Raw genomic sequence first — 144,179 nt, 5'->3', positions numbered from 1 at the left:
GGCTAGAAAATTGGATTTAATACCCACTAAGATTCCTTCTCTCTGAGACCGATAATCCTTATGGCATGAAAACCTCATTAAGTTGAAACCTGGTAATTTGTAATAATCATACTGGGCTCAAGTTGTAGTGTAGTTTTGAGCTAATAAAAAGTCTTTCTAAGCAAGAAATGCTGCTGAAGAGTAAATTGAGGTCAACTATTATAGGTGTGCCATACAAACAATTTTTATGATGATTAAAATAGTTCTTGGAGATAGTTTCCAAGGAATGTTTTCCTACTTGGAAACCCTGTATTCACATATTTCTGGTACTAAATGTGCTTGACTTTTCACTAATTCCATTGGGCTTTCCTCTAATTAGCCTAAATTGATAGGGGTTTACCCTTTGTAGGCATCTTAAGTATAGATGTAGAAAGATGATTTTAATGAGGCTACTTCTAATCAAATGAACACAAAGACAAGTTACTGAGGATGGAGACTGTGACTTCATAGTCAGCTTCTTTAAAACTGATTGTCCCAAAAGTTTGGCCTCTGAAAATTTCACTTGCCTTGTTGATCATTTCAAAGCTGAAACCCTCTGGAGCCACAAGAAAGAACTTGGCTTATGGAATGAAGTGATGGAAACATTGGGTAAAAATTGCATCTTGGAATTTGTGGTAGTAGCAGAAGTGAGTTCCTTTTTGTGTTACCAGGGAACATGCATACCAAAGAAAGTTCTAGAGAGATGATGTAGTTCCATTTTAATTGCAAGTTCAGTGTGTGTCAACACTATAGGATGTGTCTGGGGAGAAAACTGATATTATCTTCAACTTTATTGTATATGTCCCAGAAAAATGACTATCCCAGGACCCATAAGACCTTTTGCCCAGGTCAGACCAAATCGCGGGCACTGTGTTTTTAGGTCTTGGTACCATATTTTAAGAGAGACTTGGATAAACAGTAGGTTTAAATAAGAATAAACAACAATAACAAAACTCAGTAAACTATGTTTTATGAGCAATAATTGAAAGAAATAGAAATAATTCCTGGATTGGAGAGGACTTCAGGAAAACATTTTCAAATATTTAGAAGGAGATTAAGAAAATGATTCCACTTTTACTAGGTAGGGCAGTTGCAAGTTGTAGTTGGTCTTCCTACATCCACCTTTGTTGTTTGTCTTCTATTATGGTTTAGATATGAGGTGTCTCCAAAAGCTCCTGGGTTAATAATGTCAGAATGTGAGAAGTGAAATGATTTGATTATTGGGGCTCTAACCTAATCAGTCCATCCTCGTTTGAAAGGACCAACTGGGCAGTAATTGCAGCAGGTGGAGCATGGCTGGAGAAGGCAGGTTATGGGAGTGTGACCTGGAAGGGTGCATCTTACCTATAGCCCTTTTCAACTTCCTGCCCTCTGTGAGCGGAGCAGTTCTCCTCCACCATGTCTTTCTATCAGATGTTCTGCCTCACTTTGGGCCCAGAACAATGGATTCAGCCCCTCATGAACTGAATCTCTGAAACTGTGAGCCAAAATAAACTTTTCCTTCTCTAAGTCATTCTTGTCAGGTATTGTATTCGTAGCAATAAAGAGCTAACCCATTTTCCCTTCCACTCAAGCCCATTTCAGATGAGGGTCAGAAATGAATTCTATTGTTGGGAAGTGTTGTGGGGGGGGGGAGAATTCTTGATGAAAAGGGTTTTTCCTAACTTTTAGAAAAGCCTGGAAGAAATTGAACAAATGGGGGGCTGGGGTAGTGGTTCAGCAGTAGAGCGCTCGCCTACCACATGCAGGGTGCTGGGTTCGATCCTCAGCACCACATAAAAATAAAATAAATGTATTGTGTCCAACTACAACTAAAAAATGATTTAAAGAAAAAAGAAATTGAACAAATGATCAAGAGAGGAGTGACATTTTTAAGAATAGGGAGAAAAAAAAGTTATCCTGGGGGAAGGGAATGGATGTATGGTGGCCTGCCCCAAAGTCACAAACAATCTATTTCTTGTTCTATGGAGTGTCCCGAGGAGATAGTGGGAACTCAGGGTTGTCTGTAGCCTCCACACCATAAGAGCCTCAAGTGGGACATGAAGTTCAAGGAGCTGTGAGCACTCCAGGATCAAGACCATGGACTGACTGGTATAGGATTAAAGAACATTCCCTGAATATTTGGCTCTGCATTAAGCTGCTGGGACCCTTCCATTGCCCTGGGGTTGTGGGCAAGTGGCTGGGAATCTGATTCTGACTGAGAGGATTACCATTAATAGTTGAGGAAGCTCAGATATGAACACAAACTGATTCAAAGAAATGACAATTTTTCGCAGAAAACATTTAAATAGCAAGAACACAGAAAGGATCAATAAGACGAAGGTTCTAGATGGAGGATTTCAGTTAATGAAATTTCTAACCATTGACCCTGTCCCGCAAGGATGGACCTGCTTTGAGAAACCATAGCTCCCGTCACATGGCGGAAAATTGATGCCCGCATTTCAGGGGGTATGGCAGAAAAAATCCTACCATAGGTGGTACAAACCGGATTTAGTGATGTTTCCATCCTTTCCAATGCTGGGTTCTGTGATTGTATGGATCAACAGAATCCCTGGCTCCCAAGAGGGTGAGGGATTCCAAATCTAAGCAGCTGGTACATATTTGCCCAGGAGCCCTCTGAAAGCAGTCATGAAGAATTCTGTATCATAACACTTTGCACTGAATAACAACTCAAGTGTTTATTTTACTCCGGTTCCTAGAATGGGTGACTAAACTCATTTTCAAAGAGGGAAACGACAGCTGCGTCAGCTTTGATTGTTCTCAAAGTTGGGGTGTTCCTTTCTTCTTTCTTGATGTTTAAGGAATGTGTTTTCTTTCATTTTTTTTAATGGTAATTGTGAGAGTCGACTGAGCATCAACAAAGAAGAAATTTGGAGTATGTACTGGAAGTTCAACTGGAAGGATTAGGGACAGAGGAAAGAGAAGATGGGGACTGAAAAGAAAGAGTGGAAATGTAACCAGTGGCACTCCCAAGCCAAGCCCAAGTTTTATGACGGGAAACGTTGGGGCTCCAAGTGTTGCACTTGGCTCCATTGTCCTGTGACCATTCTGCTGTGTGTCAGATGGATTGTCAGCTTGGCACAAACCAATTAAAGCAGCATTAGCACACACATACACACACGCCCTCACCAAGCTGCCGGAGCAAGGTCTTCCACCCAGTTCCTTTGGCAGGTATTCAAACCCAGACACAGCTTTCGATGAGTATTACTTGTGCAGAAATGTCAGAGCAGAATTTTGTTCTTTAATTTTAATTGTTTTTCATTTTAGTGAAAGCTACAAGAAGTCCATTTAGTTCAAATGTGAAAAAACAACTTTTCTTTCCTATTTCTGAATCCACATAAAAGTGATTTTTTGTCACTCATGTGATTTATTATAAAGAACTATAGAATGCCACAGATATTAAATGCATAGAAGAGGAAGATGTAAAGGAGAAAGAAATTATTCTGATATGATGCTTTTTAGGTGTAGAGTATGTCAAATGTTTATGTTCTATGATTTGTAGAATTTGGAGAATTAGGAAGTAGATTTTTCTCAGTCAGTAAGAATTTCTGATTTTGACTGCATGTCATTCCATCTTCTGACTGTACTTTCACATGGAGAATACAGGTGGGCCAATCTGTCTTGGGCATGGGAGAGTTGCTTCTGCAGGACTAACTCTCCTGCTAATAACAATGGTAAACTCTGTATGAAATATTAACAACTGCAGTTTGAAGCCATCAGATATCACATAAAATCAGACAGAAATTGGAAGGACATGTATCATTAAAATAAGGGAAGTAAATCAAGTGATACGGTTTGGATAAGTTTCCCCCAGAAGTCCTCTGTGTTGAAGATTTGGTCCCCAGCCTGGGACACTCTTGAAAGGTGGAAACGTTAAAAGGAGGGAGCTTGTGGGAGGAAGTCTGGTCACTGAAGGCATGTCCATGAAGGGGATATTGGGCCCTCGGGCCCTTCCTGTCTGTCTTGATTTTCAGGCCATCATGCAGTAAGCAGCTTCCTCTGCCTCACGCTCCTGCTATTATGTACTGATGGCTTTGCCACAGGCCCAAAGCAATGGAGCCAAGCAACTATACACTGAAACTTCTGAAATCATGAGCCAAAACAAACCTTTCTTCCTTATAAGTTGATGATCTCAGGTATTTTGTCACAGTGACAGACAGCTGACTAACACCCTGAGTAAACTTGGTTTAGCCACATTCATCTGACTGTTCCTCCAGGGCACGTGAGGACAGAGTTTAAACTCAAAGTGGCAATTTTACTGAGATGAAAAGAAAGATTTAAAGTTTGAAGCTGCCAGAAGGGCTAGAAATTGAAGAGAAAAATAAGGAAGGGACCCACAAAATAGGATCTCCTAAAATCGTGCAAAGACACATCTTGCATTCCTGGCTGGCTCCTGAACTATGAGTAACTACTGTTCAGCTTTGTGACCACAGAGAAATAGTTTGGAGTTCAAAGTCCATCGATTTAGAAGGGCTTCGTCAAGCACTGTTGTGATCCCAGAAGGGACACTGTTTAGGGTACTAATCATACGTCAAAAATAAAGGGTGTTCTGTCTTATGTGAAAGCCAGTCAGCTGCAGTTGCAAGAGAAAACACAGGACAGGCCCAGGAAAAGAAATTTATTATACTTACAGGTTCTGGAGACAGAAGGCCCACTATGCCACGTAGGGCCAAAATTATGTATGCATAGCTATGTCCTTTTTTTAGATATTATTTTATTTTTGGTGCTGGGAATTTAACCTAGGGCTTTGCATATGCTAAGCATGTGCTCTACCACTGAGATATACCCCCAGCCCCAGTTGTATCTCCTGTGATGCTTGGGCAAATCTCCTTCGATGACTGGGCAGAGGGAGGGCAGAGTCTGACTCCATTAGAACTCAAAGTCCAGGTACTTTCTTTCATGGCCCCTTGCACTGCAGGAACACAGACCCATGCCCTGGACTTGGCCAGACACTTTGGACTCAGAATTTGAGACAAGAGTTGGCAATTTAAAACACTGGACCAGGGTCATCCTACAGCATAGGTCTGTAGCAGAGGCCTGGCACATGGACTGAGGGTTGGGTGGTGTGCTGTGTTCAGTGTGTTCAAGCGTTGCTGGCCTTCTGGTTCATTCAGGGTTAGATATCCAGCCTCTCGACCCACAGCCCACTTCTGTGATCACCAACTCTCTTGTGTGCTTTTCTCAGCTACAGTTGTTTTCATTGTCTGCCACTGAGAACTGACCTCCACACGTTTGAACATTGCAAATTTGGACAAATTCAGGACAGCAGCAGGAGAAGCTATTCTATCTCTTACCTCCTGTGGAGTAAGGATGGCTAATGTAATGAGTCCTTTCAAGTCCTTCATTTATTTCCTGGACTTGAGGCTGTGGTTTGATCCCAGGTGAGAGGCTTCAGATCCCCTTGGCTTTATCTTAGATTCTGAAGGTTTGTTGATATCTTGAAAAGCAGATTTATCAAACTTCCAAAGACTTTGACCTAGAGGCTTGGTAGGACAAAAGAAGGGTTTGTGGGTTCTTCTATTTGAATCTTTAAACTGGATACTGCAAGATAGGTCAGAAATTGTTACAATGTGTTTGAGTTGCCTAAACTCATTTGACTTGTTTTTCATTCTCTTTTTGCAAATCCTAATACATTCCCCAGCATGCTTTTCTTGTATTCCGTTTTTTTCTGGCCTGACAAAGATCCTTTACTTGGTCAAACTTTAGTCAAGCTTCCGAATCTTCTGCTAGACCCATCTGTGCACTTCCTTATAATGTCCACTGTCTTGGCAAAGAGCCCTGCTAGGTCACTTTAGGGAGAACACCCCCATCCTTGGTATCTGATCACACCCAATATCTGATCAGGATCCTCCTCCACCATTCCCTGGGAGATGTCTGGTCACCCTGGCCTGTCTTCTGCAAGAATGAATCCTATCAGGTCAGTTTAGCTAAATGCCCTTCACTCCCAGTCTTTGTAACTTTCCATCCATTGACCCCCCCCGCCCCCAGTCCTCTTCTTGACTGTAAATCCTACCATGCCCATACTATATTCAAAGCCATGCTCAATCTCTCTTCTCCACCATAGGACCCCATTGTAGTGTGAAAAACCAGCCTCTATCTCAGAGCAAAGCCTGTCCAAGGAAGGGACATGCCTTTGTCCTTGGAAAAACCCACAGAGCACTCCTAGGCACATTCCCACTCTGCTAAGTTGTTTATCTACAAATAACAGGAGAGATCTGCTGCACCAGGTGTCCCTGACTCAGTCAGGCTAGGTGGGGATCCATAGCAGTCCCCTAGCAGCCACCAATCAGCATGAGACAGGGAAATACCTGGGATGCCAGATGACCCTCCCAGTATTTTATGGTGGTTGATAACAAGTTGGGAAACCATGTAGTTTAGCACGTACATCCCTCTTGGCTTAAACCAATCAGTTCAAATGAATACCCCTTTTGTACTGACCAATCACCCCTACCTAACTTGTTCCCGCCAGTGAATGTGCTAATCATGTTTTAGAGTTGTTATTTGATTTTCCCGCGGTGTGTGATGATTTGCTAAGGGATGCTATAATGTATGTGAAGTCCCTGCCCTCTCCAAAAAATGTATAAAAATGCTGCAAACCCTGGGCTCGGGGCCTCTCAGCGTCACCAGTTGCTGTGTGTGCGTGCGGAGGACCGAGCTAGCTCGCAATAAACACCTCTTTGCTGCTTGCATCGATCTTGGGTCTCTGGTGGTCTTTGGGGGTCCCGAATTCGAGCATAACAAGTGGTCCCTAACCCAATTACGAGGGTCCTGAATGGCCTGCCTCTCTGTGCACAAAAGTCATTGTGTAGCTTCTTTAACAGGCCTCAGATTCTTATTTTACCTTTGTGTTTTAAAAAAAATATTTCATATATTTTTCATTTTATTATAAAGCATATTTTCTGTAAGTTGCTTAATACTCCTTTGGAATGGGATAGGAGAGAAAGGAAGGAAGGAAGAAAGGAAGGAAGGAACATTATATCATGCTGATTGCATTTAATGGGTGTTATTTGAGTCAGACCTTCTAGGTTCAATCTCTTGAAAGCTACTCTTTCTGTGTGTCAATTTGTTTGTAAAATGAGAGCAATAGTAGGATTGATATGAAGATTAAATGAGATAAACGTTGTTGATATTAATCAAAGGATTGATTTGAAGATTAAATGAGAGAATAGAGGTAAAGTCTGTATAGCTCTGGGTGGGACAGAGTTTCGTAGATGGTAGATGGCTGTATCTGTGTACCTCAGAAAATATAAATAAAGGTTAGTGAGCCAGTTGGGCCTGGATTTACCTCTGAGTTCAGTCACTTACTAGCTGGTAACTAGTAAAATTGTTCAGTCTTGGTAAATCCCAGTTCCTCATCTGATAAGCAGGAATAAAACTTATTGCATGGGATTTTGTGTAAATTCAATTATATAAGATCAGAAAAATGTTTAGTGAGGTGTTTGGTGTTCAGTCATATTTCCTTTCTCTTCCCTCCTACCACTACAAATAATATTTGTGTTCATTCTGAGACCTAAGTCCTAAAAAAATATACACTATAAAGTAACAGATGACCAGGAAAAGTGCAAAGTTCATGTCACAGGGGAACTAACAAACCGTGGGACATCTTTGGACACAAATGTGAGACAAGAGAGAACCATAGAGCAGTATTGATGTCGTCTGGACTGACAGGACCCGGGCAGCCCAGAGTTACAATGGGTCATTCCACGTGGTGCAGGATACACTCAGGAGTGAGATGGGGAAGGGGTTTCTGGGGTTGTGAGCCACCCAGCATCCACCAGCAGCAGTCTAGTTCTAGAGAACCAGTTTCCTCACAGGGGAGGCAGTCAGAGGCCAGACCCCTGGGGGCAAGGCTGGACCAAGGCGGTTGGTCACAGGATTCCAGCCAAGCAGGCTAGAGGTCAGGCTAGACGCCAACCCTGGCTGGAGCCAGAGCATTGGGTAAGAAAAAACAGCAGAGGCCTGGCCCCAAGAGCAGAGGCCAGCGGAGCAGGAGAGGGGTCTTGGCACTGAGCCCGTGATTCAGGGTGCACCTCCGTTCTCCAGGTGGCTCCTGCGTCCCCTCCTCCCCCTCACTCTCCTCTGTATAGTCACCCCTGTGGTTATCTTTTCTGGTCTCAGCTCTAAGTGTCATCAGTGTATGGTTGACCCCCACATTTTTATCTTCCTCCCAGACCTTCATTCACTGAATCTGACTTTTATGTTAACTTGAGGTTTCCACCTGGATGTTGAACTTGCTACTCATGCTTCCTTATCGTGTCCAAAAGTGAGCTCCAGATGCTTTTCTTCAAGCCAGCTCCCACCCTTCATCTCAGTTAATTGCACAACTTTCTTCCAGGTGTTTGGGCTAAAATCACAGGGCAGCCTTGACTCCTCTTTTTCTCCAACACACCCTCCTGTCCTCAGCCAGACTTCTAACTGCACCCTGGCTTCCAGCGTCTCTCCCACACTTGCTGCCTGCCTCCTGCTCTGAGCCACCCAAAGGAAGACCGCAGTACCCGCATACCCGCTGCAGGCTCATTGGTTGGCTGGTTGAGATTAGGCCCCAAGTGTGCCCCTGGCTCTGCTCGTCCAGAAGTCCTCTCCTGTTCCACTCCTCCCTTAACTGCCTAATTCCTCATTTGAGGTGATAAATGGCTTGGTCATATTTTCTGGGTTAAATCCTTCTCAATTTCCTGTGTGATGATTCTGGAAGGATGGGTAGCTAACAGCTTGTTAAACTCTAAGAATAAAGTGAAGGTCTTTTCCATAAAGCCATCTAGCATAATCACTTACTGTCAAATAAAATACAAATTTATACAGACTTCCAGAAGAAAGTCACAATTAACATGACACTAGGATTTGGAGATAATTACTAAAGATTCTTATATTTTTAAAGTATTTATCAAAAATATTGACAGGTTTTTCTTTAAAAGCTTCCATTAAATGTGCTCATTTTCAATTATTGCATTATAATTCTCATTCTATTTTTACTTTTCTCTACTTTTAAAATTTTTCAGGAGACAGGATCTCACTGTATAGCCCAGGTTGGCCTGAAACTCTTGGATTCAGGGGATCCTCTTGCTTCAGCCTCCTGAGGAGCTGGGACTATATCCCAGTTCTTATTCTGTTTTTTAAAATGTGAATTTTAGAGAGCTGCAGTAAATGCGGGAGACATTTCACTGAGAGAGGCCATTCCACAATCCCATGGGAGTTTAATTCCCCCCCCCCATTTTTTTTTTTCCGTTAGCTCATGTTGAAGCCCCTGGCTGTCTTCCTCAGCTGTCTCTGAGCCTCCACGTGGAGCAGGTCTGACTGTAATGACTGACCTGAGACAGATCTTTCCTTACCCTGCTGCCATTTTCTTAGGAATCTTCACTTGAGGAGTGAGAGTCTGAGCAGGGCATTGTCCGTGTGGGGGACATTATTTAATCAGGAATCATTTCTGAGCAGTGGACACCTGACCTGTGGGACCCATTGTCATTAATGGGCCAGATTGTGATCGCTGGTTAGCTGAAACGCTGCACACCAACCACAGCCACATCTGCCAAGTGGCTCCTCAAGTTCTCTGCAGGGCATCCCTTTTGAAGGTGAGCATGGCTGCACTTGATGCTCTGGGTTTATTCTACCCCTCTGTTCCTTGCATCAAAACAGCAAATTGCTGATGTACAATGCCTGGTCCTGGCGAGACTGGTAATCTGGTGGCTGCTCACCCAAGACCACAATCCTATCAAGACAAAACTATTTTCTATGTAGGGAAGCTTCCGTCAGAGACTTCTAGACAGCTACCAGGGTGATAGACAAATACCTAAAAACTTCCAGCTCACTTGGTAGACACAACCTGCATCCAAGGTTATTCGTTCATTCATCCATTCATTTGCAATTCTTAAGGGAACAAATGGTGGAGTTAGATTGATTTGGTCTAAATTCAGCCTCTGCTTCTGATGAGCTATATGATATTATGCAGGTAATAGAAATGCTTTGTGCCTCAATTTTCTCATTTATAAAATGAGGTTAATAGTGTCAGTTATATTTCTGTTACTGTGACAAAATACCTGAGAGAAATCAACTTAAATGAGAAAAGGTTTATTTTAGCTCATACCTTCAGAGGTTTGAGTCCATAGTCACCTGACTCAATTGCTCTTAGGCTTGTAATGAGGCAGAATATCATGGTGGGGAGCACATGGTAGGGCAAAGCTGCTCACCTCAGGGCAGCCAGGAAGCAGAGAGAGAAGAAGGGCCCGAAGACAACTAGGCCCTTCAAAGGCACCCACCAATGACCTACTTCCCCCAACATATCTTCACCTCCTGAAGTTTCTGTCGCCTCTGAATAGGGCATTAAACTATGAATCCATCAAAGAATTAACCCACTTTTGTGGGCAGAGCCCTCATGACCCAATCACCTCCCAGGGCCCCACCTCTAAACATGACTGCACTGGGGAACAAGCCTTCAACCCACGAGCTTTTGAGGAACACTTCAGATTCAAGCCATAACCTAATAGTACCTGACATAAGGTCTTTATGAGGATTAAATTTTAAATCACTTGTAAAGTAATTAAAATAGTGCATATACACAGTAATCATTGCTGAATAAATATAGTTATATACATTCACTCATTCCCCTGGTCCTACTGATTAGTCTTGGATTCTGGGCCAGGAAATGCACTCTATGTTGATGATACAAATTGGGTGGGCAGCCAAGCCAACAGCCACTCTGGCTGTCCAATGCAGCATGACTCCTGGATGCCCCTCTTAGGATGAACATCTTCAAGGTGGTAAACCCTTCTCCCCAAGAGTACGGGTGATAAGGTGCCTATTGTTAGCAGACTTTAGTCCCGAATTCTCCTCTCAACATATATCTCCTGACATGTGTTCAAAACTGGTGTAAGCCAAGAGAGTGGGGGATAGGACTGAAGCAAACCGTTATTTTTCTGCAACATAAATTATTAATGCTGTTATATTCTTAAGGTTTTATTTAAATACTAAACCATATTAGACACACACATACAAATTGTCTCTTGCCACAAGAGGCCCTGCACCACCTCTGCCAGCATGAAGGCCATTGCAGATGTAGACCCTTGACCTTGGGCCAGCACTGCAAACCCAAATAAACCTGTTTATAGCTTTAAAAAATATATTAGGGGCTGGGGATGTGGCTCAAGCGGTAGCGTGCTCGCCTGGCGTGCGTGCGGCCCGGGTTCGATTCTCAGCACCACATACAAACAAAGATGTTGTGTCCGCCAAAAACTAAAAAAATAAATATTAAAATTCTCTCACTCACTCTCTCTCTCTCTATCTTAAAAAATGTATTAGTATTATTTTAAGAGAGAGAGAGAGAATTTTTATTTATTTATTTATTTTTTAGTTTTTCAGCGGACACAACATCTTTGTTTGTATGTGGTGCTGAGAATCGAACCCGGGCCGCACGCATGCCAGGCGAGCACGCTACCGCTTGAGCCACATCCCCAGCCCCTATATTAGTATTTATACTAATCTCTCTTTTTTTTTTTCTTTTTGGTGGTGGTGCTGGGGATTGAACACAGGGCCTTCTACATGCAAGGCAAACACTCTACCAACTGAGTTATATCCCCAGCCCTATATTAATATTAAATATGCAAAGCCATATAAATGTCATAGGGTTTGCTCTATATTTGTCTTTGCTAGAATAAACCAATAGACTAATTAGCTTACTTAGATAGACTCTATTCATGTACAATGACAGTAAAAGTAACTTGCTAATAAAGCCAACATCACAGCCTGTTTGTTGTCTCTGGAATATTGATAGACACATCACACTAGTTCCGTAAGTATAGATGACTGATGGATGAGGAATAATCTAGATCTGTGGAGCTACCATCCAAATACCCCCAAACCATGCCTTTGTAGTTTATAGAGTACCCCAAACTTTGCAGGATGCAAAGAAGAACATTGAGCAATGAATGTTTGCCTAGAGGTTTAGCACCAGGGGTGTTTGGTTGGTTTGCCTAACAACAGTGCTTTGAGTGGTAAAGCACTTGCTGAGCATGTGCAAGGCCCTGGGGTGGGCACCCAGCACCACACACACACAAAAAAATAGATAAAAAAGATGAAAAATAGATAAGATAAAATAAGATAAAAATAGATGAAAAGTACTTTGATTCTCTATTGGCCTCACCAACATCAATTTGACCTAGAGGCTAAATGAATGCCAGCAGTCTCAGGCTACTGTTTATTACTGTGCCACAAACTGGCCTCTGACAATTGTCTTGACCTGCACTTCAACTCTGGGAAAAGATGCATGCAACCAGAGGGAAGAGTGCTGCCTCTTGGCTTGGTCGCTGTCCTGCTGTCTTTGAAGTCGTGCTTCTTTATTTGGGCAGGGTGCTGCCAGTCCCCCTGGCTGGCCTCAGACTTCCTTTCTGGGTTAATGAGAAAACAGTTGCTGAGATGATGATACAAGGAAAGTGAAGACCAGAGGCATGGCGGACATCAGCATTAGTTCTATTTGCCCTTCAGTCTGGCCAGATACGTGGTCAGATGTTATCTGCATGTCTCTGTGAGGGTGTTTTGGATGAGATTAACATCTAAATTGGAAGGCTGAGTAAATCAGACTGCCCTCCATAATGTGGGTTGGTCTTCTTCAATCAGTTGAAGGCCTGAAGTAGAGCAAAAGTCTAGATTTCCGTTAGCAAAAGCGAATTCAGCCTGTAGAAGGCCTTCAAATTTGAACTGCAAATTTTGGACTTGCAGGCCCCCATAAACCCACGAGCTGATTCCCTAAAATTGATCTCTCTCTCTCTCTCTCTCTCACACACACACACACACACACACACAGAGACACACCCTATCAGGTCTGTTTCTCTAAAAGAGAACATAGACCAATATAGATTTTGGTACCAAGAAGTGGGTGTTTCTGTAACAAATACTTTAAAATGAGGAAGTGACTTGGGAAAGGAAAAATGGTGAGAGTGTGGAAAAGTTTTGAGCTGCATGATAATAGAATCCCTGATTACCTTGAAAATACTACTAGTAGGAATATGTGTGTCACAGGTGATTCTGGTCAGGTCTTGGACAGAAATAAGGAGCATGCTACTGGAATGTGGAGGTAACAAAATCCTTGTTCTAAAGTGGAAAAAGTTTGAACCAATTGTGTCCTAGAGTTGGGTGGAAAGTAAGACTTGTGGGTCATGAACTTGGATGTTTAGCAGGGATTTCCAAGCAAAGTGTTAAAGGTGTGAACTTGTTTCTCCTTGCTGATCATCATAAAATGCGAGAGAGGAGAGACGTGTTAGATTGAATCGTTAAAGCATCAGAATTTGAAGATTGAGATAATTTTTCACCTATCTGTGTTCCAAAAAAATAAGAAAGCTTTTTCTGAATAGAACACTAAGGGGGCGACTCAACAGCCACTTGATTAAAGTTCAGTATGAGCAAGAGCCACAAATAAGGAGGCTTGGCCCACTGGGATTAAAGAAAAGAGAGAAAGCAAAACAGAAAGAAGGACTGTCAGCCTCCTAGGTTCTAGAAGATGGGACAAGGACATGATCTGACAGCTGACGTGCCTTATCCTGTAAGAAAAGATTCCCTGAAGGGGGTCCAGTGGCGAGCACATGCACAGAGGGACAGTGGAGAGAGGGCTATGAGCCAGGAGAAGAGGCCTCAGAAGAAACCACACCCACCCAAACCTGGATCTTCACTTCCATCCTCCAGAACTATGAGAGAATAATTTTTTAAAATTTATTTTTAAATTTTAATTTGTTATAAATGAGAAAATAGATTTTTGTTGTTTAAGCTGCCAGTCTATGGTACTTTGTTGTTTTGGTCAGCTTTTTGTCACTGTGATCAAAAGACCTGACAAGAACAACATAGAGGAGGAAATTTTTATTTTTGTTTGTGGTTTTACAAGTTTAGTTCATGCTTGGCCGAGTCCGCAGCTCTGTGCTCAGGTAAGGCCCAATGGAGGAAAGTTGTTCCCCTCATGCCAGGGTCAGGAAGCAAAGAGAAAGCTCTGCTCATCCCAAAGGCATACCTTCAGAGACCTATCTCCTCCAGCTACACCCTATCTGCCTACAGTTTCTACCCACTTAATCCATATCAGTGGATTAATCCACTAATTAGGTTACATCTCTTGTGATCTAATCACTTCACCTCACATTGTCTCATAGGAGCTTTGGGAGGACCCCCCATATCCAAACCATAACATTTAACCTGAGTAGACTAATACAGTGCGTTATACTCGATGGGGAAAAAATCTTCAGTGTTGTGAAGAGCAGGACAGATGTTTAACAAAGGTACTAGAGGTCAGCATGTGCTCAGAAGGACAGGGCCAGTGAACAACCATAGGCCAGGGAGGATTGGGGGTAGTTCATTCAGAGTTAGGAGCCCTAATCCACCAAGCAAGGATTTATTCTTTGAGCTCGATGTTCAAGCAAAGCAGTAGGTCTGGGGTCAGGTCTGAAATCTTTATTTACTACAAGTTCATCAGGTCACACTGGTGCTCCTGGGAAGGAAACTGTGTACTGCATCCAAGAACCGCTGGTCCCATCCAACCTCACTCCGGACTTTCAGTACCTTGGAAAGGCTGAGAACTGGAGACTTCCAGGGAAGGTATGTTAGTTTCCTGCTTCAGGAGGGAAGCAAAATAAAAATAAAAATGCTCTTGCTTCCCAGTAGGGGTGATGTTAGCCATAATGACAATGATGTCCCTGCTATCCCACCCTCCCACCTGCTGCGCGGACGTCACTATGAAGCCCAAGTGAAGTCATCCATACAAAATTCATTGCTTAAAGTTCTAAAGCAGTGAAGACATGTTAGTTAGAGTGTTTCTATAAAATGATGTATAGTGGATCGGGAGTTGATGCTATCAGGTGTTTAAAAGTTAAAGATTGTTAACTGTTTTGTATCATATTTACCCTTGAAACAGGAGTCTCTGCCTAAATGACACTGGAGAGCCACTTGGCTAATGGTTAGATGCAAGCCAAAATTTAAAGAGGAATTTAATCCCTATCCTGGGATTGAGTCTGTCAGTGTTGCTAGCACTCTGATTTCTCAGTGCTGACTGAATGAAGGCAACGAGGAACTGAAGTCACCAGGACTCTTGGTAAGGTTCTGAAATTCCTGCCATCTTTAGGTTAGGCTGAGCAAAGACCTGAGGCACCAAAGAGGCAAGAGCCAGGCCTAGGTGTTTGCAAGAGGCAGGAGATACCCACTTATGGACTCTGTTCTTTGGGATACAAGGATTCGAAACCACTAGTGGGGAAGAGAGCCCTACAAGGAACCCTGTTCCCCAGCTAGTGGATGATCCCACACACTAGACTTAGTCTGACATCACCAGAAGTAACGTCAGTGCCTGAGCAGTTACCACAAACATCCAGGCACATGGACAAAAGAGCCAGAGTGAGACGGACACGTGGTGCATGCTGTAATCCCAGTTAGTCCAGAGGCTGAGGCAGGAGGACTGCAAAGACCAAGGCTAGCCTTGGCAATTTAAGGAGACCCTATCTCAGAATAGAAAATTAAAAAGGCAGCTGTGGAAGAGGAGTGGAAAGACAGGAAGTTCTGGTGATTGGAATGAAGAAAACTGCATTTATGAATGTTAAAATGAACCCCACTATTATGTATAACTACAATGCACTAAAAAAAATTTTTTTTCATTAGAATAAAAAAATAAGAAAGGGCTGGGGATATGGTTCAGTAATAGAGTGCCCCTGAGTTCATTCTCCAACATCACAAAAAGAGAAGAGAGAGAAAAGGGAGAAAGAGATAGGCTTTATTTGGGGATGATTTTTGTGTTGCTAGTTTTACTGTGATTTCACAAAAAAAGTGTGAAAATTCCATCAGTATGTTTTCTGTTCCATAACAGCCTTTTCTTGCAACTCTCTGGGTAGTTGCTGCTTGCCCTGGGCGTGAGGGTGACACTTCCCATGGCTGGTGATTAGCATGTTGACTTTGGACTTGAGATCTGACACCAGTGTACTAAGTAAGGAAGAAGGAGCTTAGACAGAAGGGCTAGAGGGGATGCTGGTGTCCTCTTATGAGACCTGTTTGCTCATCATTGCCAAAGAGGTGCTCACTAGTTCCTGCTGTTTTCTTGATAACTACTGACTGGTTAGATAGAAGGGAGAAGCAAAATTTGAGAGTGGTTCATTTAAAAGTAGCTTATTTTTATAGTTCCTAGGCAAGGACATACGGAAATGAGTTTGACAAGTTAAATGTTAAGATTCTAATACTATATACAACACTTTATACGTTACATTGAATTTCTCACAAAGTAAGGAGCATTTGACCTTGCAAAGGACAGGTCTAATATTTTTAAGAGAGGCACTTTTCCTGCATTGACCTTTCTCCTGCCCTGCTATCTTCCAGGGAAAGAAATGCTGTCTGTCCCTCCCACCCAGCATCTGAAGTCACAGAACATCTGGTAGTGTTTGATTTATTTTGTGGTTGAAGATAGATTTTTTTAAAGTCTCTAGTTGTGCTGGGTAGATTCTAATGAATGTGCCAGAATATATCATCTCTGGGTTGTTAACTCTGATAGAGGGAACAGGTGTAACATTTAATGTACATTAAGATAGTGTGATCATTTCATAGTGGGGAAATTGATAAATCGAGACACTCTCATTCACATTCTTTATACAGTTAAAAACAAACCACCACCAACAGGCTGGAGAGTAAAACCCCTGTCTAAGGGAAGGACCACTAATACATTTCACATATTTGATTCCTGTACAGGAAACCACAGGAAGCTCTGCTTACCAGATGGAAACTGGACAAGAAAGAGAAATGACCAGAATTGTCAAGGAGATGGCGAGTAAGATATTTAAAAAAAAAAAAAATTCTAACAGTAATTGGTTTTAGGTGTTGACATATTTGAGTGATTTTTGTTTTTTTTCTCAATTCTTTTCTCTATTTCTACAATAAACACGTGTGTTTCATATTCAGAAAAATGTTATTATAAAATTATCTATTAGATCCTTCAAGCACACAGTTCCTCAATGCCTAATTGTATCCCTGGTGCCCCACAGAGGTCCTGGAATACAGTTGGTGCAACATAAGAATTTGCTACATGAATGAAGCATGGTTAATTTCTAGGAGGACTCACTCGTTTTCACATCCCAGCCAACGCACAGGCAGGAAGGGGATCTTCGCAGACAGCAGGAGCGGCTGGCTGGCTGGCGTTTGGCAGGCTGGTACACAGCTCCCGATGACATGGGGTTCCCAGCTTTGTTCAGGCTCTTGGAGTCCACGCCCGTGTGTAAGGTTGGCCCCATGAGTCAGAGCTCCAGCTTCAGTTACACTCAAGGCCAATTAGCTAATGAGCTAAGAGAGGGATAAGAGAGGACACGAGGAGAGAAATTCAGCCTGGGTTTTGAAAAGATGCCAACAGCAGGCAGCATTTTTCAGTGATTCCTTCTTGTACATTGTGTCACTGACAGTGGAGTGGTTTCTGGTTGGGACCTGCAGGAGGAAACCTTCTGGAGGACTGTTCCTCTGCTTGAATCTAGGGAAAGAGGCACCTGGCACCTGTCCCTCCGCACTCCTCAGTTGTCATTACCCAGATTTCTCCCTGAGCAGGTACATGCCTCCATGAGCATTCTGTGTCTCTGAGATGGTCGATCATGATGCTGTGAATCAAAACATATAGAGAAACAGGAGGGCCACAGGTCCTCTCACTGACCTCGACATGAGTAGTTAATGTGGGACCAGCCCCCAGGGGTGCATCCAGGGCAGTCTCTTGGACTGCTTCCTGGTCTGTGCTCCTTTGTAAACACAAGCACAATACCTCCTTGCAATGCTGCACACAGTGACTGCAGCCAGGACCCAGGTAACACAGCCCCTGGGAGCCTGTTAGTGCAAACCCCTGCCTCTGCTCATCCCTCTCAAGTGACACCAGGTGTTAGGCTGTGTCCCACAGACTCTGAAGATAAACAAAGCAGGAAGGGGACTGGGCTCTGCCTCCCACTGCTTCCCAGGAGTTCACACACACACTCACATGAAGTGCAAACAATATTGCCTTCAAGTAGGAATTCTGGAAGAATGTACAAAACAAAAATAAATGCACACACAGTAAGTTTGCAGCCGTCTGCAGAGCTCCTAATCTGGAATTCAAGGGCATCTGTGAAGTCCCTTTTCCCACGGATGATGACTCATTCACAGGCTCCGAGGATTAGGATGTGGACATCTTGAGGGTTGCGGGTACTTATTCTTACGACCATGGTATGAATAATTATTAAATCCAATTTTGTTAAAAGAAATTTGGGGTACACAGAAGCAAACCACTCATCCAAGGCTCTAGAACTAATTAAGTCAGGGGAGTGAAACCCAAATTCAATCCTTTGGCTCCAGAAGAGCTCTGGTCAGGAAGTTAGACCAGTTAAGTGAATGACAGGCATAACAAAGAGCAGACCCCAGGAGTTTCATTTGCTTTCAATCTGTTGAGTAATTCCTGGACACAAATACTGTAAGAAGTTAAATGGCCCCAGGAGGCAGAAGACAGGAGAAGAGTAACTCACAAATTTTCAAGCTTGTCCTTAATGTCTCAGTCCCCCTTTCTGCCTCTTTTTCTTCTCTTTCATCCTTAAGTTTCCAGTGTCCTATGATACCAATGCTAATCCTTTGTTAAAACGTATTCATAGCAGGCATATTGGTTGTACAATGAGAAACACTGTCTCCTGAGTGCACGGGTGGTGGGAGGTGATGGCCTAGGGTTGTATCTAAAGGTGAACTTCCTTCAGCAGGTTTGGGTATGATTTCTGGGAGTGGTTGCAGGATTTGTGACTGACATATTGGGATCCCCAGCTCTCCCCCACACCCTGTACATAATTCTTTCCTCTGAACATACTGGCCCACTCCAGCAAGGGTGTGGCCTGCAGGGTCATTTCTTCTCCCAAATCTTGTCAAGGCCCTAGGCGTAAGGTGGGGAGACCCCGGTAGGGAGACCCTCGTGGGGAGGAACTGCATTTGTAACTTTACCTCTTAGAGGCAGATGACTGAGCAATATGGGTGGAGGCCATTGGAAAAGAGAGCTATGTAGGAGTTATCTAATGAGAATGCTTACCATTTATACCTGATACCTGGCACAGTAACCGCTGAGTACTGTTGGTGTAAATATGGGAGTTTTTACCATGTTTTGTTTTCATGGTTGCATTATTCATTCATTTACTTTCTTCTGAAGATCAACATTTTTAATTGTTACAAAGCATAAAGCATGCTGCTATGAATGCTATGATGCTACTTCTTTGTCTTCAAGAAGCCAAAACATATAGCAGGGAAGAGGCTGCACACCAATTACGATAGTGTGTAATCAATGCTAGGAGAGCTCATCTGAGGTCCCTAGCTCCTGAAGGATAGGGTAAAGAGATAGCACACCTGTCTACCTTGGCTGGAGAGGGGGAAGTGTGAATAGATGAGTCAGAATTCCCACTGAAAGACAGGGGACTTCCCCCATAGATTCTGAGCAGAGGAAACAGGGTGTGGGAAGTGCAGGTAACAAACTGCACCAGGACAGGTGGCCCATATAGAGTGACAGAGGCAAACAGGAGCAGGTGCCTTGTCACATCTGAGTTATGTGCCAAGACTAACTTTTTTTTTTTTTTTAAAAGACTAAAGAGCCCATGGGTGTTATAGAAGAGGAAGCATGCCCTTGCTCAGAGCATGCACTTGCTCATTACTTCTTTTTTTTTTTAAAGAGAGAGTGAGAGAGATAGAGGTAGAGAGAGAGAGAATTTTTTAATATTTATTTTTTAGTATTTGGCGGACACAACATCTTTGTTTGTATGTGGTGCTGAGGATCGAACCCGGGCCGCACGCATGCCAGGCGAGCGCGCTACCGCTTGAGCCACATCCCCAGCCCCTGTGCCAAGACTAACTTGCTGGGGGTGGAAGTGACGTGAGGCGGGGAGGCAAGGAATGAGGCACCCAGATTTGTCCTGAGAGAGAAAGAAGCCAGGCAGAAACCCAATTAGAAGGTTATATTAGCCCTGGTCAGCAATAATGGGTATGTTGGAATATCATTGTCCATAGAAATGTAACTCGAGCATTGTAATTTTGTGATCTGTTAAGCACTTAAATAAAAAGGCACAAGCATACATTAATTTTAATAATGTATTTTATTAATCAGATATAACCAAAATATTATCTTTTCAACATGCAACCAATATTAAAATGATGAATGGGACATTTTGCACTAACGTTTCAATATGAGTATGTTTCTGCGCTCCCTGCTCACCAATTGCACCATACAAATGCCAAGTGCTCAGCAGCCACCACCACCACCACCACCACCCCGCCCCCTGTGGCCAGCTCTCCAGTCCAACGTGAGATGGAGGCAATGGGTCTGCAGAGTGGACAGGGACACGGAACACGGGACACATTTTGTACCTGTGAAAGACCTTTGTGATTGGTATAGCCATGTATAGGATGATGGACCTAAAGAGTTAGGAGGAATGTTGACTGTATTCTTGTGCAGCCAGTGGTGAGCTAAGCCCCCTTTACAGGGGTAACATCCCAGCCTGGGCTGCACATTGGACTCCTCTAAGGAGTTTAAAAAAAATAAAATAAACAAAAACAAAAACGTGCCTTGATCCCATCCCAGAAATCTAACCCAGTTGTGCTGGGGTGCAGCCTGGGCTTGGGGATCTGAAATGCAGGCTATCCTGAGGTGTGTCATGGCCCCCACCCTGGGGGCAGTCTTGGAGATGGTCCTAATCTTCCCAACCAGAACCTCCTTTGGTGAGCCCCCTCCATCCTTCACCCATGACTTTTCTACTCAATTCATGGAGTTTTCTCTTGTATTCTTATGTTTAGGTTTATAATTCACCCCCTTGACACATTTTCATTTTCTGTTAAAAATCTACAGTACAATTATTTTTACTATACAGTTTTAAATGGGCATCAATTAGGTGAGTATTAACAGTCATGCTCTATATTATTTTTAATATTTGGGCACTAACAAGTATCATATGATCAGACATGAGGAATGCAGAGTTCCATGGCTAAGGGTCTTCACTCTGTGGCCCAAATACGATCTTATGATCTTGCTGGGGGAATTTTAAATAGTGCAGAAAAATCTTAGTAATGAGCACATGTTAGGAAGTTAATGAGCACTGAGTTGATTCAGTTGGGCTAAGAGCCCTGTGGTTTCCCAGGGACTGTTTACTGACTGGCTTTGCTACTAAGTCAACAGGCAGGAAAGGTCAGGGACACTCTGGCTGAGGTAGGAATTTCTGTTCTGCCCTCACTGGCTTCCCTGTGGTGAAAAGCCATTTGCGCTGTTGGGCATGGTTTCCTTTGACTTCCTGAGAGTAGCTCTGCCTGGCACTGCCTTCCCTCTTTCCAGTCACCAGGTCTTCCGCCACCATGAGAGGTGTGTCCTGCAGCTGTGCTTCTGCTAATAAGCACCTCTCAGCACGAGGGGAGGGAGCAGAGCAACATTCCAGGAACCTGTGAGCAGCTGGGCAGCCCTGCAGTGTTCTGGGGTGCTGTTCAGGGCCAAGCAGCCGCCAGGCAGTTTCCTCCTTCTGACCACAGGGCACGTGCTAGCCTCGAGCAGTTCACTGGGGTTAAGGGACAGCCTGGGAAGAGTGACCTTGCGAATCCTAAACCAGTCCAGTTGCTTGGGACTGCTCAGAACCCCCGAATTCAGTGCCTCTTAGGAAGTTGTTGGTTCTACAGTCTGATTTTCTCAGTAGTGAGTGCAGAATGAAACCGCAAAAATATGTAGTAAATGCAAGACGGGATATTTGAAAGGTTTCTTAGGTGGTAGAACTTTTAATAACTGGGTTATCAGATGCAGATTAAAGGCTGCTGTGATGACGAGTAGCCTGTTTTTCTTGGGTCCAAGGGGCATGCAGCATTTATCAGACAGTATGTTCTAGAACAGCCCAATGAAGTCCTAAATACTGTTGGCTTGTTTTAGGTGGCTGGTAGAGGTCATCACAATTGTGGGGGAAAAAGAAAGCACCCCAGTAGAATCTGGCACTGTAGGTAACCAGCTTGGCAACCAGTTAGGTCCAAACAGATCTTTCCATTCTTTCTGGGTCCCGAAGATAGGTCCCTTCTTCATTTGTTTACACTTTCTCAATTAGATTTGAAAACAGTTTTTTCTTTTTAATTGAAGATGTATGGGACACATTCCCTTGGTGACACTTCTAGTGGTTCCGGAAGACCCTGGCCTGACATTGCCCTAACCTAGTAGAGTCCAAAGCATCGGAAAATGTCAGGAAGTGGTAAGAGATCCACAGCCACAACAGCCACAACCAAACCTGGGAGGAATTTCCTCTTCCCGTCACTTTCAGCAGGTGACAGGGGTGTCTCAGGAAGCACCCATCGGTGCTCTACTGTTACCTCCCTCAGCAGATGAGCTGCCTTTGTCACTTGGGGCGCACGTGGCTGTGCAACCAGAACTCTGTCCTCTCAATGGTTGGTGAGAATGTAAATGCTGTTTTTCTAGGAAGAATACATTGCACTCTGTCCTACCACAGGGCAGGTCAAGGAGAGATGGGCTGGCAGCCAACCTGGTATTGGTTGAGAAGAATTCATAATTACTCAATTACTAAGAACTCCATAAAAACCATTCTGGGCTCCAAAGGGATTCACAGTGAGGAAAATCCAAAAAATCCACCTCAGACAATGCCTTCTATTCATTTCCCTTTTGTGTTTAACCCTTCCATTTTGCTCAGTCAACAAATAGAAACAACAAATATAAAAATAGAGTAGTTTTTATGTATGTATGTATGTATATGTATATATATATATATATATATATATATATATATATATATATAAACTACTCATATAATTGGTTGTTAATATGTTTGTTTCTCCAGACCATGAGTCATGTCTTCCCTGTTTTTTCTTTATAGAGATAATTATTGACTGACAATCTGACTAAATTAGCAAATCCATTGGTTAAGTATTAGCTTTCTGTTGCTGCTCTAATGAATTATTACAAACTTGGTTTAAAATAAAATGTATTTATGGGGGACATGGGAAGAATGGAGGAACTTTGGATTTGGAAGGGTCATGGGGATAGGAAAGATGGTGGAATGAAATGGACATCATTACCTTAGGTACATGTATGATTGCACGAATGGTGCATCTTTGTATCGCATACAAATAGAGAATTGAAATGTTGTGCTCCATTTGTGTATAATGAGTTGAAATGCTTTTTGCTGTCATGTAAAACTAAGTAGAACAAGTAAAAATGAAATAAAATGTATTTATTATCTTATGGTTATTTATACTGGAACTCTGAACTAGGTCTTTCCCAGGAGCTAAAGTCAAGATGTTAGCAGGCTGCATTTCTTCTGGAGGGTGAAGAAAGAGTCTGTTTCCTTGCCTTTCCCCACCTCTGGAGAGGTGGAGGATAACTTTGGCTTGCAGCACCCATCTTCAAAGCCAGCATGGCAGGCTTGTTGGGAAAAGTATAAACGGCAGCCATACCCCAGAGAAAAAACCCCAACATGGCGCCTAAGCACCTCTTCTTCCTACCTTCTTCTTTTCTGCAGGGGCGCCAAAAGTTCCCGCCCATGTGAACTCTCCCGCCGGCGCCAATTTCAAACCTCGCTGGCGGGGAACCTTAGCCCCAATGAGAACTAATTCCTGGGCTCCGGAGCTGATATCTGAAAGAACTTGCCAATAAACGGGTTGCCTGCCATTTATCTAAACCCTACCATCTCCCCCTTAGTTCTATATAAGCACACTGCTTTTTGCAATAAAATTGGAATTCTCCCGGCGAAGTGTCTTTGCGTGGGGAATTCTTTCAAGGCTGGTCCTTCTCACTCTGTGTTGCTATGATACTGAATCTTCTGCCTCCCTCTCCCTGAGTACAAGGATTACATTGGCCCACTTGGAGAGTGCAAGATGGTCTCCCTACCTTAAGTGCAACTGGGTAGGGACTTTTATTTTATCTGCAGCCTTAATCCCCCTTGCCATAATAAGGTAACAAATTCACAGGTTCTGGGGATTCATACTGAATGAACATCTTGGGAGGGCATTATTCTGGTTACCACTCTGACCAACAATGCTGGCACATTGTAGCCATGCAATGCATTTCTTAAATGATATGAGTAAATAAATAAAACTTTATTTCTAAGGCCCTCAGTTGCTTGGCCCTTTTTATGCTCAAACTTTATTGAATCTGTCTATATTGTCTTGTTAAGAGTTGTGTCACCCCATAATCCCAGTGGCTCAGGAGGCTGAGGCAGGAGGATCACAGGTTCAAAGTCAGCCTCAGCAATTTAGCAAGGCCCTAAGCAACTCAGTGAGACCCTGTCTCTCAATAAAATACAAAAAAGGGCTAGGAATGAGGCTCAGTGTTTAGGCGCCCCTGGTTCAATCCCCAGTACCAAAAAAGAAAAAAAAAGTTGTGTCACTGTCTGTCTGCATTTAAAGCATCATTTTCCGCACCCTCTAAATTAAAGCAATGTAACAGTTACTGGCATTTCCAGATATATGGCTTCCTGTGTAGTAGAGATTTCAGTTTACTGGCATTCTTTGCGGCAGCCTGGCAGCATGACAAAACATTTAGTAATTTGTCTTAGCCTAAATGGCAGCAGGCAGAAGGAAGACCGTGCCTGCGGGGCCAGAAGGGAGAGATGGTCCTCCAGGGCCAGAGGGCTCCTGTCTACTTCCATCTGCATCTGAAGGCGTTCCCAGCTTGGGAGCTGAGGCTGAGCCTGGTCATTTAATGACTTTCATAGGTGGGACAGCCAGCATGGTGGCAACTGTCAGGTGCAGTGGCCAGGGAGTGCTGTTTCTGATTTAGATCCAATCTAGAAGGTTCTCTGGCTGCTGGACTGAGCAGACTATGACATGGGTTGCCGCAGCATGAGCAGAAGGCAGGTCATGGACTTCAAGTGCCTGAGGTAGGAAAAAATACCTGGAAGCTGCGCAAGTGGAAGAAGGTGGTTTTGTTTTTGTTTTCTTTTCTGAAATGATGAATTAAAGGCAGGTATTCTGCAGAGCCTATTGGAGGGAAGAAAAGCTGCTTTAGGATTTCCAGTTCAGAAGGCTGCAGTTAATGTGCACTAGCAGAGTTTCTTTTCCATGTCACAGGAAGAGCCCAGGTAAAAGCTTCTGGTTTTGGAAAAGAACAACAAATGATACTTGGAGTAGGGCTAGAAAATGGGGATAATGCAAGGGAAAAAGCAAAGAGAAATTAAAATTGAGCAGTGTGTGAGTTCTATGAGTTGATGCTGATGGAGCATTTTTTATGCACTAGGAACCATGCAGGTACTTTATTTAATTATAGTTGATTTAATTATTGTAATCCTAACAGCAACACAATGATTAAATGAGAAATACAATATAAACATGAGGAAAGTGATGCTCAGAGAGGTTAGATCACTTACCACAAGCCACACAGCCACGTTGCCACAAAATAATGTGAAATGACCAAGTACATCGTCATTGTTCTAGATGGCCATGGAAGGCTTGGGGGTTTACACAAAGATAAGGTGGCTTTGTTTATTTGTTTTGGGGAGGTGTCAAATCAGAAGGGTAGTGTCTACGAACCTCTTGAGATTATTTGCAAAAATGTATGGAAAGAGGGTTGTGGCTCAGTGGCAGAGTGCTTGCCTTACACATGTGAGGCACTGGGTTCAATCCTTAGCACCACATAAAAATAAATAAACAAAATAAATATATTGTGTCCAATTACAACTAAAAAAATGTTTCAAAAATGTATGGAAATAAGCCAGTATTCATTATTGTGGATAGTGTCTAGCTTTAATGAGATTCTCAAAAGAGAAAGAAAGAGTTGGGTGCAGTGCCATGTGCCTATTGTCCCAGCTATTTGGGAGACTGAGGCAGGAGTTTAAAGCCAGCCTGAGCAACATAGAGAGACCCTGGCTCAGAAAAGGTGAGGAGGGGTATTAAAAGCTAAAGAAAGACAAAGAGATCAAGTAGCCACAGCATCAGTTTGTGTACTGGGAAAGGAGGAGAGACTGTCAAGAGATCATGACACACCATTTCTAGCTCTTAGCTCGTCTGAAGAGCACACCTGCTAACAACCAGTTATTGAGAGTATCCGATATTCTGTATCTAGAGCTCATCTCCACCAAGAGGCAAAGAAAAGCAGCTGGGAACAGAGATGCAGTCGCTGGTTGCTGCCATCTCTCTCCAAGGCCATCGGTGCTGCCTGGTAAGTCTTGGTGTTAAGGACACTTGACCACTCTTGCTGAGGCTTTGTTTTGAGGACTCTTTACTGTGGCCATGGTGACAAGTCAAATGCAAATATTGAGAGCTGCTCTGTTATGCTGACATCATAAGCACTGAATTTCCTCATTGAGCTGGCAGTTGTCACCAACAGTGACGCTATTGTCAGGTCCAGGAGGATGCATAGGGCTGACAGTCACAGAGGAGCCCCGAGAGAGAGAGACCCCCAAGTGCAAACGTACCTGGTTGTCAGTGTTCTCACCATGGGCCCAGAGCTCTTTCTCCCGGATGGCACAAGAGGGGTCCTTGCTTCAAGAACTTCATGGTACAGTGACAGGGTTAAGCAAAGCTTATCACAGTCTAGCCCTGGAGGGCTTTCACAGAAACAGGTCCAGAGGCTCAAGAGTGCAGGGCCATGACCACCTATTCTCACTGGAGACCTTAGCTGACTTCCTGGGCCCAGGGCAGGGGTGGAGATTAATTGGACAGTCAGGGAAGTACTTATGCCTTTCTTGCTCCAGGCAAGCTGGGTCATATTACCACAGCTAAGAACCTGCCTCACTAAGGCCTCATGCAGACAGCACTTAAAAATCTGAGCATAGTCTGCTTTTAGTTGACTTCTAATATTAATCATCTCCCCATGTTCTGCCAGGTACACATTGGCTTTCATTAGCTAAAGTTTAAATCAAATGGTATTGTTCATGGTATACCATAGTTAAGAGCTTCCAGAAGTTATACGGACCAGGTTTTAACAGCTTCATACTCACAAATCCACACTATCTTCCACTATCTCAAGGAAGGAACCATATTGTGGAATTTAAAAAATACAACCTTCTAGGATTTGTATCTTTTTATTCATGTTTAAATGTGACAAAATATTTCCAATCCCCTTAAATCTGATCTACTACTGGGAGTTAGATGAAGTTCAAATTCAAGAAAAAAATACTCCTTTTGTTGTTGGGACAAACCCAGGCATCTGGTAGCCATTGGGGCTATAAAGGCCCTCAAAACACCAAAGGATGAACCTACCATCCAACAAACATCCAATAAACTCTCAATGTTTTCAAGATCGGACACTGGGGATAAAGGAAAAAAGATAGTTAAAAAGTGAGACTATGGGCAAGGAGTCTGATTCCACATGGCCAATCGGAGGTAGCACCCTTGCGAGAAGGGTCTGGGAGAGCTGGTTTGGCAGTGTTTGGCAAACACCCCACTCATTCACCAAACAAAGCTTCAGAGGCAAACAAGAGGGGGCAACCTGGTCAAGGTCCCTGAGGGCTGGGTGACTCAGCGCTCTGCTTTGTAACAACCAGCACTGTTCCCACCCAAAGCACAGCCCTTCCAAGGACTTCAGTGTGTCTGGAAGTGGTTTTGCTCTGCATTGATTTCTGCAGTTTCCCTCTTTCCCTTCCTAAAATGGCACCTGCCCTCATAGAGGCTAGGGGTTCTGTTACCTCAGCCTCCCACTGCCCATGAGACCTCAAGTAGTTCACATTTTTCTTATCTATAAATTGACAATAATAAAATCTCTCTTGAAATAGTCTGTGAATAATTTATGTGAATCAAAGTGCCCAGCACATATGCTACTATCTATAAATAATCGCTATTATCCGTATGTTTCTTGTCTCAGAACATTGGAATGATGCTAGGTCACCAGTTAGACTTCCCATAGCCATTAAGTTACAACTGTAACCTGTTCTGTGTTTACAAAAGTACAAAAAGATATAATTTACCACAGCTGTAAAATACCATATTAATATGTACCTCGGGGTTGTTGTGAAGATTGAGTTAATGCACACACAATGCTTGGAACACAACTTGGCATGTAGTCAACAAATGCTTGCTAGTATTGTTGCTGCTGTCATGTAAATACTTGACTCTCTTACCCTGTCATTAAAGGGTTTGGGAACAGGTATGATATGTCACAATAAATGAGAAAATAGCAATGAGAGGTGGGGCAAGGCCAGGAGTCTGGAGACACAGGATTCAGCATTTTTCTTTGACTAGGAATGTGAGCTTGACCCTCTTGGTTCTCTGGGCCAGTTTCCCTTCTCATCCAGTAAATGGCCTTGGCCACATCTGGTCTATACAGTACATAGAAATATCTGCATTAGATGAAACCATCGCATGGACTCTTTGACATTTAAACTAAAAGTACATACAAATTATTTTCATGATTTTATAGGTTCCCAGCAATCAGAAAGAATAGTAAATTTATTACTTAGGAATGGTTTACAAAACAGCTGCCAGTTTATGTGCTTGTTTAATATAATCTTCCCAGCTTAATTGAGTTATTAGCATGCACCTGTGGTGTCCCACCAGCATGTATACTCTGAGGGCAGGAATAATGGCCTGTTTTACTTATTGATGTCTTCAAATTGCTCAGAACAGTGCCTATCACATAGCTGGAATTTAATAAATATATATTGAATTCAAATTATAATGTACTAAATACACAAAGGATGTTCTAGAATTTCACATCCTTTTTTTCTCCCAGCCACTGAAGCACAGGCCCTGTGTAGATTTTCACATGCAAAGCTTTAGGTTTGAGGAAATGAGAGAAATGCTGTTTTCTTATCTTTAAAGGGACAATTTTGAGGGACATCCACTGGGTGGCAAATAGTCTGGATGCAGATAGACACAGCTGTTGGGGTGGTGGAAGTACCAGAATCAGAGCAGTGTGATCACACACAAGTCAGATAATGGACAGAAACCCAGGAGAGGTGGCCTGTGGTCAGGAGAATTTAGGCTCACCATTTAATTTGCAGAACTCACTTTCAAATCTGCAGAATGAGATTCTCAAAGGTTAGGTCTCTCATGCATGAGAGTGGCCTGCTGCTGCCATCTGCTTAATAGCGAGGAACCAATCTTATGAACTTAGGTCTATGGGAAAATGTAGGGCATGTGAATAGTGTTGAATTTATTTTTTGATTAAAGTCCTGTATGACTGGAAAATACCAATTACTCAAGAGATACTGTTAAATTGAAATATGGACTCCATGTAAAGAATTTCTGCCTGAGACTTTGAAATAACAAGTGCTTCCACTCTTAGAACCCCTAAGCTGACCAGGAAACTAGTTTTGAACTTGTTTTCTGGCCCAGCCAAGGGTGAACCACCTGCCTCAAGGCACCACCTGCTGCCTCTTCCTATAATGACAGGCAGGACCTTGGTTCTGCCTGTTCAAGTTTCATGTCTTCTCGCCATGTCTATTGGCACTGTATGTGTCTTCAGCACTTTTAATTCCTTAAAATAATTATCATTATTCTTAAGCTGACATTTTATAGGATGAGATGTTAACTATTGATATAATAAAAAATAATAACTTTAATTGAAACCCATTTTTAAAAATTCCTAGGTTCTTTTGGGACCCTAAGCTCCATTCCATGTTGTCAAATGTCAGCATTTAGGCAATAAAGATCAGATAGGACCCCACTTTAAAGGAAAAAATCCATTTACTTTCTATTTTATTTTTGTACTGGGGATTGAACCCAGGGGCACTTTACCACTAAACTGCATCCCCAATCCATTTATTTATTTATTTACTTACTTACTTTGAGATAGAGTCTTACTAAGTTGCTGAGGTTCTCACTAAAAGCTGGTCTTGAACTTGTGATCCTCCTGCCTCAGCCTCCCTAGATGCTGGAATCACAGGTGTGTACCACTTCACCAGACTATTTTCCATTATTTTTGTAAGCAATAAAGAGTATGTGCACAAATAATAGCGTATAAAAGAGAATGTTTAATAGTTTTCTATTAAGACATTTTATTTGGTCCAATGGAATAAGAGAAAATGTTTAGTCTTTACATAAACATAAATAATTCCTTGGAAAATTGGAACAAAGGGGAAAAATCCGTTTCAACTCTATCTTCTGTATAGGTAAGAGATGGGTGGATGGATAGATAGATTTATATATAGACATAATGGATTTTTCATGCCTACAGATTTCAGCAACCATCTATACATTTAGCAATCTGGAATAAACGAGTATAAATGCTGGACTATACTCAGAGATACAGTGCTTACCAGATGGTGAAGCTCTAAGGGAAATCACGCTTTATAACTGGGTACTGGGCTCCACTCTCACTTTACCCTGCAAGGACTACCTATCATCCTTGTTCTGGCTTCTATGACCTATTGTAATAGGACCAATAACAACATGATTTTAACTTACTACATTTTGTCAAAACTAGCATTATACAAGTATCATGTCAGAGTACATTATCTGATTCATAATGTGCTATTCTAATTATTTCACATTAATTTCAGAGTTCATAGTTGTTTTGATTTAAAGTGATACAGGAGACAAGCACAAAGTCCAGCTCTTTCATTTGGAGCATATCATTTACAGCATTAAGTCTTATAAGGAAATCCTGGACAGACACCATGACCTAGCACAGCTGACTTAGAGAAAGCAAAACATCAGTGGTTGAAGACGGAGCTGTGTTAGAGCACTTGCCTAGCACACACAAGGCCCTGGATTCATTCCCTAACACCATGAAAAAGAAAAAAGAGAAAAGTGAAGCAGCAGCCAAATATCTTTGTTCAAAACAGAATAATTTCTGACTGACCACCAAATCATTTTTCATTTAAGAGTAATGCTTTCAAAAAATTTGAGGATCAATCCCAGCAGGCAGCCTGAGAAACTTAGCAAAGCCCTAAGCAACTTAGCGAGATCCTGTCTCTAAATAAAATATTAAAAGAGCTGGACATGTGGCTGAATGATTAAGCACCCCTGGGTTCAATCCCTGGTACAAAAAAAAAAAAAATTGAGGATCAGAAAAAAATGAGCTGGGCGAATCCCAAGAAACCTCCTCCGAACTATGTTGTGCTCAAGTTGTGTCTTCACCAGCAGTGGGTAGGGTTCTCCTTTGGGGAGATGTCCACTCAAATAGACAGTATTGATGAAGGCTGTATGGCTTCATTCTTCCAAAGAATTGCCCAACTGACTGTCATGGATTCTCAGCCCCCAGTTGGCAGAAGCTGCAGGAACCAAAACATTGCCATTGATTGAAGAATAAAATAAAAATGGTTTGTGCCATGTGTTCTCACGCCCACTTTGTTAAGTACACATCTCACTTTTCCCCATGCCTTTCATGAGTAAGTGGACATTCATCGCTCAGGCTGGTCTTTGCTCATTAACTGGTGGTTCAAGGGGTCCCAGCCTGCATCAGAACCTGGTCTCAGGAGGTCTTCAGTCTAGTGTAGTGGTAGAAGTGAAGCTCAGGAGTCCATCCTGAGCTTGGCTCTGTCTGGCTTGGAAACTAGGAAGTTTCTGGGCATAACATTCTTATCTGCAAGCCAGAGATAAGAACAGTGCCCACTTGGGGGTTATTGACCCTCCTCCCACAGCTACTGTGAGGATGAAATGGACAACACAGGAACCGTCCTGCTGGTCAGGGCTCAGTACATGTGGACTGTTGTTTTTCTGATATGTTTTGTATGCAGTGTCAAAAAACAACCAAGACATCGAAGGGATCATCTTATCTGCTTCATGGGCATCAAAATGCTTTACCCATTGACAAAGTGAAAACAAAACAAAACAAAAACAAACAAACCTTAAAGGAACACAACCATCCATTGGCTCCAATCAGTTTCCCTAACACTCCTCATCCTATGACTTGTCATTCTTATTGAACAAATAATTCCCCTTATTCGGTATGCCCCCTTTCTGCCTATTGGAATTGCAACCATATTGCAAGATGCCCATGTAATCCTGCCTTCTCTATGAAGCCTTCTTTTTTTTTTAATTTTTTATTGTTGGTTGTTCAAAACATTACATAGTTCTTGATATATCATATTTCACACTTTGATTCAAGTGGGTTATGAACTCCCATTTTTACCCCATATACAGAGTGCAGAATCACATCAGTTACACATCCATTGATTTACATATTGCCAAACTAGTGTCTGTTGTGTTCTGCTGTCTATGAAGCCTTCTTGATTCCAACAGCCCCTGCCAGTCTCCCTTACCTGTCAGCTGGACAGATTGCCTATATCAGCCTTTCTCAACATTCTCTTGCTGCTGTGCATGAGATGATTATATTCATAAGTGCTGTATATTTACATACTTCTGGGGGTGTACAGAAATGCTGTTTTGTAGACAGGTGTGGCAGTCCATGCCCATAATCCCAGCTACTCAGGAGGTTGAGGCAGAAAGATTACAAGTTTGATGCCAGCCTGGATAATTTAGTGAGATACTGTCTTAAAATAATTTTTTTTAAAGGCCAGGGGTGTAGTGTAGTTGTAGAGTGTTGCCCAGCAAGCACAAGACCCTGGGTTCAATCCCTGGCACTGGAGAAAAAAAATATTTTTCAGCCCAAATTAACTAGGTATGGGGTATAGTATTTCTTGGAGCACTGCCTTTTTTTCTTCTAGTCAAGAGAGATCTCCTTGAATGGCATTATAGGGAGTCTTCAATCTGTGCTACTTCATTAAAAAAAGAAAAATGAATTTGTTGACAAACTTGGTAACTTTGTAATTTGTAACAAATGGCTTATAACAAGTCTCACAATGACAATTATATGCCCATAACATGGAGCTTGAAAACCACTGATCTATGTTTCTAATCTGAGCAGTTCTCATGGGCTTGTGTTATAACAGCTTTAAAAGTTAATTTTCAGTTGATTTTTGGGGACTTAAAAATGTGCTTTCCCATAAGCAATTAAATCAAAATTGGCAAAGTTCTCAGGACACCACACATGAATATTCTGCTGGACTAGGGTGCGAAATGCACCTCTAATATCAAAGAAAATATTAGTCATTTGCTTATTTGGGATTGGCTAACTTCACTTAGCATTATCTTCTCTAACTCTATCCATTTACCTGCAAATGCCATGATTTTATTCTCTTTTATTGCTGAGTAATATTCCATCGTGTATAGGAATAGATGAACTCTAGATAGGGCAGAGGGGTTGGAGGGGAAGGGAGGGGGCATGGGGTTAGAAATGATGGTGGAACATGATGATCATTATTATCCGAAGTACATGTATGAACACACGAATTGGTGTGAATACACTTTGTATACAACCAGAGATATGAAAAAATGTGCTTTATATGTGTAATAAGAATTGTAATTCATTCCACTGTCAAATATAAGTAAAAAAAATAAATAAAATAAACTTAAGTCTTCGGGAAAAAAAGAAAGAAAGAAAGAAATGCACCTCTGAGCAGTGGAACGTGGGCACAGCTCCAGGGAACTATCGCGGAGCTGTGTTGTCTGATTGACTAGGCAGCAAGAAGAGAAAAGTGTGTGCACATCGTGCTAGAGGGAGGGGATGGATTCAGGAGGGTACAGTAGATCAAGGCAACAAGGAGGTTCAGAAGGGAGAAAAGCAGAGTAAGGAGAGGAGGGCATACTTGAGCTTTGGTTATTTATAAATATATATGGTACTGGTTAAATTGTTACCTGTTCCATTCCTGTCTCCCTGGTTAAGAGGAAGACTTCATGAGCACAGATAGGGTGTGAAGTACTGTTATATTCCACTAAGGTATTTCATACAATACAGCTTTGTACACAACAGCTGCCAGTGGGTGTCAAATGATCAATGATAATGAGTGGCATCTCATTATGTTCCTTTTAATCCTGGGAAATTACCCTAATGCCTTTCAGCATATTTAAAGAAGACTTAATGTCATCCTGTGTGTAGGCCATGTTTTTGTTTGTGTTATTACTGTTTGAGTAACTATTTTTTAAGTATGATAGTTACTCTTAAAGCATGGCTTATCTTACTTGGACTTCCTATTTGATTTGTTCATTAACTGATGACAGATGGTATTTGTGTACTGCCGTGATAAACAGTACCCACTTGCTGGGAGCCATTATCCAAGTAGGTATGACAATTTCCTTGCCAGCGTACCCCATGTTGCTGACATGTTGCAGTGACATTGAATGTAGGTGACCTTGCTCAAGGACCAAGGCAGATTAGGGTGTTCCCGGTTTTAAGATAATCGTGTTTAGGGCGTTCCCAGTTTAGGTTCCAGGTTTAAGGTTTAAGATTATTCCTGCTGGGAATAGGGCGTATCCTGCTGCCTGAGTTCCCCTTGAGTTCTCACGGGATTTAGACAGTATATTTTGGAGATAGAAGCCCAGTGGAGGTGGATTTGGGCAGAGAACATGGATTTGGGCAGAGAACGTGGATTTCCCCAGAACGTGATTGTAGACGGCTGGTGTGAGTTCGGGAATAAAGAGTTGCTGTTTGAATCTACAAGCTGTGTGGTGGCTCGTGATTGTGTGCCCAGCCAGACTGCGGCATTTGTGCCCAGCCAGACTGCGGCATTTGGTGGCCCGTACGGGGAACTTCTGAAGCTTGGAGGTAAGTGAAATTGCTTGCCCCTGAGGAAGAGCGAAAGAATGGGTGACCAATTCAAAAAACAATGTGTTATTGTTTTGATTTATCTTGTTTTTGTTTCAAGCTGCCTATCCCTAGAAATTTCTCAGGCAAACTGGAAAAAATGGTTGACTAAAGGTTTGAAGTTTGTCGGCCCTGAGGAAGAGAAAAGTGATACAACGATTTTTTATTCCGTTTTTGTTTCATTCAGTTTCGGCTTTGTTTTGTGCTATCTTATTGGGTTGCGTTATCTTTATAGTAGATTAGAAATTAGTAAAAAACAAACCGAAAAGATGTTAAGTAAATTGTTAGAGGTTCAGACCATGGAGAAAGACATTTTAGATCAAACAAAAGAGAAGGTCTCTCGAGCTAGTCAGACAGAGGAAGAAAATTTAAAGGAAAAGGGGTTGTTAGGAAAAAGACCACAACAGGAGGCTGTTACTAACTCTGTTTTATCACAAGAGGGCGTAATTCAACCAACAGCCCCACCGATGGAGACAGCTGAGTGGCCCTCAAACCCCGTAGTTGATAAATGGGATCCTGAGACAGGACCTCAAAGATTAGCATGCCCTGTACTTGAACAGGCAGAAGGGCAGCGAATTCACCGTGCTTTAGATTTTAAAACAGTGAAGCAGTTAAAGGAGGCTGTAACAACCTATGGCCCCCAAGCTCCCTTCACGGTAAGCATGGTCGAGTCCATTACTAACTTGGACATGACGCCAGCAGATTGGGCTAGCATGTGTAAATCTGTACTAAATGGAGGACAATATTTGTTATGGAAGGTTGCCAATGAGGAATTTTGCGCGGAGACAGCTAGGCGAAATGCAGCAGCCGGTTACCCTCAAAGAAATCTAGATATGTTGTTAGGAAAAGGACCTTATGAGGGTCAACGGCAACAAATTGAATATGATCCTGCTATATATGCACAAATTGCTGCAGACGCAGTTAGGGCATGGAAGACTTTACAAGGACATGGAGATTTACAAGGTCAGCTATCTAAGGTAATACAGAGAGCTAATGAACCTTACGCTGACTTTGTAGATAGGCTAATTCAAACGGCTGCCAAAATTTTTGGGGATACAGAACAAGCAATGCCATTAATAAAACAACTGGCTTATGACCAAGCAAATCGTTGCTGCAGAGAGGTTATTAGACCATGGAGACATGAAGATTTAAACACATATATTAAATTATGTAGAGATATTAATGAACAAGGGCAAGTCTTGGCAGCTGCAGTACAACAGGCTTTAGATGCCAGGCCAAAAACATGCTATGATTGTGAACAAACAGGACATTTTAAAAGGAATTGCCCCATAGGAGGAGGGTTTAACAAAAGTAGGTATCAAAGGAATAGAATACCGGGTATTTGCCCACGATGCCGTAGAGGGAGACATTGGGCTAATGAATGCCGTTCTCAAACCACCATAGAAGGCACTCCCTTATCAAAAAACGGACAAAGACCAGGTATTTATCCACGATATCGTGGAGAAAGGCATCAGGCTCCATTGCCAAAAAACAGACAGGGGGGCCCAATGCTCCGGGGCCCACAACCACAAATATACGGGGCAGTGGAGGATCCCAGCAACACCATCAGGGTAGTGCCCAGGACACATTGTCCATTAAATCCCTCATCAGACAAACCTGAGGGAGCGCAGGGTTGGACATCTGTGCCTCTGCCAGAGCAGTATTAACTCCAGAGATGGGAGTTCAAATCATTCCCACAGGAGTAAAAGGACCTCTTCCCCAAGGAACAGTAGGCTTATTATTGGGACGTAGTTCATCTACATTAAAAGGACTTATGATAAGTCCTGGGGTAATTGATCCCGATTATGTAGGTGAAATAAAAATTATAGCTAGTTCTCCAAGAGGTATATCAGTAATTTCACCTGGAGATAGAATAGCACAGTTGTTAATAATACCCAGCCTACATAATAAATTTCCTAGTCATAGTGTAGAAAGAGGTTCCAGGGGATTAGGCTCCACAGGTGTAGATTGGGCTATGTTGTCTTTAAATTTAGATTCTCGCCCAATGCTAAAACTAAATATTCAAGGTCATGAGTTTAATGGGCTACTGGACACAGGAGCTGACCTTAGCATCATATCTCGTCAAGAATGGCCAAAACATTGGCCATTACAACAAGCCACTCAAACGCTTCGAGGCCTAGGAGTGGCGACTAATCCCCATAGAAGTGCAAAGGTATTAGATTGGAAGGATCCTGAAGGATGTGAAGGAACTATACAGCCATATGTATTGGATCATCTTCCTATAAATTTATGGGGACGAGATGTCCTAGATCAATTAGGTTTGACGTTAACAAATAACATCAATCCTAATGCGCCCACTACTAGGGCTAGACAAGGCTTTAGGAAAGAAAAAAGATTAGGAAAACAAGGGCAAGGTATAGCAGCACCAGTACAAATAGATCAAGGAACAGACAGACATGGGTTGGATTTTCAGAAAGGGCCACTGAGACAATCAAAATTACTTGGAAATCAGAAAGACCAGTGTGGGTTCCTCAGTGGCCCCTGACTAAAGAAAAGATACAAGTAGCCCATGATCTGGTCAAACAACAATTAGTGGAAGGACATATACAACCTTCCATATCTCCCCATAATACTCCCATTTTTGTCATCAAAAAGAAATCTGGTAAATGGAGATTATTGCAAGATTTAAGAGCCATTAATAATGAGATGGTTGTTATGGGACCTGCTCAATCAGGGATTCCTCAATTGTCTGCTTTGCCAAAAACTTGGCATGTTTTAGCTATAGATATTAAAGATTGTTTTTTTTCAATTCCAATTCATCCCGAGGATAGTCCACGTTTTGCATTTACTATCCCTGCATTAAATCATGAAGGTCCTGATCAGAGATATGAATGGAAAGTACTCCCTCAAGGGATGGCTAACAGTCCAACTATGTGTCAAATATATGTTAACAAAGCAATCCAGCCACTTAGAAATCAAAATCCTGAACTACAAATATTTCACTATATGGATGATGTATTATTGGCACATAAAGATAAAAACATATTGCTGGAATGTTATGCCACACTTACAAACTTATTAAAAAATTATAATCTAGAGATAGCAATAGATAAAGTACAATTAAATTTTCCAATTAATTATTTAGGAGTTCTATTATCCTCAACCATGGTCCGTCCACCAAAAATTCAAATACGAGTAGATCAACTCAAATCACTTAACAACTTTCAAAAGTTATTGGGAGACATAAATTGGATAAGGCCTTATTTAGGTATACCAACAGGAGAATTGGGACCTTTATTTGATATTCTAAAAGGTCCATCAGATCCAAATTCACCCCGCATGTTAACTCCTAAAGCAAGAAAGGCATTAAAAATTATTGAAACATATATGGAAAACATACATTTGGATAGAATTGATATAAGTTTGCCTTTATTATTTATTGTACTACCAACAAAAAATATTCCTACAGGAGTATTTTGGCAAGAAGGTCCATTATTGTGGATACATTTATCTTATTCTCCTAACACTATTCTTACGAGGTATCCTGAGGCTGTAGGACAATTAATACTCAAAGGAATAAAAGCAGCGAAGGGAGTGTTTGGAATTTCTCCCAATAAAATTATTACTCCATATACTATGGATCAAATTGATGAGTTAGCTAATGAGTTAAATACTTGGGCAATAATCATGTGTAAATCTAATGTTTCACTTGATAATCATTTACCATCTAATCCTTTGTTGTCTTTTTGGTTTAAGCATCCTGTAGTTTTTCCTAAAATGACAAGAAAAACACCTATCATGAATGCTCCAAATATATTCACTGATGGGTCAAATAATGGTACAGCAGCAGTAGTTACCCCTGATCAAACTTTTACATTTTTAGTACCCAAACAATCAGCTCAAAAGGTAGAGCTTAATGCAGTTTTACAAGCTTTTTTGATGTTTAAAGATTCTGTATTTAATTTATTTTCTGATAGTCAGTATGTAGTTAATGCTATAGTATCTCTTGAAGATGCTGGTAGGATTTCCCCTTCTTCTACTGTTTTCTCTTTGTTTTCCACTATACAAAGTCTAATCTGGGACAGAAAAGATCCATTCTTTATAGGACATATTAGGGCACATACAGGATTGCCTGGAGCCCTTAGTTTAGGCAATGATTTAGCAGATAAAACTACACATGACATACATATTTTCTCTACATTTGAAGAAGCTACAAATTTTCATAAAAGGTTTCATGTTAATGCTAATACTTTACAAAAGCATTTTAAAATAACCAAGGAACAAGCCAGACATATAATAAAACAATGTCAAAATTGTGTGACATTTTTACCACAAGTTAATCTTGGAGTCAATCCTAGAGGACTGATACCTAACCATATTTGGCAGATGGACGTCACACACTTGCCAGAATTTGGAAAATTAAAATATTTACACGTTACAGTTGATACTTCTTCTGGATTTTTGATGGGCTCCCTTCATGCCGGAGAAAAAACTAAAGATGTTATAGCTCATTGCTTACAAAATTTTGCCACTATGGGCGTTCCTAAACAGTTAAAAACTGATAATGGTCCTGGCTATACCTCTACCTCTTTTAAACAATTTTGCTCATCATTTGGTATTACTCATATAACAGGAATCCCATACAATCCACAGGGACAAGGCATAGTTGAAAGAGCTCATCAAACTATTAAAACATACTTATTAAAGCAAAAAGAGGGAATTGGAAGGGGGTATATATCCCCCAAAGATAAACTTAAAATAACGCTTTTTACTCTAAACTTTTTAAATTTGGATTCATCAGGACTTAGTGCTGCGGAAAGGCATATGTATCCAAAAAATGTACATAAGCCTAAAGTACTTTGGAAAGATATTCTAACAGGACAATGGAAAGGTCCTGACCCAGTGATTGTCTGGAGTTGGGGGTCTGTTTGTGTTTTTCCACAGGGAGAACAGCAGCCCATTTGGATTCCAGAGAGATTAACTAAAACAGTTTCTACAGATCGAAAAGAAGATGATTTGACTCAAATCCATAACAGCTGATATCCAGAACTCCAGCTTGGCCATTCTTACATCTGCGACAGTGATTAACCAGGATGCTTTTTTCAATAGCTATTTTATTATTGCATTTTTCCACATCATAAGGTTCTATTTTTATTTTTTGAGCTCATACAAACCTAGGTTAATGTTTTTCTGATCAGTTTTATTTTTTGACTGTGGAGTTTTTAAACATTGCAATGGAGATTTCACCTAGGTAAAGCTACAAGGCCTTTACTATTTTCTTATGTGTTGTACATTTGTGTACACTCTTGTGTTTTGTGTTGTATGTCTGTATGTGCGTATGTCCATATTTCTTATATGAGGAGCGCTCATGAAAAAATGGATCCGAATTATTATTATTTTTTTTATTCACGTGATTTAAATGGTTTAATTTAAATTATGTAAACAGCTGTTAAGGATTGTTTTTAAAGGTGGTTAACAGATCTGTTTGTTTACTAATTTAAATTAGGTAAAAAGCTGTTAAGGATTGTTTTTAAAGTAGGTTAACAGATCTGTTTGTTTACTTTCACCTTTCCTTTTCATTATATTTAATAATTCTTTTCAGGATAATGTCTCTTTAGCATCATTGCCAGAATTCCTATCTCCATCCCAGTGCCGGTGAAGAACTCAATAAGTAATGCTCAAAGAGTCAACTTACTTTGGGAGGAAACGGATTTTGGGAGGAAATGGACATATTGATAGATTCCTCTGCTTTGAACTGCTTGCAGAACTTGCCTGGACTATGTAACTATCGTTTGGTGCAGCGAATTGTGGTAATGCTGGCATATCTTTGCTGATGGTGTCACCAGTGATGCAATTTTTCCCAAGGAGCCGTCAATTGGCTTGGTGTCGTGGCATTTCTGTATCCTCCTCCCTTCTGCTAGTGATGGTCTAAAATTTGGGGGCAAATGGCTTATGCTGGACCGGTAGTCAGTGACGGGTATGATCCAATTGCAGTGGTATCAACCTAAGACAGGAGGCTGACGCCTAAAGGTCAGTTTTCCGATGACGGGTAAGAACCATATGTTGAATTGGACAACCTACCAGGCACGGTCCATAAGCCACATTAACCTCACTCCCCCACTGGCACCAAGGCCAAATTTGGGGGCCAACAGAGGTGAGGCAAAGAACCTCACCCCCCCACTGGTGCATAGACCTATCCACAAGTATGGCTGTATGCTGGACCGGTAGTCAGTGACGGGTATGATTCAATTGCAGTGGTATCAACCTAAGACAGGAGGCTGACGCCTAAAGGTCAGTTTTTCCCATGACGGGTAAGAACCATATGTTGAATTGGACAATCTACCAGGCACGGTCCTTAAGCCACATTGCTTGTTGTTTAATTAATCAGAAGGGGGGAGATGCTGGGAGCCATTATCCAAGTAGGTATGACAATTTCCTTGCCAGCGTACCCCATGTTGCTGACATGTTGCAGTGACATTGAATGTAGGTGACCTTGCTCAAGGACCAAGGCAGATTAGGGTGTTCCCGGTTTTAAGATAATCGTGTTTAGGGCGTTCCCAGTTTAGGTTCCAGGTTTAAGGTTTAAGATTATTCCTGCTGGGAATAGGGCGTATCCTGCTGCCTGAGTTCCCCTTGAGTTCTCACGGGATTTAGACAGTATATTTTGGAGATAGAAGCCCAGTGGAGGTGGATTTGGGCAGAGAACATGGATTTGGGCAGAGAACGTGGATTTCCCCAGAACGTGATTGTAGACGGCTGGTGTGAGTTCGGGAATAAAGAGTTGCTGTTTGAATCTACAAGCTGTGTGGTGGCTCGTGATTGTGTGCCCAGCCAGACTGCGGCGCCCACTATTTGAGAACAAAGCTAAAATGATTCCTGAGACTTCTATGTGTTTGTACATCAGGTTCCTGCGGCTTCCCTAACAAAGTACCAAATGCCTGATGGCATGAGTAGCAGATTTGCACTGTCCACACCTGAAGAGGCTAGGCATCTAAAATCAAGGGCCAGCTCTCCAAGGGCTCCAGAGGACAGTCCCTTCTGCCTCTTTCAGTTTCTCATGTCCACCTGTAATCCCTCACATTACTTAGGTTTTGTTCCTGTCACTCGAGCCACAGGGCTGTTTCTGTCTCTGCCTGTGTTCTTCATATGGTTTTCCCTCTGTGTGTCCACCAAAAATTCCTTCCTAAATAATCTTTGGATAGTTTAGGAGAGTGTTTAAAAATATTTTTGGCACCTTCCATTGTATTCAGCATGAGACTGATCTGGGTTTCTAGCTGGCCCTGTGAAAGCAATGGAACTTCTTCATTTTAAAATTTGCTATTGTGTGGCACAGGAAAGAGGTGAAATTGCCTACATCTCTTAACCAAATGGTAAACCTGCACCTAGCATGTGTGCTAGTCAAAAGTACTCTAAGTCTTCTAATTTTTCAACCTCTTTTTATATTTTATTTTAAAAAATAATTTAGACTCCATTATATTTGCTCATGGAAATTTGGGTCAAAAGGGAGAAAAAGAACAAGTTGTGGGGGCTGAAATACTGGAAGCACCATCTGAGGGAGCCAGGGATAGGAGGTAGCAATTTATCTTTGCCTAAATATATCAAATCATCAAGTGTTATATGTCAGTTTTCTAGATTTACTGTTTAAAATTATTAAAATTTTGTACAATTCCACTTTTTCCACCTATCACTCATTCCAGTTCTTTTCCATTTTGAATATGTTTCAACTATTTTTACTGATATTGGCATGGGACTCTGCCATCAAAATTTTGAATATGAGAAAAACTTATTAAAATAAATCAAATCTGATTTGAATGAGTCCCAATGGAAAGTGAGCATTGAAGACTTACATCAACAGAGACAGACATAAGAAAAAAGGAAATAGGATATTCTAAAACACCATATAGGAATTATTCACTAGTGTTCCCTCATTGTGTTTGCTTAAGAGTTTGGAAATTTTACTTTGTCAGTTTTCAGAGATACTGATGTGTTTCTGAAGTTTTTCAATGAGTGAATATTTGTACAGAAGATTTGTATCTTTATTAGTCAGTATGGTTGGGAACCTGGAATGAATGAATAATAAGAGGGTTTGTTGCCTATCCCTTAATATAAAAGTTATATGTTCTAATTTTATAGTTGAAAAAAAAGTATTTTGATATTATTTTTTAAAATTTATTTATTCTAATTTGTTATACAGGATAGCAGAATGCATTTCAATTCATAGTACACATATTGAGCATAATTTTTCATTTCTCTGGTTGTACACAAAGTAGAGTCACACCATTTGTGGATATTATTTTTTATCTTACACAATTTTTGAATTATCCATTTGACACAAATTTACGTAGTATCTGTTTTAGATGCCAATGTGGTAGATAGTTTGAAAATAACTATTACTTCCCCCTTCATTGTATATCCTGTGACTAAATTTGGACAATGAATTGAAGCTGACCCATTTCATTATCAAACTCTTTCACTTTTCTTTAGCATGGCAAATGTCAACATTTGTTCGCTGGTTTCCTCAATGACCATCCTGAACAGAGCCCCTGCATACCTAAGATGGGTATCTCAGTCAACCTGGGCTTCTATAACAAAATACCATAGGCTGGATGCTTAAACATAGATTTGTTTTTCTAACAATTTTGAGATGGTAGTTTAAGGTCAGGGTACTAGCATAGTTGAGTTCTGGTGAGGGATCTCTTCCTGGCTTGCAGATGGCTGCCTTCTCTGCATCCACACATGACCTGCCCTTGGTTCATGTCCGAGGAGGAGTGAGGAGAGCAAGTTCTCTGGTTCTCTTCTTATAAAAGTACTAATCTCATCATGAGGGCCTCACCCTTATGACCTCTTCCAAACCTAATCACCTTCCAAAGATTCCCCCATCCCCAAATGTCATCACGTTGGGTGACAGGGCTTCAATGTGTATTTAAGGAGGACACAATTTACTCCATAGCAGTGGGCAAGAACCTTTAGAAAGAAATAACATGATGCTTATATTAGGATTTTTTTGTATCACAGCATAACTTAAACCATGCAGACTGATACATCCTGAATATTGATATTCTTTTAATATTAATAAATATTCTTTTAATAAATATTTTTTTAAATTCAAAAGCAATTGAAGTGAAGGCCCTTAGCTTACTAGTAATCTAAAAGTTGGTGGCAGGTTGGGATTAGAACTTTAAACCTTCTATACCTGGGAAACTGAAATTTCTGTAACATCATGCTTTCCTCAGACAGATCTTCATAATCAATTTTTAAACTTGTGACAATATTATCACATCACCAAATAATTTGTTCCAGGCTTTACCCTGAGGGTTAGACAGCACAATTAGCTACTTACCCAACTTCCATAAATACCAACAATTCCGATGTCTGTTGCAACATGAAAACTGTCTTTTCTTTTCTTGAATTTCTTTTGGGGATGGTGGGGATGCTAATCTAAAGAAACTCTGCCTATAGAAGTTAGGAATCATTTAGAAATCAATCAATCAAACATGAAGACACAGATTCCAATTATCACAAATCTTCTCTAAGAAAGAGGCTGCAAGATATTTAGTAAACTTAAAGGTCCTTTAGGATATTGCAAAATGGAAAGAATGGCATCAATGTGTTAGTATAATAGAGCGATTCATATGTTGGTGTTATAATTAACATATAGAAACACCCCCTATCAACAACTGCTGGCATGAGCAAGGGCAGAAGTTCATCAGCCCAGGAAGCAATGGTCCCACCTGAGTGTAAGAATGAAAACAGAGCATTCGCACAAAAGAAACCCTGCCTATGTATACATATGGTGCTTTAGCCAAACACCTATTTACAAATTATTTCCAAATATGACTCCACATGTAATCCACCGTGCACTGCCATTTGAATACCAAAAATTAATAACATCAAAGGTCAGGAACAAAGTGACTCCTTGAAAACAGCAAAACAGAAAGAGCAGCTTTGGAGTTCAGTGGCCTAGCATCAGTTAGTCCCCAGTGTGGTCTCAGCACACGGCTTAGCCTCTCCAAAGTCGTCGTTCTGACCTGCAGAACAGAGAGGACCATTCCTTTCTCGCTGAGCTATTGTGAGTAGTACCTGGCATGTAGAAAGATTTCCCTGTGTTGCAATTAAAAAGGTTCAATGAGAATTCAAGAGCAAATGGAAATTTAGGAGATATTATTGAAACTAAGCACTTAATAGGAAAATAGATAATACATGACAATATATAAATAAAAGTAATCTTTTGTACATTTACCAGGCATGTGACAAACACTTTACCTTTATTAGTTTCACTCCACACCAGCCTTATTCTGTAGGCATTATGGGTGAAGAAATAGAGGTTTAGTGGGATGAAAAATTTGTCCAGGATCACATGGGATCCAAACATGAAGCCCACACTATTAAATTATAAATCTGAAAAGAATGTTTGGTTGCTCCTTTTGAGGGTGGCTCTAATGTCATTCTAATGTGGAACTGCCTTCTACAAATGAGGGTACTTCCTGTGACTTTTGAATTCAAACCTGATCTGTTGCTACACTTAAGATTCTACAAGACTCTCAGAACTGGGCTGACAGACACTATAAATCTAGTGTTGTTATGAACAAAATCCACTTGCTAAGTAATGTCACTCTGATGAAATTTCCTTGCCTTGAGTTTTCAGTATCAAAGGAGATTGAAGATGAGGAAACCCTTGACGTCTTCATACTTCAGTGAGTTCTCTTGGCACCAATCACTTTGACACAGATAGACATTTGCACATGCAGATCTACATTGTGTGGGCTCCCCTGACCCTGCATCCAGGACTTGAGGCATCATCAATTTATGCCAGGAGGCCACAGGTCAAGAGTCAGAAGCAACACTGATGGGTGTTAGTGAGATGTTATCCTGCCTGCCTCCAGGGCCACTCAGCTGCAGTGTGTCTTCAGTATGTAACATGCAGGACTGGCAGTTGGCTTGCTGAGTGAAGACTCATCCGAGTAGACACTGTCTCACAGATCTCAAGTGTGCAGCCTCCAAACCCCAGGCCCTCAGCCTCTCTCAACACTTTTGGGGACCAAAGTCCAAGGAGCCCCAGGCCTGAGGCACCTTCCTGGGAGTGGTTCCAGGCTGTCCTTAGGTTGGAGGGCCAGTGTGTGTTTTTCTCCCTGTGGTCTGTTTTTTCTGACCTAATTTAGGGCTTTGCACGGCTGGTGTGACAGCACTGTGAGTTCTGTAAGAGGACTGAGGAGCACACAGATTCCGAGTGTTCCAGACCTGGCTGCACTGGGAATTCATTCAATCTAGCTGTCAATCAGTGGAGTCCCACAGTCACCAGGAGTGCTCAGGGCAATGCTGCTTGCTGTGAGGTACAGCAGAAAACACACAGTCCTTGCCCTTGAAGAGTCGGCTCCCTCTTTTGGAAATCAGATGTACCTGGGGGAACATCTAGATATTTCAGAGAAGCATGTGCTTTGTGCTGAACAAGCTGGCCAGAACACAGTTTCTAAGATCAGGGAAATGGCCTACAGACTCCCTGGAGCACTCCTAACACCTTCCACGACAGCACAGCTACCTATGGCTAATCCTTCTACAAAGGTTCCTTTTAGGCAAGAAGTTTAGTCCCATTTCCCTGGCACAGAGTCTACTGCAAGATGTACTTTTCATCAATCAGAATTACAGCAACAAGAAAGTAAAACAGAGGAGACCAATCCCACAAAATAAGGTCTGAAAAATAAAATAAGACTTTTTACCAGGGAGTGCTTGGGTAGGCAGATGCTTGGCAGGTCCCCTTGAGGGTGTCCTTCAGTATAGCTGAGCCTTCCCCCATCACAAGGCACCTCTCTGAGTTCTGCTACCTCCACATCTCCACGGTGTGGCACAGCTGTGGCAATTGGACTTCTGCTGAAGGTGGCTTTCAACACTTCTCAAACGAAGGACCTTGATAGCTTAGTTCTCTAGAGAAGGGAACCAGCAGTGTTCATGGTGAAACCTGTTCTCAGTAATCAGAGACACACACACACCTGCCTCAGGAAGTCACAGGCAGAGAGACAAATCACGAGCTGACAGGGAGGAATGGTGATTCTCCTTAACACGCAGGTGATGTAAGATGCTTGGTACCCCACCATTGGGTTATATCTCTGGCCCATGACGAATGCGATGTTTGTGCATTCACAGGCATCCTCTGCGGCTGAACAACTTGAAAACCGTTAGCTCTTCACAAATGGTCTTGTTTCCCATTCCCTCTTTTCTAGTCACACGGATAGACATGCAATAAGAAGGTGTTTTATGTATCTTCGTTTTATGTGCTAATTCTTATTCCTTGAAAAGCTAACAAATAACACAGGTTCTGCATAGCCAAATTTTACTAAACTTGACCTGTTTGCTGCAGGGAAGTATGCTAATCACTGAAATGACCAGTTTTGCAAAGGAGAGTTTAATCATGAGGCACCAAGCACAAGAAGTCTCAAATCCACCTCACAGAGGACAGAATTGGGGGACATTCATGGGATAAAGAAGCAAGGTAATTTTAGGCATGGGGGAAAATGACTCAAGGTGAATTGGTGGCTGGCACACGTGCAATCAATATTTGTGACTCTTCACAGCACGTATGTTCAGAAAATGGCTACACTACATGATCCTCAGGTAGAGTTTTAGGCTCCTGGTAGCAAAAAGTCATCCACTGGAGACTTGCAGAGGCCCAAGTGCAGAGTCAGAGTTTCAACAGAAGTGGCCTTCAAGTCCCTGAAAAGTAACCTAGGCAACCGTTATCATCATAACCCACACATCAGAGGTATTATCCACAGCAAAGCTAGTGGGAGATGAATGTGACCTCCAAGATTACTGATTTTTTTGTAAGTTAACTAAAAGCAAGTAACTGAAAGCAAGTAAAGCTACAGGGTTCATGCAGCTTTTCCCTGGGTTTCACAAGCATGCAAAGGAATGAATTTTTTGGCATCTGTGGAAACTAAGAATTCCTGATAAGAAATGTGGCCTTTAAAACTTTGACCCGGGGCTGGGGATGTGGCTCAAGCGGTAGCGCGCTCACCTGGCATGCGTGCAGCCCGGGTTCGAGCCTCAGCACCACATACAAAGATGTTGTGTCTGCCGAAAACTAAAAAATAAAAAAAAAAAATATTTAAAACTTTGACCCAAATAAAGTTTTTGAGTTAAATTTTATTAGTGAGTCATCACATGAGTGCCTTTCCTTCTGTGCCTGTGCTTTGCATACTTATCTTGCACAGCTGTCATAAACAACCCTTAGGAGAGGGGCCTTTTGTGAAAGAGAAAACCAGAACTCTAAGGAGTGAAGTGACCTGCTCTAGCTCACACCACTTGCAAACTGGAGCTGTAGCCAGAAGTCGGGCCCTATCACTCTTCACCACAGCTCAGGCTATTTAAAAATAATAAGTTGTTCAGAAAGATAATTTCAAGTTCTCAGGAAAATAGTAAAAATAGCAATATGTATTCATTTTTCAATGTCAGGGTTTATAAGAATCCTCTCACACTTATTTTCTGACTTGAATATTAACATACTTTCTTTTCATCAGTTACTTTATTTATTATTATTATTTTTTTTGGGGGGGTAACCAGGGATTGAACTCAAGGACACTCGACCACTGAGCCACATCCCCAGCCCTATTTTGTATTTTATTTAGAGACAGAGACTTACTGAGTTGCTTAGTGCCTCACTATTGCTGAGGCTGGCATTGAACTTGCGATCCTCCCATCTCAGCCACCCTAGCTGCTGGAATTACAGGCGTCCACCACTACGTTCAGCTAGTTACTTTCTTTTAAGGGGTGATTCTTCTATATGAACAAGTAGTCTTCAACTGTACTGCATAAAACCAAGAAAATCACATATATTGGTATCTAATATTGTTATCATGAAAAAACTTCTGTCCCCTATACCTACTATTTATACAGATGTTTGTGTTTAACTGAAAAGACATGGGGCCTTAGCTGGGTCTAGTCCTGTTGGCCATTTAAGTCTGTGTGACTTTGGATAAGAAGCAAACATCTAATCTTAATACCACATAGAAGACTGTTGGGAGAATTTTTGGAATACTAAAAAGTAAAGCATTTTGTAAACATTAACATGCCTCACAAATCTAAGATATCTTCCAATTATTGCCTGGAGTTAAGAACTAAAGGATTGATTGGTCTTATCTAAATACCAGAATAAAAAAAAAAGGAGCTGGCTATAGGAAAAGTGGAAAAGATCAAGGGAACAAGGAGAACCTGGAAAAAAAAAAAAAGCAATGAGTAATTAGTTTTGCTAATCTGAGAAATGGTGGCCAGGACTATCCAGTGATTTAGAAAATGACTGTAGTCAGTGAATTGTTTTTCTTTTTTAAATCCTGACTCCACTCTTTTTTTTTTTTTTTAATTTTATTATTTTTTAGTTGTAGTTGGACACAATACCTTTATTTTATTCATTTTTATGTGGTGCTGAGGATCAAAGCCAGGGCCTCACACATGCCAGGCAAGCACTCTACTGCTGAGCCATAACCCCAGCCCCAGTCAGTGAATTTTTTAAACATTTTTTTTTTTATTTGTTTTGTGAGTCAGTGAATTTTAATGATCTTGGAGGCTTCCTTTAGAAATACCACAAAGACATACGAGGCAAGCTTATATAACTTGCTGATGACACAAAAATGAGCAGTATATTGGGCTGGGGTTGTGACTCAGTGGTAGAGTGCTTGCCTTGCATGCGTGAGGCACTGGGTTTGATCCTCAGCACCACCTAAAAATAAACAAACAAAATAAAGGCATTCTGTCCATCTACAACTACAAAAAAAAAAAAAAAGCACTGGATTTATTAAAAACAAAAAACGAGCAGTATAGTTAAATGACAAAACTGATTAAAGACGATTTTCCATATTGAAATGTCATGAATTTATGAGAGACATTATCATGTAAGAACAAGAGAACTTGTTCAAAGAGTCCAGAAGTGAGGGGGAATGACTGATTGAGAAACAGTATGGTAAGCAGGTAAGTTGCTTAGGTTCAAACCCAACTCTACTGCCCATTAGCTGTACAACCATGTGCTGGTTACCAGCCTTGTCGTGCCTTGGATTGCTCACCCACCTCATATGGCTGTTGTAGGAATTAAATGAGTTAATCTGGGATCAACTGATTTGAACAGTGCTTTATTCAGGATTAGCCCTGCTTAAGGGATGTAGCCCTGGCTTACCTGGGAATCATCCTACCATGAATGGAAATTACCATGGTAAGTGTCCAAGTGCTCCTTCCTTATCTAATTTCTCCTCTATTGGCCTCAAGAGGCCCTCAACTGTCCCCTTGGTTCTCCTGTGCACTATTGCTCCTCCCCTGTATCAAGCTTCTCCTCTCTTTCCCTGTTCTTTCCATTTCCTGACTTCACCTTTGCCCCTGCATGCCTTATCCACTATCCGGTGTTCCTTGGTCTGCCCAGCTCCTGGCTTTGTGCCCAGTCTGGCGCAGTCTCAGTGGAAGTCTGGCTGTGGGCTGCCCTCTCTAACAGCACGGTGGGGGTGGGTTTATTTATAAAAAACAGATGGTGGTGAGTTTTGATTTTCAGATATGCTGACTTTGACATATTTGGAATCATAAAAGTAGGAATTTCACAACTGATTGAACACATTAGTCTGCAATTGTGACAGGATCAGGCTGGAAAAATCGTTTCCTGGAGGCATCCGCGTGGAGGCTATCTGAGAAGGTAACCGCTTAGAAAAAGAGATTCTGGAGAGGACGAGCTCAGGGTGGAGGACAGGCTGGAGGAGTACCCACCGTTAGCGGGAGGCAGTCGGAGGTGGTCAGCAGGGGCCGAGTTTTAGACCTTAGAGGAGACGGGCATAACAGATGCACAGGAATAGAGGAGTGTTTGAAGGAGATGCAAAGAAGGGAAAGAGATGCCCGAGAAAAGGCCACTAATAGGTGGGTCAGGGGAACGTGGACGGTTCTGTCTCCACCGGGAGTAGACGCAACACGGCAAGGCTCGGATGAAAACAGGTGGCCGAGCTGAACCCGCAGGCGAGAGGGCAGGAAGAAGGCCGGAGGACCAGTCGGCCGCAGGCACCCATTCCCCGGAGGGCCCCGGGTACTGGTTAGGTACTTGGTGCCTCTGGCCCGGGCCTGGGCAGGGCCTCTGCAGCGCACCTGGCCGAGGGCAGCACGCGCTGACAGCGGGACACCACGCACCGTCGCTTCCTGCCACTGAGTCAGGCAGCCTCGACCACTGCGACACCCAAAGCGGGGCTCAGGTTGAGACTCACCTTACCTAGCAAGGAGCAACTTTCCTGACCCCTCAAACCCGACGGTGCTGTCCCCCGCCGCCCCAGTTCAACTGGCCCCCACCCCTCGGCGGCGTACCTCCGGGCCGCGAGGAGGTGCTGTGAGACGCGAGCGTGCCGTGGGGAACGCGGGCGGTGCCCGGCGGAGACTCCGGAAGTGACGCTACTACTGAGTCGGCGGCGGAAATGCAATGCGCAGCCGGTGGCAGTAGTCCCGCCCACCCTTGATAGCGGAAGTCCGGTCCATCTGGCGGAGTCTCCTCGTGCAACCTACCGCCAGCATGGCGCACTACAACTTCAAGAAGATTACGGTGGTGCCGTCCGCCAAGGTAGGCGCCGAGGGAGAGGCTCCCCATATCTTGCCCTTTTCCTTGAATAGGTCGTGCGGAGGGCCCAAGACTGTAGCCCTGGGGCCTGGAGAGGGGCGTGTTGTGCCCTGTCGTCCCCCGGTGTTGGGCCTCGCTTCCAGGCAGGCCTCGTCCTCTGGCCATCAGGAACCCCCAGACAGCGGCCTCACTGCCTGAGTCCGAGCCCTCCGCCCCCAGGCCAGGGGTTCCCCGGAGACCAGGGTCCCTGCGAGAGCAGGTGATCCCGGAGGGACTGCCCAGGGGGTGGGTGGTGGCGAGCGGTGAGGAGACGCCCCAGTCGTGGGCCTCCCGCGCAGGAGGCCGTGGTTCATTGCTGTCATGGTTTACGACTTCTTAGTTTTAGGTCTTTCTTCTTCCGTCGGATTGGGAAACGCAGTTGTTTCAGTCGCAGCAGGGTAAACGTTTCTATAGCGTTATTCGGAGGTAGCAAGAGGCAGCCCCCAAAATGTTGAATATTGAGAATGTTCAGTCAGGTTTTTCCGTGGACCTGCGGTGTGGGTTGTGATGGCGAAAGCGCTTATCAGGAAACACGTGTTTGTCGGGCAATCCGTGGGGCACTGCACAGAGCCAATGCAGAGGATGAGTTGCTCTCGTTGAACGTGGTGCACTGTGAATATAGACAGTGTTCTTCCTTTTATTCAAGCGCCAAAGGTGGAATGAGATTGCCTTGGAAAGCTTCTCCAAAAGCTAGTATTTTACGTTCCTAGCATAATATTAGTAGTCATTAAATTTTTTTTTTTTTTGTAGATGGACAGGATGACTTTATTTTTATGTGTTGCTGAGGGTCGAACCCAGTGCCTCACATGCGCTGAGCAAGGACTATACCACTGAGCCACAACCCCAGCCTGAATTAGTACATTTTTACCTACAATCATTCTGGTACAGCTCTCTCTAGATTGTACTATCTGGAAAAAAAAAATCGTTTGTAGGAGTCATGTTTTGTTTGTATTTTTGGCCCTTATGATATTTTCTCATCCATCTGTCAAGTTTGTTGAAGTAATTTGCAGAGTTTTATCTGAAATACAGCTCTTCGGATAATATGAACTTTGTTCATATAAAGACTCATGGAGAACTTTAAAATATATTAATACAATTTCTATCTTCTATTGTCTTGAGTGATATCTGTATTTCTAGAGAACAGATGAATTTGCTTATGTCTAAAAGATGACAACAATTTTCCTTTGGTGATTGGAAGTGAAAAAGGAATCACAGTAGGAAAGTATGGGGACACAGTTCATTGTAGTATCTACTGAGTGAGTGATGTTTGTGCAAGGGATTGTGGGTACAAAATACATAAGATATCATTGTGGAAGTTATCTAGAGGTGTAAAAGAAGCACTTATAACCACACTAGAAATAACAGAATTGTTATAACAAAGAAATATATAGTATATACACTTGGCTTCTTGGTTATCTGTGGGTTCCACATCTGGATTAACCAGCTGAAGATAGAAAATACTTTGCTAAAAAAAATGCATATGTACTGAACACATACAATGGGAGAGTTGGGAAACTTCATGTATTTAGTACCTAACCCTTTATGGGTCCTTTTGGGGAGAATAGAGATCCCATGTGTAGTAACAAAAGATGTGAACATTCATGCCTTTCATAAAATTGAAAGACAGTATTGCGATCACTGTTTGTTTTCTCTGTCACTGGATCCTGAGTTCCTAGAAGGAAGGATCAATGTCTTGTTCATTATTTTATCTTCAGCACTGAAGTATTTCTGTCATTCCAGGATAAAAAATGATCAGTGTTGTTGAATTAATGAAAGTGTTGAGGAGAAATCAAGTAGTTTTTTTATGGCTATGTATATGATTGAAGAAGTAGGGGGATAGATTCCTTATTAAAGAGAAGCAGAAGCTAGTTGCACTGGGGAATGCATTGCAAACACTTTTTTTTTTTATATCCTCTAATGGTCACTTACGTGCTTATGGGAAATTACAAACAGTGGGTTTAATTTACCCACTATTTTATGTCCTTTTAAAAGTCAAAGCTATGCTTATGGAAATTGCAAGATTTTTTTTCTTTGTTTTTCAGATTTATGTTTTAATTGTCTGACTATAGTTTCAAATATTTTTAGGTATGGGGCAAAATTTATTTCAGCAGCTATTCAGTGTTCCTTAAGGGCCAGGAACCATACAGATGAAAAAAGTTGTATATTAAAAATTTAGTTAGAAAAAATACTAGTAATTTAAAATATGTAGTACAGTTAGGTATTAGTGTTTTAAGAAGATTTCGAACAAGTGGATGAAAGGTAGATGTTGAATTGTGTCTTTATTTTCTTTAATTGCAGGACTTTATCGACCTGACATTATCGAAGACTCAACGAAAGACTCCAACAGTGATTCATAAACATTACCAAATTCATCGCATTAGACATTTTTATATGAGAAAAGTCAAATTTACTCAGCAGAATTACCATGACAGACTCTCACAGATTGTAACAGATTTTCCCAAATTGGATGTAAGTGATTCTAGGAGTTGTGTATGGTCATATAAATGTGGGCCTTCAGAGAATCACCATTTAGCCAGTTTGATATAGTCATTTGACAGAAAAACAGAAAATAATTGATATGCTAGCATTAAAGCTGGGAACAGGATCTGTTTTTTGTTTTGTTTTTTATTTTTAGTGTTTTTCCTCAACCAGATTCCATCCAGTGAGGCCCAAAGCTATCTTACCTGACTTTCTTTGAAACCTGTAGGCTTGCAGGGACCAACCCAAACTAGATAAAAGCTGTGGTTATAAACTCTATAGCTCAGGATTCTCTGATGGGCTCACTAGGACACACTGGCATGTCTGAGCTTTGTCTTCTCCCTCTGGCTGGGGCTTTTTCCTCTTGGCTCGATGAGGGTCAATGGGCTGAGATCCACCACTGTGATCTTGTTACTTTATCAGCGGATGATGGTCATTTCAGCACTTATAGTTTTCTTCACTATCAAGAAGAGATGGCAGAGGGAGTTGTGATTCCTGCATTAAGCTAAAGAAGCTGAGTGATTGCCTTACTCCTCAGCATACTGTAGTTTACTAAGTATATTTCTATACTTAGCTATAGAGATATGAGTAGAAACTGCTTGACAGAACCTAATAGCAAAATTTGTGAGTGGCTGTGTAGAATCACAGAGTTGCAAGGTTATTTGAGGTTGTGAAGGATCTGGGTATCAGAACAGTCTTAAAGCCTAAATTGGTCATTGCTGCAAAGTGGTCCTGGAGTATAGGTGAGACAGAGACAAAAGGTGGGTTTACGTGAAATGTTTTTCTTTCATATTTAAAAAATAAATATACAGAAGTGTTTAAAATATGAATTAAAAAATTCCTGTAAAAGACAGGCACTTATTTTGTCTCTCTAGAACTTGACACAGGTGCTCAGTGGATATTGAATGAGTGAATGATTTACTGGGGGAGGTCAAGTACTGGAGATTACCCAAGGATGAAAAAAGAGATTAAGAATGATATTATTGGGGCTGGGGCTGTAGCTCAGCAGGCAGAGTGCTTGCCTAGCACATGTGAGGCATGGGTTCCATCTTCAGCACCACATAAAAACAAATAAAATAAAGGCATGTTGTCCATCTACAACTACAAAAAATTTGAAGAAAAAAAAATGAGATTATTACCAGGCATAGTGGCACTTGCCTGTAATCCCAGTGGCCTGGGAGGCTGAGGCAGGAGGATCGAGAATTCAAATCCAGACTCAGCAACTTAGTGAGGCCCTAAAAGCAACTCAGTGAGACCCTGTCTCTAAATAAAATTGGGGATGTGGCTCAGTGGTTAAGTGTCCCTGGGTTCAATCCCCAGTATCCAAAAAAAAATTATTCTAAACTAACTTGATATTAGGAAGCACCTGATTTAGCAAACAATTTATTTTTATTTTAATGTAATTACCATCACATTCATTTGATTCTTTGTAACAATTCTTATCTTTTCTTCCTCTTCACTTTTTTTTTATACATTAGAGATGGAAGAGTTCAACTACATGAACATTGTATTACTGCTACCTAGTAACAGTCTCTCTACTCTGAAATTGTTCTCAGATAATTGACTATAGTCAGTCACTCATTGGACACTTACTGTGTCAGGTACGGTTCTGAGCACTAGGAATACAGCAGTAATAAAGTCCCTGTCTTCATTTCAGTGGGTGAAAGAGTGGTAAATCAAAGGTACATAGTATGTCAGATAAAAGAAATGTAGCCAGGTTAGGGGAGTCAGAAGTGTCTGCAGGGAGGTGGAGCAGTCACCAGAAGTGAGTGAGCCCTGTAGGCCAAGAAACAACAAATGCAAAGGCTGTGAAGTGGAGGAGACCCAGCGGGTGGGGCAGAGTTTGTGAGGGAGAACTGGAACAGGAAAGGGAGGGGCCTGGCAGTGTGAGTAGGTCTTCGAATTCTATCCTTAAAGAAGAATTTAGAGGGTTTTGGGGATACCTAGCCATTAGGAGGTCAATGCAGTGATTAGGATGTGTGATTTTAAAATCATGGCAACTTAGATAATTGGGATAGTGGAAAGCTGTTGAGAAGTGATTGGCTTCAGGATTATTCAGAAGCAGAACTAAAAGGATATGCTCATAGATTTGATACAGGGTTGAGAGAAAGAATTGGGAAGACTTCAGGGTTCTCCACCTTGGATGTCAAGTCTTGCTTTTCAACACACTGAGGAAGACTAAGAGGAGCAGGTCCAGGCTGTACATGCTATCTTGAGATGTGTGTGAAATATCTGAGTAGAAATGCCAAAGCCATGTAGAAACAGATTTGTTTCATAACGTAGGTACGTACTGGGGATTGAACTCAGAGGCGCTTTACCACTGAGGTACATCCCTAGTCCTTTTATATTTTTTAATTTTGAGACAGGGTCTCACTAAGCCTCGAACTTGGTATCCTCTTGCCTCAGCCTTATGAGTTGAATCCAAGGGTGCTTTCTGAGCACCCCATTCCGGCATTTGCCAAGAAGGGAACAACAAAATGGAGCAAGAGGCAGAAGGATTGTGGGATTGAGGAATTTTTAGTTTTTTAAAAGATATGGTCCCAGCTGCTCAGGAGGCTGAGATAGGAGGTTCTTGAGTTCAAAACTAGCCTCACCAAAAGCGAGGTGCTAAGCAACTCAGTGAGACCCTGCCTTGGGCTGGGGATGTGGCTCAAGCGGTAGCGCGACCGTCTGGCATGCGCGCGACCGTCTGGCATGCGCGCGACCGTCTGGCATGCGCGCGACCGTCTGGCATGCGCGCGACCGTCTGGCATGCGCGCGACCGTCTGGCATGCGCGCGACCGTCTGGCATGCGCGCGACCGTCTGGCATGCGCGCGACCGTCTGGCATGCGCGCGACCGTCTGGCATGCGCGCGACCGTCTGGCATGCGCGCGACCGTCTGGCATGCGCGCGACCGTCTGGCATGCGCGGCCTGGGTTCGATCCTCAGCACCATATACCAACAAAGATGTTGTGTCTGCCGAAAACTAAGAAATAAAATATTAAAATTCTCTCTCTAAAAAAAAAAAGACCCTGCCTGTATTTAAAATACAAAATAGGGCTGGGGATATGGCTCAGTGGTCAAGTGCCCCTGCATTCAATCCCTGCACGCCCTCCACCGCCCCCCCCCAAAAAAAAAAAAAAAAGATTTGGCAGCTAGCAGCACACCTGACCAGTAAATAGTCAGGTGGAGGAAAGAATTTCTGGAGCTTAAGTTCCTGAGTAGCAGGAGAGGGTAGGATCTGGTGCATATGGGGAGGGCTGTCCTTGGCTAGAAGGAAGGTTAGGGTGTAGATAGTTGCTGTCTCTCTTCTGATTGCTTCTGCTTCCAGTTTTTTCCCCCTTCTTGGCACTGGGAATGGATCACTCCCCTATCCCCTCACACATGCTAGGTGAACACTCTACCACTGAGCTATATATCCTCAGCCTTTTTTTGAGATAGGGTCTCACTAAGATGCCAACACTGGCCTTAAACTTATAATCTTCCTGCCTCAACCCTCCAAGTATCTGGGAGTACAGGCACACATCACCATGCCCAGCTTCTTCTGCTCTTAAGAAGACTAAATTGAAAGGGTCATTGGTTAGGAGAGGGGTCTGGAGAGAAGCTTGGGTTTAAATAGAGAGGAAAAGGAAATTATTCTTCACGTGTTGTTTAAATGTAAGGATGTGAAACTATTGAACCAACACAACTGGTCTTTTTTGTTTGTTTTAGGATATCCATCCATTTTATGCTGATTTGATGAATATTCTGTATGACAAGGATCATTACAAGTTGGCTCTAGGACAGATTAATATTGCCAAAAATTTAGTGGACAAGTAAGGTATTTTCTTAAAATAGTGTCTTTTAAGTTATTGTCAAAAGTGATAAAAACAGGCTTACATATTTTTTTATTTTTAAAGTGTTGCTAAAGATTATGTACGGCTTATGAAGTATGGCGATTCTCTCTACCGCTGTAAGCAGCTGAAGCGTGCTGCCCTTGGGCGAATGTGCACCATTATCAAGCGGCAGAGGCAGAGTTTGGAATATCTGGAACAAGGTACTTGTTTTACATGAGCACTTTTTTTTTTTTAAATGTTTATTTTTTAGTTGTGGTTGGACACAATACCTTTATTTTATTTATTTTTATGTGGTGCTGAGGATTGAGCCCAGGGCCTTGCAAGAGAGCTCTATTGCTGAGCCACAACCTCAGCCCCTCCCCCGCCTTTAAAATATACATATTTTTTTTTCTTTAAAAATTTTTGTTTTGGTGCAAAACATACATATATTTTTTAGTTGTTAATAGACTTTTATTTTATTTATTTATATATGGTGCTGAGTATTGAACCCAGTGCCTCACATGCCAGGCAAGTATGCTACCACTGAGCTACAGCCTCAGCCCACAAATGTTTTTTAATGTGTTTTGTTGAGGTGATTGATACTTGTTGAGGACTTATTCTTAAGGTGTTTGTTTTAGAGATGATGGGATCAAATGATTTTTTTTTAGCATAATCTATAAGAAATTCTAGTAGGCTAGTTATTATTGAAAAAGTACATAGTAATTATAATGTCTACAAACTATAATTACTATTAAACAAAATACATGTTTTTAATACTGAATAGGTAAGACATAGATGTGAATCTTGGGAAAATACTGAAGAATATATGAAAGTAAAGTAACTCACAGTTTTGTTTATTATTGACAGTTTTATCTTTAAAAAATGCTTTTATTTAACAGAACAGTTTCTGAATTTTGGAAAAATTTTGTGGAAAGAGTTACTTACTACCTCCTACACATGTGTTTTTACACTACAGTCATTTTGACTTGTCTGGTTTTGTTCTCCTTTCCATTGCATTTTATATATCATTTTTGACCAGTTTTATGATACGTGAGTACTTTGAAAATTTTTTCCTACATGACTTTTGGCTCTGCAGGATACCCCAGTGGGTGCCACTCAAGTGTGTGGTGTTGCAGATGAGGCAATTAAATGGAAGTAGTTCATGGGCTAGCCAGTGTGTGCTTCCAAACATGCTGCTGTCCCAATAACCTCACTTAACAAAAATCATCTGGACGCTTCTCCAGATGTGTTTTTGGCCTCCTCACCTTTGACTTATTGAATCAAAATAGCAGGTTGGTAGGCCTAGAAATTTTTGATTCATCTACATTTGGGAAATACTATTATATATGCACATATATGCTGTTACTCTGCAATTTTTCCTTTTTTCCATTCACTTATATTTTCTCCATCACGTTTGGGTAATAAAAATTGAGTGAGATTAATGTAACTATGAGCTTACAGTGTAGCTAAATTTTGAGTCTCTTAATCTTTCAATTTAAACTTTTCATAGTGCGTCAGCATTTATCCCGCTTGCCAACCATTGACCCAAATACAAGGACTCTACTTTTGTGTGGGTACCCAAATGTTGGGAAATCCAGCTTCATTAATAAGGTAGGTGTGTTTTTTTATTATAAAGCAGATTATTTGACTATACTAGGACAAAGTGATACTGTATTCTCACTTGGTGGAATTTAGGACGCTCATGGTAATGTTTCTGGGTGACCGGTTAGTGCTTTAGTGAACACTACCCTAGTCTTCAGGAGGTCCTGATACCAGGTTCCCCTCAGGAAAGTGTAATTCATTGTCTGAACCTATGCTTATATTGCTATTACAACAAAACAAAACATTATTTTAAATTCTTGTATGTGCCTCACAATTTCTGAGGAATTTTAGAAATTTGAGTGCTTTTATGATGACAACTAGAAAGCTTTTCACAGGTGTGTTTTATCAGCTTATCCTGGGAATGGTTGTGCCAGAGGAGTATCTGTGACAGGTGACACTGAGCTGGACTCTCCTAGTCTGCAGCTACTCTGTTGGTGGTTTGTCACTTTGATTGTTGTGTCATCTTTTATATAAACTGTGAGGTCCATTGTAGTGGTCAGTTGTTGAGTGTCTCTCTACCTGAGTGAATTTATTAAGATCCAAGTGTAATATTTAAGTAATTGAGTAATTTGGTACTTCAGAACAATTTAGCTGATCTTGAGGAACCTAAAAGGAATGGAAACAGCATTTAAAATGTTAGTTTAAAACTAGCAACCGTTGAGGTATCAAAAAAAATTGCTAAAATATTAGGGCTTACATGGTACAAAGAATAATTTTTTGCTCTGAAGCAGATCAGTGGTTTTATTTTGACAAGTTACCCTGGCATGATAACAAGCAAAGCTCTCCATGGTCTTGGTTGAAGTGTTAAATGCTTGTCAGCATGGGCTGAACCTTTCTATGACCAGCCAGGACTCTGGGGGCTAGTGTGGCATCTGCTAGCTACATCTGGCTCTTTTAAATTGTATAAACTAATTAAAATGAAAAATTCAGTTTCTCGGTCACAGGCACCATATATTAATTGTTCATTAGTACCACACTCTGGTGGGGCCCCATTTGGAAAGTGCAGGCATAGAGAGTTTCTGTCAACAGAGAGCACTCTTGGGTGGTACAGGTAGTGGGAGAGTGAGAGGAGGTGTTTTCCTCATAGGCTGGGCCTTCCTTTGCCTCCTGAGACAGGTCCAGTGGTTTGAGGGATGAGGAATCAGTGCATTTACCAAAGTTAATAGCTCCTGACCTATGCAGTTTAATCATGTGAAGTTTTTCTGGGTTTTTCCCTACTAAAAATCAGTCTTAATAATGTATAGGTATTGTGCTTAATTATTTGAGAAGAAATGAGTTATGGAACTTGTGTGACTGTGGAAGTTTTCATTATTTTTTTTCAAGGTGACGAGAGCAGATGTTGATGTTCAGCCCTATGCATTTACCACCAAGTCTCTGTTTGTTGGGCACATGGATTATAAGTATCTGCGTTGGCAGGTAAGCGTCTTATCTGTACATATACAACAGACCTTTTTGTTTTTGGATTGTTTTGGATTGATGTTCCTAAGGAACTACAGTGTTTGTCTGTATTCCATAGTGCACTTGTTTATTTATCTCCTTTATGAGCACTGTCCTGTAGGGAGGATTCTGAGGATTAGGAAAGAGATTTTTCTGATGTCATCAAGAACTTGAAATTTCTTTTATTATGAAAAATGGGGATGTATTAGGGCAGTTCATATTTTATATATAATTTCGAGGAGGCAACCAGCTGCCAGTGTGTGATTTAGTGATTTTATTTCATTATTATTATTATTATTTGGTACCAGGGATTGAACCCAGGGATGCTTAACCCACTGAGCCACATCCCCAAAACTTTTTGTATTTTATTTAGAGACAGGGTCTCACTGAGTTGCTGAGGCTGACTTTGAACTTGGGGTCCTCCTGCCTTAGCCTTCTGAGCTGCTGGGATTACATGTGTGCACCATCACACCCGGCTTCATTTCATTAGTGATTGCTGCCAATGAAATGAAATTCTCTTTGTATCATTCCTAACTCTGCCACTAGAAATGGCATCAGCTATTTAAAAACATGAAACAATTTGTTTCCGTAATTGAATTTGACTTAAAAAATAACAAAATAATTCTTACAACCTGGGAGAGTTTGCTAGTTATTCCAGTTTTTATGGTATGGTCATTAATGAAAAGGAATAGTTTATCTCAAGGTATTTGGTTAGCTCTTTAGCTCTGCAAGGTCTCCACCTCTTTTGTTTTAATGTATTAAGAATGTGTTTTTTTCTTATTGCTTTGTGTCATCATTTACTTGTTTTGTTAGGTCTAGTTTAGGTATGTGAAAATGACTTCTGGGTTGTACTGGACAAGAAATTTATGAGTAAATGTATGTAGGAGTAATGAAGTCTGGTTATTAGGTTGTAGATACTCCAGGGATTTTGGATCATCCTTTGGAGGATCGGAACACCATCGAAATGCAGGCTATCACGGCCCTGGCGCATCTTCGAGCTGCCGTTCTGTATGTGATGGACTTGTCTGAACAGTGTGGACATGGGCTGAAAGAGCAATTAGAACTTTTCCAGAATATCAGACCTCTCTTTATCAATAAGGTATTTACAATCACATTTTAATTTACACAGTACTTCTGCCTTATCTGTGGGGAATGAATTGCAAGATGCCCCCCCCGCCCCCCGCAGTGCCTAAGATCACAGATAGTACTGAACAATGTGTGCTATTTGAACAAAAGCACCATGATGCCACAATAGTTGATCTGATAACTGAGATTACAAAAAGTTATTGACTGGTTGGTAGCATACACAGAATGAAGACACTGGTCAAAGGGATGATTTACATTCTGGGTGGGATGGAGCCGGGTGGTACAAGATTTCATTGTACTACTCAGAATGGTGTACAGTATAAAATTATGAATTGTTTATTTCTAAAATTTTTCATTTTAATATTTTACAGATGGGGGACTGCAGTATTCCCCAATATGAAAGAGATAATTTTTTGTTTTTGTTTTTTGCTTTCTAGCCTCTTATAATAGTAGCAAACAAATGTGATGTGAAACGAATAGCTGAACTTTCTGAAGATGATCAGGTAAATCACCTTAATATTTTAATCACTTTTATTCACTATTCTGAGTTCTCTTATCAGCCTAAGTTTTGAAGGAATTTAGCCTTAATAGGCCAGATACTATCCTCTGTAGTCAGTGGCATAACCATTAGGTAAACCTAAGACACAGGTTCTATGGAACCATCTGTGTGTTTGATGGGTTGATACATTGAACCTTTGAAAAATGTCGTTACTTTGGAAAGGATTATTCTTTTGAATTGGTGGCTTAGAAGAAGTAAGTTGTGGAGGTGAGTTTATCTCTTCCAGGCCTCAGAATATCAGGTATACCAGGGCAGCATTTCCAAAATAAAGTTCTTATTAGGATGTATATATGTATGTGTTAATAGAAAGGATTCTGTGGTGAAATGAGTTTCAGAAACGAGTGATTAAGTGTAGGACAACAAGAATCTCTAAGCTCTTATAAAGTGGGGCTTTCCAGAATTGCGAGTGTCTGCTAACATATTCTCTGGGAGGCAGGCAATGTAATGAAGTGTGATTTTTCAAATAAATTTGACTCTGTAGCCCTTTTTAATAGGCAGCTTTTTGGATGAATAAATACTTTGAGAGACATGTACTACTATAGTGGTTTTCACACTGGTCCTTGGAGCAGCAGCACTGTTATCACTTCTGCCTGCTAACTTGTCAGAAATGTAGATTCCTGGGTATACCTGGCTACTGAGTCAGAAAGCCTAGGGTATGGCAGCAGTCTGAGTCCAGCAGGCCTTCCAGGTGACTGGAGTGCACTAGAGTTGTGAGAACCACTGCACTTGAGTGAGAAATGCTGTCTGGCCACGTCCTGTGGAGTATGCTTCATTGACCCAAATTGAAGAAGGTCCTGAGGTCAGATGAGTGTGTTGTTTCCCGTTCAATGTCTTCTTCTACTTGGATGTCTTATAGTTGATAAGGATTAGCTTTTCTTAAATAGCCATGCTGGTTTTCTCAGGACACAGCAGTGAATTCTTTAAATTATTTATTAATTATATGAATATTGATGCCAGAGAATTATTTGTCTTTGAAAGAACTTTTATGTCTACTAGTTTAGTTTTTCAGTCTTAAAGGCATTGGAGGAGAAGAAGAGTTGGGGGGCAGTAGGTAACATCAGAAAGGTTTAAGAAGGATTTTGTGGTCAAATGCTTAAGCTTCGGGTTAGACAACCTCAGGCCCCAGCTTTACTACTTAACCAGCTGTGCGGGGGGGGGGGGGGGGGGCGGGGGAATGAGGTCACTCTTCTGAGTCCTGGAGTGGAAGTAATGCCTGGGACATTGGCTACTTGTCAGCTGTGGTGGGGAAGTAAGGTCATCTTTACAATCCCCAGCTTGCCCAGAGAAGGTAATATCTAGTTACTTACCAGCTGTGTGGTAGAGAAGTAGGATGACATTTTGGAGTTAGCTTATCTGTTAAGTGGAAGTAATGCCACATCATTGATTGTTGAGAAGTTTTCATGAAATCAGGAAGCAAATGCATAACAGGCACTGTTATAATATTGTTGTTTGGTTAAGTGAACATTATTTTACAGTGATGTTGTTACATAATAGTTACACATATGACAACTATCACATGCATAGGTAGGCTCAGTGACCAGCCTTTTTTAGGGTCATAAGTTGCCAAGTGGCAGAATTGGTGCTCAAACCCTTGTTTTCCCTGAAACCACAAGCTGGGGATTGTAAAAATGACCTTACTTCCCCACCACAGCTGACAAGTAGCCAATGTCCCAGGCATTACTTCCACTCCAGGACTCAGAAGAGTGGGACCTCAGATGCTGTACTAATGGAAGTAGACCTGTTCTTGAGCAGCTTCACTGTCATGTGTTGGTCTTCTGCCTCTGAACTGTGGTTATGTACTCAGTTAGATGTAAATGTGGCATTTGCTGGAGGGTGTGCAAATCAAGCCCCTTCTTATAGAGTCTTAATGATTCTGTAAGAATGTATTTGTAAACATTTTTTATTGTTTTTTACCTAAGGAATTCCTTTAGGCTGTGAAGCAGATTTTTTAAAGAAGAAAGAAATACCATTGAGCTGGTTGCTATTGTGCCTATCTGTAATCCTGGCTACTTGGGAAACTGCAGGAGGATCACAAATTGAAGGCCAGCTTGAGTAATTTAGCAAGGCTCTATCTCAAAATAGACAATGAAAAAATGCCAGGGATATAGCTCAGTAGTGGAGCACCCCTGGGTTCAATCACAAGTACTGCAAAAACACAAAAAATAGCACTGAAAACATTTTTTATAAAGTCGATCCTGATTTTGCCTGTTTCTGTTTTGGAAAGTGATTTCTTTCAGAATGTTCTGTAGAACTTTGGATTACACTTGGCTGTAGTTTGGTTTGATTCTCCCAGGTTGCTTGCTTGTTTATTTTTACTGCTAGGGATTGAATCCAGGACCTCATGCATGCTAAACACTTAGATGTACCTCCAACCCCTTACAGAAAAGTGTTGGGGGAAAACATTTAGATGCCTGTTTTTTTTTTTTTTTTTTTGTAAGTACTTATTATATTAGCAAAGTGACAAGAACTTTCTCTAAAGAAATAATTCTAAAATATCACCATAACAAATTTTCACCAAAATTCAGCCATAATTTTCCATGGTTATTAATCCTAGACAAAATGTACATTTTTAGATGCCTGTTCTTTGGGGGTAAAATTACATCATAGACATTGAGCTATTAGCATTTAAGACCTCCATTTGCATGACAATACAGTTTGTTCCTTAGGGAACTGAAAATCAATATTGCATGTCTCATTTTTCCTTTGTGTTCACAGAAAATATTTGTAGACTTGCAAGCTGAAGGATTCCCTGTAATAGAGACCAGTACCCTGACTGAGGAAGGTGTTATTAAAGTTAAAACAGAGGTCAGTACTTGAGTAAGTCAGGTATCAATCTTTTTATTGCCCATCTTTTGTTTTAGAAAAGTCATTGGGGGGCTGGGGTTGTGGTTCAGTGGTAGAGCATGTGCGAGGTGCTGGGTTCGATCCTCAGAACCACATAAAAATAAATAAATAAAATAAAGGTATTGTGTCCAACTACAACTAGAAATATATATGTGTGCTTGTGTATTACGTATGTGTGTTCGTGTGTGACACATGAAAAGTCATTGGGTGGGGAATGATTTTTCTAGGAGTTATTAACACTGAGGAATGGTATATTATAAGATGGATCATCCACATGGACACAGAACACTCATGCCGTTGCCCATTCAGGTGAATGATGGGATTTGAAGAGATAACAGTTGCCCCTCAGTATAAAGTGGTATGGTATTTTCATATCACCTAAGTACATCCACCCATGTACTTTGAATTATTTTTAGATTACTTACAATACATAGTACATTGTAAATGATATGTAAGTAGTTGCTATATTATATTAGAGAATAATGATGAAGAAAAACCAGTCTGTACATGTTTAGTTCAGAGCAAGTTTTTCTTCAAATGCTTTTGCTCTATAGTTGGTTGAATTGGTAGTTGTGGAAACTGTATATGGAGGGTCATGTACTTTACAGTTCCCACTATAGGAGGTATTAAAATGGCTGCTCTATCTTTTGACCTTCCTCTGTGGCCATGGTAAAAAGTCCTTTATAGAACATTTTTAGTCATAGAATGAAAGAAGTAGTCTTAAAATCAAGAACATCTTGGGAGAGGCAGTCTTCTGTTCAGTTTCACATGCTATCTTATTTTCTACATTAGCATGTTACATTTTACTTGGAAGGGATTAGTTGGTTGAGTGCTGGGCAAGAGCCTTGCATCTAGATGAGGCAGATAGCGGGCACTCATCTACACAGGATTGCTCATGGTGGAAGTGAGACCTGATAGCGGGCACTCATCTACGCAGGATTGCTCATGGTGGAAGTGAGGCCTTGAATGGGACATGGGAGGGCTTCTTCAGGATTCTGGCTCAGGTTGGCCCTCTTCTTTGTAGAGAGTGACCTGCACCAGCATAGATAACTATTGAGAGAAAATGCTTAGAAGTTCCAATCTAATCTATCAGTGAGTGGGGGTTTGATTCTTGATTCTTCCTTCAATGTAAGGCATAGGGTTCATAAGTCTTTGTGACTCTGCTTTGTTTTCGTACTTTGTTAGGCTTGTGACAGGCTTTTGGCACACCGAGTGGAAACAAAAATGAAAGGAAACAAAGTGAATGATGTGCTGAACAGGTTGCATTTAGCTGTGCCTAACAAGAGAGATGATAAGGTAAGGTGGCCTTTTGAGGGAACCTTTGAGATATTGTGATGTTGGTGCTGGTCACAGCCTTTCCCCAAGGTGGCTGATCTAGTTACACACAAGCACAAATGGACTTCATGATTAAGCTTGTTTCTCATTCATAATAAAGTTACTCATATACATGGTAAAGAATTGGGGAGGCAAAGAAGGTAAAGCGCCATGTAAAACCAGCTTCTCAGATGCAGTTACTTTTAACTTATCAGTCTTGTTTATCCTTCTAGGAATGTGGTTTTGTTTGTTTTGGTACCAGGGAGTGAACTCGGGCACTTGACCACTGAGCCACATCCTCAGCCCTATTTTGTATTTTATTTAGAGACAGAGACTCATTGAGTTGCTTTGTGCCTTGCTTTTGCTGAGGCTGACTTTGAACTCTTGATCCTCCTGTGTCAGCCTCCTGAACCACTGGGATTACAGGTGTGTGCCACTGCGCCTGGCTCAGGAACGTTTTTGATAGAGTAGTTGTTTTTTTTTTTTTTTTTTTAATTTTAAGCAGTTGGACATGTTTTCTTTTTAAATTTTCACTTTCTTGCCACTATAAACACTGCACACCTTTATACATAGAATTAGAGTGTTTTGGAAATCTGTTAATTTTAAGGTGTGAAATTGAAAATGCTACCATCAAAAATGCTTGTCTAGTTTATATCGCACTAACAGTTGGGATATCATGTTGGGTATTAATTGGTCATCTTAAGAATATAAAGATGGTTTTCTTATTGTTAAATGTTTCTTCAATGATGAATGCAGTTGAGCTTTTTTTTCTTTTTGTTTTCCTTATTGACTACCTTAGGTTATCATCTTCAGGTTGATTTGTAATCATCTTCATGGTGATTTTTTTAAAAAATCCAATTCTTCTCATAAGTTCTATGAATATTTTTTCCTCTCTGTTACACACTTTTCATGTTTTGGCGTTTTTCTTTTTTAACCTCAGGGAATTACGTGTTTTTCAACTATTAACGTATAATGTTTCCTTTATGGCTGCTGCATTTTCTGTCATACATAGGAAGGCCTGCCATCTAAAAAACTCTTTTTCTTCCATATTCCCTTGTTTGTTTGTTTGTTTAATTCACCTCTTTTTTGGCTACATTTCTTCACTGTCTTGGATTTTTTTGTTCTAAGGGGGGTGCAAGTACTACTTACCTAGCTAGCTCTCTTTTCAGTTAATAGTCATTTATCTCAGAACTGATTATTGATATTTTTCTGTTGAATTCCTAACACATACTTGGATTTATGTGTTAAGTTTCTTATTCATTAATTCATATGTTATTTCTTCTGCTTTACTTCCTTACATAATTTTTCTTAATAATTTTGATTTTTTTTCCCTAAATAAACATTAGGACCAGTTTGTGGAATCCTCCTGGCCTCCTTGCTCAAACTGACCTTGAAACCCATGCCCCGCCCCCCGAATATTTTTTTCTCCAAATTTTTTATTGGTACATTATAGTTGTACATAATGGTGGGATTTGTTGTTACGTTTTAGTACATGCACACAATGTAACAAAATAATTTGGCCAATATTATTCCCTAGTGCTTACCCTCCTCCTTCTCTACCTTTATGGTTTATTTGAATTGATATGGGTATGGTTTTTATAGTTTCTCTGCAGACAGAGAATTTGCTCCTTGTTTTTCTTTTTTTTAAGGTTTCTTTCTCATTCAGCAAGATGCTTCACATAAATATTTTTAATAATGTCTTCTCAGGAGAGGCCCCCTTTCATCCCAGAAGGAGTAGTGGCACGCAAGAGGAGAATGGAAATTGGGGAGCCCAAGAAGAAAAGGGTATGTTGCTATAACTCGGGCTAGTTTTATGGAGAGGGAGCAGAATATGCACTGTGATAGGCTTGTGGCCTTGAACATGTGGAATATTAAAGTCTTGAAGGAGGCTTGGAGAATGGGACACAAGCTGAGCACACCCAGGACCCCACCCTTTTAGATTCCAGGACACAGCAGTGAATTTTGAACAAAAATCTCTGCTCTCTTGGAGCTCTTTAGTTGATGGTAGATTGCAGCAAACAAACTGTATAAGATATGTAATCATCATAGTGTCCATCTGTAGCTTTCCTACCTGAAATAGAAGTTGAACCCCAGAGGTACTGAAAGATGTAGAGGACATTGCAACAAGGTGATTTGGGGCTTACTAGGTAATTTTTTTTTTTTTTTTTCCATTGCAGGAACGGGATCTTGAGCTGGAAATGGGAGATGATTATATTTTGGATCTTCAAAGTAAGGGCTACAGTGTAATAGTTATTTTAAATGCTGATTATATATGAGGTATTTGAGGAAAAAAAGACAAGACTTAAAAGAGTGGAAGTCGCCAAGCATATTTGTCAGGTTTTTTTTCCTTTTTATTTTTCAATTTAATTTATTGAAAACTAAATTATATACTTACAGGGCTCTGAGATTTCTTTCCAGGTCATGTTCTGTTTTCAGATGAGACAGTATTTTTCTAGCTTGAACAGTTGTTGGTCAGGGTTGACCTTTTTTTTTTTAAAGAGAGAGAATTATTTTTTTAAAAAATAAATATTTTTTAGTTTTCGGTGGACACAACATCTTTATTTTGTTTTTTTTACACGGTGCTAAGGATTGAACCCAACACCCCACGCATGCCAGGCGAGCGCGCTACTGCTTGAGCCACATCCCCAGCCCGGTCAGGGTTGATCTTGTTAGTAGTGACTTACACAGTATTCAACAAGTGTTCTGTTATATTTATGAAGTGATGAGACTTGGTATAAGTTATAACTCATTTGGGGCATAATGTACTTTAAGATATTAGAAACTATCATAAACTTAACTTTTTTTTTTTAACTTTAGAATACTGGGATTTAATGAATTCATCTGAAAAATATGATAAGATACCAGAGATCTGGGAAGGCCATAATGTAGCTGATTATATTGATCCTGCCATCATGACGGTCTGTCACTTTTAAAATTATTGATATTTCCTTTTTAGTGTGACTGTTGGAAGATACAAGCACATTTTGCTGATTTTTGTTCCTTTTGTTCTCTTCATGTATATCCCTCTGCCCCTGTCCTTCACCACCCCCCCTTTCTCTCTAAGACATCACCACCCCTCCATCCCTGATGGCATTGCCTCCTCTGCCCTCCCTGGTCCTGGAGAAGTCCTGAGCTCTTCCCCCTGTGCTGTAAGTGGCTGTCAGTCTGGCTAACATTGGTACAGCACTGTGAATCATGTTACTGACCTGCATTCTGTCAGGCTTTGGGGCTGTATTTCTCCTGCCTGTATTTCTTTCTGTCCAGCAGGTGGCGTCACATTGTCAAGAAAATCGCAATTCCATGGGGTGTGAACTCTTCTTATCTCCTGTTTTCTGTCCCTGTCTCAGCTATTCTTCTAATCTGAGAGACTCTGATTTAACTCTGGAGAATGCTCAGCCTCTTCTTGATCTGTGGTTCTTTAGAGTTTTGCTCCATAACCAGCATCTTTCTTCTCAGTATCTCCTCCCTACTTGCTTTTTCTTAGCACATAAATGTCCACAATTTTCTTGTCTTTTTGAAAAACAAAAGCTTTGTTTATCCTTATGTCTTCCTTTAGTTCATATCTTGTTTTTCAAGACTCTTTGGGAAAAATACTTTACAAAATCTTTGCTTTCTGTATTTTTCTACTACTCAATTCCTTTTTTCATTTACTTGTTAAGTTTCATTTTCTGTAAGCTCTTCACGTCCTCCATCTCAAACTCATTTCCACTATAGAAGTTGAGCTGGTTAGAGTGCCCAAAGAATGAACCTGAATGTCAGCCACCTTCACTCCATTCCTACTGTTCACTTACTTGTTACCCTTGTCTTCTATCATCTAATTTTCATCCTTTCTTCCTCTTCCATTATCTCCCTGTTTTTCCAACCTCTTCCCCTTTCCATGCTGTGTTCTCATTCCCATATATGAGCAATCATGTGATGCCCGTAAGTTTTCCCTCTGTGTCTTGTGTGTTCATCTTCTCTTGTTTCATTTCCAGTTTCCAAGACAGATTGGCCAATCTGGCCTGTCCCATCCTTTCCCAGCCTCTTTCCTTTTCCCCTGTCTGTTAAGCTTCTGTTCAGATTGGTTTGTTAGAGTAAAATATACATGCATGTATTTTTTAAATTTTTATTTTTTCTTAACAACTTCATAGATTATATTTAGAATGATATTAGAATGGATAAATTGGATATTATACAAATCTATTACCTGTCTTTGCTGGGAATGTTGGGGAATGAGGGAAGTGGTCTCTGCACATTTTTAGACTTGAAGTTATCTTGGAGAAAGGGCAGTGGCGTAGAACAGTGCTGGATGTGAACCCTGAGTGTCCATGTCGTCTCCGTTTTGTTCACAGAACCTGTTTTCTGTGAGATAAGTTCTGTACATGATCAGGACTCAACTGTGACTGGATCATGTTACCACACCTACTTAGGAGTTTTTTGTTGTTGATTTTGTTTAATTGTGATTACTCTATTTTTGAAGAAATTGGAAGAGTTAGAAAAAGAAGAAGAGCTAAGAACAGCTGCGGGGGAGTATGATAGTGAATCTGAAAGTGAAGATGAGGAAATGATGGAAATCAGACAGCTAGCAAAACAAATTAGAGAAAAAAAGAAGCTGAAAATCCTACAATCAAAGGAAAAGGATACACAGGGACCCAGGATGCCTCGAACTGCTAAGAAGGCAAGTTTTGTGTCATTCCTAAAAGGGACAACCTGTTTTTTGTGTATTGGATTCTTATGTAAGTCATTACGAAAGACAAGGTTTCAAGTCATTTGTGACCATAAAGTTACACATACTTAGATGTGTTGGTGTATATTGACTTGCAAGGCGGTTTCTCTTGATCTATTATATTTTGATTACAGTGCCCTTTCATTTTTAAATTCAGCACAATTGTAAATACAATCATTTTGTAGTAGTTGTACCAAGTTAAAATTGTAACTTACAGTTTTAAAGCCATCAATTAACATTTTTTTTTTTTTAATTTTCTATATTTGCAAGGACTCTTATTACCTTTTACAACTTACAGAAACCTAACTCAAATCTTACTTAAACTCAAAAGGTGATTTCTGGCTCCTGTAACTGGTTAGGGTGGGCAGAGTTGTACTTTAGACATGAATGGGTCAGGCAATGTCAAAATCCTTCCCATTTCTCAGCTTTGCCTCTGGCCTCCCAGGCCGTGGGCACACCCAAGCATTATGGCCATGGCAGGGTTCTATAATAACCCTCCTGGACCATAGGAAATGAGGTAAGGGAGCACCAACTCCCAAAGAAAGAAGACAACTGGCAGGCAGCTAAAATATAATAGGAGAGGAAGAAAAAAAATTTGACATTATAAAAACTTCTCAGAAGATATTCATGCTTTAAAATGTGATAAATGAATGGTTCTTGACATAACTAGGATATTTTAATTTTTCCTGGTGGTACTCATTGATTTCTGGGAGGAAAGATGTTGGCACACTGAATCTGTCTCAGTGTGTATTACTACCATCCACTTTACTATCTCATCTATACCATGACAGTCCTTCTCTTATCCCCTGGGTTTTTTTTTTTTTTTTCTTAAATATTTTATGTTTTAGTTGTAGCTGGACACAACACCTTTATTTCATTTGTTTATTTTTATGTGGTGCTGAGGATCGAAACCAGGGTCTCATACGTGCAAGGAGAGCGCTCTACCGCTGAGCTACAGCCCCAGCCCTCCCCTGGGTTTTTATGAAGAATGAAAGGACAGTATACCTTGTATCTTAACAGAGAAATGTAAATGTTAGTTTTCATGGGATTTAATTGAAGTATCCAAAAACATGCAAGTAATCCCGAGTAAAAAATACACCTTCTAACAGAAATGTGTTACAGGTCATTGTAAAAGGCATGATCTGTAGATATAGAGAAAATACAAGCTCAGTTTGTCTTATCCGATTGTACACCCACATCATAGATCACTTATGTGATTCCCAGAATATGTGTGGGGGGGTGGGAGGCGGTGAGGGAGAGGTTCCATTCAGTCAATAAGCAAGCAGTCAGTTCTGCAGCATATAGCAGCGGGGCATGCTCTAATTGAAGTCACTTCTGATACTGTCTACTTGGAGATAGCATCAAAACCCATATGTTGAAGACTCAGTTTCATGGATTGCCCCTGCTTTAGATACTAGTTCAAGTCCAGGCCTCTGCAACTTTTGACTTGGCAGCTGTAAATTGGGGTTACCAAGATTCTGTCTTTGGTTAATTTGGTTAATTTGCAATGTGCGTCACTGAACTCAGGAAAACACTACACTTACCAAGTACACTCATTGACCTACTTATTATAAAGTACATTTTAAAGGACACAGATGAAGAGATAAGTAGGATGAGATCTGGAAATGTCCCAAGCACAGGAGTCTCCTTGTTGTTGGGCTGTACCATCCTCCCCTGCACTTGAATGGGTTCTTGTCCACACTACTGCAGGCTTCCACATGTTCAACCTTCTAGAAGGTTTTCAAACCTTGGCCTTCTGGATTTTCATGGGGTAGACTGAACAGGGAAGCCCAGCAAGGCTATTTTTTAGATTCTTCTTGTCTTGTGTTGTAGCATTCCTTCTCCCCAGGGATCTTTATGATCATCTTTCAAATGAGGTAGATAATTTTTCTTTTTCCTTTTTTTAAATTTTGTTTGGAACTGGGGGTTGAACTCAGGCATGCTCTTGAGCCACTTCCTCAGACTTTATTTATATTTTATTTAGAGACAGGGTCTTGTTGAGTTGCATGGGGCCTCACTAAGTTGCTGAGGTTGGTTTTGAACTCCAATCCTCCTGCCTTAGCCTCCTAAACCACTGGGATTATAGGTATGTACAACCACACCTGGCTGAGGTACATGATTTCTTGATAACTAACTTCAGGACAGAAAGGCAGGGGAAGACTGGAATTTATTTTTAGTTTGACCTGCCTTGAGAAAGAGAAATAGCTTCCTTCAGAGGAAAAAGGAACCAGAGAAAGGAGGGCAAAAGATCAGACAGTTTGCTTCCTGAGACCTGAAATACCCTAGTTATAGCAAAGACTCTCCTTCATCTCTGTTGCTCTATAGCTGCTTCATCTTACTGTTCTAGTCATTTAGAAATAACAAGGAGTGTAAGAATTATGAACCAGTAATGTGTACCATAGTAGTAGATGTATTTTCCTTTTTTTTTTTTTAATTTCTTTTTAAACATTTCATCTGACCAGTTTTACTTAAAAACTTTTTTTTTTTTTTTTTAACTTTTCAGGTTCAGCGGACAGTTTTGGAAAATGAGATGCGTAGTCTTGGTGTTGACATGGATGATAAAGACAATGTAAGTATGCAGGGATGGTTTTATGTGTAGTCTTGCCCTGCTTAATCACTTGGATGAGTTCCAATAAATCCGTCATTATGTGATTGGTCAGCAGTGCATCAGCGTGTGTCTATATATAGAGGTTGTAGCCTGTTGCTTCTAGGGCCAGTGAACAAAATTAAGTCAAGCACAAGAGAAAATGATGCGATAAAGATATGCAGTACACATGAGCTCTGTGAGGCTGCTGCCAGCATAGCAGCATGCCATTCCACAGCAAACTTTTTTTAATAAGTAGGAGTGCCCTCTAAAAAAAATGACAAAAATAGTAAAATACGAAAGCCAGTAACATGTCTTTTATTATTTTCAAGTGTTAGGTACTGTATATAATTGTATGTGCTACACTTATGTGACTGGCAGCATAATAGGTTGTTTATACCAGCATGACCACAAATCTAAGTAACATGTAGTGTATGACGTTGTGGCAACTGTGTTATCACTAAACAACATCCCCATTCTTTTGAGACAGTCTCACTAAGTTGCTTAGGGGCTCACTTACCTACTGAGTCTGCCCTCAAAATTGCAATCCTCCTGCCTTAGCCTCACAGCTCCCTGGATTATAGGCATGTGCCACCACACCTGGCTTCCATTATAATTTGTGGGACCACTCTTTTATGTGATCCATCATTGACTAAAGTGTTGTTATGTTGCATGTGACTGTATTCATGGGGCTAGCTTCAACTTTGTTTAAATAAAGAAAACCAAGATCTTGGAAACTTGTGAAACACAAAGTTGATGCTAGAATTACAGGGAGAAGAAATAGGAACATTCTGTGTTTCTGGTGAGCAGATTTATTGCTGTAGGGTCTGGTTTGAGGTGATGGATTAGCAATTAAAGAGATAGCCACACTGTTCCAATTCCCTCTTGGGGAATTCTTAGGGACTTATTTCATTGTTCGTGTTAGTGGTACAGAAAGGTGACATTCTCAGAACTCGGCTCTTACTGCTAACAATTCAAGTAGAATTTAAGATCTCACATGTTCCCTTGTCCTTAATTAAAACTCATCCTTGAGGATGGGTAAGGTTTGCCTATGTGTTACATAAAATTCAGTTTTAATTAACATCAGGTAAGTCAGATGAACCCAATGCTTTTGCTTATCTACCTCTTTTATATTGATGGGAAATTTGGAAAATATTAAACTAAACACAAAAACAGTCCTTACCTAGTAGTTATATCATACAAAAATAAAGTAGGTTCTCTCTCTCTCTCTTTTTTTTTTAATATACCTTTATTTTGTTTACTTTTTTTTTTTTTTAATGTGGTGCTGGGGATCGAACTCAGTGCATCAGGCACTGAGCCCCAGCCTCATAAAGTAGGCTTCAGTGGAGGGTTTTTCAGTCTTTCTTTTTAAAATATATATTTATGATTGCAGTCCATATATTCTACATCTCGCTGTGGTATCCCCCCTCCCCCCATTTTAGAGTCAGTTTCTCACATTTTAAGTTGAGTAACAATGTATTTTTATTTTAGCTCTTTTGGATTGTTTTGAGTTCAAAAATTCATTTGTTGTCACCTCAGAATTTATCTTCCTGGGATCTCAAAGACTAGAAAGCATCTTACATATCTGTTAATAATTCTGATTTTTTTTTGCTGTGATGAATTATACTGGAGCTTATACATCTTCATATAAAAGATCCTTTTCATGTTACTAGATCGTTTTCTCAAAAATGATCCAAGAAGTGGAATTACCAAACTCAAAAGAGAACATTGTGTTCCGTTTTTCCAAAAGTAGTAGGATAATTTAGATTCAATCACCAGTGTGTGAGTGCTATTAGCTTCACATGTGCTTGCTTGGAGAATTTTTCTAATATTTGTCTATAGCTTCTGACATTTGGTTGCTTCTTCAGTGCCAGGCTTAATGCTTACATGCCTTTCCAGGTAGTTTCACTATCCTTATCTTATAGACCAGGTAATTGTGGGTGAACAAGGTTAAGGGACTTGTTTAAAGTCCCATGCCCAGCATGAGGCAGAGCCGTGACTTGACTAAGGTCTGACTGCAGAACACATCCTCTTAGGCAGACTACATGCCTTTGCTTGAACCTCAGGGTTGAACATTCCGTGTGTTGGTTGTCAGTTTGTGTTCAGATGGATAACCCCAGAATGGTGGGGTAAGGGAGAGGTAATTTTTTAATGTATGAAATAATCAGTTGTGATGCTAAATCTGAGGTTCAGTTTTGAAGGGGAGGTTCTGAGTTAACTTTTTAAATGGAACTAAAATCAGCTTTGTAGCATCAAGCAGCTTATATTAAGAATATTTCACCAGTAATTATGTGAAATTAATTATGTATATCTTAAAAGATCTTTAGCTTAAAACTCCTTACTGTCCATTCGTTTTGTTAGACTAATTTTGATTATCACTGGCCCTGAAAGCAAGGCTGGGATCTAGAGCACCACAGTTTGTTTTCTGTGCATTTCAGGCCCACTATGCAGTCCAGGCAAGAAAATCTCGGAGTGTCACTAGGAAGAGAAAGCGGGAAGAATCTGTTCCTCCCTCTTCTGTAGCCCGGAGTAGGAGCTGCTCTCGACCTCCACGTGATGTTTCTGGTCTTCGGGATGTCAAGGTTAGTCTCTGTGATATGTAATAATGAGAAAATGAGAGCCTCATATGTAATAGTAAAAAAAAAAAAAAAAATAGTATTTGTTACTTGAGGGCTCAGGGAAAACACCAACAGTTATTTGGAGGAGCAGGAGTTACAGGTGGGAATTTAGCTGTGCACTCCATTCCTTAGTTTATTGACATCCTTTATAGATGAGCTTAAGCCATGGAACAAACAATTGGATGCCCCTGGCAGTCGCCCTTAGTGGACCATTCTTTAATTCTTTCCTTTCCCTTTTCCTTTCCCTTTCCCCTCCTTCCCTTTCCTTTTCCTTTTCCTTTTCCTTTCCTTCAGAAGCATGATCTCATAGTACACCAGCAGTCCGAGCTTAGGTCCCAGCTATTCAGAGCAGTGCTGGGAAATTAGCATCAGGGGCCTCAATCCCAACAAGCCCACATGGAGGAACCAAGCTGGAGGGAACTGTTTTGGATGATCATGAGATGATCGTGTTTCTTTTCATTTTATTATGGGAATGTTTTCTGTTCAAAGTGATAACTTGGGTCACTATCATCATTTCTAGTTTCTTGACAAAGGCACATTGAATGTCCACAATCTCTTTGATGAAATGTCTTTTTGAAAAACACAAAAATGTTTGGTTTCATATCTTGAAAATTCAGATACAGGAGAAAGTCTATATGTATACTGGCAAGCAGCTTACATTAGGGAAGCCTGAATTTTTCATTCCATCGTGCTGTTTCCATCTGGAAATTTGGGTGTTAATATTGGCATAGCCCCCTTGTCAGTCAGATGTGAGTAGTACATTCTCCTGAGCCCGACTTTCAGTGTTGTTTATAAGGATTTATAACAGTTATACCTTATGTCCCAGTTCTTCCAGGTACAAAAATTATACTAGATATGGTTTTCATTTATTGAGTTGCTACAGATACTGTGGTGAACCTGAGTGGATTCGACTTATTAGGATCTCTTTATAGAGAAAACCTGTTTCTTTTTTTAGCACTTGGTGGAGACTTATTTGGGTTTCATTAATTAACTTTTTTGTCTTCATCTCTATAGATGGTGAAGAAAGCCAAGACTATGATGAAGAATGCTCAGAAGAAGATGAATCGCTTGGGAAAGAAAGGGGAGGCAGATAGACATGTGTTTGATATGAAGCCTAAGCACTTACTCTCTGGAAAGAGGAAAGCTGGTAAAAAGGACAGGAGATAGCATCCTTTTCAGTTGACATGGTTTGCCTAGAATTTTACTGTTTAATTCTTGGTTTGGTTTCATGAAATTGGAATCATGATCTAGTAACTGAAAAGACAGTGGAAGTAACTAAAGTTCTTCTTTCTTTCCTGAAAACTGGATAACCATATATAGGTGTGGGAAATTTTAATCACTTCATGATACTATAATTTTGAGTAGATGGTGTTTCTGCATTTAACGGAGTGTTTGCTTCAGAGTCACCATACAAGCTTCAGATGTCAAGTTTTCAACAACAAAATCACAAAGAAACAAAGTATGGCCTAATAAAGTAAAAACTTGATAAAGCCATCCCTTGTAGCTGACTTAATAGATAATAGACTTTCAACAAACTGCTAGGGAAGATTTGCAGAAGTAGAAGTATTGGTGTTACTTGGTTGTTTTGATGGAGAAAACACTTTTGCAAGAGGGAGATTTGGATCATCACACCTGAAGAGCCCTTTTTGTGAAGAAGCACTCTACTTGTTGGGCGTAGACAGAGGCTACCAGCCCTCCCCTGCAGGATAGAAGGCATATCCACTTATGAGTGTTAGAACCCTATGTTTAAAATTCTCTCTCAAATTATTTTCTAATGGGGCTGGAGATGTGGCTCAAGCGGTAGCGCGCTCACCTGGCATGCGTGCGGCCCGGGTTTGATCCTCAGCACCACATACAAAGATGTTGTGTCCGCCGATAACTAAAAAATAAATATTAAAAAAAAAAAAAAGAAGAAGGAAAATTTTTTTTCTAGTCTTTGTATAATATATTATTGTAATCTGTCTTCAACTATTTTATCCAAAATAAACCTTCAGAAGAAAATAGTTTTGATTTACTTTGCTATTTGTTACAAGTCACTGTAGATTTGGTCAAAGGGAAAAAGGTATGACCTTTTCTGTTTTTAAAGCAAAAATACATTTTGAGGAGTAAAGTGCTTAAGGTTATATAGCAATCCAGTGTGACATGTTCAAGAAAATAACAAAAATGCCACCATACCATCACCAAGCTACCTCTTTGGACCCTATTTTCACTTAATATTAAATGGGGAAAATAGAGAGGTATGTGTAAGCTCAAAACCCTCTAAACTGTAAAATGTAACAAGCATGCTGGAATATTAAAGGGAAAAATACGTTTTGGCTACAAAACACTATTATCATTACCACTGACTTTGTATGTGGTTAAGGAACAGATGCTGCCGGGCTCAGCAAGTCATGCCTCCTAGTACCCTTTCAAGTACCCCTGTGTATCTTCTATGTTTTTTTTGTAATATAATTCAGATTTTTCTGCATATTTATGTTTATATTGTATTATATGTTGGAAGCATAATGATAACTGCTAGGAAAGGTTATATTAAGAAATAATCAGATTCAAGTGACATCTATGTTCTGATTGCCAGTAGCTGCTTCTGATGATGAATGGATGAGTTGCCATTATTGTAAACCCCCATTAGCTAAACTATAAGGAAATTAAAGGGCCACTGCTTTCTTTACTTGTTTTTTCCCCATTTGGGACCAGACATCTAAGGATTAGTACTTTCAGAAGCTAAGGATAAGGAATTTCAAAAGCAACTGCGTGGGACTACCCGCCCCACGCCATCCACCGCAGCCTGGAGTTCCAGGAGAGCCACCACCCCTGGGGTTCCTTATTCACCAAAGCATGGCTCTACAGCCCAATATTAGGGTATATATAGGCTTGAGGCTGCCATGGCCACCAAACTGGGATAATGACACTTATATCTAGGGACAATAATAATGACCTGGTACGATGTCATCAAGGTCCCTGTGGACCTGGCTGCACCAAAAGGTTTCTGTACTAAGGTTGCTAACAGTTATCCTCTTACTGAGGTAACAGAGAGTCTTACATGGGTTGCCTATCTCTTGTTTTTCCTATTAACAGCCACCTTCTTAGGATTACCCTCTCACTAGTCATATAATCTAATACCTCCATATTCTCACATTCTACCTTAAAAGCATCTCAGGCAACCCCCCACCATCAGAAGCTGTGAACCTTTATGCAAACCTATTGACTATATGATAGAAGATATCCGAACTCATCATTTCTGATTATACTGACAAAACTAAATGTAAAAATAGAAACTAACTGATATACGGCTGCACATTGGGTACATTCAGTGCGGTAATATTGATGTTACTGACAAAACTAAATGTAAAAATAGAAACTAACTGATATATGGCTGCACATTTGGTACATTCAGTGCTGTAATATTGATGTCTCCCTTACTGACAAAACTAAATGTAAAAATAGAAACTAACTGATATATGGCTGCACATTTGGTACATTCAGTGCTGTAATATTGATGTCTCCCTTACTGACAAAACTAAATGTAAAAATAGAAACTAACTGATATATGGCTGCACATTGGGTACATTCAGTGCTGTAATATTGATGTCTCCCTTACTGACAAAACTAAATGTAAAAATAGAAACTAACTGATATATGGCTGCACATTTGGTACATTCAGTGCTGTAATATTGATGTCTCCCTTACTGACAAAACTAAATGTAAAAATAGAAACTAACTGATACATGGCTGCACATTGGGTACATTGAGTGCTGTAATATTGATGTCTCCCTTAAAAGTGGGTTATTGGTAACCTGTAGGGACACTGTAAGACAATAGGGCAGAAGCTGTAATACCTCAGATCTACACTGTTAAGAGAGGAAGACACACATGGACATCATGAGAAAACAAGGGAGGAAAGTGCCCCAAATGAAGCAAGATTCTACAACAAGAGAATCCATAGATAGCAAAGTAGGTGAAATGTCAGAGAAGGAGTTCAGAATAAACAAAATGATTGGGGAATTAAAGAACAATCTGAGCAGATACAGGCACTTCAACAAAGAGATAAGAGAACAAATTCAGGTGACCATCAATCACACAGAGGTAAGAGCAAATATAAGTTGCAAGAGATTGCTTCAAGAAAGAGATTCTGGGGAAAAAAACCCAGAAACCCTCAAAACAAAGAAATAATAAGCCAATTAAAAAACTCAATAGAGGCTGGGGTTTATGGCTCAGCAGTAGAGTGCTCATCTAGCACTTGTGAGGTGCTGGGTTCAATCCTCAACAAAATGATAGCATCACCAACAGACTAGGTCACTTAGAAGACGGGACCTCAGACAAGACAAAATATACAATCTTGAAAATAAAGTTGACCTCACAGTGAAGATGGTAAGAAACCATGAACAGAACATCCAAGAATTATGGGATACCATCAAAAGACCAAATTTAAGATTTATTGGGATAGAGGAAGATTCAGAAATTTAAACCAAGGGAATGCATAATCTCTTCAATGAAATAATATCAGAAAATTTTCCAAGCATGAAGAATGAATTGGAAAATTAAATACAAGAGGCCTATGATTATAACAGATTTACACCAAGACATATTATAATGAAAATGCCTAGCATACAGAATAAGGATAGAATTTTAAAGGCTGTAAGAGATAAAAATCAGATTATGTAAAAGGGAAGACTAATTTAGATCTCAGCAGATTTTTCAACCCAGGCTCTCAAAGCCAGGAGATCCTGGAACAACATATACCAAACTCTTAAAGAAAATGGATGCCAACCAAGAATGTTATATCCAGCAAAATTAAGCTTCAAATTTGATGATGAAATAAATACCTTCCATGATAAACAAAAGCTAAAAGAATTTATAGCAAGAAATCCTGCACTACAGAACATTTTTGACAAACTATTCCACAAGGAGGAAATGAAAAACAACAATGAAATTCTGCAAAGGGAAGAACTACAATAAAGGAAAAGCCAGCCAACCAAAGGAGAAACCAAGTCAAGCTAAATACCAAAAATAAAAATGACCAGTAATACAAATCATGTCTCAGTAATAACCCTAAATGTTAGTGGCCTAAACTTACCAACCAAAAGACATAGGCTGATTGGATTTTTTAAAAAGACCCAACAATATGCTGCCTTTAAGAGATTCATAGGAAAAGATGCCCACAGACTGAAGGTGAAAGGTTGGATTTTATTTATCTATTTATTTGTTTATTTATAACATTCACATGGTCTACATAAGCAAGCAGGGGTTTCCATTTTCATATCAAATAAAGTAAACTTCAAGCCAAAGTGAATCAAAAGGGATAAAGACAGTTCATACTGCTTAAGGGAACCATACATCAAAAAGACAGAACAGTTATAAATGTATATGCCCCAAACAATGGAGCATCTATGTTCATCAGTCAAACTCTTCTCAAGTTCAAGAGTCAGATAGACCACAATAATTCTGGGTGACTTTAACAGACCTCTTTCACCACTAGATAGATCTTCCAAACAAAAGCTAAACAAAGAAACTATAGAACTCAATAATACAATCAATAACTTAGACTTAACTGACATATATAGAGTATATTATCCATCAATGAGCAAATACACTTTCTTAGCAGCACATGGATCCTTCTCTAAAATAGACCATATATTATGCCACAAAGCAAATCTTAGTAAATACAAAAAAGTTGAGATATTACCCTACATTCTATCAGGCCACAATGGAATGAAATAAGAAATCAATGATAAAATAAGAAATAAAATCCACTCCAACACCTGGAGACTAAATAATATGCTATTGGATGAACATTGGGTTGCAAAAGACATCAAGGAGGAAATTAAAAGATTTTTAGAGGGCTGGAGATGTGGCTCAAGTGGTAGCGTGAGGCACTGGGTTTGATCCTCAGCACCACATAAAAAATAAGTGAAATAAAGGCATGCTGTCCATCTACAACTAATAAATAAATAAATATTAAAAAAATTCTTCGAGGTAAATGAGAACACTGATATAACATCGAAATCTCTGGGACTCTATGAAGGCAGTTCTAAGAGGAAAGTTCATTGCATGCAGTTCATTCCTTCAAATAAGGAAAAATCAACAAATAAATGATCTAATATTACATCTCAAAGCCCTAGAAAAAGAAGAACAAATCAACCCCAAAAGCAGTAGGGGACAGGGAATAATTAAAATCAGAGCTGAAATCAATGAAATTGAAACAAAAGAAGCAATTGAAAAAATTGATAAAAAAGTTGGTTCTTTGAAAACATAAATAAAATTGATAAACCATTAGCCATGCTAACAAAGGGAAGGAGAGAGAAAACTCAGATTACTAATTTCCTTGAAGAAAAAAAAATATTACGACGGATACTACAGAAATACAGAAGATAATTAGAAATTATTTTGAAAATTTGTACTCCAATAAAATAGAAAATATTGAAGGCATTGACAAATTTCTAGAGGCATATGATATGCCCAAATCAGGATGATATACACGATTTAAACAGATCAATATCAAGCAAGAAAATAGAGGATGCTGTCGCGACCCCTTGCCCGCAAGGAAGACGCAACTCGAGAATCTTCTCTCAACAGTTTTATTCAGGTCCCTGGATATTTCTTCTTCTTCCCCTCGGGTGCCCCTCCCAGCCTTAATAAAGCATCCCAAGCCCCAATGCAAAGCTGCCGCGTGGAACTTTCTCACAGGGTGGTGAAAAATCATGTGCCAACTTTCCCAGATAAGAAATTGTTTGTCACAGACCACAGCGGAGCCAGCGCCATCTTGTAATGGCGACCATAATCTGCAGAAACGGCAGAAGCGGCTCACCACAGTTCCCCCTTTTCTATTTTATTAAAACAATACAGGCGAGAGTAGAGGTCCTATCCCACTGTGCAGAAGTGGCTGCATAGTATGGCTCAGTCCCAAGGAGGGCCCTTCCCCAGATCTGAGGCCATATCAGCCGACGCCTTTTTTCGTGGGGCGGGGCGTGAACGCGTCTAACCCGCATGCAATAGGACATGCTCTCCTTGAGGTCCTCTTCAAGGATCACTCAAGTGCAGTGCCTTGCCTCGCATCCTGTATCGTGACGATGGTGGACGAAGGCGGATAGCTGAGGCTAAACTGTGGCTGTTTATAATGACAAACAAGTTGACAGCACCCTGAAAGAAAGGCACGAACTTCAAGGCGATAGAAAAGTACTAGTGTGGAAACCCATCTGCGTGCAATGGCAGTAAGACCGGCAGAGTGCAAGGGCTTTCCAACACTAAGAGAATAACAAGGAAAGTCATGTCGATCCCAGTGCAATGTTATAATAACTTGGGGTGTAACGACCATGACAAAGGTTTACTGCTTAAGATGCGCAAGCCAGACTTGAGGCGAGTTGCCATTTTCTAAAGTTGCAAGAGCTTGTATGATCATAGCCTTTTCTTGTGCATGGCGAGTTTTAAGGCGACAGAGAAGCCACAAACAAAGTACAACACTGAAGCAACACATTGCACCAAAAATGCCTACCCCCACCCACTCTTTGAAGAAGGAAAAAGCAGAAGATATCCAATCGGTGAATTGACCCAAAGTCACTGGTTCGACACGGGTACTATTCAAAACAGCAATCTGAGTTAGTTGAGACTGGATCAAGTTTTCTGCTGCCATGGACCAGGTTCCGGATAGATACTCTCCAATGATGCGGGAGGCATTTCTGGAATCATTAAATCTGACAGAGGTTATACATAAATGTGCACGTTGGTCAACACAACCCAAAAGCACCAAGTCGGCCAATTCTTCTACCTGAGCTTGGAGTAAATCTATTCTTTGGTTGGCAGCTAAAATCCCTGACAAAATATGTTGATTAATTGAATTTTGGGACTCAAGTATGGTAGAAGTTTGTTGAACAACTTGATTAATGGTGGCAGCAGTTTGTACTTGACTGGCCATGGCCACTCCGGCCGTAACCGCTGCAGCAGCAGACACTGCCACAGCTGTCACTATAGCTGCCGTAATTCCAAAATCCCTGCGGACTCTAAGTAGCTCAACAATGGGGAATTTATCTGGGTCCGCAGTGACTGGGATTGGGACAAAGGTTGGAATTTTCATAACCACTGCTACAGTCCAAGAACCATTCCAACACTCAGATAAGAGAGAGGTAACACTAGAACAATCCAGCATCCCTGACGAGGTGTCATTAGTCAAAAGGAGCAAGAATGGGGATTGGACGCAGACCATCGCAGGGGGCAATGTGGCATTATATAGCAAAGAGTTGAACGAAACAGATGTAAGTCTATTACCCCGTTCACTCTCGCGAACAGTACCAGAAACATTAGCCAGCCAGCTTCTGACTCCCAGCAATTGAGCCAATGCAGAAATATCAGCTGAAGCCCCCTTCTCATTGGAAATCAGCCATTGAAACCAGGACCAACCTACTCCTGTAGAGGAGTTGGCACTATGGTTAAAGTTATAAACATACCTCTTAAGAGAGGGGGAAAAAGAGAAACCCTTAGCAACTTGAAGTCTCTCCCAAGAATGGTCCTGACAAGGCGTAAATGTTGGGGGGAAACGAAGATTAGGGGTACAGTAAGGAGAGGCCTTAAAATGAGTGGCATTGTAAGTACTATTAGAAGAAGGAGGCACTGGGATTAGTACCTTGGAGATCATAGCCAAGGTAGTTATGTTAAAAGCAGAGCTATTTACAGGGGTCCCTGAACCTAATTGCTTCCCTGAAACTACTTGGCTCAGTACGGCATTAATAATACTCCCTGAGACCTGATTGGACCGCAATGGATCCTCCCAGTTAGTCAAATTTTTGATCTTAAGGCTGATGCAATTAGCGTTTCCAAGGCTGAAACAAAAAACTCCTGTGAGATTAACCTGAGATTGATTAAAAATGCTCTCCACGTCCCCTCTAGGAGAGGCACAGGGAGCAGACATCTCACATGAGGTAGAGAAAAGAGTGGGGAGGACACTAGAACTACCATGAACCGGCATCGGCATTGGCCAAGCCCGTGCCACTGCCCACCACTGCATTGGTGTCGTCTGTGCCATCGGCACCAGCACCAGAACCAGAGCACGTAGCAGAGTGAAGATCCTCATCACAGGGTTGCTGTGGTATCTCTTGTTGTTGGTCGGTTGATGTCAAGACTCTTCTTGTCAGACGTTCAGGGACCCACAACGGCTCCGTGCGATCCTGGGGAAAAACACATACAGATCCTCGTGCCCATGTCAGCACGGGGTCGGGGCCGTTCCATTGGCCCGTAAGAACATCCTTCCACTTAACATAGCCAATCACAGAGGGCTGAGGGGACACATGTCTATCGGCCACAGAGTGACCATGAATATCCAAATTTAAAAAATTAATGGTAAAGAGAGCTAAGGACAGGCGTTCTTTAGGAGTGTGTTCAGCTCCTATTCCCCCTTTTTGTTTTTGTAAAGTTTCTTTTAAGGTGCGATGAGCACGCTCAACAATGCCTTGTCCTTGAGGATTGTAAGGCAGACCATGAGTAAGTTGCACTCCCATGGTAGAACAAAAGGATGTAAATTGTCTGCCAGTATAAGCAGGTCCATTATCAGTCTTAAGGGATGCAGGAGCACCCCATGCTGCCCATGCTTCTAGGCAATGAGTAATAACATTACGTGCCTTCTCTCCCGACAAAGCAGAGGCATGAATAACTCCAGAGCACGTATCAACAGAAACATGTACATACTTGAGGTTACCAAAGTCAGGTATGTGCGTCACATCCATTTGCCAGACAACCAATGGCTTCAATCCCCGTGGGTTCACTCCATAAGTAGGGGGATGAAGAAATGTGACACAATGGGGACATTGTAATACTATCTGACGAGCATCCGCTCTTGAAATGGAAAAACGCCTGCGCAGCGTTAAAGCATTAACACGGAAATTCTGGTGAAATAATTTAGCCCCCTCTAAGGAGGAAGCCAAGCATATCAACTGGTCTCTAGTGGCTGAGTCTGCACAGGCATTACCCTGTGATAACGGACCAGGAAGAGAGGTGTGAGCCCATATGTGCATTGGATAAAAAGGAGCAGTGCGGCTACAGATAAGTTGTTGAAGCTGATTAAAGTAAGCAGATACATTATGGGCATTACTAATAGCTCCCACGGCCTCCAGGACTTTGAGTGCTTGTACCACATAAATGGAGTCCGAGATAAGATTAAAAGGAAAAGAACATTGTTTAAAAACCTCAATAACAATTTGCAGTTCAACCCATTGTGGATTACCAGGAGCAAATTGATGCTGAACAGGGGGAGAATCATTAATTACATAAGCTCCCATTCCAGACTTGGAACCATCAGTGAAAATATTAACAGCCCCCGGAATTGGGTTGGGTGAAGTTACCTTAGGGAAAATGATGGGATGTTCTTTAACAAAATGGAGTAATGGATGGGAAGGGTAATGATTATCAATATCCCCTTGAAACGAGCAACATAGAATAGCCCAGTTTAGTCTAGAGTAGCACACAAAACATTAAGCTGAGCCTTAGTATAGGGTATAATAAGAGAAGAAGGTGATTGTCCGAAAAATTGAATGCTTTGGTGGATCCCTTTAAGTGCTAACGCTGCAACAGCATCAGGATAGTATTCTAAAGATTTTCCTGGGGATATATGTGGGTGGATCCATAGTAAAGGCCCATCTTGCCACAGTACTCCAGTAGGCTGCCGCATAGTGGCAAGCACACATAACTGGAAAGGTTTATCACTGCGGAGCCTGCATAGAGTAGCATGTTGTATAGCTTCTTCTACTGTTATAAGGACTGCCCTGGCCTCTTTGGTGAGGCTACGAGGAGAAGCAAGATCTGGATCACCCTTAAGGGTAGCATACAAAGGCTGGAGCACACCATTAGGAATATGTAAATATCCCCTTATCCAATTAATATCTCCCAGCAGTTTTTGAAAATCATTCAGAGTTTGGAGATCCTGAGTTCTTATGGTGATTTTTTGTGGTTTCAATTTGTCATGCCCAATGATTGCTCCCAAATACTCAATAGAATTCCCCGTTTGAACCTTTTCAGGTGCGATATGTAACCCATATTGAGCTAACAGCTTTACTAAGTCTCTATAGGCCTCATTAACTATCTGCTCTAACTTAGCGGCCAATAACACATCATCCATATAATGAATGATCTTGATGGAGGAATACTTATGTCTGAGAGGTGCGAGTGCCTTCCCCACATACATCTGGCACATCGTGGGACTATTAGCCATTCCCTGCGGCAACACTACCCACTCAAACCTAAGATCTGGCTCCTCGTGGTTACACGAGGGAAGGGTGAAAGCAAAACGTTGTGAGTCTTTAGGATGCAAAGGAATAGAAAAGAAACAGTCTTTAATGTCAATAGCAATAATATGCCAGCCCTGAGGAATAGAGGAGAGCAGAGGCAGCCCTCTTTGAATGGGCCCCATAAGTTGCATTTGAGCATTAACTGCTCGTAAATCATGCAGTAGGCGCCACTTTCCTGATTTTTTCCTAATAACAAATATGGGAGTATTCCATGGAGAAGTGGAAGGTTGGATGTGACCCAAGTCCAGTTGTTCTTTGATTAAATTATGGGCTGCTGCCAATTTAACCGAGGGAAGAGGCCACTGAGGCACCCAAACAGGCTCCTCGGTGAGCCATGTTATGGGTATTTGAGCCCCAGTGGCCCCTAGGAAAAACCCAGACCAAATCTGTTAAGCTTTTGATGACCTTGCACAGGATGCCTACGCCCCTGTAGATGTTTTCCTAGTCCTAGACCTGGCCTATACCCCATATTTTGCATAATCTGTTGAGACGCCGGGGAATAGTCATTACTAAGAGTGAACCCCATGTCTTTCATCAGATCACGACCCCATAAAGAGATAGGTAAATCAAGTACATAAGGCTGAAAAGTGCCATTGTGTCCTTCTGGGTCCTTCCAAGATAGATGTCTACAGCTGATTTGAGGGGCTTGGGCATATCCCAAACCTCTCAGTGATTGATCTGAGAGCTGCACCGGCCACCCCTTTGACCAGTCCTTTTGTGCAATTATACTACGATCTGCTCCAGTATCGAGCAATCCCAAAATTGATTTGCCTTCTATGGTTAAGTTTAAAGTAGGACGGTCATTCATATCTAAGGACAAATAAACAGAATTCCCTCCAGTAACTCCAATCTCATCACTTGTCCTTGAAAAGGAATCAGCAGAAAAGCGGGTATGCAGGCTGGGTAGAAGTAACAATTGGGCAATCCGATCTCCTGGGGAAATAGATACAATGCCCCTTGGAGCTTCCACCATAACTTTTATTGTCCCTACAGTATCAGGGCTAATAACTCCAGGAAAGACATGAAGACCTTGCAAAGTAGAAGATGCACGTCCAATTAGCAAACCTACAGTGCCAGGCGGTAAAGGCCCTTTGAACTCAGTTTCCACCAATTGGACTCCCATCTTAGGTGTTAATACGAGTCTGGAGGTGGAACAGAGGTCCAATCCCGCGGCACCTGTAGTGGCTCTCCGCGTCTCATGGGATGGCGTAGAGATGGCCATGTCTCGGGTTTGGGTGTGACATTCTCCATTGCCCCATATATTTGTGGGCCCTGGGGTCGGGGGCCCCTTCGGCCGTTTTTTGGCCCAGCTGAAATAGGCTGTCCATGGATGTCCCTCATTGATCTACACTCTTTTGCCCAATGCTTCCCTTTTTTACATTTTGGACACAGCCCTGGTTGACGAAAGCCATTGGAAGGGCCACCGTGAGGGGGTCCAGTAAAATTATCTTTTTTAGGACATTCACGTCTGAAATGACCGGGCTGACCACAATGGAAGCATGTTCCGGCACCAGGATTGCCCCCTTTTGCCACCCGAAGGACAGCAGCTGCAAGACCTGCATTAGTTAAAGGTCCTCCAATCTCTCTACACACTTTCATCCATGCTTCTATGCCCTTATTTTTATAAGGAGTGATTGCCGCTTTACATTCCTTGGTGCATTGTTCAAAGACCAATTGCTTGATAAGGGGCATGGCTCTATCAGGATCCCCAAAAATCTTTCCAGCAGCATCCACCATCCTTGCTACAAAATCTGAAAAAGGTTCTGTAGGGCCTTGTAGAATCTTGGTCAAATTGCCAGACACCTCTCCTCTATTTGGAAGCGACTTCCATGCCCGAATACAAATATTGTTAATTTGATCATATGCCTCAAGAGGAAATCCTGTCTGTTGATTTGCAAATCTACCCTGTCCCAAGAGCATATCCTTGTCCCAATGGGGGCGTCCCGCTGCATGGTTTTGGGCGGCCTGCTCTATTGCGCCCTCTAGCACGAATGCTCTCCAGTCCAAATATTTACCCGGGGAAACGCAAGCCCGAACAAGGCTAGCCCAATCAGAGGGAGTCATACAGTATCTAGACAGATTTTCCACCTGAGTCAGCGTGAAGGCGGCATCCACCCCATAAGTGCGTACAGACTCCGCCAGGGTCTTCACAATTTTAAAATCTAAGGGTTCATGGACTCTTCCCCTGTTGTCATCCTGAAAAACTGGATAAGCAAGACCCATCTCAGCGTGAACAGCCCTCCATGTTTGGGCATGGAAAGCTCTTCCCGAAACGCCCCCGCCATCCGGCGGTGGATCCGGGGGATTGCTTTTCTTGAGCCCTTGCTTATCTGTGTTCCCTTCTCCTACAGCTAAACTCCCTAGCTGACGAGACAGCCTCTCGAGCTCTTCCTCCTCATCCTCCTCCTCCTCTGACCCACTTTCGCATGGGGGTGTACGCAGCGTACTGAGATCTGGATACAACCGTTTCCTCCCCCGTCTCATGCTCTGCACACTCCCATCCTCCCGAGTCACTTCACTTTCTGCCATCTCCGATTTTTCCTCATGCAATCGCTCTAAAACCTCCTGTCCTTTAGTAAGTGCTTCCTGACATCTATCATCTGTAAGGCAACTACGGACCATTTTCCAAAGGGGTATCACCCCACCCTCTAATATGCCCTGCTCAGAAGCAAAGTCAAGATCTTTGCCTAATTTATCCCAACTAGGCACAGTAAGGCTGCCCGAAAATGCAAACCACGGTGCAGCGATATCTATCTTCTGTAAAAATCTCTGTAAAGTACTATGTTTCACTTCCAGTCCCTTGGAACGTAACAGGCCATCTAGGGCCAGGAGAAGCGGACTTGAAGATGCGGCACCCATGACGCAACAACAAAGAAAGCACAAAAAAAAGAAAGCGAAAGTAGGAGCGAAAGTACACAGTGCAGCTGCAATAAAATATAAGGCTCTCTCTTTCATTACAGAGGAGCTGTCCCGCTTTGGTCGCGGATCCCACTTACTAGGGACTAACCCCGCTTTGATCGCGGATCCCACTTATTGGGACTAACCCCGCTTTGGTCGCGGATCCCACTTACCTGGGACTAACCCGTGCACCACCCCTGACTGTTGAAAGTTCTGGTTCCCGGGTTTCGGCGCCACTTGTCGCGACCCCTTGCCCGCAAGGAAGACGCAACTCGAGAATCTTCTCTCAACAGTTTTATTCAGGTCCCTGGATATTTCTTCTTCTTCCCCTCGGGTGCCCCTCCCAGCCTTAATAAAGCATCCCAAGCCCCAATGCAAAGCTGCCGCGTGGAACTTTCTCACAGGGTGGTGAAAAATCATGTGCCAACTTTCCCAGATAAGAAATTGTTTGTCACAGACCACAGCGGAGCCAGCGCCATCTTGTAATGGCGACCATAATCTGCAGAAACGGCAGAAGCGGCTCACCACAGGATGCCATCAGAAGCCTATCAACCAAGAAAAGCCCAAGACCAGATGGATACACAACTGAGTTCTACAAGATCTTCAAAGAACTAACACCAGTACTTCTCAAGCTATTTCATAAGATAGAAAAAGAGGGAATACTTCCAAACACCCTCTATGAGGCCAATATCACCCTGACTCCAATACCAGACAAGGATACATCAAAGAAAGTAAACTTAAGACCAATATCTCTAATGAATATAGATGCAAAAATTCTCAATAAAATTCTGGTAAATCGAATACAAAAACATAAAAAAAAAAAAAAAAAAAAGCACACCACAACCAAGTGGGTTTATCCCAGGGATGCAAGGTTGGTTCAACATACGGAAATCAATAAATGTAATTCATCACATCAATACACCCAAAGATAAAAATCATATGATCATCTCAATAGATGCCGAGACAGCATTTGATAAAATACAGCATTCCTTCATGTTCAAAATGCTAGAAAAACTAGGGATAACAGGAACATATCTCAACATCGTAAAGGCTATCTATGCTAAGCCCCAGGCCAACATCACTCTAAATGGAGAAAAATTGAAAGCATTACCTCTAAAAACTGGAACAAGACAGGGATGCCCTCTGGGCAACTTGGTGACACCCTGTCTCAAGAATATATCACAGTAGGGGCTGGGATTGTGGAGTGCTTGCCTAGCATGTGCAAGGCCCTGGGTTCAATCTTCAGCACCACATAAAAATAAAGGGGGGCTGGGGTTGTGGCTCAGCGGTAGAGCGCTCGCCTCGCATGTGTGAGACCCTGCGTTTGATCCTCAGCACCACATAAAAAAATAAATAAGTGAAATAAAGGTATTGTTTCCAACTACAACTAAATAAATAAATATTATAAAAATAAGTAAATAAAGGTATTGTTCAAATACAACTAAAATAATAAATATTTAAAAAAGAATATATCACAGTGAATTTCACCTTTATGTATATTTATAATGCACTAATTAAAAAAAAATAAAAGAAAGATCACTAGAAGAAAGGAAAGGGAACAGGAGGAGGGAAGAGAGAAGGGAAAGGAAAAGTAGTAGGGACTGAATTGGAGTAAATTATATTCTGTTCTTGTCTAATTATGTCACAGTGAACCCTAATATTATGTATAACTAAAACAAGCCAATAAAAAAGAAAATAAGAAGGACTGGGGATGTAGCTCAGTGGTGGAGTGCTTACCTAGTATACACAAAACCCTGGATTCAATCCTCAGTAAAATGAATGAAACCAGTTGGTTCTTTGAAAAGGTTAATGAAAAGTACATTTAGCTACATTGAGAACGACTTAGATTATTAAAATCAAATGAAGATGGGAACATTTCTTCTGTTCTATAGAAATAAAAATGAGTATAATGGAATACTATAAACAAGTGTATCCAACAAGTTGGTTAACAGATGAAATGGAAAAATTTTTAGAAATGCAAAACTGAAGACAATCATTAGGAAATAGTAAATTTTAATAAACCTGTAATTAACAAGGAGATTTAATCAGTAATCCCAACATTTTAAAAACTGAGGAACTACCTCAACTTAATAAAGGTCAGATATGGGAAAATCCCCAGCTAAATTGTAATGTTGATAGATGGAAAATTTTACATTTAAGATCAGAAGAAAGGTAAGAAAGCCCACTCCTCCCTTTCTGGTTTAATATGCAGCTGGAGACATAGGCAGAGCAATTAGACAAAAAGCAAATAGAGATCAAAAGTGGGAGGATGAAGTAAAATTTCTTTTCATAGATCCTAAAGATCACACACACATACACACACGCGCACACACAGAGTTAACTAATGATTTCTGCAAAGTTGTAGGATACAAACTCAATATGAGAAATTCAGCATTATTTTTATATACTAATAATGACCAATCCAAAAAGGAAATTAAGAAAACAATCCTATTTATATTAGCATCAAAAAGAATGTATACTTAGGAATAATCCAAGAAGGAAAAATACTGAAAACTACAAAACATGAATAAAAATAAATCAAATACAAAAACAGGAGGCAAGAGAGGCAGGGAGGAGGGAAGCCATCCAGTGTTCCCAGATTGGAAGTCTGTAAACCTGGGGAGATCTACAGATTCAGTGCAACATCTATCAAAATCCCATGAGATCTTTTTTTCTTTTATTGCACAAATATGAAAAAAAAAATCCTGAAATTTATATGGTATCTCATGGGACCCCCAAACAGACAAAACAATCTTGAAACAGAAGAACAGTTTTGGAGAACTCACATGTTCTGATTCTTAAAAAATTCTACAATGCAATGGTAATAGACATTGTGGTACTGTCCTACAGGCAGATGTATACACCAAGGGAACAAAATATAGAACCCCAAAATAAAACCTTCCACACACTGTCAGATGACCTCAACAAGGAGACCAAGAATAGACAGGAGATGGAGAGTCTCTCCAAGTTTTGGAAAAACCTGATATGTACAGGCAGAAGAATGAAGTTGGACTCTTCCTCATAGGACAACACAAAAATACAACTGAAGCTGAGTGTGGTGGTACACACCTGTAATCCCAGCTATTTGGGGGATTAAGGCAGGAGGATAGCAATCCCAAGGCCAGCTTGGGCAATTTAGTGAAGTCCTGCATTAATAAAATATAAAAAAACAGTTGGGCATAGTGATGCATGCTAATGTCAGCTACTCAGGAAGCTGAGCTGGAGGATGGCAAGTTTGAAACCAGCTCAAGCAACTTAGGGAGAATTTGTTTCAAAATAAAATAAAAAGGTCTGGGTATGCACCTCAGTGGTAGAGGCCCAGTGTACAATCCCCAGTACCATGAGGGTATAGGGAAGAAAAAAACACTCTAAAAGGGTTAAAGACTTAAATATAAGACTTAAAAATTCTAGAACACATGGGTGGAATTCTTCATTACACTGGATTTGGCAATGATTTATTGAATATGATACCAAAAGCAATGCCAACTAAAGCAAATTAGACAAATAGGACTACATCAATATTTAAAATTTTTGTACTAAAGGACATTATGAACAGAGTGAAAAGACACTACAGAATGGGAGAAAATATTTGCAAAACCCACATATGATAAGGGATTTATATCCATAATACATAAAGAACTAAGATTCAACAACAACAAACCAAGTATAGACAAAGGACTTGAACAGACATTTCTCAAAAAAAAAATCCACAAATTGTCAAATAAGTATATGAAAATATGTTCAGCATCACCTAGTCTTGGGGAAATGCAAATTAAAAAAAACTGGTGAGAAACTCCACCATGCGGCCTGCGCATTGGTTTCATTAATGAGGTTCTTGGCATAAAAGTTAGCTAGAAGAGATCGAAATAAAACACACAGACTCAGTTACCTTATTTCTATTGCCAGGTCCGAGACGGCTCCCCTCTCTGGTTCCCTCCTCTAACCGCCCAGCAGGGCAGCAAGGATTACTCAGGGCTAGCAGGAGAGAGAGAGAGAGCATGCCAGGGAGTAGCCTTTTATTGGGGAACAAGAAATTCAGGGGATAATTCCATCCAATGAAGGTTGAGGGGGGGGCCGCACTCCAAGGTCAGGGTCAGTGATTGGCCCCTGGGGTCAGTGGTCAGTCACACCCCCACACGGACGGGTTCTCTCATCAGGAAAGGGCTGAAAAAGTTCCGACACAGCCAGAAAGCCTCAGACCCTTAACGGGAGCCGCCCAGTCACGTGTCAAAATGGCTCCCCACAAGAAACTACTACCTCTACCCATTAAGGGGGCTAAATCAAAAACAACAAAAATTTTAAAAGTGTTAAGATGTTGGCCAGAACCTGTGACTGTGGAAATAGACTTTTTTCCCTTAGTATTGGTGATTGAAGCCCAGAGGTGCTCTACCATTGAACTACATCCCCAGTCCTTTTTATATTTGTTTTGAGATAGGGTCTTGCTAAATTGTGCAGGTTGGCCTTGAACTTGCCATCCTCCTTCCTCAGCTGCCCAACAGGCTGTGATCATAGGTGTACCACCACCCCCAAAAGGAACAGACTTAAAAAATAAACTAGTGCTGCTGGGTGTGGTGGTGCATGCTTGCAATCCCAGCAGCTTGGGAGGCTGAGGCAAGAGAATTATAAGTTCAAATTCAGCCTCAGCAACTTAGTAAGGCCCTAAGCAACTCAGTGAGACCCTGTATCTAAATAAAGTACACAAAGGGTTTGGGATGTGACTCAGTGGTTAAGCACTCCTGGGTTCAATCCCGGGTACCAAAAAAAAAAAAATAGACCACTGCTTTCCAAACACAGGGATAAATTTAATAAAATGTGAGAATGACAGTTTTTCCAAGAATGATGCTCTGGCTTCCCTCCACAAGTAAAGTGTAACAGCTAACAGCAGGCAGGCCTTTTGGGTATGTTTCAAGTCAGTGAAAATTCTAAGTTACTCCAAGAAAGGGAACTACTTTAACACATTATTTCACGCTTGTCTGAAGGATCCCTAATTCATTCATTTGATGAATATGTACTATGACCACTGTGCATTACGTAGAAATACTTAATGTGGGTAAGTGAATACGGTAGTTCTTAGAAGACAGTTAATCTAGTTCTTGCAAGTTAAAGCAGGACAGCTTAAGTGTAATTTAGGCATTTCAGTTCTTGCCAAATTTTATGCTTGACTCTTTTTTTTTTTTTTTTTTTTTTTTTTTTTTTTGCATATCAGAAATGCATTTTAATTTTTATTTGAAAACAACTTAAATTTTTAGACAAATGATTTTAGTATATAAATTTGATTTTGTTTTTATACAGAATATAAAGATTTCCCTCATTAATCTTCCATGTGAAGGGTATTACAGACTGGAAGGAAGATATGTTCTGCACACAAGTCTGTATCTTCTGTGTGCGGCACTGGAAACAAATGGTGTAGTGCTCCTACACATAAATTAGATCAAGTGACATTACAGTTTAAAGGGGGAGAAGAGAAATATTGTCGTTAATCCGATTCAAGAAGCAAACATGACACAAAAACTGTGCAAATAAGACCAAGTCAGTAACTTTAGTTAGGATATTGCAGATTATAAGGGAAGGTTTGTGAGGCTATAGTGTGCACCACATTAAAACAGCAAGAAAAGCTATTTATATGGAAAAGCTGGAATGAGGGATTTCCACTAAAGCAAATTAACTTCTTGTCAACTGCCAAAACAAAACAGAGCATATGAGTGTTAGTATACTGAAGGCATGTTATACCAGTTTCTGTGCAGCATGCTAAAAGTTATTTAGAACTTCTTCACACTGGTGCATACGAATCATTAATGGTCACATTTTTGCTTCTTCTCACCAAATTTCAGGCATGTCTTATTTTAGATGGAGTATAGCTTTTATCTATGATCTCATCCTGTAAAAACATGTGAAGACAACGTTCATTCTGTGCCAGAGGATGACCAGCGACCTTGTTTATAAACTGCTCCAGCCCTTGCTTCCTTTCCTCTATAAAATTGTCATCAAATATTCCATCATCTCCTCTAAAAGGTAGTTGACGCAAAAATGCTTTCCCAGGGAGTGGGGGAACTACAACCTTGCTCTCTCTCTCTAATTCACTTCGCAGCCATTCAAAGTCACTGTATCTTCTTCTAACAGTAGATTCCTTCAGCTTGAAAATAGGAAGATTTGTCTTGACCCTGATTTCGTAGGTGGTAAAGCGGCCCCGGCCGACCCCCACGGTCTGCGGGTTGCTCACATCGATCTCGAGGAAGTTGCTGGGCGGCCCGTAGGCGTCATTCAGATTCTGCGGCTTGGTGATCAGCCGCCGGGTGTCCGCCACGGTCTCCGCCATTTCGCTGTAGCCGCAGCCGCCGCGGGCTCCCTCCGCCCACTCCGCGTTCCACAGACGCCGCCGCTGCCGCCCGCCGCGGGGACACGGGGGATATGCTTGACTCTTAATAGCTGGATTTGGCTTCCTGTGCTTCTTTCAATAAGAGGCCTGGAGACCCATCCAAGGGCTGTCCAAAGATGGTTATGTGACATTTAGCTACTGCAATGCTGATTTCAGATCTCTACTTGTGGGATTTTCTCTTCTTCTTTTTTCCTCCATTTTTAAAATGAACTTTAAAATTTTTTAGAAATTGCATCTGGGGCAAACAATAAATTCCCTCCCTGCAATTAGGCAGATGAAAGAAATAAAGCAAAAGGGGGAAATGAAGACAACATGACAAAGCAGATTAAATGATCAAAAGTAGTGATTTATAGATGATTAGCAATCGAGTCCCCTTTTTTCCCTTTTTTGGTTGAGGTGCGTAATCCCATTTAAACCAGAGTCTCCCACTTGCAAGCATAGCCTTTGCTATCTGGCCCTTCCTGGCAGACACTTTCCTCCCTGTTTTTCATATTCTGTGTATCTTATGAAGCTCCACAAACTGGGTCACTTCATCCAAGTGAGGCCACCACTTATACAGAAACCTCTCTGCAATGATTCTCAGCCAGGGCGTGACCTTCACTTCACCCCTGTCTCCCTTTTCCAGGAGCTCTTCCAATTCCTCCTGGGCCAGGTAGCAGCAGCTGTCAACTTCACTGGGATCTGGGTGGATGGTCACATTCTTCTTCACTAAGAGAAGGTAGCAGATCTCATGTTCTCCCCAAATTTGATCTGATTTTGCTTTGTAATGATATCTTGTCATAAACACTATGTCATCTGTAGAAAGCTGTGGCAGAAATTGATGCAACATTAATAACATTAACATAAAACACAGTGTACAGGAAAAAGGAGAAAATGAACACATTTGTTTACCTCAGATAAACAAATTCTGTTGGTAATTGGTTATTATCCAAACCTTAATTTTAAGTGATTGTTTTTTTCTTTACGGGGAGATTGCAAACTTTATTGGCACTAACACAAAAATAAAATTGATTCAAGAAATGGCAGATCACTTTGACAATGCACAATTTTTATGCAGATGTATGCATTATGCATTTTTATGCAGATTTATGGATGCATGCTACCTTTTAAAATTGCCTTGGAGACCTAGGGAATGGCTATAAAACAGCTGACACAGATGGGAAAAGCTTGTAGACTCCCTGAAAAGTCAGTTAGCCTTAGCAGATGTGATCTTTCTCAGATTTTTTCCTTAATGTCATGACGATGGACAAATACCAGGTCCATATTTGGGACATACATGGCATGAATATTCTTTCCTTCCAAAAAATGATGATGATGTAATCAGTGGCACTTTGGTATGTCAAGGATTTCTGGTGAACACTCTACAGGTGTGGTCTTGTTTTTAACCATTGGTCATCTCAGTAGACATTGGTTTGATTGTTCTGGAACAGCTGGAGAGCTGTTGCTCAGGCCTATTCCTGTCCCCTGCTGTCATGAGATATGCCCTTCTCATTTGAAACTATGTCATCTGTGATGGGAATGTCTAAGTCCAGGGGCCTAAGACTCCCTGTGTATTCACTTGGAAACTGTTCCTAAGGAGCAATGGTCCTTGTTTCTACCGTGTTAACACAGTACCAGAAGTGCAAAAACTGCTAGTGGTCTACACTGATAATGAACTTCAGAGGTTCAGTTCATGGTCAGCCAACTCTATTGCTCTGGCCAAGATGAGCTGTAGCATCATGGCTAAAAGCATGGTGAAGGAAAGCTGCTCACTCTGTGGTAGCCAGGGAGCAGAGAGAACTAACTAAAGTTTTGTAGACTCAAATCTGAATAATAATCTGACTTTGGTTTCCTTGGTGTAACAAATGTATCTCTGTCCTATTTTGAAGGACCAACTCCTCCACCCGCAACAACAGAAAATCCAATGAAAACTGGCCATCCCCTCTCACCTACTGGCTTTACAGATAAAGTTAACAAATGGGTAATGGACAGTCACGGCTGATCCTGGACATTCCTTTTAGCATACACTGCAATTTCTTCTTCAGTTTTTTTTAATAGAAAACCAGATTCCTGAACCATCCCAACCCTGCCCAGAACAAACCAATGTGCTATGACCCTGTCCTCTGCAACAGCACCATTGCCAGGCCAAGGGCATAGATCCAGTTCCCAGGACAGCACAGCTGTTACTGGGCAGATGTTCCTACCTGCTCCTGGGGAATTCCCAGCTCAGCCTGCAGGCGTCTCAGGGCTGCCCTCTTCACTCCCAAGGCGTCCTTTTCTTCCAGTTCTGCAGGGTTGTATAATGGGTGACTACTACAGGAGTCAGAAAAATGCCCTGGAAAGAACATACAAGGGAAACATCCCTCTTACTTTATTCCTCTTACTTTATTTGAATATATTAAATACAAATACAGACTCTTTGGGTAAAATCGTCATTATCTGTCATCATCAGCCTGGTAGGTGGGAAGTGCAGGTTTGCTGTGGTGCTCAGGGCAGAGCCTGTGTCCCTGCTGCCATGGGGTGAGGGTTTGGGTGAGGTGCCTCTGGGTGGCTACTTGAGGAGCTGTTCCTAAGACTCAGCCTTGGCTGCCTGCTGCAGGTGCTCACCCATATGCCCTGTTGCACTCTCCAAGTCAGTCTCAGGACGAGAAGCACCTCTTGGGCAGATTTATGTCTCACAATGGATCTGAAATCCCATTTGAGAGAAGAAGAGATGAGCGCATGTGTGTATGGCATCGGTGGATTTAGAGTCTCGCTGGGGAAGTAAAGGGCATATGTGGGAGTGTTGGGCTTGGGACACACCACCTCAAAATGGCAGGAATAGGAGATTGGGAAATGCCACACCAAAATTGCTGCTTTGGATTCCAAACTGAGAAAACCTGGAAAAGAGCAAGTGGAGGAAGGGGCTTGCTCTGAACTTGCCCTATCTGACCAGAGAAAATGAAAACAACATTATACATCTTCTCCCTGGGAAGTCAGTAAGATGCCCTGCGAAGATCCACCAGCAGAAATTAGAGGGGCTCCCCACCCAGACAGCTTTTTCACAGGTGGCACCTATTCTGACAGTTCCTCCTTGAGATCTCCTATTACCTGGGAAGCTTTTATATTTGCATCACAAGGCAATCTTTATTCCCCATATTATTTCTTCCTTTACTTTTCCATAACTTGTCCCACTTCCCTCCAGAAGTCCCTGCCCCTATTCTTTTCTGTAGTTCAGGATATTTTATGAATGTCGTCATCTGCTATCCTCGCTTCTAAAGGGATATTCTTACATTTGTCATGATCTTAGGAAGTATAGAAAAATTCAGTCTTAAGACTTGGATGGTAGGATGATAGTTTCTATCATTATCTTCTTTTTTTAATATTTGTTTTTTAGCTTTAGGTGGACACAATATCTTTATTTTATTTTTATGTGGTGCTGAGGATCGAACCCAGTGCCTCACGCATGCCAGGCAAGTGTGCTACCACTTGAGCCATATCCCCAGCCCTTATTATCTTCTTAATTTTATGTTTAAATATTATTTATTTTAGTTCCCCGATACTTTAGATGGATAAGTTCTTCTGGATTTAAATAGCTTTATACTGCCATAAAAAAAAAATCCCAACTAGAAAAAACCCAGGCCACTGAAGAAATATCAGACTGGTAAGTATGGGTCTGCAGTTTCCTCTTAAAATGTCATCTGGCTGTGCAGATAATTCATGTCTCGGAATCCGCCAGGTCAGATTACATGGAAAGTTTCTGTTAAGTCATAGGTTCAACTGAATGGACTTACCAGGAAAAGTCAGCTTGACATCTGATCGCGTCTGAATCAGGACTTTCTTCTCTGTATTGAACAAAACCACACTGAAGGCTCTGTGCAGCAGCCCTGGGAGAACAAGCCCAAAACTGTGAGTGAACACAGGGAGTCCCTGCAATAGTCCTCAGTCTTTGTCTTATCTGAAAAATCTGTATATGACCCTTGAGTAGGGCAAGGGACATGCAGTTGTCTAAATTGACATTTTGAAACCTCTAGGTAATTAAACTTGTTTGACAAAGTGAAACTCAAAGTAAAAGTTTAGGCTTGTCAGAGAAGACCAGAGCTGGATGGTAGTTCAATCAGGAAAACCAGATTTTATTCACAACTATTACAGTATGGGAAAAGAGACCTTAGAGTAGCTCTGGTATCAACTCTGAAATCAGCACTGGCGGGAGGGAATTTGTCCCTAAGGAGCAGAATGGAGGAAGGCCGAAGGAAAATTTCTAGGAGGGTATGTCTGGGGCAAGAGGCATTCCAATTAGGTCTACAGGATTAATATGGTTCTTTCTCAAGATGGGCTTGGGTGATCAGACATCACCTGAGAATGGTGTGGCATGAGGACCTGAGCAGATATGGAGGGTGGGAGTCTCTCCGAACCAAGTTAGGAGGATTCTTGCCTGAGCTGGGTTTTACAAGGGAGCGCACAGTTGTCTGGGAGGCTCAGGACTCTGCTGACACTTAGGCTGAGCAGAGACTCTTTGTCAAGGGGGGTGCCTCATAATCTTCTCCCAAAGAGAGAAGCTGTGAAAGGACAAGGTGCCCATATGGCCTCCTTATGCAAAAAGCCCAGATTCTCCTGCCTCTCCATCTCTCTCAGGTGGGAAAAATGAGAAAATCTTGCAAAATTAACAAAGAAACATTCGGTGACACCTTTCTCGATGTTCTCGTTCAGATGGCAGTTCCTCTTGGTGTCCTCCCCAAGGACCTTGTCATCTTCATCAACCACAATGAGCATTTCATTTAGGCGTTGTAGTTGATGTTCACTGAGCCAGTCGGGATGGACTTCAGACATAGCTGCGCGCTGGAGCCAGCCTGAAATGGGTGCATGAAATTTCCTCTTGTGCAGAGGATCATATCTAATTTTTGCTATTTGTTACCAAGCACCTCAGGATTTATCATATAGTATTGAAGTAGAACTATTGTTAAGTATAAGAGGGGTATGGTGCTTATAATTTAGTGTTTTTCTGAATAGGAAATCTTGGAGAGATATATATATATATACAAATATCGTATGTATAGATATGTAACATGTTATATATGATATACATTATATATATTTGTCATGTATACATATCATATATGATATATATAAATGATATATATCATGCATATATAATATATGTGTGATTATTATGTATATATAATATATATGTATATGTATGATATGTGTGTGTATATATGTGTGTGTGTGTGTGTGTGTGTATATATATATATATATATATATATATATATATATATATATATAAAAAATATTCCCTAGGGGTCCTTCAATGAAGATTCAAACAACAAACAAACCCCCACAAAAGAAATAAGTGCAAGTTCAGATAACATTATTTGTAGTGTTTTTGGGAAAAGGAATCAGGATTGGAACAGATGTGGCGATTTCGCCACCTTTTAGAAAAGCTGCATTGACCTGAGTCTCATGCATCTTCTTCAGAGCCAGATAGATCCCCACATAACAACTTCCCCAGATCATATTTTCAGTACCATTTATTTTCACCAAAATCTTTTCATTATCCCTTCTTACTTTTTAATGAATTGCATTTGCCTCTGTCCCTTGTCATTACTCTATTATTATTTTCAGCAATCCGTTCATCCTCTTAGTAAAGAGGCTGCTTGACTAGACGTGTGGACTGGGGACAGAACACAAATACAGAGAGAACAAGTGCTGAATAGGTACAAAATTTGATCAACAGGCAAAAGAATCCCCATGAGAAAAAGAATAACACTAACCGTTTGTGGAAGTTTGAGACTCCTGGGTGTCAGGTGTGGAGCTGAGCACTCAGGTTGAACCAGGGTCTTTTATACCTTTGAGGTGTGTGGAAAGATGCCATGAAGATGTTCTCAAAGATTTGTATTCTAAACATGACCTGACCTTTTTCTGCTTCTGTCTGTCCATCAGACTTCTGCTTGTTCAAGGTACACACCTTATTTTGAAAATTTTTATTCAACCTGTAAACCAACGTTCCAGGTGTCACTCATTTGTCTAACAGGTCAGATCACACCATCTCCAGTGCCTTGGAATGTAACAAACCATTTCCATTGTTCAATGACTTGCTTTGTGAATCTGATAGAAAATCATTTTGATTCAACTTCACCTTTTTTAGTGCATTTTTTTAAAAAAAATATTTTTAGTTGTCGATAGACCTTTATTTTATTGATTTATATGTGGTCCTGAGAATCGAACCCAGTGCCTCACACATGCTAGGCAAGCGCTCTGCCACTGAGCCACAACTCTAGCCCATTGCATTTGTTTTTTAAATTTAGGAGAAATTATGTTCTGTTGCATGGTATGTTGATGTTTGCGTAAGGTGGCATTTCAAATAGATATGGAAAAGGTAATTATTTGAGTATTGATGGGATATCTGGCTTGCTTTTTTAAAGGAATAAAGTTACATTCTTACTTCTAATGTCATATTAGATATATCCATATGAATTTAAAATGTGTGCTTAGTTTGCTCTTCTTTTTCTAGTTTCTTAATGTGTAAATTTTTGTTATTGATTTGACTTCTTCCTTCCTTCCTTTCTTTCTTTTTTTGATATAGGCATTTGTAGCTATAACTTTCTCCTAAACACCATGTACCAGTTATATGTTGTGGGCATTTTTCTTCCTGCTTGGTTAAGGGCTGGGGATACAGGTCAGTGATAAAGTGCTTGCATAGCATGTGTGAGGTCCTCGGTTAGATCCCCAGCACTAAATAAATGAACAAATAAATATTTGGTTGATTTACTTTGTGATTTTCTTTGAATTGTGAATTATTTGGTACTGTGCATTTAATTTTCAAATATTCCTGGGTTTTCCAAATGTCCTTCTTTTGTTGATTTCTAATTTAATTTCACTGCAGTCAGAGAATATATTTTGTATGGTTTAGATCCTTTTAAATTTATTGAGATTTGTACATGGCCAACTATACCCTAGAGAGTATACTATCTGTGCTTGAGAGGAATATGTATTTTGTTGTCTCTGGTTGGAGTGCTTCATAGATGTCAATCAGGCCAATTGGGTGGATCATAGTCTACATTCTTGCTGATTTTCAGTTTAGTTATTGTGTCCATTATTGATCATAGATACTGAAGTCTCTATTATTGATGAACTGTATATTTTTCCCTTCAATTCTGTCAGTTTTTGCTATACACAATTTGGGAGCTCTTTCATACATAAGTATATGCTTGGAATTCTTAATTCTTCCTGATCAATTAGCCCTTCTCTCAACATAAAATTTCTTTCTTTGCTTCTAGTAATGTATTTTGTCCCAAGTCTGTTTTATTCATTATTAATATATGACTCTACTTTTTTTCTGGGGTAATGGTCTCATGGTGTATCTTTTTCCAGTCTTTTATTTTCAATCTATTTGTGTTTTTGAAAGTACGGTGTGTTTCTTGTAGAGAGAATATAATTGTATTTTTAATCCAGTTTCTAATGATAATTTCTGACTTGATTTGAATATTTGAATCCATTCACACTGAATATCATTATTCTTTTTTCCTATTAGCATGTTTTATTAATTCACCATAATGTCATTATTGAACTAGATGAATTTACACCTGCCTTTAAATTTTTTTTCTTTATTTGTAGATGGACACAATACCTTTATTTTATTTATTTAGTTTTATGTGGTGCTGAGGATTGAACCCAGGGCCTCATATATGTGAGGCAAGTGCTGTGCCACTGAGCCACAATCCCAGCCCACACCTGCCGTTTTTTAATTTGTTTTTTTTTTGTCTGTAAGTTTTATTTTTGATCCATTTATCTTCCTTTACTGCCTCCTTTATAGTAAGTATGTATTTTCTGCTGTATCATTTTCTTCTTTTTAAATTTATTTTTATTTTATTTTTTTAAGAGAGAGGGATAGAGATAGAGAGAGAGAATTTTAATATTTATTTTTTAGTTTTCAGCGGACACAACATCTTTGTTTGTATGTGGTGCTGAGGATCGAACCCGGGCCACAAGCATGCCAGGCAAGTGCGCTACCGCTTGAGCCACATCCCCAGCCCCTCATTTTCTTTTTATGTTTATATTTTATGAGAAATTTTCTTAGTGGTGCTTTAGGCATTACAACATGAATCTGAACTTTTCACATTCTACTTTAGAGTAAAACTAGCTTAATTCCAGCAAAATACAGACCTAAGCCACAACACAGCCCCACTCTCCCCTCTGTTGTGCTGCTATTAGGCCTGTATATGTACTAAACTCAGCAGTACAGCACTGTAATATTCTCTTAAATCCACTTTAATCAGCCATTCCACTAAAATTACTTTTAATGTGCTCTGTGAGAGTTTATTCCAGCGGACCTAGAATTCACCTGAGCTGATTGGCTGCAGTTTTAACTTGTCATTGACCCTTTGTAAAAGGCATAACATGAATTGATAGTCTTGGTTTGTGTCCATGGGTCCAAGAAATCTTGGGGTGGTTTCTCCCAGTTTGTCGGCATTGTTTACTGAAAACAGTGAGATAGATCATTTGTATATGGTCCCAGTGGGACTCGGAAGGGTTGAGCTGTTGGGACTGGTTATGTGATAGAAACAGCTCCCAAGGCTCTGGACCACTTGCTTTGAGGAAATCTGATTTAGTGACAGAGCTGCAGTTGTTAAAAGACTGTCACTTTGTTTTTGGTGTCTTGAAATTTGTTGTCACTATAGTTTTCTCTTTTTTATTCCAAAGCTATTAAGTGCGATTTTGTAATATTTATTTATCTATTGGTACTAGGGGTGCTTTCCTACTGAGCTACATCCCCAGCCTTTCTAATTTTTATTTTGAGACAGGGTCTCACTAAATTGTGAAGATTGGCTTTGAACCTGCAATCCTCTTGCCTCAGTTTCCCCACTCGCTGGGACTACAGGCATGTGCCACTGTGTCCGGCTATAATTTTCTTTATATCCAGTTTTCTTATTTTTGCACATACTATTGAGAGATGGGCAATACAAAAAAAAAAAAAAAGATGATGAAGGAAGGAAAGGTCCAGGAGCGGGAGAGAAACAGAGAGGAAGCTATATGAGAGCCGGATCAGGACTGTGATAGTGTGGGTATCCATAGCACCACTCATCCACTTTCCAATCTCTTCCTTGTCAACTTTTATTCGCACTCTTGCCTTGGCAGCACATATACCAGAATTGAAACAATACAGAGAAGACGGGCACGGTCCCTGTGCAAAGATGACATGCAAATTCACCAAGTGTTCTGCAGTTTTTTTTTCTCTCATGTGTGGAAGCTAGACCAAAATAAGGGGAAAAAGTAGTGGTGGGGCATCCCATGAAAATGGAAGAAAGATTAGGGGAGTGGAGGAAGAGGGGAGTGAGAAGCAGGGAGGAGCAGTGGGAAAAGGGAGGAACACTGGAATGATATCCACCAAACTATCGTGAGTGTGTATGAATATACCACAGTGAACTTCACCTTTATGTATATCTATAAAGCAGAGATATACATTTAAAAAGTTCTAATTTAAAAAGAACTATGAGAAAATAGAAGAAAGACCAGCAGAGGAAAGGGAACAGGGGAGAGAGGAGGGGAGGGAAAGGCAAAGCGCTGGGGACAGAATTGGAGAAATTATATTCAAAGCCTGTATAATTATGTCAAAATGAACTCCAGTGTTATGTATAACTCTGATGCAGTAATTTAAAAAAGTGAAAGAAAAAAAATTTTTAATTCATTCCCTTTTCTCTTTCCTTTTGCTTCTCACTTTGTGTTTTCATTGATTAAATAAAACTCACTCAGACTGCTTAGCTTGGTATCTGAAATGGCTTGCCTTGAAGTGCACTTTGAATCTACCTCCTCATCAAGGTGATCTCTACATGAAGTCACATAGTAATGCCATATACTTTATCATTTGGTTTATGACCATGGCGGTGCTGCAGGGCAAGTTGGAAAAGAATGGTTTATCCAACAGATTATATTGGGTGAACTGAATATTCATAAGAAAAAATGTATCTTTGCATATACCTTATTCCATACTCAAAATTGATTATAGATGGATTTTAGTTCTAAATATGAAAGGTAAATCCATAAAAGCTTTTAGAGGAAAACAGAACATCTTTATGACTCTGGAGTAGGAAAAAAATTAAGAGGATTTAAAGAATACTACTTTCAAAGGACAAAATTGATAAATTGGGTCATATTAAGATTAAGAAATTATTTTTCTAAGAGATTCTATTAAATAGAATGAGAAGAACCCCCAAGAATGGGAAAAGATCCTTGCAATGCTTATATCCAAAATGGCTCTGTTATTCAGAATATAGAACAACTCTGACAAATCAAGAAGAAAAGACAACACAATAAAACAGAAATTGGCAAAATCTCAAACTACCATATCACAAAACAAACAAACAAAAGCAGTATCTGAGTGGCAATAAACATGAAAAAAGAGTCAATTCATTAGTAATGGTGAGGGGCAAAATGAAATATAACACGGCGCCACCGCATTCCCACAGAAATGACAAAATGGAAAAAGAGACAACACCAAGTTTGAAACAACCTCGGGGGCCAAACATACCTGTATTGTTGTACCTGTATTACAAACATAATACAGAGTGGGAAAAAATCCAGATTCAGAAAAAATGCATTCCATTTATATGCAGCTCAGGATCAGGCAAAACTAGGCTATACTGTTTGGGAATCCATAGTCTGCAAAATTATAAAGAAAAACAAAGATGTATTAACCATAGAAATCAAGGAGGAGGGGGGCTGGGGATGTGGCTCAAGCGGTAGCAAGCTCGTCTGGCATGCGTGTGGCCCGGGTTCGATCCTCAGCCCCACGTACAAACAAAGATGTTGTGTCTGCCGAAAACTAAAACAAATAAATAAATGAATATTAAAATTCTCTCTCTCTCTCTTTCTCCCTGTGTGTACTTGATAATTATCTGTTAAATCCAACAGCTGTATCTTATGTACTTTTCCATGTTTATATAAAATATGTGGATAAAGGCATAAATTTATTATTTCATAATAATTTATTTTGTAAAAAAATAAATAGAAAAGAATAAATTTGGGTACACAGCACACATTGACAGTTAATTCCTTGGCCTCCGAATCTACCTTCTGGCCTCTTATACTGACAGGGGTCCAATAGTCCTGCTAGCTAGAGTGCAGAGTCCACTCTGACTTATTTCCATATTGGTTCTCGTAATCACTCAGTTTCAAGGCCCTCATTTTCTATTTAAGATTGATACCAAGTATTCTATAATTAAACTAACCCCTATCTAAATCCACATTCCCAGCCCTTTCAGCAGAAAGTCAGGTTTGGGCTGATTGTCAGGACTGCCCTTGTTGGGTTCGGATTAGGGTGCTTTTGTTTCTCTGATTTACTACCAAATCCTCAGATTTTCCTTGAAGTCATAAAAGTGCAAAGGAGTTTATTACACTTCTTTCCCACGTACAGCTTAGGTAACTCTTCCTTCCAGGCGACTCCTCTCAGTGACTCAAAGGGAACGTTCTATAGAATGGCTGACTTGAGGCGTTTTATCAAGGAAATCAAGGAAAAGACATTATTGGGCGTGTGAAGGTACAAACCTGGGTGGAGAGAGTAAGAGAATCTACTATATCAGACTCAAAGTGTCACACAAAATACAGGATTTACTTTGCAGCAGAATAAGCATTTCAGTAAAATAAACAAAAGGAGAAGGAAAATAGACATGAGTTACCCATGCATGTGTTCCTCAGCCTTTGGCTGGGATTATGTGAAGACTTCATTAAATAATCTCAGAGGTATCTGCTGAATGACAGAGACAACATGTTCAAAGGATGGAGCTAGTACAAAGTCAGTTTGTCCTCTCAGTGCCACTGCAGGTGTTGGTTTCAGCTGGCATCACTTAATATCTCACTGATATTTGTCACTGTCATTGGATTCGTCATGTCATGGGTGTTGAATACAGAAACTTCCAAAGTTTCAGTTGTGTCCGTACCAGAGTACCATTGTGATTCTCTCACTGTAGCAGATGATGCAGTTCCCATCACTCTAAAGCTAGTGACGACCAACATTTCCCTATAAGAAGCCCAGTGCTGAGGACGGTACCTGGAAATTTCACTACAGAGAAGAAAAAATAACACACACAGAAAAAATTTAAATTGCCCACACTAGAGTATCCTAACTATCTATATAACACAGTTGTCTGTTTATAAAGCAACCTGGAATGTAAAGCTGTCCTTCCCTTACAAAATAAACACAGAAAAAAACTGAGGATTGATTCTCTCCCTATATGAATGGTACTAACATCAATTAATAATGAAAAATGCTTTTGTATCTAAATTCATTTAATTTGAACAACAAACCCCAGAGTTCTACCATGACTCAGTTTCAAGTCAAGGAAAGTGAAGTGCTGAGTTTGGGAATATGTATAAGATCATCCAGATAATAGTTACAGAGTTGTGCTATGTGTCATGTTTTATTTTTATTATTATTATTTGTTCTACTTAGCAGTACATGACAGCAGAATGCATTTCAATTCATCACACACAAATGGAGTGCAACATTTCAATTCTCTGGTTGTACACAGTATAGAGATGCACCATTCATGCAATCATACATGTTACTAGGGTAATGATGTCCATCTCATAACACCATCTTTCTTTCCCCCATAACCCTCCCCACCCTCCTGTTTCCCCAATTCAAAGTTTCCCATGACTCCCCTGCCATCATAGTCAGCATCTACTAAACAGAGAAAACATTGAGTTTTTGGGGAGTGGCTTACTTCACTTAGCATAATATTCTCCAACTCCATCCATTTACCTGCAAATGCCATAATTTTATTCTCTTTTAATGCTGAATAATATTCCATTTGTTATGGGCCAGGGTATATGAGCAATGCCCAAATAGACTCTGTTTTACCCTGAGATTCCATATCATGTAAGAAATTCTTCTCCCATGGGAAAGCCTGGCTCTGTACCCATTAATAGTTACCTAGCATAGCATACTTGGCCATTCACAAAATAGCAATTCTTATACAATATAAATTTTTTCTCTTTGGTTTCCATTTTTCTTGGGCAATGTACTTTGTCAGAGATTGATTGTCTAGACATTAGTAACCATTCTGTAACTTGTACTGAACTAGGGTTATTTTGATCCAATTCCCTTCTGCTTGCTTGCTGCTATGCCAACCTGGAAAGTCCTGTGGGAAATACCAATGTATCCATTGCATTGTCTCTCTAACTTCCCAATTCAACTTCTGTACCTGCTTGCTTGCAGCTACGTCAACCCAGATGTGTTTTTTGCCTTTAAATAACCTAAAATGCTCAGGCTCGGGGCTATTCCTTGCAGAGACAGTTATGGGTCCTGTGGGGAGCAGTCGCCAGCCGGCCAGCTAAATAAAGACTCTTCAATTTGGACAAAACTGGGACTTGGTGTGTTTTCTGAGAGAACTTCCCCACAACACGTTGTGTATATATACCACAGTTTCTTTATCCATTTATCTATTGTTGGGCATCTAGGTTGGTTGCACAGTTTAGCTACTATGAATTCAGCTGCTATAACATTGGTGTGACTATGTCACTATAGTATGCTGATTTTAAATCCTTTGGGTATAGACCAAGGAGCGGGTTAGCTGGGTCAAATGGTGGTTCCATTCCAAGTTTTCGGTAGAATCTCCACTCTGCTTTCCAAAGTGGTTACACCAATTGGAAGTCCCACCTGCAAAGTAGGAGTGTAACTTTCCCCCATATTCTCTCCAAGACTTATTATTGCTTGTATTCTTGATAACTGCCATTCTGACTGGAGTTAGATGAAATCTTAGAGTAGTTTTGATTTGCATTTCTCTAATTACTAAAGACAGTGAACACTTTTTGATATATTTGTTGTTCACTTGTTTATCTTCTTCTGAGAAGTGTCTGTTCAGTTCCTTAGCCCATTTGTTGATTGGGTTGTTTCTTTTTTTGGTATTAAGTTTTTTGAGTTATTTATATATCCTAGAGATTAGTGCTCTATCTGATGTGCAAGTGGTAATAAATTGCTCCCATATTGTAGGCTCTCTCTTCACCTCAATGATTGTTTATTTTGCTGAGAAGATGCTTTTCAGTTTGAATCTATCCCATTTATTGATTCTTGATTTTATTTCTTTCATTTTAGGGGTCTTGTTAAGGAAGTCGGGGCCTAATCCAACATGATGAAGATTTAGGCTTGCTTTTTATTCTGTTAGGTGCAGGGTCTCTGGTCTAATTCCTAGATCCTTGATCCGCTTTGAGTTTTGTGCATGGTCAGAGATAGAGGTTTAATTTCATTTTGCTACATATGAATTTCCAATTTTCCCAGCACCATTTGTTGAAGAGATTATCCTTTCTCCAATGTATGTTTTTGGCACCCTTGTCTAACATAAGATAACTGTATTTATGTGGGTTAGTCTCCATGTCCTCTATTCTGTACCATTGGTCTACATGTCTATTTTGGTGCCAATACCATGCTGTTTTTGTTACTATAGTTCTGTAGTATAGTTTAAGGTCTGGTATTGTGATGCCTCCTTCTTCACCTTTTTTTTTTTTTTATAAGAATTACTTTGGCCATTCTGGGTCTCTTATTTTTCCAGATGAATTTCATGATTGTTTTTTCTAGTTCTATGAAGAATGTCATTGGGATATTAATAGGAATTGCATTAAATCTGTATAACAGTTTTGGTAGTATGGTCATTTTGACAATTTTAACTCTGTCTATCCAAGAGCACAGCAGATCTTTCCATCTTCTAAGGTCTTTTTCAATTTCCTTCTTTAGTGTTCTGTAGTTTTCATTGTAGAGGTCTTTCACCTCTTTTGTTAGATTGATTGTCAAGTATTTTATGTTCTTTGAGGCTATTTTTTAAATATTTATTTTTTAGTTGTACTTGGGCACAATATCTTTATTTTATTTATTTATTTTTATGTGGTGCTGAGGATCGAACCCAGGGCCTCGCCCGTGCTAGGCGAGCTCTCTACCACTGAGCCACAACTGCAGTCCTTGAAGCTATTTTGAATGGGGTAATTTCCCTAATTTCTCTTTCAGTGGATTCATCACTTATGTGTTGCAAAGAACTCAAACATAGGTCAGCATGAGCAAGAAGAAAAAGAAGAAGAAACTCCCTGTCAATCGGCCTGGAACACTCCCCTGCTACCAGTAAAAAAGCCAGGAACCGGGGACTATCGCCCCATTCAAGACCTAAAAGAGATCAACAACAGAGTGCAGGACATTCACCCCAAGGTACATAATCTGTACAATCTGCTCAGCACCCTGAACCCTGAGCAGAAATGGTATACTGTTCTGGACTTAAAAGATGCTTTCTTTTGCTTGCCTCTGCATAAAGATAGTCAGTTGCTGTTTGCTTTCGAGTGGGTAGACCCAGAAACCGGAAGTCTGGTCAACTAACTTGGACTAGACTCCCACAGGGGTTCAAAAACTCCCCCACTCTCTTTGATAAAGCACAGATATCTCAACAACTTCAGAACTATGCACCCCGAAGTCACCCTGCTTCAATATGTGGATGACCTACTACTGGCAGCAGACACCAAGGAAAACTGTGAGTCTGGGACCCAAGCACTATTATCCGAGCTTGCTCAACTCAGATATAAAGCTTCTGCCAAAAAGGCCCAAATTTGCCAGCAAGAAGTAATCTTCCTGGGCTATTCCCTTAGGGGCGGTAAACGATGGCTCACTGAGCCCAGAAAACAAACCGTTGTGCAGATACCACCCCCATCTAACAGGAGGGTGGATGAAGAGGCTAAATTGGCAGCCCTAAACAGAGCAACCATGTTAACACTTTCCACACTGGGGGAACATAAGTCAGGAGATTTAACTACGTCGGAGCACCCCGACAACTTAACATCTAAGGACACTGACACTGAACTCCTCGATTTCACTGATCCCAGCCTGCAATTTCAGAAAGCCCTACACTACGTTAAAAATGTACATCAACTCACTCACCTTGGTTCAAAGAAACTGCAGGCATTCCAGAAGGATCAAGAACAGAGTTTTCCACTAACTGACTCATAGCGAAAGGAAATAGCTGAACGGGTAACAAAAGCCTGTCGGGTCTGTCAATTGGTTAATGCTTACCCTTCCAAGCTTCCTGCAGGAAAGCGCATACGAGCAACCAGACCAGGACAATTCTGGGAAATGGACTTTACTGAAATTAAGCCAGCAAGGTATGGACTTAAATATCTCCTAGTCTTCGTAGATACATTTTCAGGATGGATTGAAGCCTTCCCCACAAAAAAAGAAACGGCGCAAATGGTGGTCAAGAAGATCCTAGAAGATATTTTTCCAAGATACGGCCTGCCTAAGGTAATAGGGTCTGATAATGGACGGGCGTTCGTGGCCCAGGTAAGTCAGGGGTTAGCCAGGACCTTGGGACTAATTGGAAGTTACATTGTGCTTATAGACCCCAGAGCTCAGGACAGATAGAAAAAATGAATAGAACCATTAAAGAGACCCTAACGAAATTAAGCTTAGAGACCGGCATAAAAGATTGGACTATGCTCCTGCCTTATGCACTGTTTCGTGCAAAAAATACTCCCTCTGTTTCTTTGTGTAACCTCACCCCCTATGAAATTCTCTATGGTGCCCCTCCTCCAGTAAGGGACCTAACTCCAACTCTAAGACCTAACGATCCCTTCCACACCCCCTTGATTGACAGACTTAAAGCTCTTGAAAGAACTCAGCGATACCTGTAAAAATAGCTGGCCATTGCCTACCAACCTGGGGACGAAGGGACTCCACACCGATATCAAGTGGGAGACTTCGTCTACGTAAGACGACATCAGGTGTCATCCCTGGAACCCCGCCGGAAAGGACCATACCAGGTGCTACTTATAACACCTACAGTGGTAAAGGTAGATGGAATCACTTCCTGGATCCATGTCTCTCATCTCAAGCCTGCGCCCTGTCCAGACTCTGGCTGGAAATTGGAAAAGACTGGTAACCCTCTCAAATTGCGTATTTGCCGTGTGGATAGGGCTATAGACTCTCCCCTTGACCACCAGTAGTCCTAACCCTCATCAGCCCGTTCAGCTGCAATGGCTGATCACAAATCCTACTGGACAGGAAGTATGGTCTATCTCACATACAGCCCCCTTAGGGACCTCATGGCAATCTCTCCACCCAGACATTTGTCAGCTGGCTATAGGTCTTTCCTATTGGGATATCCCTGATGAAGAGGATCCCACTAAAATTCCATTAAATCCCTTGTGTACCACAGATAATGGAAACAAAACATTATGGATGTAGGGACACGCAAGCCAGATGCAGGTTGGCTAACCTAGATTACTATGTTTGTCCGGCGGACTATCGAAGCCACAAACAGTCACGGCTGTGTGGGGGAAAAGCCGACTTCTTCTGTAAGTCATGGGGATATGAGCATACAGGGACTGCCTAATGGAACCCAAACCTCCGCCGGTTCTCAGACCATTGCCCCCTTGCTGAGGTAGCAAGTACTGAGGTACCCCTCCACCCACTCACTCCTCTCTTCTCCTGTCAGTGCCCACACCGAGTCCTACCAGGTCCTCTTACCAGCTAACCCAAAGCTCAAACCAGCTGAGGAGAGCCCTCAGACCCCTATCCAAGATGTAATGAAAATGGCCTTTAAAGTTGCTTTGTCATCACTGAAAACAGGTTACTAAAAATTTAAAGTCCCTCACAGGCTTTTTGGGATACTCACTCCCGTCTTCCCCTCTGCTCTACCTGTTCTACTACTCAAGTTTTTGTTGCTAGGAAAATCCCAAACCCCTTTCCCATTATTCTTTTACATCTCTCCTTCCTCATTCTCAGATCCACGGAGCTGCTCTCAGCCCCGCCTTTCCCGTCTTCCCCCTCTGTACCAGGCCCACAGAAAAGTCTTAACTGACCTTCTCCAGAAGTCTTCACCATGGCTAACTTTAAGACTTTCAGCAAAAGAGTCCCTATAAAAGATTTCAGTGTAGATAAACTTCCTCTTTTCGTGTTGCCCTGTTCTACTTAGCCACTGGCTAAAAAACATCAGCACTCCTAAGCTAGACACCCCCTTACTAGTTTTTCACAAAATATGTGAACAAGGCCTCTGGCCTTCAGCTGGGGCTTCACAGAGATGGCTACATTTCTAAGATAAAGAAGTTACCAACTGGGCTCCATGGTAACAGCTGACAAGGGAAAAAAAAGAAAGGAAAAAAAAAAGGCTCTCCCCATCCCAGATGTCCTTAAAAAGTTAACTTGCCCAGAACAGAGAAAAAAACAGAAACAAAAACTGCTTTTTATAAACTTCTGCAGACTGTGAACTTCTGAGCCCCTTCCCTTACATGTACAAAATTCTCAAACTACCTAAACTTGGGGTTCAGGGGATTAATTGATTACAACAGAAGCAATGCCCTCTGAATCCGGTTGCAACCAAATAGGACTGTTTCCCTGTCTTTGGTGCTATCTTAGGTACCTTGCCTTGTCCGTCCCTACAACAGTATAATTCTATATACTTAAACATTGTTTATGTTTTCATAAAATGGTCAACAGATGTAATTAATTATGTAATGGTGCAGATGTTTCCCAGAGTGCTCTATCATGATGCAGGTTCATTTGAAGATCAAATAGGGGGGTATACAACCCGGTTCCGCCGGGAACCTGTATCCCTCACTTTAGCCATCCTATTAGGAATAAGAGTTGCTGCAGGGGTGGACATAAGAACCACTGCCCTGGTCCATGGGACACAACAAATGACCCAGTTAAAAAACAGCAATGGACCAAAACTTTAACATATTAGAAACCTCCATCACAGCTTTGCAGGAATCTTTAACCTCTCTCTCTGAAGTTGTTTTACAGAACAGGCGAAGGTTGGACCTCCTCTTCATGAGAGAAGAGGGCCTTTGTGCTGCATTGAGGAAAAAATGTTGTTTTTATGCCGACCATACTGGAGTTGTAAAAAATCTATGAGTAAATTAAAAAGACGCCTTGAAGAGCGTCAACAAGAGAGAGAGACCCAAAAAGGGTGGTTTGAGTCTTGGTTCACACAGTCCCCCTGGTTAACCACGCTTTTATCAGCCCTGGCCGGTCCATTAATAATGCTCATATTATTGCTAACTGTAGGACCCTGTTTGCTCAACCGTGTAGTTTCCTTTCTCCAAGCTCAAATTGGACAAATTAAACTTATGGTAATCAGACAACAATATACCCCACTAGCAGACATAGAATGTGACACCCCCCCAATGATCACTTTTATGATTAAAAGTAGCAAGAAAAAGAAGTGGGGAATGAAAGGGTAATAAAATAGGTACTTGTCACTCCGTTTTTCTGTATGCTTAACAAAACACTGTTGAAATCTTAAGAACTGTTTGCTAATCTTGTTCCCAGAATGGGCTGTCCCCAACTGTGAACTGTTTGCTAATCTTGTTCCCAAAATGTGCTGTCCCCAACTGCCAAACTGCAGAATGTAACTTCCCTCCCTGCCCTCTCCAAGGAAAGTATATAAGCTCTGCTTAAGCTGTTCTCAGGGCTCTCTTTGCTCTATTCAAGTGAGCTCTGAGCCCCAGCATGCTGGATCCCCAATAAACCCTTTGCTGTTGCATGAGACAGTCTCTTGGAGGTCTCTTCCTCCAACGCTCGCCCGACCTTTACAGGGGAAGAGCACTGAGGGAATTTTAATCCCTCAGGTAACAGTCTCCAACTTTTTTTGAACTCACCCAAAACTGGTCTCCCTAATTTGACTTGACTTAATTAATTATTTATATTGACAGTTTATTTATTTTTGGCTCCGTTGTTGTAAGAAGAGGGGTGTCGCTCATTTTGGCTTCTTCTGAGCTGAGAGGGGGTACAGCGTGAGGGATGTGAGTTTCCTTTTAGAAGTCAATTCGGTTTGGAGTCTGGTTGGGGAAGAACAGGTTGTAAAGTCATCTGGGGTTGGGTGCTTCTATGAGAGAAACAAAAACCATGAGTACTGAATAAATGTTGCAGCAGCTGGAACATGTCACTGTATAGAAGTTCCCTCACCAGGAGGTGTGAAGGCTGAGAAGTTAGTGTGTGTGTGTGTGTGTATATATATATATATATATATATATATATATATATATATATATATATATTTACCAGGAGAAGCTGTCTCCATAATAAGACCAGAGTGGACAAGGCCTTTATATAGAAATGTAAATCTTTAATAATTTTAAAGTTATCAGGAATGTAAACACAACATTAAACTTTTAGTGTTACAGATGTCCTTTTCCATAAGATACAGTTTAATAATATCATCTGATCATGTAAAATCCTTTTACTAGTATGACCTCTGTGTCTAATAGAGAAACCTTTAACTCTGTTACTCAGGGGTGGATAATCATACTAGCAAACATCAAGCCTACCTGTGTAGGTTAGGAATATATGTAGGCCTTAAACTAAAAACTTCTGTCTCTGGCAGCTCCTCTTAATAGTCTCTTTTTAATAATTATCAGGTATTTCTGTCTGAGAATCCTTCTTTGTAGCCTCCAGTCTTACTTATTTTGGGAGGCTAACATAAAGTATATACCTTAAAATACTATTATTATTATTATTATTATTATTATTATTATTATTATTATTAAAAATGTCCAGGAATGGCTGTGTTTTGGTTTTAACTGTCTTTGCTAAGTGTTCAAGATGAAGCAGTCAAACTGACTTTTGTTTCTATCTATTGTTAACAGTCAGCTGAGTTTTTATGGGAGTCATTCCTGGGGAAAATTGAGAGTAGCTTCTCAGTTCTGCTAGTGCCATTTGTGCTAGGATGGGTCCAGGTCTTGCTTGACCATATGGCTTCCCTCAGAAGCATCAGGGATGTCTCCCTTCTCTGATGACCCTCCTCTTCATAGCAAATGCACTGATTGGCTTTCTGTTCTCCAGTGGTCTCATTAATCTCCCTGATCGGGAGGTTATGTGGCCCAGAGTTGCAAAGCTCTTTAGAGAAGTCCCCTGTTCCCTGGATTCAGACTGACTCAGAGGGCAAGAGCCAAATATTGGTTTTCTTGGCCCTTTTGATTTAACTTTAATTTTAAATCTTAATCTTAAACATCCAGCAAATAAATTTTAACAACCTTATATTAAGAGTACTGGGCTTTAATGTCTATAACTTTACAATTATTTATATTTTTTATTAATTGAGGCCTGTATTATCCTATCTATAGATGATGGCTTATTATCTTAAATTAACCCAGGTTGTGTTCTTAAAGCAACACCTCTGCAAAACACTAACAGGGAATCTTTAGATCATTTATAAGGAAATTACAAAATAAAATTAACAAGAGTAAAAACATATTTAGTTTGTGTAATAGCTACCTTGAATTTTGGCTGAGTTACACATTATATCCCCTGTTTGAGATCCTAGTAATCTTGACAAAAAAAAAAAAAAACACAACTTTTGAACATAACTTTAAATGAACTGAAATCTGGCCTACTGCTTTCGTAGTCATTCTCACATGTGGTAAGATGGGACACAGAGCCTTATTTCAGGTAAGGCAGGGCTCTTCATAAATCTTAAGTGTTCTAGTTCTAAAGCTGATCTTTGTTTTTTAAATATCATCTTACAAAGTTTACATAAATTGTTTGAGGTCACATGAACATTAGGTAACACCATATGCTATCATATTTAAAACATGAATTAAAGAAAGGCTGAAAGTTTTTAACCTTTTGTAGAAAGGAAGCAAAATACTTTGTGCTTTACAATATTAACCTTTACATAGATTAGGCTCTCATCAACTTAAAAATACATTTAAATTGTTCCCCAATGTAAAAAGTAATATAAAACTTTACATATCTTATTGATAACAGGTAAATAAGTCCCCAATATATTTTTAAGCTTAAAATTACCATACAACTTTAGAACACCAGCTTGATATAATGCTTTTTAAAGCTTCTACCTTATAGACTTGTATACCTGGAAGATATGAGCACATTAATAGCATCACAATTACATTGGTGTTTCTATATTAACCAAGTTTAGCTTTTAAAGAAATGACAGTATAATGCTCTAAAATAACAGTTCTTATTTAACCAGTTGTTCCTTGAAGGATTGGGAGTTTCCCATGTTAATCCCAAAAGTACCGCTTTCGTTTTCGAAACCCAGGGTGCTTACCCTTTCGGTGCTGAATCTTGCCGACTATGCCAATTGTTGCAAAGAACTTAAATGTAGGTCAGCATGAGCAAGAAGAAGAAGAAGAAGAAGCTCCCTTCATTGAATACAGCAGTCTTTATATAGTATTGTGAACAAAGAAGGCATCATTCCAACAGCAATGACTCAGGTCTATAAGCTTGCAAAACATTATGTGCAGAAGTAATTTACTAATCAGAAGTAACTTGCTGATCATGTCTTAATCTACTCTTGGGCTGGAGCATTCTGAGCTCTGCTCCTTAAGAACAGATAAACATTCTTGTTTGCAAGTAATGTTATTTTCTCAGAGTCCTTCCAGCCCACCTGGCAGAACATCTGTTTGCAGGCAAGCTCCACCAAAAACCAAAAAGCATCTTGTTTGCAAGCACGCAAGCAGTCATCCTATTTGATTCTCTACATCCTTGGCAGAACATCCTGTTTGCAGGCAAGCTCCACCAAAGACTGCAAAAAGTCTTGTTTGCAAGCATGCAAGCAGTCACATCTGATTCTCTACACTTATGTATAGAAATGCATTTGATTTGTGGGTATTGATTTTATATCCTGCTACTTTGCTGAATTTATTTATTATTTCTAGAAGTTTTCTGGTGGAATTTTTTGTATCTTCTAAATATAGAATCATGTCATTGGCAAATATTGATAGTTGCAGTTCTACTTTTCTATGCATATACCTTTAATTTCTTTTGTCTGATTGCTCTGGCTAGAATTTCAAGGACTATGTTGAATAGAAGTAGTGAAAGAGGGCATCCCTGTCTTGTTCCGGTTTTTAGAGAGAATGCTTCCAATTTTTCTCCATTTAGAATGATTTTGGCCTTGGGTTTAGCATAGACAGCTTTTATAATGTTGATATACGATCCTACTATTCCTAGTTTTTCTAGTGTTTTGAACATGAAGGGGTGCTGTATTTTATTGAATGCTTTTTCAGCATCTATTGAGATAATCATATGATTTTTGTCTTTAAGTCTATTGATGTGATATATTACATTTATTGATTTCTGTATGTTGAACCAACCTTGCATTCCTGGGACAAACCCCACTTGATTGTGGTACATTAGCTTTTGAATATGTTTTTATATGCAATTGGCCAGGATTTTATTGAGAATTTTTGTGTCTATGTGCATCAGGGATATTGGTCTGAAGTTTTATTGCCTTTTGTTTATGACTGGTTTTAGTATCAGGGTGATGCTAGCCTCATAGAATGAGTTTGGAAGGGTTCCCTCCTTTTCTATTTCATGGAATAATTTGAGCAGAATTGGTTCCTTTTTGAAGGTCTTGTAGAACTTGGCTAAAAATCTGTATGGTTCTGGGCTTTACTTGGTTAGTAGGCTTTTGATGACATCTTCTATTTCCTTGCTTGAAATTGATCTCTTTAAATTTTATATGTCCTCCTGATTGGTTTGGCAGATCTTATGTTTCTAGAAATTTGTTGGTGTCATTGAGATTTTCTATTTTATTGGAGTATAAATTTTCAAAATAGTGTCTAATGATCTTCTGTATTTCAATAGTGTCTATCATGATAATTTCCTTTTTTATCATAAATTTTATTGAATTTTCTCTCTCCTTCTCTTCATTAGTATGGCCAAGGACATCAGTTTTATTTACTTTTTTGAAGAACCAAATTTTCATTTTGTCAATTTTTTGAATTGTTTCAATTTCATTGATTTCAACTCTGATTTTAATTGTTTTCTGTCTTCTATTACTTTTTGGTGTTGATTTGTTCTTCTTTTTCTAAGGCTTTGAGATGTAACGTTAGGTCATTGTTGACTTTTTACTCTTTTAATTAATGAGCTCAATGCAATGAACTTTCCTTTTAATACTGCCTTCATAGTGTCCCAGAGATTTTAATATGTTGTATCAGTGTTCTCATTTGTCTCAAATAAATTTTTTATCTCCTTCCTGATATCTTCTGCTATCCATTGCTCATTGAATATCATATTATTTAGTCTCCAGGTTTTGGAGGAGCTTCTATTTTTTTAAATTTTATCAACAATTTCTAATTTCATTAGATTATGATCTGGTAGAATACAGGGTAGTATCTCTATTTTTTAAATATTTGCTGAGATAATGCCTTGTGGCATAATATATGGTCTATTTTAGAGAAGGATCCATGTGTTGCTCAATGATGGATGAAATACTCTATATGTGTCTGTTAAGTCTAAATCATTGATTGTATTATTGAGTTCTATAGTTTCTTTGTTTAGTTTTTGTTTGGTAGACCTATCCAGTGGTGAGAGAGGTATATTAAAGTCACCCATTATTATTGTGTTGTAATCTACTTGCTTCTTGAAATTCAGAAGGGTTTATTTGATATACATAGATTCTCCATTGCTTTGGGCATAGATATTTATGATTATTATGTCTTGTTGATGTATGGTTCCCTTAAGCGGTATGAAATGTCCTTTAAAAATATATATATATTTATATATTTGTGTATATATAAATATATATTTGTAGATGAACGCAATATCTTTATTTTTTTTATGTGGTGCTGAGGATCAAACCCAGTGCTTCACATGTGCAAGTGAGGCAGTCTGTCACTGAGCTACAGCCCCAACCCTGAAATGTTCTTCTTTATCTCTTCTAACTTTGGTTTGAAGTCCACTTTATCTGATATTAGGATGGAAACCCTTGCTTGTTTACATGGCTCATGTGAGTGATACATTTTTTTTCCCATCCGTTTATCTTCAGTCTGTGGATGTATTTTCCTATGAGTCTCTTAAAGACAGCATATTGTTGGATCTTTTTTTTTTTAAATCCAATCTGCCAGGCTATATCTTTTAATTGATGAGTTTAGGCCATTAACATTCAGGGTTATTATTTTTTATTATTAGTTTTTCAAAACATTACAAAGCTCTTGACATATCATATTTCATACATTTGATTCAAGCGGATTATGAACTCCCATTTTTACCCCGTATACAGATTGCAGAATCACATCGGTTACTCATCCACTTTTTTACATACTGCCAGGGTTATTATTGAGACATGGTTTGTATTCCTGGTCATTTGATTTTTAACTTGAGTAGGTTTCTCCTTTGATTAGTTTTTTCTTTAGTGTAGTTCCTCCATTTGCTGATTTTTAATTATTGTTTTTCATTTCCTCCTCATGGAATATTTTGCTGAGAATATTCTGTAGTGTAGGCTTTCTTGTTCTAATTTTTTAAAATTTTTTGTTTATCATGGAAGGTTTTTATTTTGTCATCAAACCTGAAACTTCATTTTGCTGGCTATAAGATTCTTAGTTGGCATCATTTTATTTCAAGAGTTTGGTGTATGTTCTTCCAGGATCTCCTAGCTTTGATGGTCTGGGTTGAGAAATCTGCTGAGATTTGAACTCGTTTCCCCCTATATGAAATCTGAAACTTTTATCCTGTGGCTTTTAAAATTCTATCCTTACTGTGTATGCTAGGCATTTTCATTATAGTGTGCCTTAGTGCAGATCTGTTGTGATTTTGTACATTTGGTATCCTGTAAGCCTCTTGTATTTGATTTGCTAATTCATTCTTTATGTTTTGGAAATTTTCTGATATTTCATTGAAGAGATTGTGCATTCCTTTGGTTTGTATCTCTGTGCCTTCCTATATCCTGATAATTCTTAGATTTGGTATTTTCATGTTGTTCCATAATTTCTGGAGGTTCTGTTCATGGTTTCTCACCATTTGCACCATTTTGTGTGGCCAACTTTATTTTCAAGATTATATATTTAGTCTTCATTGCCTAAGATTCCTCTTCCAAGTTATCTAGTCTGTTGTTGATGCTTTCTATTGAATTTTTTATTCGGTTTATTGCTTCCTTCATTTCAAGGATTTCTGTTTTTTTTTCCAGAGTTTCTCTCTCTCTCTTTTTTTTCTTTCTTTCTTTCTTTCTTTTTTTTGGTGCTGGAGATTGAACCCAGGGCCTTGTGCATGCAAGGCAAGCACTCTACCAATTGGGCCATATCTCCAGCCCCCTGTAGCTCTCTCTTGAAGTAATCTTTTGCTACCTGTATTTGCTGTCTTTTCTCTTTGTTGGAGTGATCAATTTTTCCCTGTATTTGCTCTCTGAATTCATTCTTTGCTTTGTAGATCATTTTAATTATGTAAATTCTGAACTGCTTCTCTGTCATTTCAGCTATTGTGCTGCCAATGGAATCTATTATTGTATCAGCTTGGTTTGTTTCAGGCACTTTCTTGTTTCTTCATAGTGTCTGTGTGTTTTCCTCTCTAGCGGTGTGAATTCAAGGTATTACAGTTTCTACCTTATAATCTTGTAGCATCCTTGCAGGAACCTGAGTGATGGTCTTGTAGGCCCTGGCTGTTGTCACTAGATGGAAGCTGGTGGGGAAAACCACCACATGCTTTGGTAGATGGGACAAAGCTCCCACTACGTGGTGGGCCAGGGTCGTGGTCACCTGCTCCTCCTCCTTCTGCACAGGCAGACGGGGGTCACTGTTGTCTGCTCCCATGTGTCATATCTTAAAAATGAATTTGCAGCTTGCTTAGGATGATCCATCTTTGCTTATGTTCCCTGCTCAGCTATGAATGCTTTTGTTTTTGTAGATGGACACAATACCTGTATTTTGTTTATTTAGTTTGTTTATGTGGTGCAGGGATCGAACCCAGCACCTCACACATGCTAGGCAAGTGTTCTGCCACTGAGGTACAGCCCCAGCCCCCTATGAATGCTTTTCATAAAAGCAAATTGGCTTGGGCTTCTTGTGGCTAGGTAGGTTGGAAAGATCTATTGGCAACATAACTTAGAAGTCCACATCTTAACACAAAGCAGTGTTGTCCAGGTATTTCTAAATTTCACATTTAGCAGAAAATAGATACCGTTCCATATATCCATTAGGAGTTCAATAAAGGAATTGCTGTACATGTTTTCCTTCTCCTGGAGAAAATGGCAGGATGGCCTGATTCTCACAACCAGTCTCCACTTCACAGCCTTGGGTCAGTTGGCAGTGCTCCCTCCACACACAAGCTCTCCTACTCTTCAGCTAGGGAAAAAAAACAGCATTTAAAAAATAGTTTTACATGATAATAGAATGCATTTTGACACATTGTATACAAATGGAGCTCAAGTTATTCCTCTGGCTGTACATGGTGTAGAGTCACACTGGTAATGTAACATACATGTATATAGGGTAATAATGTCTGCCTCATTCTACCATCCTTCCCATCTCCACAGCCCCACCTCTCCCTCACTAGCCTCTGCAAAATCCAAAGTTCCTTCATTCCTTTCTACCCAATCCCCCCTACTATGGGTCAGCATCCACTTATCAGAGAAAACATTCAGCCTTTGTTTTTTGGGGATTGGCTTATTTCACTTAGCATGATATTCTCTAGTTCCATCCATTTACCTACAAATGCCATAATTTCATTCTTCTTTAAGGCTGAGTAATATTCCATTGTGCATATGTACCATAGTTTCTTTATTCATTCATCTGTTGACAGGCATCTATGTTGGTTCCATAGTTTAGCTATTGCAAATTGAGCTGCTGTAAACATTGATGTGGCTGCACCATTGTAGTATACTGATTTTAAGTCCTTTGGGTATATACTAAGGAGTGGGATAACTGGGTCAAATGGTGGTTCTATTCAAAGTTTTCTGAGGAATCTCCATACTGCTTTTCATAGCGGTTGCACCAATTTGCAGTCCAGCAATGTATGAGTGTACTTTTTTCCCAACATCCTTGCCAACACTTATTTTTGCTTATATTCTTAATAATTGCCATTCTGACTAGGGCGAGATGAAATCTTAGTTTTGATTTGCATTTCTGTTATAGCTGGAGATGATGAACATTTTTTCAAATGTTTTTTTTTAAATACATAATTTTATTCACATCTTAAGTATGAATAACTGTGGTTGCTAGAGTGTTTTTTTTTTCAGACAAGTCTTAAAATGTGAAAGATTACTGAATTGAAAATTTCAGGTGGATTTCCCACAGGCAGTTTCTCACAGCAGAATTAATTTAAGCACACTGGGTCACTACAACCACACATCATTTTCAATATAGACCTGAAGAATGTATTTTCTTTTGTAAATATTCTCTTCCATTTCCATATGGCACCCAGACCCGGCTCAGCAAAACCAGCAAGTGACTTGGAGATCCCCAGCAACAGAGGACATGTATTCCTTGCTTTTCACAACAACTGAACTCTCCTGTCTGCTCCAAAGACTCCTCTCCTGTTCTCTTCTTCCTGGCATGTATGAAGCACAGGGTTTGATTCTCAGCACCGCATATATAAATAAAGATCCATTGACAACATGATAAAAATATTTAGTTATTTTCCTGTCTTACATTATTCCTTAGCACCTTTATTATGAACCTCTCTGGCTGCCGCTGAGATCTAGGCGAGACTTCGCTCCTCTCCGCACTCTTCTGCCCTCACCGCAGCGCCCGCAGACCGGTCTGGAACCAGTTTGGCCCACTCCCCTTCATCATATATTTGTTGATCAGTTGTATTTCTTTTTCTGTGAAGTATCTGTTCAGTTCCTTAGCCCATTTATTGATTGGGTTATTTGTTTTTTCAGTGTTAAGTTTTTCGAGTTCTTTATATATCTGGGAGATTAATGCTCTATCTGAGGTGCATGTGGCAAAGATTTTTTCCCAGTCTCTCTTCAGACTCTCCACATCATTGATTGTTTCCTTTGCTGAGAAGAAGCTTTTTAGTTTGAATCCATCCCATTTATTGATTCTTGATTTTACTTCTTGCACTTTAAGAGTCTTGTTAAGGAAGTCAGGTCTGAAGCCTACATGGTGAAGATTTGGGCCTATTTTTTCTTCTATTAGGCGCAGGGTATCTGATTTGATTTTTTTTTATATTTATTATTTTTTAGTTGTAGTTGGACACAATATCTTTATTTTATTTATGTGGTGCTGAGGATCGAACCCAGGGCTCACACGTGCTAGGCGAGTGCTCTACCACGGAGCCACAATCCCAGCCCCCCTGAGTTGATTTTTGTGCAGGGTGAGAGATAGAGATTTAATTTCATTTTGCTACATTTGGATTTCCAGTTTTGCCAGCACCATTTGTTGAAGAGGCTATCAAAAAGTAACAACGTTAATCCTTCAACCATCCTGAGCCTTGAGCTCTCCAGTATGTGATTCATACTTGGTTTCATTTCACCCCAGATGCTCAAGACCCATTTTCCAGTGCTGCAAATGACTTCATGATGCTCTTTCCAGTCACCTGAATCACACCGGTTTTGATGGGGCCTGACTCAGACTTTGCTTCAACTCAGCAAGGGCCTGTCTCTAAATAAAATATTTAAAAAGGGCTATTGCTCAGTGGTTAAATGCCCATAAAGTATAAACAAAGGTTATTGCTCAGTAGTTAAGCACCCTTGGGTTCAATTCCTTGGGTTCCAAAAAAAAAAATCTCTCTCTCTCTCTCTCTCTCTCTCTCTCTCTCTCTCTCTCTATATATATATATATATATATATATATATATATATATATATATATATATATACATATAATCAGACTGAGGTGGTGCTGACTCATCAGCATTGATTCTGCTTGGGTCCCAGAGCTCTCAGGAGTGTCCTTTGAAATCTAGATCTGCTTGACTCACTAAATATCATCCTGTTCATCTCAAAATTGTCAATCATGTCTTTGATTTCTGTGATGATATTCAGCTTTATATTATAAAGTTTGTGGCTAATCATTATCTGTGCTCTAAGGGTTTACTACAACTAGCTCTTATTTCTTTGGTATCAGTCACATTGGCTTGGCTCATCTATCTGATTATTCCTATTTATTCCTATTGAGACTTGATATTGAATATGAACAAGTCCAGAGGAGTAATTTGGAGTCTGTGATGATGTTATTCTCACAGATGATGATGTTAAATCAGAGATGATTTATTTTAGACCATTCTAGGCTGGCTGTAAATTCCTATGATAACCAGCCTATTTTTAGTTCACCTGAGGATCCAAAGCTTGGAGGTTCCAACACAAGTGACCTTTCTCAGCAGGCCACTATGCCTGGTCTTTGTTCTCCCTTTCTTAAGCATCTGCCAAAAACCCTGTTCGACTTCTCAGCTTTTCTGCTCCTTTACTTGAATTGGGCAATGACCCATGGAAATAGGTAGCCCAGATTTCCATCCTTGGGATTTTGGCCCCATACTTTTCTCTAGAGCCATTCAGTCTTTGACATATGTTCTATGTGGTTGGGTTGTGTGCCATTTCTTGGCCTGTCTCTATCAGTAGTGAAGCATGAACAGCAAACAGTCTTTGATATGAGAGGTAAGACTGTTGTTAGAACAGCAGCTATTGTGAAAAAGATTATGCCTTTCTTTTAAGCATATTTAAAAGAGTATGTTTATTTTATTTTATTTATTTTTTTGGTACCAGGGATTGAACTCAAGGGCACTCAACCATTGAGCCACATCCCCAGCCCTATTTTGTATTTTATTTAGAGATGTGGTCTCAGTGAGTTGCCTAGCACCTTGCTTTTGCTGAGGCTGGCTTTGAATTCGCTATCCTCCTGTCTCAGCCTCCCAAGCTGCTGGGATTACAGGCGTGTACCACCGCACCCAGCTCAAAAGAGTATGTTTATAAAATTTCATTCATTCAAACATTTATTCAACCAATAGTTACTAGGCTCCACATTATTCAATAATTTAGATTTATGGGTTCTGGAAGGATTATGTGTGGTACATTTAAGCTAAGAGTTTAAGATGAAGTCAAATTCAGCCAGATGCACACAAAGGGAATGCTCATTCCAGGTGGAAGGGAAAGAATGAAGATGTTGAGATGCAAAAGGTCAACATCACACAGCCAAGAGACAGAGTCCTCACAGCCAGCATTGGACTTGCTACCTTGCGTGGGCATCTTTCTATTTCAGATGCAACATGTAATCCTTTGTTCTGCACAAACACAATGCAACCTATATGCACAACATATGACACCTGGCCAGCCTCATTGCTCTATCTGCCCCTTGTGGGGAGGGGACAAGGTTACTATAGCATGAGACAGATTGTGCCTACCAATATCCTGTGTCAGCTCTAGGAGGAACCCATGGCTGTGGGGGTTTGATGCCCCCTATTGGAGCTAAGCTTGCTGTCTCTGTGTGAGTGAAGTCTTCTACAAAGTACTTGTCTTCATGTTTTCCTGGTGATTCCAATACCGAGATGTAGTGAGTGGAGGTGCTCAGGTTTCTACCACCAGGAGGTGAGAGGCCACAGATGCCACCTCTATGACTTTAATTCTGTATTTTTCCACTTACATTGAGCTATCATTTACATACAGTAAGATGCACAATTTTCACTTCAATAAATTCTAACATGTATATTCATTCACCTGGGTAACCGACATCCATCCTAGAATCTTTCTGAAAAAAATCTCAAAAGACACCCTCTGTTCCCTTTCAGGTTCTACTTCCCTAAACGTAACCTCTATTCGGCCTACAACATCTTCACTTGGCTTTGCCTGTTTTTTGAACTTTGTTTCACTGGAATCACACAACATGATTCTGGCATTTTGGTCTTAGATTGTTTCTGTAAGATTTATTCATATTGTGTATAGCAATTGCACAAAAGATTGCTATTCTGCATGGGCTTCTGGAGCTAGCAGACTGCACATGCATTTAAAGGTTCTATGTGAGAACAAATCCTCCTCATACTGCATCACATATTTGTAAGGTAGTATGAGAATCTTGGATACTCTAGCTTCTCCAATAACAATGAATATGTCAATCATTTCCTGGCTCGGAACAGTGTCCGTGGTTCTGCAAACTGAGGGCCAACATCTGCACACTGAGGACCAAAGGTCTAGATGCTATTAGCAAAATGGAAATCAAACAAGCCATAAGAACCATCCAGATATGTCCCTTGTTAGCTACAATTCATACTAATTTTTTATAGTAGCACATTTGCACTCTCACCAGTTTAAGTGCAGCAGTTACTTTACATCCTGTCACTACTTGGTAACGTCAGTCCTTTAAATTCTGGTTTTAATTTGTAGCTACCCAATGATTAATGATGTTAAGTTCATTTTTATGTTTAATGCCAAATTGAATGTTTTTAAAACTTCTTTACACTTCAGATTCACAGCAAAATTGTGCTTAAGGTCCAGGGCATTGCCATATCCCTTCTGCTTCTGCTCCTGCACAGCCAACCCCATTACTAACACCCTCCACTGTGGTACATTCTTACAGCTAATGAGCCTGCACTGACATATCACTTCGGTCCAGAACCCCAGTTCACATCAAAGTTCACTGTTGGTATTGGACATTCTATGGGTGTGGACAATTATGCAGTGACATGTATTCACCACACATGCCCCACCTATTTATCTGTCTTTTCCCTCTCCCCTCTTGCCAACCACTCATTATTCCTGTTTTTCCTTTCCTTTTCCTTTTGGTTGGAATCAGACAGTATGCAGTCTTTTCCTTGACTTTTTTCACTTGGCGCTGTGCATCTATTTTTGTAGCTTAATAGCTCATTTATTTATAGCACTGAATAATTAATATTCCATTATCTGAATATACCATTTGTTTATTCTTTCACCTTTATGAAAATAAAAAAGAATTATGTGCTAAGATTTAAATTTGGGAGTCTAAAGCATGTCACTGATAAGGTAAAAAATGTGTGACAATTGTAAAGCATAAAATTATTTGTCATGATATTTAAATGCACACAAATATATGGTCAAATCCATTCTGTACAATGCATAAGTACATGGTTAGGGCTGCAAAAGCATCCAGTTTTGGGTCAAGGAAGAGATATAGCTGAAATTAAAAAAAAACAAATTAAAAAGGCAAAACCAAACCCACCTGTCAAGGGATTCAGCATACCTCAACCCACAAGGGAGCCCCCACTATGGTAAGGTCCGACATATGGGACTGACCCACCTGAGGAAATGTTTTATTCTTCATAAAGCATCCTCAAGGGAATGGACAGAAGGACAAATGTCACCTGAAAACTACCCTAGGCATGCTCTGTTGGCGTAATTACAGCCATCTTCCTTTCCTCACCCCCACTTTATGAATGCTGTTCTTATTCTCAAGAAATAGAAACTCACCCGAGATAAAAACTTACTGGTCTCTCCTTGAGAGAGAAAAGATATGCCCATGTCTGTTCCCAACGAACAGAAACTTGCCTTCTGCAAAGTCAGGTGATGCTTGCTATGCCAGTCACAAGGGCTAAGCCCGCCCCTAACGCACAGCCATGATTCTCGACTATAAAACGTAATGCTCAAGGGGGAGATGCTGTTGCTCTCCCTGTCCTGCCGCTCTCCCTCTTTCTGCAGAGCAATCTTTCAGGGGCCTAACAATAAATCTGCTTACGACCCTATCCTTGGAATGTGGCTGTGTGATCAGTCCTGCACCTGTTTTCTTTCATGCCCCAGTTGTCTGCTAACATGCCTAAGCTTCCAGAAAGGCACTGTAAGAAAATAACTTCCCTTCCTTCCTCCCTTATTCTCTGGCAATATGAGTATGGAAGACAATCTCATAAACCACCTCTGCTTTTTCCGAATGGGAGCTGGCAATGGTTTGTCTAGAATCAAATAATTGAATATTTTGGAGACTAAGAATTTTAGTTTATGAAAAAAAGTTAAAAATCTGTTAGCTTTCAAATTTAGAACGAACATACCTAAATTCTTGCCTTTAGGGTCAGAAGTAGGTATATTCCAGGAGAATATTATTCTTCATAAAAAGGCAGTGGTTCAAAGGAGTTAAGTCATTTATGCTTATATGTGCTGCAGTGGCACACTAGTAATGTAATAGTAATATCTGACACTTGCTAGTACTTACAAAGCACCAGGTAGCAATTTAAGACTGCATTGTCCAATTTAGTAGCTACTCCTTATATGCAGCTATAAAGTAATCACATGTGAGGAGTCTAAAACTTCCTAGAAAATAAAACTAAAGAACTATTTGAAATTTATGGCATTTAACATATTTAAGATACTATAGACAGGGGCTGGGGATGTGGCTCAAGCGTAGCGCGCTTGCCTGGCATGCGTGCAGCCTAGGTTCGATCCTCAGCACCATATACAAATAAAGATGTTGTATCAGCCGAAAACGAAAAATAAATATTAAAAAATTCTCTTTCATTAAGAAAAAAAAAAAAGATACTATAGACAGGGCTGCAGTTGTAGCTCAGTGGTGGAATGCTTGCCTAGCATGTGTGAGGCACTGGGTTCAATCCTTAGCACCACATAAAATAAATAAAAGCATTGTGTCCATCTATAACTAAAAATATTAAAATATAGACTATAGATGGAGTTGGATGTAGTGGCGCAGGCCGGTAATCCCAGTGGCTCAGGAGGCAAAGGCAGGAGGATGACGAATTCAAAGCCAGCCTCAGCAACTTATTTAGGCCCTAAGCAACTTAGCAAAACTGACTCAAATAAAAAATAAAAAGGCCAGGGGATTTTACTCAATGGTTAAGCAATGCCTGTGTTCAATCCCTGGTACCAAAAAAAAAAAAAAAAAAAAAAAAAAATAGAGGTCTAACCTATTATTTTATTAATATTTGACAAACTAGACAACAGTATTAAAATGTGGTAACTGTTTATTGTGTTTGCTTCTCAATAAAATACTTGTTACACAGTCTTAAGTTATAAGTTAATTGTTCAGGATGAACAAGAAATTGAATTATAAAACATTTAGCTTTGTAAGAAATAATTTTTTTTTATTATTATACAGCATTTAAAGATAATAAAACTATTTTTAAGATTTCAAATTTGAGAAATCTATGGCAATTTTAAAAAGTGCATTAATCAAGGTACATTTTTAACATACACCCATTGCATAATCTGAATCTATGCAGATTTTTCACGCTATTCTTCCCCTACTAAAGATATAGAACAGTGGTTCTTACCAAGGCGCAACTTTGCCCCCTAGTGGATATTGGCAGTATCTGGTGTAATTCTGGTTGTCATGACATTTAATGTGTAGAGCCCAGAGATGCTGCTTAATGCTACAACAAAGAACTATCCAGAACAAATGTCCATAGTGCCTATAGTTTTCTTAACCCTATAATGTATGACGCAATTCCCAACAGAGAGTAAGAAATGTGCACTGTAAAAATTTGCAGTTGTAAATACTTTTTAAAAGAAAATTTATTAAAAAAAAATCATTACCAAAAGTTAACAGTTGACTGTTAAGTATCAAAATGATACTTTCAGAAAGGCTGAATCACAAAATCAACTTAGAATGACAGAAATTAGGATATACAGTTGGCCCTCCACATCTGTGTTACATATCCAAGGATTCAATCAACTGTAGATTAAAAATATTTGGAAAAAAAATCATGTGTATTAAACGTTTCCTTGCCATTGTTTCCTAAACAATATAGTGTAACAACTCTTTATGTAACATTTACATTATTAAATAATCCAGAGATGTTTTAAAGTGTAAGGGACGATGTGTGTAGATCATAGGCAAACTAACGGACTTAAACATCTGCAGATTTTGGTATGAAGGGAGTCCCAAAACAAAACCTGTGTGGATACCGAGAGTTGGCTGTGCACAGGTTTCCTTAAACCTGCTCTGACAGTTTAATCTGTTAATAAGGAATGTTTTAAAGGATCTAAGCAAACAGTTTTCTTTGCTCATTTTTCTGGACTATGATACAAATTCATTTATATATAAAGCACCAGGCCAACAGCAAGCAGAGTGTTCTGAAAATATTTTTCAGAATATAAAAAAAATGAAGAACTTTACTATTTCTTCAATTTGTCATAACCCTGTATTTGGACAGTTCACGTTTTATTTGCTCTCTCATTTTACAATTCTCTCATAAATGTTTTTTACAAATAACAGTGCATGTAGATGGGGTGTGAAACAAAATTATATGCCAACTGAATTTTTTCCCCCACACAAACTCTGGTTGTAATGTATCCAAATATCATGAAACTTGTCCTAATGGGGAATCCAATTTTAAAACAACAATAAAACCATCCTAAGTTTACTAGATAAGGAAAATTTTCAATAATCATTCATTTACACATTCACAGTCTATGTATTTTCTCGTGGTCAACAAACTGATTCAAATGATTCAGGTTATCCCACCATTTAAAGAGAAATGTGTCCACAATAATTTGAAACCATGGAGTAACCTTAATTTCACCACTGGCTGCTTTTTTCATAAGTTCTTTTAGTTCTTCCTTGGATACATAAAAATAGCTTTTAATTTCATTGGGATCTGGATTCAAAGTTACATTCTTCTTCATAAACAAAATATAATCAATTTCATGTTCACCCCAGATACCATCAGATTGTGCCTTGTAGTGAATTCGTGTTAGATAATTCATTTCTTCTGGAGGAACCTAGGATGTAAAAAGAAATATTAAAACCTCAACAAGAAGTAATCCAAAATTAACTCACCACATTTCATCAATATCTTGAACAGCAGTACAGTTGTAGCATTAAAAATTCTAAAGTATTATTCTCTTATTGAGGATAAATGGAAAAATTATTACATTGTTTCATGTTTTAAATTTTTTTTCATAGAACCAAACATAGTTGAATTTTTTTTCAAAAAATTTTAGAAACATCACAATTCATTCCAATATTATGTGTAACACACCAATTGGGAGGCTAAGACAGAAAGAGCACACCAGCCTTAGAGATTTAACAAGGCCCTCAGCAACCTAGCGAGACCCTGTCTCAAAAAATTAAAAGAGCTGGGGATGGAGCTCGGTGGTAAAGCACCCCTGGGTTCAATCCCAGTACCCCCCTGGCCTAAAAATGGCTGGGGCTGGGGCTGAGGCTCAGTGGTAGAGTACCAGCCTTGCACATGTGAGGCACTGGGTTCGATCGTCAGCACCACATAAAAATAAACAAATAAAGGTATTGTTAAAAAAAAAAAAAAAAAAAGAGGAAGTCCATTAGAGAAAAGGAAGAGGATGAGGGAGAGGGAAGGGGAGGGAATAGTACTAGACATTCTAATAGAGAAAAATGTTATTTGCTTCTATGAATATGTCAAAATGAACCCCATTATTACGTATAACCACAATGCACTAAAAATAAAATTACTTAAAAAAACAGTAGTTAAACTAGAAATATAACATTCATGTTTTAGATTTACTTTTGGAGAAAAAATTTACCATTTTAACTAGATGAGACAGTCATACTCTTTATTTACCTAGGTGTTTTTAAATAGAATGGGGTCTAAATTAACTAAAATATATTCCACGTTTGTATAATTATATCAAAATGGATCCTACTGTCAAGTATAACTAAAAAGAACCAGTAAAAATAAACAAATACATAGGACAACAGCAGGGGTAAAAAGGGTTTTTTCATGGCTTTTGTTTTTGGAACTAGGGATTGAACCTGGGCACTATACCACTGAGCTACACCCCTAGTCCCTTTTTTGAAAAATTGAGACAGTCCTGCTAAGTTGCCATGGTTGGCCTTGAACTTGTTATCCTCTTGCCTTTACATCCTGAATAGCTGGAATTATAGGTGGTACCACCATGCCTGCAAACTGAATTATTTCAATTTGCACAACCAGATTTGTAGTTCAAGATTCTACAATTTCCACAAGAAAATAGCCACTTTGGGGGGAGGGGTACTAGGATTGAACCCAGGGGTGCTTTACCACTGAGCTCCATCCCCAGCCCTTTTAATTTTTTGAGACAGGGTCTCGCTAAGTTGCTGAGGGCCTTGCTAAATCTCTAAGGCTGGTGTGCTCTTCCTGACTTAGCCTCCCAAGTTGCTAGGATTGCAGGCATGTGCCACCATACCTGGCTCCATCATTGTTTTTTTTTTTTTTTTAATATTTATTTTTTAGTTGTAGTTGGACACAACACCTTTATTTCACTTATTATTATTTTTTTTATGAGGTGCTGAGGATCGAACCCAGGGTTTTGCACATGCAATAGAACCGCTGAGCCATAACCCCAGCCCCTCCATCATTGTTTTGACCAATTAGTCAATTTTATAGACTGATTAATAAATCAACTGATTTCAGTACTGAGTGAAATGCTGAGAAGTGATATTAAGAAATCAAAATTTAAATAATGTTCTTTATTCAAAAATTGTGTTGGGTTAGAAGAGTAGTTCAGTGGTAGAGCACTTGCCTAGTATGTGCAAGGTCTCAGGTCCCAGGTTCGGTCCCCAGTGATGCCAAAAGAATTTTTTTTTTAGTTGCAGGTGGACACAATATCCCCGTTTTATTCCTTCATTTTTGTATGTGGTGCTGAGGATCGAACCCAGTGCCTCACGCATGTAAGGCAAGCGCTCAGCCACTGAGCTACAACCCTAGCCCCCCAAAGAATTTTTAACATATATTTTTAAAAAAGTCTTACTATACACTTATTTTTCAGCTTATATAACTGCTCAATAAAGTTGGTTACCTCTTCCAAAGGAATTCCTAATTCAGCTTTCAAACGCCTCTGTGCTGCTCGCCTTACACCGATGGCACCATTTTCTTCCAGCTCCCTTGGATTACTTAATGGATGACTACAACAAGTGTTGGTAAAACAACCTGGAAAATGTTAATACAGGTATAAATTAACTTTTCTTCAAGGTAGGTATGAAAGATCAAGAAAAAGTTTTATGAATTAACAGGTAAATAAGTTAAAAGATCTTATAGGGTTTTAAAATCAGTTATAATGGGCTATCAGTAATTGTTTTGTAAAATGGACATCTGTAGGTAAGATTTTTATTAATGCCTCCTTAACTGAAAAGACAAAAATTTGTAGAAGACCCAAAGTTTTAGAAAACATATATACAGGGTTGGGGATATACCTCATTTGGTAGAGTGCCTGCACAAGGCCCTGGGTTGGATCCCCAGCACCACAAAAACAAAACAAAACAAAACATTATACACACACACACACACACACACACACACACCCCTATCCCTTGAGTATATATTCTTTATTGCTGTTTAATTAGGCTGCACACATTCTGTAAGTTTATTTTATGTAGAATATTAAATTATGTCATTCCCAGGATTTTCCTTTTTGACATAGCTCCAGGAAGTTTGGTGATAAAGAATAAAATATAGAGTTCCCAAAAATCTACCTTGTACATTAAGTGTACTAACCTGGAAAGGTAATTTTAGCATCTGATCTCTGCTGTATCAGAAGCTTATTTTCAGTGTTAAATAAGAAGAAACTAAAAGCACGATGTAATAATCCTGAAAGCAAAAGAAATACCATTAGTCAAAAAATACCAATTATTTGCCCAATTATCTCCTTGCAATTCAGAATACTACTAGCAACTTGCTACCATTTTTGCTTTTTTTCCCATAGTCTTCTACCTTTGAATAATCTTTGTGCTATAATGGAGAAGAGTTCTGGCATACCAGCAAGGAAGTTAGCTGCCAAGTGAAAGAAATAGTGATCTTGGCAGCTTTGCTACAGGCCAAATGTTTTTTCAGAGATATTCAGCTTTGGCCATTAGTCTTCTGTTATTGGGGGAGTTGTGAAGACACATGCACCCCTTTACAATACCTGCCTCTCTCCATTCATTAGAAAGAAAGGCTTAAAGGCTCAACAGGTATAAATTAGTCTATTCCCAGTTTTACACGAAACCTGTATAGCAAAAGACATGAAGTGGAAATAGCTATTAACCAAGGAAGGCAGAAAGGCAGATTTTTATTATATCACATAACTGGAATCAAACATAAGATACAGGATTAAGAATTGCATCTCCTAGGGCTAGGAATATGTCTCAGTGGTGCAGCACTCCCCTGGCCTTTCCCCTCCACCACGAAAGAAAGAATGAATCTCCTTTACCAGAGTACTTTTCTCAGCTAACCTGAAATGCCCAGAAAATAATAATAATACCTTTGTCAATGTTTTCATTCAAGTGGCAATTCTTCTTGGTGTCAGCCCCAATTTTATTGTCATTTTCATCAATAAGAATACACATCTCTGCAAGGAGTTGGACTTGTTTCTCATCTAGATGATTGGTGTTTATTTCAGGCATTGTTACAAATTGTCTGATCTTTCCTAAAACACTAATATTAAGAGAAAGAAAGTCCATTATATCATATTTCTGAATGTCATAGAACCCTAGTGAAGGAGCAGTTCTAGATCTGAGCCCAATAATGAATTTGGCCATTTCACGGATTATCAATTATGACTGCTGCTCCAATCTGCAGCCTTGCCACTCTTCATCTCACTGGGCTCCTGCAGGAATGCTGCTGGCCCACTGGTCAGCCCTATTTTGACCATCATTTTTCCTACCGATAATCACAGCTGATCACTTACCACAATCATTCTCTTAACTGCCAACTCAACATCCTACTCCAATTCTTCTTCTTCCTTTTTCTTTTCTTTTTTTGCGCTGGGGATTGAACCCAGGGCCTTGTGCATGAGAAGCAAGCACTCTACCAACTAAGCTATATCCCAGCCTTCTACTCCAATTCTTGACTTGAGATTCTGTAGCACTTCATAGACAGTCTTTCTTCCTTTGTATGCCCCTCTTCCTAAGGAGTCTTGTTCATCTATGATGCAGCCCCAACCTATTTTTTTTTTTTTACACTGACTTCTGGATTCCGTGTTTCCAGAGTCAAATATTTTTGCCATTCCCTGCCTCTACAAAGCTGCTCAAGAATGCTGCATACCAATGTTTGCTGAATTCACTTTTCAATGCTAAACATTCCAAAACTTTTTACCAATGTCCCAGTGAGATTTAATTCAGTCTTTTTCAATCTGGGCTCCTAATTAGTAAAATAATTTGTGTGACTGTTTCAATAATACTTCCACAGCTAATTTCATTCTAAATAGGCGAAATTTACTATATTCAATGGATGTCATTGCAGCGCTTGGCACTTTTTTTCTATAATGGGCCAGACATTATCAACTCTGTTTTTGTAGACTAAGCAATGCAAGAACTAGGTAATGCCCCAAACACACATAACGTGTACACTAAGCGTGGTTGTGTTCCAATCAATCCATTTATGGAAATTGATATCTGAATTGCACTTAAATTTCGTGTTCCAAAGTATTTTCTTTTGATTCTTCTTCATTTAAAAATGAGAACATTTGAGCTCATGGGACATAACAAAAACTGGCAGCAGGCCAGATTTTGCCCTGCAATCCAGACTCATTTAGGGTACTGTAAATCACCCGTATATGATTTAAACTTAAAACTGTTAATATGAGCCCAGGATGCTCCCAATGAGCAACTCTTCTCCCCTTAACCAGTTATTAAAGCGCTTTCTACACTTTCCTGCAAAGTCTAAAATGCCTAAAGCTAGAAGAACTTGTTCCATAATTTCCGATACACACACTCTCACTCCTTTAAAACAGGCACACGGATACCAAGACACAAAACCTGCAAGCCCGCCCTCCAACTGGAGGAGCAAGGCTGGACTGACCTCCTCCTGCCAGGGCAGACAAGTGAAGGCGCCCACGCTGCAGTAACCCAGGGGTTCAGGCCGGTTCCGCAGGGGACGCCGGACTTCCCGTACCAGCCCCAGCATTTCTCTAACCATCTTCCCCGCAGCACAGGGAGCCCAGGCGGAGTCCGCAGCCGCGGCGCGGGGGCCACCAAACCCTGCCCAGTCCCTCCCGGTCCACGCGCCCACCGCCGTCCCCGTCGACGCCGACTCCCACGGCTGGCAGTGCTGCCTGCCCCAGAACCCACCCGCCTGCAGCCGGGCACCCGGGGCCCAGGGGGAGTGGGCGCCGCGGTGACCCAAATTCCGCGGCTCGCAGAGTCCCCACGCCCCGTCCTGTGCTCCCAGTCCACCCCGCAACCTCCCACCCATGCCAGCGTACCTCAGGCCTGAGATGCGAGCCGGCCCAGGAGCGCGCCCCTTTTGAGCTCGGAGAGCAGCGCTCGGCGCTCCCTGGCTCCGCCCCGGAGCCGCGCGCCCAACCACTTGCACCAGCGCCCTCCCACACCACATGCTCTGGCCAATCGCAGCTCGCGCCCGCCTGACGTCACGGCCGCGCTAGGCTGTCGAGCGGTGGTGCCACTTCTCCTGACCGCGGTTTCCGGAGACGCGCCGGAGCCTTCGGGGAGCGTGGGGACACCTTCTCTGAGAGCCTGAGGCCATACGGACCTCGGAGGGAGGCTGAGGTGGTCAATGGACCCTGCGACGCCGCTGAGGAGAAGCCCCGCAAGCGGGCAGGCGCCTGGCTGCCACTCGCCCGCCGACTGCCAGCCAATCGTGCCCCAGTGCAAGCCCGTCGGCAGGAGGCGGGGGAAAGGGCGTGGCCGGGGCCCTGCTGGGGTACTTGCTGACGTCAGGTGCCTCGGAGCTGGCAGCCAAGTCCTGCCCACGCCCGCTCCTACCTGGAGAGGGTGAGCGGAGCTTGGGCGCCCCCAGTGGGCGTGGGGCGTGCAGTCCGCGGTTCTGGAGAACGCTTGCGGAGGGCGGCACGGGACTTCCGCCAGGCTAGGTTGATGGAAGTCAGGGAAAACCCAGGAGTCACCGTTCAGGGTCCATTGAGAAGACTCACCTCCCGCCCCACGAGTGATCGTTGAAGAATTTTTCTCCACTGTTTTACAACAGTGATATTTCCTAGTTACTTTGCAACTGGAGAACAATTGTTTAGCAAAGCTGAGGGACAGAGAGGCAGGTTGGGGAACGTTCTACACTGGGTAGGATTAATTTGGCACCCTATTAAGCCCTAAGGTGGCAATCATTTTCTCATGAGAATAAATTTAAGATTACATGTGAAATTGTTTGTAAATTTTAAAACAACCATGAAATGTACAGAGTTGAAATAAAACTTATTTACTGTTCTGAGAAGTTAAAAATATTGAACTTGTCACCTAATCATGTGTGGTTCACCACTTCTCAAACTTTTTGATCTCTGACACTTTTACACTTAAAATTATTGAGAACCCCCCAAAGCTTTTCCTTACTATTGTTTGTACATGTTTATATTAAAATTAAAATTGGTACATTAAAATATTCACTTAGGAGTAATACCTATATTGCAATTTAACAAGTGACATTTTAGCATAAATAGCATTTTTATGCAATTTTTTTTCCAAACAAAAAAATTCAGAGACTTATTGTACATTTTTTGCAAATCTTAATTTCTGGTCTAGTAGAAGACAGCTGTATATGTTGTATAAGCTGAAATACATAAAGTCTGGCCTCAGAAAGATACATAATTTGAAAATTGAGAAGTATTTTAATAGCTTTCTCAAATGATCGTAGTAACTTTTTTAATACTACAGCAAAACAGGTATGTTAGTTAAAGGTTATTTGCTATTTGGATTCTGAATTAAAATGAACATTTCATATTGTTGTATTAAAATTCATTGATTTTTTTTTTCTTTTGTGGTACTGGCTATTGAATACAGAGCCTTTCACTTGCTAGGTAAGTGCTCTACCACTGAACCACATCCCCAGCCCCCCTCCCCCCCCCTTTTTTTTAAAAAAGACAGGGTCTGAGATGGTATCTTAGGGTGGTTTTGATTTGCGTTTCTCTGACTGCTAGAGATGATGAGCATTTTTTCATGTACTTATTGATTGATTGTATGTCCTCCTCTGAGAAGTGTCTTTTCAGGGCCTTGGCCCATTTGTTGATAGGGTTATTTGTTATCTTATTGTTTAATTTTTTGAGTTCTTTGTATACTCTGGATATTAGGGCTCTATCTGAAGTGTGAGGAGTAAAAATTTGTTCCCAGGATGTAGGTTCCCTATTTACCTCTCTTATTGTTTCTCTTGCTGAGAAAAAACTTTTTAGTTTAAGTAAGTCCCATTTGTTTATTCTTGTATTTAACTCTTGGGCTATGGGCGTCCTATTAAGGAATTTGGAGCCCGACCCCACAATATGTAGATCGGAGCCAACTTTTTCTTCTATCAGGCGCAGAGTCTCTAGTTTGATATCAAGCTCTTTGATCCATTTTGAATTAACTTTTGTGCATGGTGAGAGAAAGGGGTTCAGCTTCATTTTGTTGCATATGGATTTCCAGTTTTCCCAGCACCATTTGTTGAAGATGCTATCCTTTCTCCATTGCATGCTTTTAGCCCCTTTATCAAATATAAGAAAGTTGTAATTTTGTGGATTGGTCTCTGTGTCCTCTATTCCGTACCATTGGTCCACCTGCCTGTTTACTCCAGTAAGATTGGCAGCCATTATGAAGTCAAACAACAATAAGTGCTGGCAAGGATGTGGGGAAAAGGGTACACTTGTACATTGCTAGTGGGACTGCAAATTGGTGTGGCCAATATGGAAAGCAGTATGGAGATTCCTGGGAAAGCTGGGAATGGAACCACCATTTGACCCAGCTATCGCACTTCTCGGTCTATTCCCTGAGGACCTTAAAAGAGCATACTATAGGGATACTGCCACATCAATGATCATAGCAGCACAATTCACAATAGCTAGACTCTGGAATCAACCTAGATGCCCTTCAATAGATGAATGGATAAAAAAAATGTGGCATTTATACACAATGGAGTATTATGCAGCACTAAAAAACGACAAAATCATGGAATTTGCATGGAAATGGATGGCATTAGAGCAGATTATGCTAAGTGAAGCTAGCCAATCCTTAAAAAACAAATGCCAAATGTCTTCTTTGATATAAAGAGAGCAACTAAGAACAGAACAGGGAGGAAGAGCATGAGGAAAAGATTAACATTAAACAGAGACGAGTGGGGGGAGAGAAAGGGAGAGAGAAGGGAAACTGTATGGAAATGGAAGGAGATCCTCATTGTTACACAAAATTACATATAAGAGTTTGTAAGGGGAAAGGGGAAAAAGGAGAGAATTGAATAACAGCAGATGGGGTAGAGAGGGAAGATGAGAGGGAAGGGGAGGGGGGATAGTAGGGGATAGGAAAGGTAGCAGAATACAACAGTCACTAATATGGCATTATGTAAAAATGTGGATGTGTAACCGATGTGATTCTGCAACTTGTATTTGGGGTAAAAATGGGAGTTCATAACCCACTTGAATCAAATGCATGAAAGATGATATGTCATGAGCTTTGTAATGTTTTGAACAACCAATAAAAAAAAACAAAAAAAATTAAAATTAACCAATACATGCAAAATCTACTTTTTGGAATATTGTTCAATAAACGGAAATAGTCTTGCTCTTAAAAAAATAAAATAAAATAAAGACAGGGTCTGGCCAGGTTTCTCAGGCTCAGCCCATAGAGTAACGGAGATTAACAGGCAAGTGACACCATGTGTGGCTGAAATACATTGACTTTGATTGTACCCTTGAATGCATATTTTCTTATGTGTTATTTTGTAATATCATACATTGGTCATTTGCAAAATATAGATTTACCTGAATTAAATAGATCTTCCAAACATTGACATAGATGATGATGATGATGATGATGATGATGATGATGATTTGTGGGGAGGAGGTGTACTGGGGATTGAATGCAGGGGCTCTTGACCAATGAGCCACATCCCCAGCCCTATTTTGTATTTTATTTAGAGACCTGATCTCACTGAGTTGCTTCCATCTTGCTTTCATTGAGGCTGGCTTTGAAGTCACGATCATCCTGTCTTAGCCTCCTGAGCGGCTGGGATTACAGGCGTTCCCCACCATGCCCAGCCATAGTTTATTATTTAATACCAGGTAATCACATTATCACCAGCAATCTCATCAGAAAAGCCTTTAAGTATGGAAAGCTGTCAAGAGCTTGGTGGCAGATACCAGTTCTTTTGTGCAAAAATTCAAATTTCATTATTGGTAGCACACACTGTAACTTTCCTTGAGGTGGTAGGCTTACTTCATTTATTTTCAAGAAAATGTCTGCCAAATACTTTGGTTTAAATACATTTAGTCTATAGTTCTTTCCAGTAAAAATGGTATTTTGGGGAGGGGGACAAAAAACAGCCAGCTATTTAAGCTTAGAACTCAAACATTTTTATGAGAGTTTTCCTGAGGACAACAATCATAATTTAGTGTGTAGCATAACAGCTTTATGCATACTTCCCATTTTGTTATACTGTATTAAAAAAATGAGTATCCCCAGTGGCTTGGGAGGCTGAGGCAAGAGGATTCTGAGTTCAAATCCAGGCTTAGCACCTTAGCAAGTCTCAAAGCAACTCAGTGAGATCCTGTTTCTAAATAAAATACAAAAAAAAAAAAAGGCTTGGGATGTGGCTCAGTGGTTAAGTGCCCTTGGGTTCAATCCCGGATTTAAAAAAAAAATTTATATATATATATATATATATATATATATATATATATATATATATATATACACACACACACACACACACACACACACACATGCAAGGACTGAAATTATTAAAATTAGTATTTTTCTACTGCTTTTTTTTTTAATCAAGCAAGGACAATTGTTAAGTAAAACTGACGTTTTATATTTTTTGCTAAAAGTGCCTGATTTTTTGCTAAAAGTGACTCAATAATGACTTTACAGTTTGGTGGCACTGCCTTCATTAATACAAGATACTGGCAGTTTTATCCCCCTCACCCTCCTTCTCCTATCCCTATCCTCTCCCTGTACTCAGTTCTCAGCTTGCTTTTTCACCTTCGATGAAAATGTCAACACTGTGTAAAGGGTAAATAACATTTTAATGTTGTTATGGAAATAGTATTGACATCAGAGACCTCCTAAAAGATTCTTGAAAATTCCCTGAAATCTCTGGCCACTTTTTGAGAACAAGAGCTCTAAAGCTACTACTTTGAAAAATTCCAGAAAGCACACACACAGCACACATTTCGGTGACCTTCATAAAGAAGATGTCATCTCATTTCCTGCAGTCTCTGGAAAATTTCACTATACGCTCATGACAAATTGAGAGTGAAGAAGGCAGCTAATGCTTTAGTATTGCTGTGAAAATATTCTAAACTTCATAAAGCCCTTGGGAGCTTTCAGAACAGCCACAAGTTACTAGGCCACCTTTTGAGAACTGCAGGACTAGTGGAAAGTCCACTGAATCAGAAGACCTCAGTTCATATCTTGATAAAATTCATGTTGAAAGTCAATCCCCAGGATAGTGGTATTAAGAGGTGGGGCTTTCTGGGATGTGATGAAGTCTTGAGGGCTTTCCCCTCCTGAATATATTAGTGCACTGTAAGGGACGGAGACATTTTTACTTAAGCCTTTCTTTCTTTCTTTTTTTCATTTGGTACTGGGGATTGAACCTAAAGATGCTTCATCACTGAGCTACATCAGCCCTTTTAAAAATTTTTGAGACAGGTTCTTGCTAAGATGCCGAGAGTCTCACTAAATTACTGAGGCTGGCCTCAAGCTTGGGAATCATCCTTCCTCAGCCTCCCTAGTTGCTGGGATTATAGGCATGTGCTGGTATGCCTGGTGAGCCTCTTGTTCTTATTTTGCTCTTCTGTCCCTTCCACCACATGAGGACACAATGTTCATCCCCTCTAGAGGGTGCAGCAACATGGCGCCATCTTGGAAGAAGAAACTGGGTCCCTCACTGGATGTTGAACTTTTGGAGCCTGGATCTTGGATTTCCCAGTCTTTGTCACTTTAATGAACAAATTTCTATTTATAAATATTTTGTGATATTTTATTATAGCAGGATGGACAGACTGAAACATTGGACTTTGCTGCTCATTGCTGAGTGATCTTAGACCAAAACTCCCAGCTTCCATTTCCTTTATCTGTAGTAGAGGAGAGGTGAAATGAACTTCAAGTTGTCTTTCAGCCTTAAATCTACCTGTATAAG

General features: G+C 40.4%; 4 protein-coding genes and 1 non-coding gene across 8 annotated transcripts; 2 read left to right on the top strand and 3 right to left on the bottom strand.

Annotated features, from left to right (window-relative positions):
- Positions 1–50,868: 50,868 nt before the first annotated feature.
- Positions 50,869–78,533, top strand: Gtpbp4 (GTP binding protein 4). 3 transcript variants are annotated; one of them, XM_046432051.2, is made up of 17 exons: positions 50,869–51,008; positions 53,343–53,513; positions 57,214–57,317; positions 57,402–57,538; positions 58,828–58,928; positions 60,243–60,335; positions 61,264–61,455; positions 61,880–61,945; positions 64,717–64,806; positions 66,031–66,141; positions 67,867–67,944; positions 68,337–68,388; positions 68,977–69,077; positions 70,619–70,816; positions 73,368–73,433; positions 75,887–76,030; positions 77,081–78,533. In XM_046432051.2, exons 1-17 carry the CDS (start codon positions 50,961–50,963, stop codon positions 77,231–77,233), a joined length of 1,905 nt encoding a protein of 634 aa, XP_046288007.1. In that variant the 5' UTR covers positions 50,869–50,960; the 3' UTR covers positions 77,234–78,533. The 3 variants fall into 3 exon arrangements, with proteins under 3 accessions (XP_046288007.1, XP_058430985.1, XP_058430984.1); XM_058575002.1 differs by lacking the exons at positions 50,869–51,008; positions 57,214–57,317 and having other exon boundaries at positions 53,495–53,513; XM_058575001.1 differs by lacking the exons at positions 50,869–51,008; positions 53,343–53,513 and having other exon boundaries at positions 57,304–57,322.
- Positions 78,534–95,440: 16,907 nt separating this feature from the next.
- On the bottom strand, positions 95,441–96,630 carry LOC124084731 (sorting nexin-3). The gene has a single exon (XM_046432098.1). The coding sequence runs from the start codon at positions 96,545–96,547 to the stop codon at positions 96,059–96,061; it is 489 nt and encodes a 162-aa protein (XP_046288054.1). The 5' UTR covers positions 96,548–96,630; the 3' UTR covers positions 95,441–96,058.
- Positions 96,631–97,012: 382 nt separating this feature from the next.
- On the bottom strand, positions 97,013–101,395 carry Idi2 (isopentenyl-diphosphate delta isomerase 2). The gene is made up of 4 exons (XM_046432129.2): positions 101,254–101,395; positions 100,360–100,452; positions 98,791–98,921; positions 97,013–97,412 (listed from the first exon to the last, which is right to left on the bottom strand). Exons 1-4 carry the CDS (start codon positions 101,393–101,395, stop codon positions 97,095–97,097), a joined length of 684 nt encoding a protein of 227 aa, XP_046288085.1. The 3' UTR covers positions 97,013–97,094.
- Positions 101,396–105,688: 4,293 nt separating this feature from the next.
- LOC124084793 (U6 spliceosomal RNA) lies at positions 105,689–105,791 on the top strand. The gene has a single exon (XR_006849247.1). It is a non-coding gene; the product is annotated as a U6 spliceosomal RNA (small nuclear RNA).
- Positions 105,792–131,117: 25,326 nt separating this feature from the next.
- Positions 131,118–138,720, bottom strand: Idi1 (isopentenyl-diphosphate delta isomerase 1). 2 transcript variants are annotated; one of them, XM_046432136.2, is made up of 5 exons: positions 138,568–138,720; positions 136,369–136,541; positions 135,624–135,716; positions 134,929–135,059; positions 131,118–132,894 (listed from the first exon to the last, which is right to left on the bottom strand). In XM_046432136.2, exons 1-5 carry the CDS (start codon positions 138,588–138,590, stop codon positions 132,577–132,579), a joined length of 738 nt encoding a protein of 245 aa, XP_046288092.1. In that variant the 5' UTR covers positions 138,591–138,720; the 3' UTR covers positions 131,118–132,576. The 2 variants fall into 2 exon arrangements, with proteins under 2 accessions (XP_046288092.1, XP_046288091.1); XM_046432135.2 differs by having other exon boundaries at positions 138,310–138,707.
- Positions 138,721–144,179: the final 5,459 nt, after the last annotated feature.

Source organism: Marmota monax, unplaced genomic scaffold (assembly GCF_021218885.2).
Source record: "Marmota monax isolate L192 unplaced genomic scaffold, Marmota_monax_Labrador192_F-V1.1 WCK01_AAM20220418_F8-fsc00071, whole genome shotgun sequence".
Taxonomy (NCBI): Eukaryota; Metazoa; Chordata; class Mammalia; order Rodentia; family Sciuridae; genus Marmota; species Marmota monax.
The sequence above is the reverse complement of the archived record's forward strand: the minus strand, read 5'-3'. Positions and strand labels throughout refer to the sequence as shown.

Coding starts and splice junctions, on each gene's coding strand:
- Gtpbp4 (XM_046432051.2), top strand. CDS start 50,961: ATGGCGCACTACAACTTCAAGAAGATTACGGTGGTGCCGTCCGCCAAG. Junction 53,514..57,213: donor CAGATTTTCCCAAATTGGAT/GTAAGTGATTCT, acceptor TGTTTGTTTTAG/GATATCCATCCATTTTATGC. Junction 73,434..75,886: donor ACATGGATGATAAAGACAAT/GTAAGTATGCAG, acceptor TGTGCATTTCAG/GCCCACTATGCAGTCCAGGC.
- LOC124084731 (XM_046432098.1), bottom strand. CDS start 96,547: ATGGCGGAGACCGTGGCGGACACCCGGCGGCTGATCACCAAGCCGCAG.
- Idi2 (XM_046432129.2), bottom strand. CDS start 101,395: ATGTCTGAAGTCCATCCCGACTGGCTCAGTGAACATCAACTACAACGC. Junction 100,453..101,253: donor GAACGAGAACATCGAGAAAG/GTGTCACCGAAT, acceptor TTGTTCTCCCAG/GGCTGCTGCACAGAGCCTTC. Junction 98,922..100,359: donor TGTCAAGCTGACTTTTCCTG/GTAAGTCCATTC, acceptor TGTTCTTTCCAG/GGCATTTTTCTGACTCCTGT.
- Idi1 (XM_046432135.2), bottom strand. CDS start 138,440: ATGTGGTGTGGGAGGGCGCTGGTGCAAGTGGTTGGGCGCGCGGCTCCG. Junction 136,542..138,309: donor GCTCGCATCTCAGGCCTGAG/GTACGCTGGCAT, acceptor TCTTAATATTAG/TGTTTTAGGAAAGATCAGAC. Junction 132,895..134,928: donor TAGGAATTCCTTTGGAAGAG/GTAACCAACTTT, acceptor TTTACATCCTAG/GTTCCTCCAGAAGAAATGAA.